The sequence below is a fragment of the Choloepus didactylus genome, chromosome 2 (assembly GCF_015220235.1).
Source record: "Choloepus didactylus isolate mChoDid1 chromosome 2, mChoDid1.pri, whole genome shotgun sequence".
NCBI classification, from domain to species: Eukaryota; Metazoa; Chordata; class Mammalia; order Pilosa; family Megalonychidae; genus Choloepus; species Choloepus didactylus.
The window spans coordinates 141690885-141835063 of NC_051308.1; the positions used below are offsets into that span (position 1 = coordinate 141690885).

The 144179-nt window shown below is 37.4% G+C and overlaps 2 protein-coding genes and 5 pseudogenes across 3 annotated transcripts; 3 read left to right on the plus strand and 4 right to left on the minus strand.

The window, feature by feature from the left end:
- Window positions 1-385: 385 nt before the first annotated feature.
- Window positions 386-79012, minus strand: SLC35A3 (solute carrier family 35 member A3). 2 transcript variants are annotated; one of them, XM_037826552.1, is made up of 8 exons: window positions 43566-43596; window positions 36856-37060; window positions 33379-33533; window positions 33161-33283; window positions 23560-23731; window positions 13177-13295; window positions 11485-11618; window positions 386-3990 (listed from the first exon to the last, which is right to left on the minus strand). In XM_037826552.1, exons 2-8 carry the CDS (start codon window positions 37040-37042, stop codon window positions 3900-3902), a joined length of 981 nt encoding a protein of 326 aa, XP_037682480.1. In that variant the 5' UTR covers window positions 37043-37060; window positions 43566-43596; the 3' UTR covers window positions 386-3899. The 2 variants fall into 2 exon arrangements, with proteins under 2 accessions (XP_037682480.1, XP_037682479.1); XM_037826551.1 differs by lacking the exon at window positions 43566-43596 and adding an exon at window positions 78604-79012 and having other exon boundaries at window positions 387-3990.
- On the plus strand, window positions 40157-41758 carry LOC119528154 (annotated as a pseudogene).
- Window positions 64962-65055, plus strand: LOC119528311 (annotated as a pseudogene).
- Window positions 79013-84190: 5178 nt separating the features above from the next.
- LOC119513481 lies at window positions 84191-85611 on the plus strand (annotated as a pseudogene).
- Window positions 85612-103811: 18200 nt separating this feature from the next.
- Window positions 103812-104834, minus strand: LOC119513487 (annotated as a pseudogene).
- A 6845-nt stretch (window positions 104835-111679) lies between these two features.
- Window positions 111680-113518, minus strand: LOC119518477 (trafficking protein particle complex subunit 2). The gene is made up of 2 exons (XM_037815643.1): window positions 113068-113518; window positions 111680-111837 (listed from the first exon to the last, which is right to left on the minus strand). The coding sequence occupies exons 1-2, from the start codon at window positions 113389-113391 to the stop codon at window positions 111739-111741; spliced, it is 423 nt and encodes a 140-aa protein (XP_037671571.1). The 5' UTR covers window positions 113392-113518; the 3' UTR covers window positions 111680-111738.
- Window positions 113519-124866: 11348 nt separating this feature from the next.
- On the minus strand, window positions 124867-125483 carry LOC119513492 (annotated as a pseudogene).
- Window positions 125484-144179: the final 18696 nt, after the last annotated feature.

Below are 144179 nucleotides of genomic sequence, written 5' to 3' on the forward strand. Positions count from 1 at the left end.
GAAATTCTAACTAGCTTAAATAAAACCCAGTCTTCCATGCTAGAGCCTAGGCTAGCAAAAAGGAAGATAAATGTAACTAGAGAAGTAAAGAAAAGATCTGTGATTCATTTTTGATGTACAAAGAAAGGAGACTAATTCATGAGTTGAAACATTAAACAGATAAAGGTGAACAGGGAAACAAGTAAACATAAGAATGTATTGATAGAGTTAATTATGAAATATTCCATTTCAATAAATCTATTAAATGGATATCTGGATACCGAAAAATGACAGGAGAAATTTATCAATTAAAAAGCCATTTAACAAAAGACCAGTTTATACATTCCTTTCAATTATGTCCATAAAAACTTTAAATATGCAAATTGCATTCCAAAACCCAAAAGGATTTTTTCTAAACAAATGAAATACATAGACAAATTCAGGATTCAAATCATTAAAAAAAAATTTTTTAATCACAGAAAATTATATTTTGTAACAAGAAACAAACAAAAAACAAAAAAATAGCTTTATACAATAAAGTTTTGAAAAGCTCAATGATGGAACAATGGCACCACACTTTATTTAAATGTAGTGTTCATTTATGCTTGTATAATATACCTATTTTAATTTTCATTTAAATAACAGATTTAAAGAACAAATGTTGAAAACCCAAAAATTGAATTATAGGTATTCTTAAAACTTATTTTTGCCAATATGTCCAAAGCTGTGAATTACAGTAATTAATAGCCTCCAGAAAATGCAGGGTTTTGGTAAAGCAAGGCACATAGGACCAGGTTTTGATTATGGTTCTTTTTCTTTGGTCCTATAATTACTTTAAATATGCTACATATCCTGGAGATTCTTAAGATGATTTTTAATACAAAATAAATAACTTTTGTAAATCTTTTTTATGTAAAGCATACATCCATATGTAATTAAACAGTATCACAACACTGAAAGTGTAAATAAAATGAGTGATACTAAACCCTGTTAAAAAGCAAAACTCAGTTGAATGACTATACAATGACACTTTAAAAGTCCAATAATTTGATATGTAGAAAAAGTGTATCATTCTTAAGAATGGTCAGTATTACACTAAGTGTACTGATGAGCACAAAGTCAAAGTTCCTTTCAGATTCTATCTCCTCAGAATCTAGGTTAAATATCAAACTACCTTTCCTTCAGTGAAATTCTGTGACATGCAAAATAAATTGATGTAAACATTTAAGTTTTGCATCTCTAAGCTATGTTTTCTACCATAAAATAGCCTACAACTTCTCTAAAATTACTATTAAAGAATTGGTATTACTATTGAAACATCAATTTGTTGCATTTCAAACTTTTCTTCCAAAATACCATGTTCTTAATTTTTATTAGCCTATATCAGTACATTTTCACAAAGAACAAAATAGTTGTAAAAAGCATAGTAGTTTAAAGAATCAAAGATTCATCGTTATAAAAGATTGATACAGTAAGGCCTTTGGAGGTCAAAAGGTCATTAAGACACGCCATACACATAAGAAAATGGCATCATTGTATATGACATGATCCAGGCCACAGGTCTACCTTCCCAAATATATTTATTTTTTCATGAGTTAACAATTATGAACTACACAGCCCAATCTTTAATAACAAACGTTTTCGAACCTACTAGAAAAGCAAATTTTAAATTATGCCTGATAAAAATTTGCTTTGAAAATATACTTTAAAATATTTTGTCCTTTCTCACATTGATTTTTATAAACTTTGTTAGGAATCCTGTTATTTTGGACACCTAAATATGTATTATTTATCACCGTAACTTGCATGTATAATATCCAATGATTTACTTGCCTCAGTTTTTGAAGTGTTAAAATAGGGGCAGACTAAAACTGAATTAATTAATTGTGAATATGCACTGAATTAATACATAAGCAACCAAGCAGTATTTCGATGTGGCTGAATGAAAATCCTTATATTTAGTTGCAAATTCTATGCACTTGTAGATTTAGATTTTACATGGCATTTAAAGTAGGTAATAAGATATAAAAGTCTGAGTTTGTTGCAGTCTAAAAATACCATGCTTTAAATGTGGTAAAAGTTATTAAACAAATACTCTAGTTGGTTATCATTGAAAATTTTAAGTCTGGCAACCAGAAAGTTTACTTGTTGCCAAATTGGAATCACCATTAAATTGATTTAAAATGTTCTGTGATTTTAAACACTAAAATTCTGGATAAAATAGATTAGCATGCATCCTGTAGAGGCTAGGTTTTCATCAGCAAGGTAACATAGACCGTTCTAATTAGCCAAGAGTACCCAACAGTTTGTAACATAATATTTTTGAGCCAAATTCTATTTTTACAGTTTTAATATCTAGTAGGAGACTTTAAAAATATATACAGTATAAATGAAAACATAAAATATTCTTTATACTTAATAACTAATTCTACCTGTACTCAACAATTAAATTTAAACCTATATTCCAATTTTAGAAAGCATTTTTGCCCACTAATTCATCTTCCCATTTCTGATATATTTTCTTTCCCATTAACTAACTTATTAAATAATTTATAATTTACAACCTCAACTCCAGTGTTAATCGAACTATTTAAAAGAAACCACTATTTTAAAGCAGAGTGGTGGCTTCTTCCCAGCAGCTCTTGTTGAGCTACAGAAAGGAAACTCAGGATTCATCAGCCCCTCCTAGACATGTGATAAGAGCATTTCTGGGGGGAACTGGCTTTATGAGAAGTCTCAAAAGTTCTTCTGAGGAGCCTTGAAATTAAAGGTATTGTATCATTTAAAATAATGTAATACCATGGCAACCTGGAATGTCTCCAAGAAAAGTAATCTTGGTCTCAACTCACAAACATCTATACTATTTTTGTTGTTGTTAGTAGCTGTAGAATTAAAGGAAGTTTTTAGAGATCAATGAGCCAAATTTTCATTTAAAATGTCCTACTTGTATACAATATAGGCTTAATACTCCAAAGTTCTCCAAATGGAGATTTTATAGATAACAAAAATTTTATTTTAAATCATTAAGTGAGCATTTAGTCCTTTAAGTTATATTTTAAAACTTTAATGGAAATTAATACATATACAAATTTAATTTAATGTTAAATTTATCTGATTTACAGAAAAAAAATACAATTAGGAGATTAAGGGCAAAACTCCATTAGTGTAAAAGTCATTGGCTCCTATCTAGCACAGAAGCAACTGAATTGCTTTCAGTGGTTTGAAGCACTAGAAGGTCTTAAAACATATATGGAGAAATAGATGTTTGTATCTCTCTACATTAAATTTAAATATGAATTTTATTCTCTGATAAGTTAAACTAGAATGTTACTTTATCAATTTTTATGTAATTTAACAAGTAACATTTAGCAATCCTTTGTTTAGTGATCTTTTATATAAATATAAAAATCTTAGACATGTGAAAATGTTTTTTCAAATCATATATACTTCTAATTCTTCAAAGCTTTATGTGTAATTACAGTTTTCAGACTTTGAATATTCTGTGTGATTTGATATATCTGTACAAGAAGAGTAAGATAAAAAAACATTTAATAAGATTAAATTTATCTGATTTGCAAAAATTGATATCTGACATTTGTGTGCTTTTGCAAAGAGTGCATAGGACATTTCTGCAGCAATCAAAAAGGTAAAATCTTTTTAAACTCAGATTTCGACTTTTCTCTAATTAAAGTATTCTAACCCCTGGAAATACTTTCAAGTTTTAATTTCTAGATGCAATAGGTATTTTTTTAATACATATATACATGTTTTTTCCTTAAACTTTTATAATTTCAGACCATCTGAACAATATAATCAGATTCAGCATATCTTCACATAATCTGTATGAAGTCCTCTGTGCAGGATTAATGTTGAGATTTCTAGTGCACCATCTTGAAAAACCAGTTTAAGATAGTAAACTGCTATGCTTTAGTGGGATTTCCTGTAGGTTTAGGATCATAACCATATAGGAAAGTAGCTGTTATTACAAGGATGGCTCCAAGGAAAAAGACACTAAATAAGATGAAGGAAAAATGAAAAAGAGAAATCAGATTAAGAGCAAAACAAGTTCTTTCTATTTCTTTACTATAAAAACAATTACAATTTAGGGGGAAAAAATGTTCTGCTAATATGGCTAAAAAATATTGGTCCTTACTACATTCCAAGTATTTGGCTAAGTGCTTTTTTTTTTTTTTTTTTTTTTAATATACATGCATTATCTCATCTAGTTTTCACAACAACCCTATGAGGAAGGTACTATTATTATCCTCATATTTCATGTATGAGGAAACTGAAATTTAGAGAGTTTAAGTACTTGCCTAAAGTCCCACAGCTTTAAGTGGAAGACAGGATTCAAATACAGGTATGCCTGTATTCTCATCCACTGACTAAACTGCCTCTCAATGCAAAATGTTTTAAATGCTGTATCTCACCTTAATATGCCCTTAGCCTGCAATACATTGAAAAACAAAAGATCTCAATTTTTAAAAATATTTGAAAATGAAAAGGGAAAATTACATTCTTTTATGTCACAAAGAAAAGTTCAGTTTCCAAAGGTAATAATAAGCAAAACTCATGACTCCTTTTTTATAGGATGGTTTACAAAAGGAGATTAAATACAGGGAGATATTGGGTTCCTCGTTTTTATTCTATCCATAGATATAGTATACCTTACTATAAACTGTAAATGAACTTGAACTGTAACTTAAACTACACTTAACCTGTAATACCCATCTTGACTTCTAACATGTATATTCCTCAAAATACTTTTATAAAGACATGAATTAGTCCTGGTTTTAAAGTTTCTATTACCAGCTCAGTCACTCTCTTGCTTTTATAAAAGCACTGTTCTGTAAGGAGACATAAAAGTCCGTTCATAATGTGGCCCCATCAACTTCCTCTCCCATGCTATTCCTTCTGACTACATTGTCTTTCCTCCAAAGAAAATTTGGTTTAATAATAACCCAGGTTTAATGACTCCAATACCCACTTCCTAGGCAGTTACTCTATTATAACACTTACCACACTGTATTAAATAATGCATTATATACATGTCTACTCTGCTGCTCTACCATGTGCTCCTCTTTATTCATCTGTATATCCCCAGTACCTAGCATATATAGGAAGCTCAATAATTCTTATGATAAATATTTTAGTGTTGATTTGATGCAAATGGGTGACTTTTCAAAAGCTGTGAACAGTTACACATATAAGACTAAGAAAATGTAAAACTTCCTGTAATATCTTGAAGAAAACTACTATGATAGGAAAAAAAAATTTGTCTAGCTTCAAGAAATATGTGGTGATTATTTGGGCTTTGGATAAACTTCTGGTTGGAAACTGTCAGTCATTATGACCTTTTCTTAGCTTTCTGGAACTATGGAACTACATAGAATCACATGCTCAAAAGGGGAAAACACCCACTGAAAAACTGTCTGGTCCAACTTTCTACCTACTATAGGAATCCCTTCCATAGTATCTCTAAAAGGATCTACCTGAACTCCCAATAATATCAGGAGACACTTTGTTTCTCAGTTCAGCTGTTTTTAGATGGTTCTGAGAAAAAAGTCTGAGAAGAGAAAATTTTATTAGGAAAATTTTTAAAATCTATCAGGAGAAGCTGAGAGAGAAAAGCTGAGAAGCTCACAGAAATCACTGGAGAGGCTGAAAGACAGAGTAGCCAGAAGCTGAAAGCAATGAAACGTGATAGAGAAGGAGAAGACGCTGCTGTGCCAGAAGCTGAAAGCAATGAAACCCAGGGAGAAGGAGGAGCAGAAACTGCCATGTGCCTTCCCATGTAACAGAGAAGTCCCAGATCACAGCAGCCTTTCTTAAGGAAGAAGGGTGACAGTCATCAACATGGCGATGTAAGACATCCACTGAAAAAACCCTCCCCAGAGAATCAGTGAAAACAAGGACAAATCTCACTTGCTTAGAACTCTGGAGGAAGGTAAAGACTGGAGAAGGATCCCACAAATGTGGAATCAAAGATCCAGCTCCCAAGGGTGGCCTATATTGGGCCTAAGGGGGACAAGCACACCATCAGTCAACCACTTGCCCCTGGAATTGAGGCTCCTCAAGACCCCCAGCTCCAGGTAGGAAACTTCCATCCAGATCAGCCAGTCGTCTTTCTTTCCCCTCGCTCAGTCCCACATGGGTTAGGAAGTGCCCACAGGCAGCAGCCAGGATCCCTCTCACTTCCCACTGCAGACACAGACTATAAAAAACTCTCACAGCTGTGAGATAGATTATCCAGACACACAGACCCAAGTCCATAGAAACCCAGGACATGACACAAGCCACAGGGGAATGCTGAATATAAAAAGGTGTCAAAGAGGAGCTTCCAAATGGAGGATTAGGGAGGGAACAGCAAAACCTACTTCTTTTCCAAAGCAGCAAGTAGCCAGGCAGAAACTGTTCAAGTCAACTATTTGGGGACCTGGGAGACGGGGAAGACATTTCAACACCCAGGTCAATGCAGGACAGAGACTGAGAAAACATGAGCAGAGGCTGTAATTCTGGCCACAGATCCTGGCACTCACCCCCCACCCTTGAGGGAAGCAGCAGTGGGTGACCCAAATCTTGCCTGGGGGATAGCTGCAAACCAGGACAGCTGTGGGAGTCCTCTGATCCAAGTACAGAAGGGGACACAGCCCAACACTGAGCAAGCAATTGGCTGGCAAAGTGAGAAAACAGGATACCTGCAATTTCAGCCCCGCCCGGTCACACCCTGGGCTTCATGATTTAAACTGCTTTAGAGAAAGAGTAAGTAACTGAAGAGCACCACCTGCTGGGCAGGCCAGAAAATGCAGGGGGAAAAGAAGGGCTTTTTGGAGCCTTTCTAAGAACCTATCACAAACCAATTGGAGTGGAGCTGGTCTACTCTCCTTGCACAGATACTCGGCACTGATTGGGCTAGGAAATATGATCAGACTGTCAAAGCAGTGCCCTAATACAAACCCAAGCAACAACTAAGTACTAGACAAGAGAGAGATCAACCTTCAGAATAGACCATTAAGATAATCAGATGACCAGATAGCAGCAAAAAAATCACAAGGCATACTAAAAAACAGGAAGATATGGTCTAGTCAAAGGAACAAATTAAAAAGTTGGAGGAGGCACAATTTGGAACAAGTAATCAAAGATGTTCAAACAAATCTAAACAAATTCAAAGAGACAGATAAAGAGATAAAGGATATTAAGAAGACACTAGGTAAGCATAAAGAAGAATTTGATGAGTATAAAGAAGAATTTGAAAGAATACATAAAAAATAACAGACCTTATGGAAATGAAAGATACCATAGATAAACTTAAAAATGTATCAGAGACACACGAGCAGATTTGAAGAGGCAGAAGAAAGTATCAGCAAGCTAGAATACAGAGCAACTGAATTTGAACAGACAAAAGAACAAATGGAGAAAAAATATGTAAAAATTTGAGCAGGGTCTTAGGGAAATGATTGCTAAAATGAAGTGCACAAATATACACATCATAGGTGTCCAAGAAGGAGATGAGAAAGGAAAAGGGCCAGGAACAATATTTGAGAAAATACTGGCTGATGATTTCCCAACTCCTGTAAAAGACATAACTATGCAAATCCAAGAAGCCCAGTGTACTCCAAACAATAAATGCAAATAGACCCATTTCAAGATGCATATTAATGAGACTGTCAAATGCCAAAGAGGAGAAAATTCTGAAAGCAGCAAGAGACATTTTTGAGGAGCTGCAGCCTAAAGAGGAACGTCCTGGGAGAAAGCCATTTTGAAACCAGAACTTGGAGCAGACACCAGCCACATGCTTTCCCAGCTAATACAGGTTTTCCGGACACCATTGGCCATCCTCCAGTGAAGGTACCCGATTGTTGATGCGTTACCTTGAACACTTTATGGCCTTGAGACTGTAACTGTGTAACCAAATAACCCCCCTTTTATAAAAGCCAATCCATTTCAGGTGTTTTGCATTCCAGCAGCATTAGCAAACTAGAACAGATGGGTTCCATGGTGTGTGAATATGTTTCAATAAAATTGCATTAAAAATTAATTGGTAATAACATAGGACCACACAACACAGTAAACCCTACTGTAGACAATGGATTATAGCTAATAGTACAAATAGGAATGGTTCCTTCATGAATTAATAACAAATGTACGATACTAATACAAGGTGTTAATAAAAGGGTAGTATATGGGAAAAATACATCTAATGTAAACTATGGTTGATAGATAATGGCAACAAAGGTAACTACTGTTAAAAATTAATACAATCATTTTTAAAATGCTATCATCAACTGTAACAAATGTTCCACACCAATGCAAGGTGTTGGAGGTGGTGTGGTATATGGGAATCCTCAATTTTATGGATGATTGGTTTGTAAACCTATAACTTCTCTAAAAAGAAATAAAAAATAAAATAAATCTGTCAGACTATAAAGAGTATTTCAAAGACTTGAGCTCCCCTCTGTCTAAATGAATTATGTATATACTTCCATTGCTGCTTTTATCATGCTCTGTTATAATTTATTTATTCTCAAAAATAAATTTTAAAAATTATTTATTTATTTATTTATTTATTTATCTATTTATTCTTTCCAAATAAATCATTGTGCCCTTCTTGAAGACAGGAAACTGTGTCTCATTCATTCACTCCTTTATTTCTAGCATCTAGCATAGTGGCTGGCAGACACATAGTGGGCATGTAATAAACTTTTGTAAAAGAAAGAATAAGCAAACCTAAATGGAAAGATGGTAATATCAATAAGCAAGATAATGAGCATAAGAAACATAAGTTAGAAAAGGGAATATTTATGGTATGACATCAATAGAGATTGAAATAGGAATCTATAGTTTAGGTAAAACTGAGACTTATCTACATAGATAGGTTAGATAAAACATGGCAGTGAATGAGATGGTCAAGAGAATGAGTGAGGTCTGCCAAGCTACCAAAGGAGACTGAAAAGAAACAATCAGGAGGGTAGATCCAGGAGTACTGTTTCAGGTTAATAAAATTAAATATATTATTATATTTGAAAGAGAGTTCAAAGAAGATTAAGAAAAGGTCACTGGGTTACTGTTTAAAAGGTGTTTTTCATCAAAGAAACAATGCACAAAGAGAGTTCAGTTACCTATTTAGGAAAAATAATTCATCTCTATCTGGCTCAGTGTTTTGGGCGTGTTCTCAAAACATTCATTTATTTATTCATTCAATAATAACAGTACCATTTTGTCTTTCTAATCATCCCACCACACCCTTTATACTCCCTCAGAAACAAGGATTTATGTACATATGTATGTCTCACTGACAAACCATTACTCTTTTACCCTTCCACAGATTTACTTGTTCACTTACTTGTTTAATTCCCATTATGATTCAAAGAAGATTTAAGGTTAACTCCCTTGGCCTTATATGAGTTGTTTTTTTTTTTTTTTAAGGTTTTTCTTTTTAAGAATATTCTAAAAATCTGCATGTTTCAAACATTCTCAGATAACCTTAAAGCAAATAATTTCCCCATCTAATGAACAGGGGAAAAGCATCATTAAGATGTAGCTGCTAATAGTTAGGCTAGTCTCACTAGCTAAGTAATTCATTCCCACACCAAGCTGGAAACAGAAATATTTTTAAATCCATGTCTCAGAAAAATTACAGATCTCTACATGTTGCAGACCTCTTGCCCAGGTTGCTAGAGAAGAATCAAGAGCATAAATGTTCAAATACAGTAAAATAAAGAACATGTTCTATTTTTCTACTACCAAATTCCATCCATAATCCCATCTAAGCAACTCTCAATAATACAAATGAATTTTATTAGCTGTATTAAAATTTTAAGGTCCTGTACATTCATTCAACAAATATTTCTGAATACCTGTTATGTACCAAGTACTATCCTACTTACATTCTTACATCAGATGGTGATAAGTTCTCTGCAGAAAGGAGGAAAAAGAATGATGGAATGGAGGGGGGTGCTCTTTTATTTAGGGTGGTCTCTTGATAAGGTGACATTTGAGCCAAGAACTGAGAAAGTGAGGGAGTGTGCCAGAGATAGGAGCATGTTTAAGGAAAAGCAAGGGGGTCACTGTGGCTTAAAAAAAAAAAAAAAAAAGAAAAGAAAAGAAACACAGGAGGACAGTAGCATCAGAGAAGTAGTTAGTTGAGGGCCAAATCAAACAGGCCACTGTAAGGATGACAACTTTTGAATGACTGGGAAATAACTGGAGGATTACCAAGGAGCAGAGCAGTAGTATGATCTGCTATATACAAAGGAGACTATTAATTTTTAATTCAGATGAGAAATGAGGATGGCTGAGACCAGGGTGGTAGGTAGCATGGGAAGTTGTGAGAAATGGTCAGATTCTTGAGATATAAAAAAAGAATAGGTGACAGGATTTGCTTCTGGATTAGAATAACATATGAGAAAGATAAAGAGAAGCTGATGACCTTGCTTCTTATTTCACTCAGAAAATAGAGAACTTCCACACTTTTTAACCTCCTTTTACAGACATCGTGCATATACATAGACCATGCCTTCTCTTAAGATTACTGTGGATAAACTGTTCTCTTTCAGCTAAGGAGGATTTTTATCTAAGCAACTGGAAGAATGGAGGTGCTATCATTTACTAAGATTGGAAACTGACAGGGATAGGGAATGAGTTATCTACTAGAGGTAAAGTGAAAATGTCAAATAGGCAATTAGATACACAAGCCTGGAATTCAGTATAAACCTGAGAGTTGTTAGCATATAGTTGGAATTTAAAGCAATGAGAATAGAGATCACCAAAGGAATAAGAATGGATAAAGGAAATCCAAAGACAGATCCTTGGGAGACTCCTAAGTTTAGAGGTTGGGAAGATGAGAAGAGTTGAGTGAAGTTGGAGGAAAACTAAGGATGATGTCCTGGAATCCATTAAAATATAAGCCTATTATTCTGAGATTATAAATTAATAATTGTAAAAAAAAAAAAAAACATAGAGTCTTCAATACCACCTATTATGAGCATTCATTACATTCAGTTCTTCCCAATTGTCTCTTCCTTTGGCATCTATGACAGTACACTACTGGGTCTCCTGCCGCACCTATCACTCCTTTTGCAATTCCTTTCTAAAATGCTCTTCTTCCTGCCACCATCTACTGAGTTTTTCTCATGAGCCACCTTCTCTATATAAACTATCTTCTCCAAGAATGTCATCTCTCCTGGCTTTAGCTTTGTAAATCCTGCCTTAAAATGTTTTCATAAGTCATAAATAGAAACTGAAGTATTATTCCTAAATTTAAATAAAACCATTCAGGTCTATTGGGCAAACTAAATTCTTATAAGAAAATTTTGAGTGGCAGATTTTCTTTCATGCATTTAGTTTGAAACTTTTTAAAAAAGACAGTTAAATAGATATTTGACTATTATTTTAATGATTCTTTAAAAGTTGTAATAGAGTAAAATTTATCAGATCACCTTATGAAGAATTGTTACTTTTATTTATACTTCTGAAGATTTAAAGAAATAGAAAAGAATATTTTACCTGGTTGGCACAAAATCTTGTAGCCAAAAATAGGATATCAGTGTTGATAATATTATGGATAATGAAGTTGCAAATCCTTTTAAAATATTATCTGCATACTTAATAACAGCAGCTATTACAAGTCCTCCAAGTGCCTAGAAAAGTTTTAAAAGATTATTTTTAGAAACAAATATAACACTGCTTTTCAAAACAATCTCATTACTCAATCACATTTTAGGCTTTTGTCCTATAAATATAATGCCATTAAAACAAAAGACTTCTAAGTTTTGTTCAATAGCACTCTTATTTCAACAGGTATCTTTAAAGTAAATACGAGAGAAATCTGCAGTTTGTTACAATAGAGTTTGATCTACGAATAAATCACCTATCCTAATCCAACTTAGTAAGTATACATCACTGGTCTGGACAACTGCAGGAAGATAGTCACTCTGAATAGTGAAATATTTACTTTCAAGTAAATGCCTTCTAGCTTTGCTTTCTTTCACATTTTCTCCCTGTTCTAATTCACCTCTCATTGCTGTCAGATTATTCATCCTAAAGTAGTTTTAATCATCCCCTTTCTTTAAGCATATAGGAAGAAAGCTTTTTACCAAAGAGAACTTTCTAGCAAATTTCTCTCAAATTCTAAATTGTAGCTACTTAAATAACGGTTTTACGACATAGTTTGTTTTCTGCCAAACCCTAGTTAGCTCCCAAATCTGGATTACTCACTTTAGCAACTTTAGTCTACCTCTTACTATGATGGAATGCTTTTTTAGAGACAGTCATGAATGATGCCAGTTAAACTCACTACATATTAATGTCTGGGTCCCAGACATTATTTCTTGGCAATATTTCTTGGCAATGTTGTCATTCATCTGTTAACACCCTACTGAATTCCTGATACCAGATATACCAAACCTTCATTATTTTCCCCATGTCTTCAGCCCCTAACTCTCAACAGATGGCTTCCCCTCTTACTTTTCTAGGATAAAAGCTTTCATACATAAACTCTCCTGATTCACTCTTATCTCCCCTTCAAATTTTCTCAGTATTTTTACTTGTCTCCTTTTTCCTGATCTTAAAAAAGCTCTTCCTGCTTTCCAACAACTATTCATTGCCATCTTCACCTACCTTCCAAGATCTCAGTCTTTTAATATTTCCTAATCCTTCCTTACAGCTTCAAACACCTACCTCTAGGAGAATAGAAGACTCTGAGGGCAGTGACTTGTATCTTCATTTTTGGATCCTCCAGAGTATTTAATAAGTAATTTTTATAAAGATGACATTAATTACTCCAAACTTCCTGTTAGTCAACCCTTGAACAATTTCAAGTTATATATAAACTGAAGTAATCTGATAGGAAATTCTAATATGTAGTTACAATATGAAACTTCAAATAGTTATAGATTTAAATATCTAGATCTTCTCCTGGTGCGTTATTTGGCTCAATTACTTTTTTCTTAAACATACACTTTCATTCTGTCACATTTTAAAACAACAAAGTACACTTATGATTCCTATTCAAAATAATTCAAAATAAGTTTTCACTAGAGCATTAAAACCAGTTCTAGTTCACCTTCCCTGAATAAACCAGATATAATGAGAGCACTAACAATAGGGACACTTGCCTCACATCAGTACATCTGTAGATACTTTGATTATATTAAAATAAAATTTATTAACATTAAATAAAAGACTTTAAATGTTTACCTGAAGAACAACTACTATCCAGGTCAGTCTATTATATCCCTGAAAAAATCCATTCTTTGATACCAATTCTCCGTCATAAACATATACACCCATTAATCCAAATATACTCCCAAAGAAACCTGTAAAAATGTAAAGTATATATATGTTACTTAGTTTGTCTGAAGAGATATTTTTCCATTGACATTACAAATAATTTTATACTTTTTGATAAAATTTGACTTTCTTGATTTTTATTTGGACATTTATATAAACAACAAAAGTATACTTAGTATTATATGATAACTGAAAGACAAAGACATATAAGAATATAAAAAAAGATTATCTTTGGAAGACTAAAATAATATATGTATGTATAGATCTGCATTCTAACAGCTGTATAATATTCTATTGTATGGTTGATGTTAATAATATCAAATATATATATACACCTTGTGCCAGGAATTGTTATACGTGCTTTTCGTAGGTTAACTCACAATAGCCATAGGAGGAAGGTACTTTTATGCCCATTTGATAGATGAAGAAATGAAAGCACAGTGAGGTTAAATAACTAGTTCCAGCTTACACTGCTATTAAGTGATTGAGGATTTCAACCCAGGTGGTGTAGCTGTGGAGTCTGTAATCTTAAATCACTACAGTATTTAACTATACTGATAATCTATTTAATCAGTCCCCTAAATGCTGGTTCCTATTTTTTATAATTGTAAACAATATGAAAATGAATAACTGGGAATCCATCTTTGTGTTTTTTGGCAGGTATATCTGTAGGATAAATTCTTATCCAAACAATCCTTGAATCAAAGCCTATATGTATTTAAAATTTTGGTAGACAGTCCTAAATTGAGATTCAATAAGGTTACATCAACTGTACTCCTACAAACTGTATATAATAGAGTTCCTGTTTCTCCAATTTCTGGATCTCATCAATTCAATATTTACAAATGCCATCACATAGTTTTAATTTCTGTTCTTTTAATTTTGAGTTGCTTGTAATTTAATTAAGCATCCCTTTCAAAGCTCTGAATCAGCTTACCGTTTTCCTATGAGCAATGTTGTATGAGGTCAAACCAAAGAATAAGAAATCCATGAAGCAACATATAATCATGAATTCCGAGCTGTCTTCCATTTTTACCTTACAAGCCCAGAAAATCTGGGGTAACAAACACAAACTTGAACATTCCTTTCTTTTCTGATATTTGCACATTTACATAAATAGCTGACGTTTTTTGGTTCTTAGGATATGCAAGGCACTTTATTATAAAAAATTCACATATCTCATTTAGTCCTCATGGAAACATATAAGGTAGGTACTATAAGTACATTTTTTAGATGAGGAAGGTAAAGCACAGAAAGATTAAGTAACTTCCCTAAGGTCACACAAGTGTTAAGTGATGAAATCAAGATTTGGGTTGTCTGACTATGATACTATGCCAGTCTGAATGTATTATGTTCCCCCAAACACCATTATCTTTGATGTAATCTTGTGTGGGCAGATATATCAGTGTTGATTAGATTGTAATTCTTTGAGTGTTTCTGTGGAGAAGCGCCCCACCCAACTGTGGGTGATGACTCTGACTGGATAATTTCCATGGAGGTGTTACCCCACCCATGCAGGGTGGGTCTAAATTAAATCACTGGAGCCATATAAATGAGCTGACAAACAGAAGAAACTCAGTGCAGCTGAGAGAAACATTTTGAAGAGGAGCCACAGCCAAGAGGGACACTTTGAAGAACACACTGGAACTGAGAGAGGAGCTTCAGCTTATAAGAGACATTTTGGAGATGGCCTTTGAAAGCAGACTTTTGCTCCGGAGAAGCTAAGAGAGGACAGATACCCCAAGAGCAACTAAGAGTGACATTTTTGAGGAGTTGAAGCCTACAGAGGAACGTCCTGGGAGAAAGCCATTTTGAAACCAGAACTTGGAGCAGATGCCAGCCATGTGCCTTCCCAGCTAACAGAAGTTTTTCGGACGCCATTGGCCATCCTCCAATGAAGGTACCCGATTGTTGACACCTTACCTTGGACACTTTATGGCCTTAAGACTGTAACTGTGTAACCAAATAAACCCCCTTTGTAAAAGCTGATCCATTTCTGGTGTTTTGCATTCTGGCAGCATTAGCAAACTAGAACAGAGACCAATTGTTCTGAGTCACTATGCTATAGATACATGCTTTCTGGAATGTTGGGTTAAATTGCTGAATGCTTTTTGAGACTGTGAATTTGAATTATAGCTACCTATAAAAATTTTTTATGTTAAATGTTTTTAAGAAAAAAAAAAGAACTTGATATATTTCTACAAATTCTATGGAGAAACATAAATCCTATGAGATAAAAATGAAGGATCAGTCTGTTACCATATTACTGGAAAACAGCTGGAAAGATAGACTTTGATAAAATTTGGAAGGCTTGTTTGGGAAGGTTTGATTTAAACAATAGGCCACCAGGAGTTCAGTCAATTCATTTGTGGGACCTAGATAGAACTGTATGGCTGCTTATCAAGAGTGACTTGGTATACTTATTGCCTTGGTGAGGACAGGAAAAAAAAAAAAAAAATAGTGGTTTCAAAGATGAACCTCAAAGTCACAAGAGCAGAAGCTTAAAATAGAATGTGTTCTCCCCTCATGTGGACATGACTTCCAGGAGGAGGTAAATCTCCCTAGCAACATGGGGCATGACTCCCGGGGATGTGCCTGGAGCCGGGATCATGAAATTGAGAAAGTCTTCTTGAACAAAAGGGGGAAGAAGAATGAAACAAAATAAAGTTTCAGTGGCTGAGAGATTTCAAATGAAGTTGAGAGGTCACTCTGGAGGATATTCTTATTTGCTATATAGATATCACTGTGTAGTTTTTAGTGTATTGGAATAGCTAGAAGGAAATACCTGAAACTGTCGAACTGCAACCCAGTAGCCTTGATTCTTGGAGACGACTGTATAACTATGTAGCTTTCACGGTGCAACTATGTGATTGTGAAAACCTTGGGGCTCATATTCCCTTTATCCAGTGTATGGACAGAAGAGTAGAAAAATGGGGACAAAAATTAAATGAAAAGTAGGGTGGGATGGGGGGATAGAATGTTTTAGGTGTTCTTTTTTACTTTTATTTTTTATTCTTATTTATTTATTCATTTTAGAGTAAGGAAAATGTTCAAAAATTGACTGTGCCAATGAATGCAAAATTATATGATGGTACTGTGAACAACTGATTGTACACTATGGATGACTGTATGGTATGTGAATGTATCTCAGTAAAACTGAATTAAAAAAAAGATAGAATGTGTTTATCTGTAGCTTCTCAAAGCTCTATGTAGCATCCTACAGGATCTAATATATGGCAGGAATTATACTAAATCTCTTTATGGGAAGTGAAATGTTACAATAATACGAATAGTTTAAATATTTGTTCAAAGTATATCCTTCAGTATGAGACTTTTTTTCTTTGAAACTATTTACCTTCAAGGTAGAAAAATGTCTCAGAAATTTTTAAGAGCAAAAACACATTTTGAAATAAAAATCCCTATTAAGATATTAAAACAGATATTTAAAAGTTCATTTCAAACTTCCTGCATTTAAGTATCTTAAATCTTTCCCAGGATTACAATATGTAAGCTATTTGAAACATCTTCTGGGAAAGAAGTAGAAACAAATGATAGTTATTCCTTACTAAGTGGTAAGGAAAGAAATAGGCTATACCCTTCATGTTACAGACCTAAAATTCCAAATTTGTCAATAAAATAAATTCATTTCAAATACAATTTTTAAGGCAGAAGTCTTGCCAGATGACTGGACCAACAGTACATTTTTCCAAGGATTACATATTTTAAAATGTATAGAAATCTTTAAATATAAGAATATAATCACTTTAAAAAAATCATACTAGAGCAGCAGGGCAAGATGGCGGAATGGTGAGGTGTGCGTTTTAGTTACTCCACTGGGGTAGTTGGTAAAAAGCCAGGAACAGCGTGGACCAGACACTGCAAGGAATTTGAGTTTGGATATACTTCATACAACACTCACGAACGTGTGGAGCAGCTGAGATCAGTGAAATCTGTAAGTTCTCGAGCCCAGGGGGCCCGCGCCCTTCCCTGCCAGACACAATCCCGAGGGAGGAGGGGCTGTCAATGCTGGGAACCAGGAGGGAGAATTGTAGTTACAGCACTGATTATAACAGACTCAGACTGCTGAACAAAAACCTCCCACCGTAGATAAACTGAGATCAGACACCAGAGAGTCTGGAAGCAGTCAGCCCGGTGGAGAGGAGATAGGGCTAGCAAAAACAGCAAAAAAATATAAAATATATATAAAAAAAAAAAAACCAGAGACTTTTTGGATTTGGGGTGAACATAATACAGAGAAGGGCTGGGCTCAAACAGAATCAGGCACATATGCAAATCCAGGGGGTCAGGGCCCTTCTCTGAAAAGCCGGTTTCTCTGCTTTCTTGATTGTTCCTTAATCGCCCTCAACTCCTTGTCTTTTAGCATTTCAATAGCCCATGAGATCTGCAAGGACTGTAAATAGTCCATACTGGGTCCTTCTTTTACATTTTTCTTTTTCTTTTTTCTTTTTTTTTTTTTTTAACTTTTTCTCTTTTTGTAAAACAATTATTCTAAGAAGCCCATTACAGAAAGCCTCAAAGATTTGCAATTTTGGCCCAGGCAAGAGCAGAGCTAAGACAGCTCTGAGAGACAAAGCAGTAAGTCTAGTGGCAGGGAAAATTTGCTAAACACCATAACTTCCCAAGAAAAGGGGGGCGTGGCCCAGCTTCAGTGGCAGCCCTCCTTTGGGGAACTCAGATCCCAGGGGCTGGAATTTAGAAACCAGCTTCAGTGAGCCATGCCCCAGACAGGGTCAGGGTCACCGGGAGAACAAAAGGCACTGCACCTCCTCACAATGGTGGGGGAGCTGCGGGCTGGCAAGCGCCACCTGCTGGACAGCATAGGAAAAGCACCGAGTCTAGAGGCTTCACAGGAGGGTCTCATTCTCAGGGAAACCCCATATCCTTCTGAGACCTGGGCCTCTCTGGAATGGGAAAACCTGACTGGGGTAGACTATATCTGAGGAGAATCTCACACACAAAGGCTACACAGAGGCAGGGCAAGAAACAGAAAAATGAGGTGAAAAACTCCAACCAACTAAATAGAACCTAAGTTAGAGGCCTAGAATAAGCTGAACTGAACACCAAAGTTAGAGAACAAAGCCAACCAACAAGAAAACCTTATGTAAAAGAGTGAAAATGAGCTCCAGAGTAAACTAATCAAGAAAGTCAGATGCCTAGACAGCTCAAGATAACAAGTCATACTAGGAAACATGAAAATACGGACCAGCCAAAGGAACAAACTAACAGTTCAACTGAGATTCAGGAGTTGAGACAACTAATGCTAAATCAATTCAATGAACTGAAGGAAGAACTAATTAAAGATGTTCAAACAAATCTCCTAAATCAATTGAAAAATCAAGTCAATGAACTGAGGGAAGATATAGCAGAAGAAATGAAAAATATAAGGAAGACACTGAATGATCATGAAGAATTCATAAACTTGAAAAAGAAATGGCAGAACTTATGGGAATGAAGGGCACAATGGAGGAGATGAAAAAGACAATGGAGGGATACAACAGTAGATTTGAATAAGCAGAAGAAAGGATCAGTGAATTGGAAAACCAGACATCTGAATCATATACACAAAAAAACAGATGAACAAAAGAATGGAAAAATATGAGCAGGGTCTTAGGGAGATGAGTGACAACATGAAGAGCACAAATATATGTGTTATGGGTGTCCCAGAGGTAGAAGGGAGGGGAAAAGGGGCAGAAAGAATAATAGAAGAAATAGTCACTGAAAATTTCCCAACTCTTATGAAAGACAGAAAATTGCAGATTCAAGAAGTACCCCAAACAGAATAGACCCCAATAGACCTACTCTAAGACACTTACTGATCAGACTGTCCAATGTCAAAGACAAAGAGAGAATTCTGAAAGCAGCAAGAGAAAAGCAATCCATCACATACAACTGAAGCTCAATAAGACTATGTACAGATTTCTCCACAGAAACCATGGAGGCAAGAAGACAGTGGTATGATATATTTAAGGTACTGAAAAAGAAGAACTGCCAACCAAGAATCCTATATCCGGCAAAACTGTCCTTCAAAAATGAGGGAGAGATTAAAATATTTTCAGACAGACAGATACTGAGAGAGATTGTGAATAAGAGACCAGCTCTGTAGAGCTTGTAAGAAAAACTAAAGGGAGTGCTACAGGCTGATAGGAAAAGACAGGAGAGAGAGGTTTGGAGCAGAGTGTAGAAATGAAGATTATCAGGAAGGATAAAAAGATATCTTATGAAAAAGGAACGAAATGGGAGGTCTCACACTACCTGACTTTGAAGCATATTACAAAGCTACAGTGCTCAAAACAGCATGGTATTGGCATAAAGACAGAGATACTGACCAATGGAACTGAATTGAGTGTTCAGAAATACTCTCACATCTACCAATAATTGATCTTTGACAAGGCAGTCAAGCCAAAAAAACCTGGGACAGAGCAGCCTCTTCAATAAATGGTGTTTGGAGAACTGGATATCCATTTCCAAAGAATGAAAGAGGGCCCCTATCTCACACCTTATATAAAAATTAACTTGAAATGGATCAAAGACATAAACATAAACGATAAGACCATAAGACTCTTAGAAGAAAATGTAGGGCAAATATCTTAAAGATCTTGTGATAGGAGGTGGTTTCCTAGACCTTACACCCAAAGCGCAAGCAACCAAAGAAGAAACAGACAAATGGGATCTCCTCAAAATCGAACACTTTTGCACATCAAAGGACTTTGTTAGAAATGTAAAAAGGCAGCCTACACAATGGGAAACAATATTTGGAAACCACATATCAGATAAGGGTTTAATATCCCCAATATATAAAGTGATCCTACAACTCAATAACAGAAAGACAAACAACTCAATTAAAAAATGGGCAAAAGACATGGACATACACTTTTCTGAAGAGGAAATACAAATGGCTCAAAAACATAAGAAAAAATGCTCAAGTTCACTGGCTATTAGGGAAATGCAAAGCAAAACTACAATGAGATATCATCTCACACCTACCAGAATGGCCATTATCCAAAAAACAGAAAATTACAAGTGCTGGAAAGGATGTGGAGAAAGAGGCACACTGATTCATTGGTGGGAATGTAGAATGGTGCAACCACTCTGGAAGACAGTGTGGAGGTTCCTCAGGATGCTAAGTATAGATTTGCCATATGACCCAGCTATTCCAGTGCCAGGTGTATACCCAAAGGAACTGAAAGTTAAGACACAAACGGACATTTGTAAACCGATGCTTATTGCGGCATTATTCATGATTGCCAAAAGATGGAAGCAGCCCAAATGTCTATTAATAGACGAGTGCATAAACAAACTATGGTATATGCGCATGATGGAATATTATGCAGCTGTAAGACAGAACAAAGACATGGAACAAATAATAATGTGGATGAACCCTGAGGACGTTATGTTGAGTAAATTAGCCAGAAACAAAAGGACAAATACTGTATGGTCTCACTAATATGAACTAACATCACTGAGCAAACTTTGAGACTTAAAAGCTGAAAACACAGGCTACCAGGAGAAAGAAAGAAGGTAGAGATCTGGCATTTGATGCTGAAGGACTACAGAATGTTCAGCAGGATTGATTGTATAGATCCAGAAATAGATAGCATAGTACTGTGTGATGGTATCACAATATTGTAACTACACTGAACAAAGATGTCTGTGAGTAAAGCTGAAAGAGGTGGCATAGGGGAATGTATGATACCAAAGGTAAAGATAGATGATGATAAAGACTAGGACTGTATCACTTGGTAAAAACTGGAGGGGCCAATGACTATTACTAAATGTACAAATATAAAAATGTTTTCACATATATATATATTTCACAAATATATAAATGTGGGAGAACAAATGAATGTCAATCATGCAGAGTGTTGAAAAATGGATATTTGGGAAAAAACATAATCAAAGCAAACTGGAGTCTATGGTCAACAGTAACATTGTAATATGCTTCCATTACATGTAACAAAGGCAATATACTAAAGTTAAATGTGTATGAGAGGGGGATATAAGGGAGGGATATGGGATTCTTGGTAGTGGTGTTGTTTTCTGTCCTTACTATTGTATTGTATGAAATTTTATTTTTCTTTGTATTATCTTTTTTTCATTATTCGCCCCCAAAAAACAACACTTTTTCATAGTAATCAATATGTTCAAGTGCTGACTGTGGTGATAAATGTACAACTATATGATGATACTGTGAACAACTGACTGTACACTATGGATAATTGTATGGTATATGTCTCTATAAAATTGTAGGAAAAAGTATAAATGGGGGAAAAGTGCTGGAGAAAATATGGAGAGAGGGATGTACGTATTTACTGTTGATGAGGAGGCAGAATGGTGTAGTCTTTCTGGAGGTCAGTGTGGTGGTTCCACAATAAGCTAAGTATGTGGGGGCCATAAAGTCCTGCAACCTCATTATGGGGTATGTACTTGGAAGATCTGAGAGCAGAGACATGAATGGGCATTTGCAAACTGGTGTTTATGGAGGCAGTATTCATGATTTTCAGTGGGTGGAAGTGGCCTAAGGGTACACCAGATGAGGAACAGAATGGTGAACCGTGGTGTATGCATACAGTGGAATATTGAGCAACTATGAGGAGGGAAGCTGTGAGACACACAAGGAGGTGAATGGATCTTGTAGACAGCATTTTGAGTGAAGTACACCAGAAACAAAGGCAAACACTGTAATGCCTTACCAATGTGGACTAGCTACAATGTGTAAACTCAGAGTTAAATCTTAGAACATAGCTTAACAGGGAAACGATTGTAATGGTCCCTAGATGGTAAGCTCTTACAGCAGTCAAATCTATTCCTGAATTGTAATGGCTATCTCCAGACTCTGAGATACTGATCCCTTTGTGTATAACCTGATTGGTCTCTGGAATATCAGGTATCCATGTGACACCTGAAACTCAGAGCTAGGGCTTGGCAGATACTAATATCAGTATTAAGGATACAGCAACTGTAAAACAAACAAACAAAACAAAACAAAACAAAAAAAAACAGCTTAAAAAGAGCCCAGACTTCAATTTGAGATATGAATGAAGCAGATCTGGTTAAGACTAGGGCAAATTGGGCCAAAGGGTAAAGGTTGAAACTGTGTGTTAAAACTTCAACTTCCATGTGAGACCAAGGGAAGAGATGTTTATTTGCTATAGGACCTGTATTTTCTAAACAATATAACTTCTGCAGTCAGTTTGTTGAAACACCACAATTACATGGAACTTTGAATAGGAAGTGAGATATGGTAGGTTTGTATAGGACAGAGTGAAATAGCAACACATTCCAAAGTAATTTGGGCAGAGAATAAATATCTATATGCAGGGGCCCCCTGAGGAGCTGGGGGATAATGCGGAAGTGTTGGACTTCCTCACCTGGATTGTTGCTGATGTTCTCACATACATTGAGGAGTGACAGCTTGGTATGCTGAGCCCTCTGTCTTGGGGCTCCCTTATGAAGCTGGTTACTGCAAAGGAGGGGCTAAACCTGCTTATAATTGTGCCTAAGAGTCTCCCCCTGAGTGCCCCTTTGTTGCTCAGATGTGACCCTCTCTCTCTAAGCCACCCTGGCAGGTGAAGTCACTGCCCTCCCCTCTACGTGGGACCTGACTCCCAGGGGTGTAAATCTCCCTGGCAACACAGGATATGACTCCCGGGGATGAATCTGGACCCCGCATCATGGGATTGAGACATCTTCTTGACCAAAAGGGGATGCGAAATGAAACGAAATAAAGCTTCAGTGGGTAAGAGATTTCAAATGGAGTAGAGAGGTCACTCTGGTGGACATTCTTACGCACTATATAGATAACACTTTCTAGGTTTTAATGTATTGGAATAGCTAAAAGTAAATACCTGAAACTATCAGACACCAACCCAGTAGCCTTGACTCTTGAAGATGATTGTATAACAATGTAGCTTACAAGGCGTGACCATGTGATTGTGAAAAACCCGGTGGATCGCACTCCCTTTATCCAGTGCATGGATGGATAAATAGAAAAATGGGGACAAAACCTAAATGAAAAATAGGGTGGGATGGGGGGAATGATTTGGGTGTTCTTTTTTACTTTTATTTTTCATTCTTATTCTGATTCTTTCTGGTGTAAGGAAGATGTTCAAAAATAGTTGGGGTGATGAATGCATAACTATATAACAGTACTGTAAATAGTTGATTGTACACTATAGATGATTGTATGGTATGTGAATATATCTCAATAAAATTGAATTTAATTTAAAAAAAAAAACAAGAAAAAAATATTAGAAAACATTTAAAACTTACCAAGCTGAATGTTTCTTATCCACACAGATTGCTTGGTTTCTTTTAAAATTTTCTCAAAGTAAACTCCAGCAAAGCCACTTGAAAAACACGCTGTAAGAACTGCCATGAGTCCTACAAATTGAGAGCCAGCTGAGAGTTCCTTAGAATCAAGTTCTTGTGAATCTGAAGGCCACTGAACAAAAAGGGAAAACAAAATGAAAAGGAAAACAAAATTGAAGTTTAATTCCTGTAATATTTTTACAAAGTGCATATTTAGACTCCAGTCTTAGACCTTAAGATAAAAAACTTGATCAACATCATTCTTGGAAATTGCAGTGAACAGCTTTTAAAAAAAAATCTTGGAATCATGTGATTTTGTTCTTGCAGTCATAATATATTACTGTTACAACTTATAATTTAAAGAAAACATGCAAAAGGATAAGTCATATTTTCTATTTCATCTCTTACATAGCCCAATAAATTAAGGCAATTCTTTAAAACTTTATTAAAGAGCACCAATTCAAATATAACTAGATAAAGGATGAGAATCTTACATTCCGTCTGCTGCCTTAGCAAAAGGAGAGATCAACTAGAAAGTGATGTGCAAAATCAAACCTAAAAGATAGGTTTTAAGCAAAGATAGTTCGACATAAGAAATAAGTTAAGGTAATACACCACATTAACAGAAGAAAGGGAAAAAAACCCAGATGATCATCTCAATTGATGCAGAAAAGGCATTTGAGAAAATCCCCTTTCTTGATAAAAACACTTAGAAAACTAGGAATATAAGGAAACTTCCTCAGCATGATAAAAGGCATATGTGAAAAATCCATACTCAATGCTGAACAACCGAAAGCTCTCTCTCTTAGATCAGGAAAAAGATATGGAGGTCCATGTCACCACTGTTATTTAATATTGTACTGTGAGTAATAGCAAGAGCAATCAGGAGAAAGAAAGAAAAGGCACCCAAATAAAAAAGGAAGAAGTTTGTAGATAGCGTGATCCTATCTACAGAAAATCCTGAAAAATCCACAACAAAGCTGCTAGAACTAATAAATGAATTCAGCAAAGTGGTGGGATACAAAATCAATACCCAAAGATCAGTAGTGTTTCTATACACTAGTAATGAACAATCTGAAGAAAAAATCAAGAAAAAAATTCCATTTACAGTAGCAACTAAAAGAATCAAATATCCAAGAATAAACCTAACCAGGGATGTAAAGGAATTCTACATAGAAAGCTACAAAACATTACTAAAAGAATCAAAGAAGACCTAAATCAATGGAAGGACATTTCATTTTCACAGACTGGAAGTCTCAATGAATAAGATGTCAGTCCTACCCAAAACGATTTACAAATTCAATGCAATCCCAAACAAAATTTCAACAGCATTCCTTGCAGAAATGGAAAAGCCAATCATCAAATTTATATGAAAGCATAAGGGAACCCAAACAGCCAAAGCCATTCCGACAAGGAAGAACAGAGTTGGAAGACTTACACTTCCTAGAGTTAAAACTTATTACAAAGCCACAGTAATCAAAGCAGCATGGTGCTGGCACAGGATAGATATATAGACCAATGGAATCGAATTGGAGTTCAGAAATCAATCCATACATTTATGGTCAACTGATTTTCGACAAGAGGGCAAAGACCACTCATTTGGGAAAGAATACTCTCTTCAGCAAATGGTGCTGGGAAAACTGAATGTTCATATGAAAAAGAATGAAGGTGTGGACCCTACCTAACACCACATACAAAAACTTAACAACCCAATTAAAAAATGGGCAGGGCTTCTGGAAAATGGCAGTTAGGAGAGAAAGGGCAAAAAAACATCTCCAAGAAAAATACTAGATAAAATACAGAAAGTGACCCAGAACACTAGTTCCCGTGATGCACCAGCTGGACAAGGTCTGCTAAATCCACAGGGACCATGCACCTGGTGAAACCGGGAGTCTGTGTTCTGAAACAAGTGAGTGAGCCTGCTGAATAACCAGCAGCAAGCTGCAGTCTGAGGAAACTGTGGGTTGGCGTTTAGTGTCGGACTAGTTTAAAAAACCCAAAAGCTGCTGCAGATACGGCAGTAAAGCGCAGCGGGAACTGCGTCCCCACAACCTGTGGGCATGCCTCAACATCTGGCGTGGACGACAGCCTTTCGTGCACCGACTAACTGTCTCGGAGCTGGGAAGGTAGAGGTTAGCCAAAAGGGGAAGATAACCATGCCCCATAGAGCCATCTGCCCAGCGGACTGGGAATGCTCCTGCCCCACACAGGCGCCTCAGCCCAGAACTGCGCCAAACAATCCAATGTGATGGGAAGTGTTTCCAGCAACACGCGCACACGCCCTGATATCTGACGGGGATGATAGCCTTTCGCGCACCCACAGCTAATTGTCCTGGAGCTAGGAAGGCAGAGCGGTGCAAAAAAACAGGGAAATTAACACGCCCCGTATATTTATCTTTTCAGCAAGCTGGGAACGCCCCTACACGGCCCTGCAGACCAAAACTTCCATTGGGGATGGTGCTCACTTGTGACGTAGCCATCTTCCCTCAGCAGAGGCCCTAAGAGGGCACAGCTTTGAAGAGGGACCCACTCGGAAGTCCCAGGGACCATACACCAATACAAAGGACTTGTGGGTCAGCAGCAGAGACAAGATGTGGCAAGACTGAAGATTTAGATTCTTGCAACAGCTTTAAATCTCCAGGAACACCTGGGAGGTCTGATTATTACAGCCACCATCCCTCCCTAACCCCTCAGACACACCCCACATTCAGGGCGGGCAGCACCAACTAAACATGCAAACTTGGTGCACCAATTAGACCTCCACAAGATTCAGACCCCCACTTACCACAAAGACAAAGTTGGGGAGAACTGGCTTGAGGGGACTAGGTGACTCGTGGATGCTACATGCTGATTAGTTCGAGAAAGTGTACGCCACCAAGCTATAGAGCTGACAAATTAGAGATAAGTGCTTGAATAAGGCTACATATCCTAATAGAACCCGATCAACTTAAGCAAATGCCAAGAAGTCAAAAACAACAGAAAATTTTAAAGCATATGAAGAAACCAGACGATATGGATAACCCAAACCCAAACACCCAAATAAAAAGGTCAGAGGAGACAGTACTTGGAGCAATTAATCAAAGAACTAAAGATAAACAACGAGAACATGGCACAGGATATAAAGGACATGAAGAAGACCCTAGAAGAACATAAAGAAGAAATTGCAAGAGTAAATAAAAAAATAGATGATCTTATGGAAATAAAAGAAACTGTTGACCAAATTAAAAAGATTCTGGATAATCAAAGTACAAGAATAGAGGAAGATGAACAGCAAATCAGCGACCTTGAAGACGACAGAACAGAAATTGAAAGAACAAAAGAAAGAATGGGGAAAAAAATTTTTTTAAATCGAAATGGACCTCAGGGATATGAGAGATAATATAAAAAGTCCAAATATGAGAGTCATTGGTGTTCCAGAAAGAGAAGAGAAGGGTAAAGGTCTAGGAAGAGTATTCAAAGAAATTGTTGGGGAAAACTTCCCAAACTTTCTAAACAACATAAATACACAAAGCATAAATGCCCAGCAAACTCCAAATAGAATAAATCCAAATAAACCCACTCCATGACATATTCTGATCAGATTGTCAAATACTGAAGAGAAGGAGCAAGTTCTGAAAGCAGCAAGAGAAAAGCAATTCAACATATACAAAGGAAACAGCATAAGACTAAGTAGTGACTACTCAGTGGCCACCATGGAGGCGAGAAGGCAGTGGCATGACATATTTAAAACTCTGAGAGAGAAAAATTGCCAACCAAGAATTATCTATCCAGCAAAGCTCTCCTTCAAATTTGAGGGATAGCTTAAATATTTCACAGATAAACAAATGCTGAGAGAATTTGCTAACAAGAGACCTGCCCTACTTGAGATACTAAAGGGAGCCCTACTGAGAGAGACAAAGAAAGGAGAGAAAGAGATGGAGAAAGTTTCAGTACTAAAGAGATTCAGTGTGAGTACATTAAAGGACATTGAGAGAGAGGGAAAAAATGTATCTGACAAACATAAACTAAAGGAAAGGACAGCTGACTGAAGAAATGCCTTCACAGTAAGAATGCTGAATGTAAATGGATTAGACTCCCCAATTAAAAGATACAGATTGGCAGAATGGATCAAAAAATATGAACCATCAATATGTTGCATACAAGAGACTCATCTTAGACACAGGGACACAAAGAAATTGAAAGTGAAAGGATGGGAAAAAAAAATTTCATGCAAGCTACAGCCAAAAGAAAGCAGGAGTAGCAACATTAATCTCAGATAAAATAGACTTTAAATGAAAGGATGTTATGAGAGATGAAGGAGGCCACTACAAATGAATAAAAGGGGCAATTCAACTAGAAGAAATAACAATCATAAATGTTTATGCACCCAATCAAGGTGCCACAAAACACATGAGACAAACACTGGCAAAACTAAAGGAAGCAATGGATGTTTCCACAATAATTGTGGGAGACTTCAACACATCACTCTCTCCTATAGACAGATCAACTAGACAGAAGACCAATAAGGAAATTGAAAACCTAAACAATCTGATCAATGAATTTGATTTCACAGACATATATAGAACATTACATCCCAAATCACCAGAATACACATTCTTCTCTAGTGCTCATGGAACTTTCTCCAGAACAGATCATATGCTGGGACATAAAACAAACCTCAAGAAATTTAAAAACACTGAAATTATTCAAAGCACATTCTCTGACCACAAGGGAATACAATTAGAAGTCAATAACTATCAGAGACTTAGAAAATTCACAAATACCTGGAGGTTAAACAACATACTCCTAAACAAGCTGGGTTAAAGAAGAAATAGCAAGAGAAATACTGAGACAAATGAAAATGAGAACACAACATATCAAAACCTATGGGATGCAGCAAAAGCGGTACTGAGGGGGGAAGTTCATAACAGTAAACGCATACATAAAGAAGGAAGAAAGAGCTAAAATCAAAGAACTAATGGAACAACTGAAGAAGCTAGAAAATGAACAGCAAACTAATCCTAAACGAAGTAGAAGAAAAGAAATAACAAGGACTAAAACAGAAATAAATGACATAGAGAACAAGAAAACAGAGAATAAATAACAACAAAAGTTGGTTCTTTGAGAAGATCAACAAGATTGACAAGCCCCTAGCTAGACTGACAAAATCAAAAAGAGAGAAGATCAATATAAACAAAATAATGAATGAGAAAGGTGACATCACTGCGGATCCTGAAGAAATTTAAAAAATTATAAGAAGATACTATGAACAACTGTATGCCCACAAACTGGATAATGTGGAAGAAACGGACAATTTCTTGGAAACATATGAACAACCTAGACTGACCAGAGAAGAAATAGAAGACCCCAACCAACCAATCACAAGCAAAGAGATCCAATCAGTCATCAAAAAACTTCCCACAAATAAATACCAAGGGCCAGATGGCTTCACAGGGGAATTCTACCAAACTTTCCAAAAAGAACTGACATGAATCTTACCTAAACTCTTTCCAAACATTGAAGAAAATGGAACACTACCTAACACATTTTATGAAGCTAACATCAATCTAATACCAACACCAGGCAAAGATGCCACAAAAAAGGAAAACTACAGGCCAATCTCCCTAATGAATACAGATGCAAAAATTCTCAACAAAATACCTGCAAATCAAATCCAAGGACAAGTTAAAAAAATCATACACCATGACCAAGTGGGGTTTATTCCAGGCATGCAAGGATGGTTCAACATAAGAAAATCAATCAATGTATTATAACACATTAACAAATCAAAAGAGAAAAATCAAATGATCATCTCAATAGATGCTAAAAAAGCATTTGACAAAATCCAACATCCCTTTTTAATAAAAACACTTCAAAAGGTAGGAATTGAAGGAAACTTCCTCAACATGATAAAGAGCATATATGAAAAACCCACAGCCAGCACAGTACTCAATGGTGACAGACTGAAAGCCTTCCCTCTAAGATCAGGAATGAGACAAGGATGCCTGCTATCACCAGTGTTATTCAACATTGTGCTAGAAGTGCTAGCCAGGGCAGTCCAGCAAGACAAAGAAATAAAAGGCATCCAAATTGGAAAAGAAGAAGTAAAACTATCATTATTTGCAGATGATATGATCTTATATCTGGAAAACCCTGAGAAATCAATGATACAGCTATTAGAGCTAATAAACAAATTTAGCAAAGTAACAGGATACAAGATTAATGCACACAAGTCAGTGTGCATTAATGCTACAAATGCTGGAGAGGATGTGGAGAAATTGGAACTCTTATCCATTGTCAGTGGGACTGGATAATGGTTCAGGCACTCTGGAAGTCAGTCTGGCAGTTCCTTAGAAAACTAGATATAGAGTTACCCTTCGATCCAGCAATTGCACTTCTCAGTATACACCCAGAAGATCTGAAAGCAGTGACACGAACAGATATGTGCATGCCAGTGTTCATAGCAGCACTATTCACAATTGCCAAGAGATGGAAACAACCCAAATGTCCTTCAACAGATGAGTGGATAAATAAAATGTGGTATATACACATGATGGAATACTACATGGCAGTAAGAAGGAACGATGTCGTGAAACGTGACAACATGGATGAACCCTGAAGACATAATACTGAGTGAAATAAGACAGGCACAAAAAGAGAAATATTATATGCTATCACTAATGTGAACATTGCAAAATATAAAATAAATGGTTTATAATGTAGAATGTAGGGGACCTAGTGATAGAGAGCAATTAGTGAAGAGGAAACAATAACCTAATAAGATTAGATAATCTATCATGGGTAAACTTAAGTTTCTGGGAATGTCCAGGAATTACTATGGTTTGTTAATTTCTGGTGGGTATGGTAGGAACAAGTTCAAAGAAATGTTTCCATATTAGGTTATTTTCTTGGGGTAGAGTAGGAACATGTTGGAAGTAAAGTAATTATTTTAGGTTAGCTGTCTTTTTCTTATACCCTTGTTTTGGCTTGTTTGAAATGTTTTTTATTGAAATTTTTTTTTTTTTTTAATTTTTACTTTGATATGGTTAATAGTTAATTTAAGAAAAAAAAAATAACAGTGAAAAAAATGTGCAGAGCCCCACTAAGGAGCTGGGGGAGAATGCAGCGGTGTTGGGCTTCCCCACATTGATGGTTGCTGGTGTGCTCGCAGACTTTGAGGACTGGCAGTTTGATGGGCTGAGCCCTCTATCAGGGGACTTGCCCTTTGGAAGACTGTTACTGCAAAGGAGAGGCTAGGCCTGCTTATAATTGTGCCTAAGTGTTTCCTTCTGGATGCCTCTTTGTTGCTCAGATGTGGCCCTCTCTCTCTAGCTAAGCCAACTTGGCAGATGAAATCACTGCCCTCCCCTCTACGTAAGATCTGACACCCAAGAGAGTAAATCTCCCTGGCAACATGGAATATGACTCCTGGGGAGGAATCTAGACCCAGCATCATGGGAGGGAGAACATATTCTTCACCAAAAGGGGGATGTGAAATGAAATGAAATAAGAGACTCCAACAGGAGCCGAGAGGTGACTCTGGTGAGCACTCTTACACACAATATAGATAACCCATTTTAGGTTCTAATGAATTGGAATAGCTAGCAGTGAATACCTGAAACTATCAGACTAAAACCCAGAACCCCTGAATCTTGAAGACAATTGTATAAACAATGTAGCTTATGAGGGGTGACAGTGTGATTGGGAAAGCCATGTGGATCACACTCCCCTCTGTCCAGTGTATGGATGGATGAGTAGTAAAACGGGGGCAAAAAAAAAACAAAACTAAACAAAGAATGAGGGGGCACAATTTGGGTGTTCTGTTTTTACTCATTTTTTTTATTGTTGCTTTTACTTTTTCTGGTACAAGGAAAATGTTAAAAAAATTGATTGGGGTGATGAATGAACAACTATACGATGGCAATGTGATCAATGGATTGTATACTTTGGCTGATTGTATGGTATGTGAATGAATCTTAAAAAAAAAAAATGGGCAAAAGAGTTGAATATACATCTCTCCAAAGAAGATATGCAAACGGCCAAACAGCACATTAAAATATCATTAGCCATTAGGGAAATGCAAATCAAACGTCATTAGCCATTAGGGAAATGCAAATCAAAACCACAGTGAAATACTATTTCACATGCAATAGAATGGCAACTATTAAAAGAATGGCAAATTACAAGTGTTGGAGGGGATATGGAGAAACAGGAACATTCATTCATTATAGGTGGAATGTAAAATGGTGCTGCCACTGAGATCTAGTGTTTGACAGTTCCTCAGAAAGTTAAATATAGAATTACCATATGCTGGCAATCCCATTTCTAAGTATATACCGAAAATAACTGAAAGCAGGGACCCAGATATTTGCATACCAATGTTCATGGTGGCATTATATACAATTACCAAAAGATGGAAGCAACCCAAGTGCCCATCAGCCAATGAATGGATAAACAAAATGTGATATAGACAAAAAGGAATGTTATTCATACTTATGAAGGAATGAAGTTCTGACACATGCATCAACATGGATGAACCTTAGAGACTTCATGTTGAGTGAAGTAAGGCAGACACAAAAAGACACAAATATTGTTGTATGATCTCACTGGTACAAATTAGAATAAGCAAAATCATAGTCATAAACTACAGTAAAGGTTACCAGGGTCTGAGGTAGGCATAGGGAATGGAGAGTTAATGCTTAAATTGTACAGTTGCTATTTGGGTTGATGGAAAAATTTGGTAATGGATGATGGTAATAGCACAAAATTGTGAGTGTAATTAATAGCACTGAATTATGTATTTGTGACTAAAAGAGGAAATTTTAGGTAGTATATATGTTATTAGAATAAAAACCCATAGGACTTACAAAACAAACATTGAACGCTATTATAAATAATGCACTATAGTTAATAGTACAATTATAAAAATAAAAATGTTCTTTCATGAATTGTACAATGTGTAAAAATGCACCACATTAATGCAAGATGTTAATAATAGTGGCATATAGGAACTCTGCATTTTATGTAGGAGTTTTCTGCAATCCTACAACTTCTCTGATTTAAGGGGGAAAAGAAAACCCTCCAGAATGAATGAAATCTTCAAAAATAACAGGCCTACACACAACTCCAATACTGAAAAATTGGGCAACCCTGATACCAAAGGGGAGTGATCAAGGAAGAGGATACCATAAAGTAAACTGATTAGTAACCAGCAGAAAGATATGAGAAGAATCAGGATATAGGGACATCAAAGAAGCTAACAGACTGTAAGAAGGCAGAGGTTAATAATCAATTGGTCTAGATACCCAGTAAAATCAACTTTTTTTTTCATGCAGTATCTTATTACCCTAACTAGAATGTGTATTTCCTTACGTCAAATAGTTTGGTTTTTATTAATTTCTTTGTATCACTTATAGTGACCCATATGATATCTTGCACAAATGAAGCCCTCAAAAAATATCTGTCAATTTTGAGGAATAAGCATCTATTTGCTTCAACAAATAATAGAACCATTTCTCTATGCATAGTAAATAAGGTTTGAAACTGTGAAAAAATGAAAGGTATACTTATCTTGGATAGTTACCTGAACAAAAGCAACTCCTGTCATCAGAATTACTAGGGACAACCACTGGTACACACCTAATTTTTTACCAAGCATAGACACAGAAAATAATGCCGTTGTAAGAATTTTCAACTGATACGTGACCTGAAAAAGAAAACAGCTAATGTTGTTAGTGTTTGCTTTAAAAAAAAAAAAAAAAAAAAAAAAAAAAAAAACTACTAAAAATGTATTTTAAGTACCTGATAAGTAGCTGCATCTAGATTTGACAGTGCCACATAGAGTAAATTATTCTGAAGAGTATATATTCCTGATGGAATAGCAAGTTTAAGCGTTTCCATGGGTTTATTAAGAATTTCATCATGTAGTACTCGATTCAGCGCTCTTAGACTACATTCTAGAGAAAACATATAAAATAAACAAAATCAGTTAAGTAATTTTGATTAAGTTATCCTGTCAAAGCCTAAGTTTTCTTATCTGTAAAGAGAAAATTAAGCTACATGTTAATATACTTCTAAGTCTGAAATACATCTTTATGATGCTAATTTTTAAAATATTAAGTATTGTAAGGTAACATATTATGAAGAACATTATCCTTATCTTCTTTCATTCAGATTGATTATATATATGTCTTCACGTGTACACATGCATACCTACGTATTATTTATAACCAAACGCCCAAAGTATAAACTTATCAACCAAGTTTCTTGTATCAACATTATAAAAATTTGTATTTTGTGCATTCCATTTACCAACAGGCATTCATGCCATCTAATAATTGTGAAGAGTTAATCATGAAAAGAAAGTAAATCAGTTAGGGAGTGGATTTGACTGCACACAGAAAACCCAACTGTGGTTGCTTTGAGTTATGTACCCCAGAAAAACATGTTCTTAATCCATTCCTTTGGGTTTGAGCCCATTGTTTAACAGGACCTTTTGATGAGGTTACTTCAATTCAAGTGTGGCCCATATGAATCAGGATGGGTATTAATCCTATTACTGGAGGCCATATAGAGAAAGCCAAAGAAAAAGAAGCCATGAGGAGCAGCCAGAAGCTGGAAGTCAGTGGAACCTGGGAGAAAGAAGATGCTGCTATGTGCAATGCCACATGACAGAAAAGCCAAGACCAATGATTGCTGGCAGCCAGCCCCAGAATGCTAGTCTTTGGGGACATCACATTGCTGATACCTCGATTTTGGACTTCTAGCCTTAAAATCGTGAGCCAATAAATTCCTAATTGTTAAGCCAACCCAGTGTATGGTTATTTGTTTTAGGAACCAGGAAACTAAATCACTAAGTAACAGTGGCTCAAACACAGAAGGATTTGTCTCATATGGCATGAGTCTAGGCCCAAAGCTGCTATGCCATGAGGGACCCAGACTCTTTCTCTCTCTCTTTCCACTCTGCCATCCTTAGTATAAATTGGCTTTTACCTTCAAGATTTTCATTTATTGTCTGAATGATTATTACAACAAGATCACCTTATGACTGCACCTTTGGTTCTTGTTTCAGGCAGCAAAAAAGGAAGAAGGGGAAACAGCAACCCAGCATTCATCAATTTTGCTCTCATTGACCAGGACTGAGTTGCATAGCTATTGCTAGTTGCAAGGGAGCTGGGAAATCGAGTATTTTCCTTTATATCCTCCACATTAGAGACAGGAAAAGTAAAAAGTAGTTGGAAATGATACATGAATTAGCCAGCCTTTAGTATCAGTCACAAAAAAATGTCCAAAGAACTTTAATAGATACTTAAACCTCTAAAGAAAGGAGAAATTCTAAGGAACCCTACCCATTTCACCAACAATGATACTCTGTAGATAATTTTCTCTCCTAATATGAAACAGGAAAACGATTATGAAAATTCTTTTGAAATGAAAAAAATAAAGATTACTACCTAATACCCATCCTTTTCTCACCTCCAAATAAGTAAAAAATTATGTAACTAGGATAAAAACAACAAAAAGATTTTTTCTTAGTTTTAGTAGAAAAAAATAGTATTAGCTAATTTTTAAAATTAATTTTTTAAATAATTAATGCTACCATATTTTTCTCACCAGCAGTCTGAGGAGGTCTTGTTCCACACTCCTGCCAGTTCCCAGTGTTATTAGACTTTTTATTTTTGCCAATCTGAGTGAAGCTGTTGTTTTGTGGTTTTAATTTTATTTCCCTGATTGCTAGTGAGGTTAAGCATCCTTTTACATATTTATTGGCCATACATGTTTCCTCTTTTGTGAACTGCCTATTTATATCCTTTGCCCTCTTTTCTACTGGGTTGCTTGTCTTTTATTAAAGTGTAGGAGTTCTTTAGACATACTGGGTATAATAACTGGTGGTTATATGTGATGCAAATATCTATGATGCAAGTCTGTGGCTTGTCTTTTCCCTTGGTTTGTTATACAGAAGGTGTTCATTTTGGTTGGTCTTATCCCACCTCTCCACAGTGTTACTACTCATGTCAGAGATACCTGTAGCCCCATACTGCTAAATGTAGTTGATATTACTGTTCATACTTTTGCTACTGTTGACCTCAAAAGCAAATATACTACTTTCTCAGCTTCTGTATCTACATTTTCCTAGTTTTCCTTCTGTTTGCTGATGACTACTTCAGTCTTCTATTGCTGATTCCTCCACTCAATCTGACTTCAAAATATTGGGAATACTACAGAGCTTGGGTCTTCTTCTCTTAGTATATTCTAGGTAACCTCATCCAGTCCTTGACTTAAAAGCAATCTATAAGTTGACAAATCCTTGAGCTCCCTATTCATATGTTTCATGGCCCAAAGAGAAGCCTTAATTTCCCCCTCAAATTATTTTCCACATATCATTCATTGGGCACATATTCATCCAGTGATTTAAGTCTAAAAATCTAAGGATTATCCCTCAAGCTGTGTCCTCCTCCTTTTCCCCCACCTTCTCCCATCCAATCCCTCAGCAAGCCATGTGTGCTGTAGCTTAGACAGACATCTCATAAACATCCTCTCTTCTCTAACCCCAAATGCATTCCCACCACCTTAAGTACAGCCAACATCATCTCCTTGAGAGGACTAGTGTAACAGCTTCCCAACATGACTCCCTGCTCCTGGTCTTACACCTCCACCACTGTCAATACAGCTATCAGTTTGTCAGATTGTCACGTTTTAGGGTACAAAACAGACCATATTTTAAACTCTTCAATTATTTACCTTTGCTTTTACAATGAAAGTCATGGTTTTCAAAGCCATGTGCACTGCCTGTTTTCTGAATACCAATTCAATCTCGCTTTGTTACATTTTCCTCCCAAGTCAATATACTCCGGCCACACTGGCCACTATGATAGTTCCCAAAGTATACCAAATTAGCCACTGCTGGACTAAACAATGCAGCAAATAAAATAAAAAGCCTTGACTTCAGTTAAAAAATTATTAAGAGTCTTCTAGGGTTCTAACAGGCACAGAATTATAGAATTTACTCTTATTCTCAAATTATCAAAAAGGCAAGAAACTATTCTTTGCATTTACGGCGTATTACCCAGAAGATATGAATCATGATATAGATTAGAACAAAATGCCAGCAACTATCTTAATAAAATAAAAATATTGAAATGTGCTTAATTCTAGGGCATTAGATAATGACAATAGTGTTCAAACATGCAGTTACCAATATACATTATTTACACGTCATATGTAAATAACAAAACAAATACATTGTATTGACTTAAAAAAAAATCTCTAGATACCTACTGCTGTCTTTGTAGACTAGTAAAATGCAGGCCATTATCTTCAAAAGTTCAGCAATAACCACTGCAGTAGAAGATAGATAACGAGGTCCCTCCTCTTTTAAAGTCCTAGAATAACGCATTGTTAGAACCAAACTGGTAGTCTGAAAGACCAAAATTCCCAAGGAAAGGTATTTTAGGTTGGCGGACATTGTCTTATCTTCATTTGCCTGAAAAATAAAATTAATGAAATTATAAAAAACAGAAACTAATATCATAAAAACCAGTAAGAGATTTCTGGTTCTGAATAAGATAGAGTAAGTGCATTCTACTCTATTCTTACTGCCAATTACATCTAAAAGCCTTGCACCAAAGACATAAAGCAACTGGTGAAGAAAATAAGGCAGACTGGATAGTGATCTCAGGACTTGAGGAATGACTAGCAATGAGTTCCCTGGGGAATTTTTTTTTTTTTTTTTTTTTTGCCTCCTATGTTTCCTTCCTTGGGGGCTACAGCGGCCCCCAATCTGAAACCACTAACAGGTATAGAACCAACACACAAAAAAAGCCTCAAGAAAAACTCATTCTTTAAACCAAAGGACTGGGAAGACAGAGACCATGCAGGACAGAACCCTTCCACTTGGGTGCTATGGAGTCTGTGGAGTAGAGCCTTCTTGACCATGCCCACCTGCACTAATGAGAGCAGCTCTCCTTCTCCCCACCGGACACTATAGCCAAAAAGACTATGTGGCAGAATCTTGCCATCCATTCCTGCACTCTACTGGTGAATGTCAGCAGAGCTGTCTGTTAATATAGAACATTTAAGTATGAACCAGCATCTCATAGTATAACACTCAAAATGTCCAGGATATAATCCAAAATTGCTCATCATATCAAAAAAATCTCAACTCAGATGAGAAAAGACAATCAACAGACACTAACACAGAGATAATACTGACGTCAGAATTATCAGACAAGGATTTCAAAGAAGCTATCATAAAAATATATCAAGCAATTATGAACACTTTAGAAATAATTTTGACACTCACCTAGAGGTTGCAAACATAGTATGGGGAGTTCTTTTTTTTTTTTCTTTTTTTTTTTTATGCTGTCATTAATTTTATTTTGTGTTTTTTTTTTAATCTTCATTTTATTGAGATATATTCACATACCACTCAGTCATACAAAACAAATCGTACTTTCGATTGTTTACAGTACCATTACATAGTGGTACATTCATCACCCAAATCAATCCCTGACACGGGGAGTTCTTCTATACCTTTTATCCAGCCTCCCCCAGCAATAAGAGTCGCAAGCTCCCTATATTAACCTGAAGTAATTTAATATTAATTCTTAAGAGACTCACTTTAAATACTAACACATAAATAGGTTAAAAAGAAAAAGGATGGAAAAGGATATGCCATTAAAAAAATGACAGTATGAGAGTGGCTAATAAGAATTATTTCTAGGATAGATAGATAACAATAAGAGGGTCCATACATCAGGAAGCTATAACAATTATAAATGTATATGTGCTTAATAACATAGCTTCAAAATATATAAAGCAAAAACTGGCAGAACTAAAGCAAAAATCAGATAAAGCCACAGTCATAATTAAGAGATTTTAAAACCACCTCTCTCAGTAATTACTAGAATAGACAAAAAAAAAAAAAAAAGTAAGGATACAGAAGACATGAATGGGCCTATCAACTATCATAACTGTGGTAGACATGAAGGTGTCTATCAGATCCTCCTTTGAGGAGGGCATTAAATGCAAAGTTCTGCATCTAATGACTGGATGGAGTGAGGGTATAAATTCTGGGCCATTTCAGCCAGACATAGGACAACTTTAGTGGGCAATATTTGCTTCAAAAGTGCTATACCAGCTTGGCCAAGGCTTTGTCAGGTCTGCCATTCAATTCAGATTACCCTTTGCCCAATGCTGCTTCTAGCAGCATCTATTCATAGGTGTTAATCTCTAATAAATACTTTGTACCACAAGTGAAAACTCTGTCTCTGCATCTATTTCTGTAGAACCCAACCTGTGAAAGTAAGTTAGCTGATATTTATAGAATGTTACATCCAATAATGGCAGACTACACATGCTTTTCAAATGTGCACAGAAGGCTCACCAAGATAGACTATATGCTTAGCCACAAAACAAGTCTTGATAGATTTCAAAATATTGAAATTTTATTGAATATGTTCTCTGACCATCCTTAAAAATCAGATATCATGAAAAGCCCCAAATGTTTAGAAATTAAACAAAACTTCTAATAACCCATGTGTTCTCTAATGACAATGGGATTAAATTAGGAGTCCTTAACAGTTTGATGTCTCAAATATTTAGAAATGAAATGGCATATTTCTGAATAATCCATGTGTCAAATCACAAAGGAAGTTACAGAATATTTTAAATTGTAAGATAAAAAATATATAACATTTGTGGGATATATATAAGGCACTGCGTAGAACAAAATTTATAGCTTTAACTACTATGTTACAAAATACAGAAGGTCTGAAATCAATGACCTTAAGCTTAAGCTTCTGCTTAAGGTGCTACAAAAAGAGCAAATTAAAACCAAAATATGTAGAAGAGTTAATAAAGGTAAAAGAAAAAAAAATTAATACAAATCAATAGAAAAGGACAAATAATAGAGAAAAAGTAAATAAAACCAAAACAGTTATTTAAAAATATTAATGAAAGCACTAAATGTCTAGCTAGCCTGATCAAGGAAACAAAAAAACAAATGATCAATGCAGGAATGAAAAAACGAAACATCACTACCAAATCCCGATGCATTCAAAGATAGTAAAGGATACTATGAAAAATGCAATGCCCATAAATTTGATAACTTAGATGAAATAGACAAATTTCTTGGAAGGAAACAAACTTCTAAAACTCATTTTTAAAAAAAATCCAAAACAGATAACTCAATAGTATGAAATGTATTAAGGAAATTCAATTTGTAGTTCAATACCTTCCAACAAAGAAAACTCCAGGCACAGATGGTTTTATTAGTGAATTCTATGAAACATTTAAGAAAGAAATGATACAATTCTACACAAACTCTTACATAATATCAAAAAGTAACACTCTTCAACTCATTCTGTGAAGCCAGCAATACCCTAATACCAATACATAAAATCAAAACATAAAACACATAAGAATATAGTTAACCAAAAATTTTAAATTTCATCAAAAATCATGAAATATATTGTAGTAAATTTAACAAGATATGTATAAGACACTGAAAACCAAGACACTGAAACTACAAAAAACTGCTTAGAAAAATTAAAGACCTAAGCAAATAGAGAAATACATCATGCTTATAGATTGGATGAATGTTGTGGTAATGCAGTAAGAAGGAAATAAAATGGTATACAGATTTGGAAGGAAGAAATAAAACTGGTTTTCTTGAAAATCACACAGAATCAATTAAAAAACTCTTGAAACTAATAAGCAAGTATAGCAGGGTTGAAGATTGCAAGTTAATATATAAAATTCAATTGCTTTCCTATATACCAACAATAAACAATTGGAATTTGAAATTAAAATTAAAAAAGCAATACTATTTACAATAGCACCAAAAAAGGAGAACAATAATTAGGCACAAGACTAATTAAATATGTTCAGGATCTATATATGGAAAAATTACAAATTCTGATGAAAGGAAAGAAAGTTTTGAATAAATGGAGTGATATTCTGTGTTCCAAGATTGGAAGACTCAATATTTTTAAGACGATAGTTCTCCCTATATTGATCTAACGAGTCAATGCAATTCTAAACAAAATTGCAGCGGGCTTTTTTTCTGTAGAAATTGACAAACTGATTTTAAATTGAAACAGAAATAAGTTAGAAAACCAGAAAGATTTTGAAAAAGAAGAACAAACGTCGACTTAAAGACATTTTATAAATCTATAGTAATCAAGACTGGTACCAGCATAAAGATAGAAATATACATCAATTTAGCAGAACTTATTACCTGAACTAGATCCATACATATGTGGTCAACTGATTTTCAACAAAGATACCAGAGAAAAAGAATAGTCTTTTCAACAAATAGTTCTGGAACAAAAAAAAAATTTTTTTTTTTAACTGAATCTCTACTCTTACCTGCCCCACATCAAATGTTAACTAGAAATGGAGCACCAAACTATCATAAAAGCTTAAACTATAAATTTCAAGAAGAAAACATAAGAGAAAATCTTTGCCACTAGGGGAAGGCAAAGAGTTCTTAGATAGGACACAAAAAGCAGAACCATAAAAGAAAAAAAAAATTGAAAATTAGACATCAAAATTTAAAACTGTTCTTCCAAAGATAATGCAAAGGTTAACCACATAATGGGAGAAAATATTCTCAATACACATATCTGACAATGGCCTTGTGGCCAGACTATATACAGAACTCTTACAACTCAATAAGAAGACAACCCAATTTAAAAATGGGCAAAAGATGTGAATAGTCACTTCACAAAAAAGAGATAAATGAATGGCTAATAGGCACATGAAAAGATGTTCAGCAGCATTAGTCATTAGGGAAATACAAATTAAAACCCTAATGAGGTATTGCAGCTGGGGCCACTGGTTGGCTCTTGGCAAGACATAGGGTTGTCCACAGTGCCTGAGGCCAGGTTCCAACCAAGTGCTCCAGGATAGAATGAGGTGTCCGTGGCCTTCAGACCAGATTAGCTGCAAGGCAAGGTGGAAGTCAAGAGACTATCTAGCAGCTCCTGGAGGATAATGAACAGCTGATCCATTATATTATAGGAATCAGAACAAGGGCCAGGCGAACAAGTGTGTATAGTACCAGCATGTATTACACAGAAATCTCATTTATTTGGCTACCATCGCAGATGCCAGTCCAACTAATGCTTCCAAAATGATGCAATACTATAATCTTCCAGTTGGCTGTTTTGCGGTGTAATTGAATATAATCCTTCTCCCATGAAATGGAGACAGGATCTTTACCAATTCAACTGCTTAAAACATGAATGAAACCTCTGTGCTCTTTCAAAATGGGAAAATGTGGAGAAAGCTACTAAACTAACTGTAGTCTCAATATTTATTTTAATAATTTAGCAGATCCTCAATAATGTCCTCTTTCCTGAAATGGGAACATGTTTGAGTAACAAAGACATCATGGGACCCTTCAAGCCTATCTTTTTAGTTTCAATCTGAAAAGGAAACAGGTGTTGGGCAATCAGTAGGAATTGGTGGGATTCCCAGACCAGACCTTGACAAATAATCATCTAACTGTGTACTCTCTTCTACCAGTTTGTAGGTGCAGTCCCTCTGCTCTTTTCAGGTTGCTTTGAAATAAAAGCTTGCCTTTCCATAAAAGATTGATATGGCAGTACAGAAGTTTCCATGTAATAAAGATGCCAATCAGTTTTCCAGAAAAACTGCACGGACTATATCATTATCATACCCAATAAAATTACTAATTCATAATTACTATCTAATATCATCTAATACTAATTGATGTGCAATTTTCCTCAGTCATCTCAAAATATCTTTTTCTTGATTTGTCTGAATTAGGAGCCAAACAAGATTCACACCTTGCATTTAGTGGATATATCTCAAATTTCTTTAAAAATATTAAACAGTTAAACACACACACACACTCAGATATCCACTGCACACCTCTTAGAATGGCCAAAATTAAAAAAAAAACAAAAAACTGATGGTACCAAGTATTGGAAAGGAATTAGAGCAAATGGAACTCCTCATACATAGCTAGTGGGGACAACCGCTTTGAAAAACAAGTTGGCAGTTTCTTATTTAAATAAACCAATCTTTTCATATGACCTAGCAATTCCACTCTTAGGTCTATTACAAAAGCCTTGAAGAAGTATGTCCATACCAACTCGTGTACATGAATATTCATACCATTTTTTATTTGTAATAGTCAGAAACTGGAAATAACCCAAATTCCCATCAATATGTGAATCACTAAATATACTGTGGTACATCCATGCAATGTAATACAACTCAGTGTTAAAAGTCGGAAGAAGATGGCAACACAGAGAGGAGTGGAAGCTAGTTAGTCCCCCTGGAATAACTAATAAACAACCAGGAACAACTAGTAAATAACCTGGAATAACTGCTGGGGGATAAACGTGACTGTCCACTCATCATACACCAACCTGAATTGGGAGGAATGCCCAAGATCACAGCATAATATCTGTAAGTAAAAATTGCGGACCCGAGCCTAGCGCACCCCCACCATCACCACTATGGCAGCCCAAACTGCAAAGCCTTGCTGTGCTAGAGAGCAGCACTCTCTCAACAAATGAATATACCTCAGCCCAGCTCCAACTGAGGTTTTAATTAACAAATGTGGACTGCTCAATACAAGCTATGAATCCCCAACAAGCAGACAGAGGCTTTCAGTGACAAATGACCTTGGAGAGCCAGAGGACCCCTCTGGGAGGGAGGAGGAGCCCTGAGGACCAGGTGCTCTCTCTCGCCAATGGGTAAAACTGACAGTGGATGCAGATCACCCCTGAAGGGCTTTCTGTCCTTTTCTTGGCTCAGTGGAGAAAGCCTCATCCATTTTTGGTTCCCAGCCCTCTGACCCAGACAGGGGTGGAGATAGCAGAGTCAGAGACTATTCAAATGCTAATGAACTCTCCCTAGGGGATGTATCTTCCCTGTATTAGTTAGAGTTCTCCTTGGAAACAGAATCAATGAGAGATGTCTCTGATTACCAAATTGTAAAAGTGACTCACGCAACTGCGGGAGCGCACGAGTCCAAATTCTGCAGAGCCGTCAACAAGCTGTCAACTCCAAGGAAGATGTCCGACGAACTCCTCGGGAAACGAACCGACAACTTTGACGAACTCCTCAGGAAACGAACTGGCAACTTTGACGAATTCCTCAGAAATGAACCGACAACTTTGATGAACTCCTCAGGAAACGAACTGGCAACTTCGACAAGCTCCCCAGGAAATGCTTCACTGAGCAGCTGAAGAAAGAAGTGAAGGTTCTCTAACCGTCCGGCTTATAAGCCTCCAACTGATCACCCAGACCAAATCCAGCCAATTGCATTCTCTCACTGTGGAAGTACGCCCCTTGATGAGTCATCAGTCAGCTGCAGTCAATTGATTGATGATCCGACAAACCAGCCGACTGGATTATTAACCAGCCTCAAATATCCTCACAGCAATCATCAGGCCAGTGCCACTTAGCCAAGTTGACACATGAACCCAACCACCACAGTCCACCCCTTGTCAACTTGGCAGTTTTACACATCACCTAAAACCATACCTTCAAAATGAACGTTACAGCTTATGCCTTATGATAAGGGGATAAGACAGAGAAGAAAGCAAAAATATTTTCTTTACAGACAAATACAAACATAATCATAACAAAACGAGGAGGAAATATTCATGTCATCATAGTCCTCGTTTCTGTAACTGGTCACGTGGCCGTAGTTCATATTTATCACGACCTTCTTCCATTACCCATTCCATGTTCCCTTTACCCTCAGCAAGCACTTCAGCTGGTTGTGGTTCTATGCCTGGTGGGGTGACCCAAACCTTCATTCCTGAAGTTTCTTGGCCATTGGTAGTCCTGCCTGGATTGGGTTGTTGCAGTTTTCCATTGACTTGAATCACGGGGCATGGTAGTACTAAGAGACACCCTAGGGGATCTCCTGTATTCCAGGAAAACTCTTCTTTACTTCCATTGTGTAGTTGCAGTGCTATTTCCCCTTGATAGTCAGGATCAATCACCCCAGCCAGTACAGTAATCCCCTTACTTGCCTGTTGATTCAGAGGCATAAGAAGCCCAAAGTGACCAGGTGGCAGCCTTAACTTCCAGTTCAATGGGATTATTGTTGTGTTTCCTGGTGGAAGCACTCCTCCTTTTGGAACCAAGACTTGTAGACCAGCAGAGCTTAAACTTGCAGGGACAGAAAGCAAAAATTTCCCTAGTGGATCACTAGGAGTGATAGTGAGTGGTGCTACTCCTGTTTCCACCCCTTGATTCCTGGACCCATGAATCCTGGCTATGGGAGAAACAGCACCATAGAGTGGACGCTGATTCAGAGCATACACAGCCTCCTGGAGAACACTGCCCCAACCCTGCAAGGTATTGCCACCTAGTTGGTGCCGTAATTGAGTCTTCAATAGGCCATTCCACCGTTCTATCAACCCAGCTGCTTCTGGATGATGGGGAACATGATAAGACCACAGAATTCCATGAGCATGTGCCCATCCCCTCACTTCATTTGCTGTGAAGTGGGTTCCTTGGTCCGAAGCAATGCTGTGTGGAATACCATGATGGTGGATGAGGCATTCTGTAAGTCCATGTATCGTAGTTTTGGCAGAAGCATGTCGTGCAGGGAAGGCAAACCCATATCCGGAGTACGTGTCTATTCCAGTAAGAACAAATCGCTGCCCCTTCCATGATGGAAGTGGTCCGATGTAATCAACCTGCCACCAGGCAGCAGGCTGATCACCCCGAGGAATGGTGCCATATCGGGGACTGAGTGTGGGTCTCTGCTGCTGGCAAATTGGGCACTCAGCAGTGGCTGTGGCCAGGTCAGCCTTGGTGAGTGGAAGTACATGTTGCTGAGCCCATGCATAACCTCCATCCCTACCACCATGACCACTTTGTTCATGAGCCCATTGGGCAATGACAGGAGTTGCTGGGGAAAGAGGCTGATTGGTATCCACCAAACAGGTCATTTTAAACACTTGGTTATTAAAATCTTCTTCTGCTGAAGTCACCCTCTGGTGAGCATTCACATGGGACACAAATATCTTCATGTTGTTTGCCCACTCAGAAAGGTCTATCCACATACCCCTTCCCCAGACTTCTTTGTCACCAATCTTCCAATCATGTTCCTTCCAAGTCCCTGACCATCCAGCCAAACCATTAGCAACAGCCCAGGAATCAGTATACAGACGCACCTCTGGCCAGTTCTCCTTCCAAGCAAAGTGAACAACCAGGTGCACTGCTCGAATTTCTGCCCACTGGGAGGATTTCCCCTCACCACTGTCCTTTAGGGATATCCCAGAAAGGGGCTGCAGTGCTGCAGCTGTCCACTTTCGGGTGGTGCCTGAATATAGTGCAGAACCATCTGTAAACCAGGCCCGAGTCTTCTCTTCCTCAGTCAACTGACTGTAAGGAACTCCCCAAGATGCCATAGCTGTGGGCTGGGAAAGAGAAGGTAAGGTGGAAGGAGTGGGGGCCATGGGCATTTGGGCCACGTCCTCATGTAACTTACTTGTACCTTCAGGACCTGCTCGAGCTCTATCTCGTATATACCATTTCCATTTTATGATGGAGTGCTGCTGTGCACGCCCAACTTTATGGCTTGGTGGGTCAGATAACACCCAGCTCATGATGGGTAACTCAGGTCTCATGGTAACTTGGTGGCCCATGGTTAAGCGTTCTGTCTCTACTAAGGCCCAGTAGCAGGCCAACAGTTGTTTCTCAAATGGAGAGTAGTTATCTGCAGAGGATGGTAAAGCTTTACTCCAAAATCCTAAGGGCCTGTGTTGTGATTCTCCTATAGGAGCCTGCCAAAGGCTCCAAACAGCATCTCTATTTGCCACTGACACTTCCAGCACCATTGGATCAGCTGGATCATATGGTCCAAGCGGCAGAGCAGCTTGCACAGCAGCCTGGACCTGTTGCAGAGCCTCATCTTGCTCTGGTCCCCACTCAAAACTAGAAGCTTTTCTAGTCACTCGGTAAATGGGCCGGAGTAGCACACCTAAATGAGGAATATGTTGTCTCCAAAACCCAAAGAGGCCAACTAAGCGTTGTGCCTCTTTTTTGGTTGTAGGAGGGGCCAGATGCAGCAGCTTATCCTTCACCTTAGAAGGAATATCTCGACAGGCCCCACACACTGGACACCTAGAAATTTTACTGAGGTGGAAGGCCCCTGTATTTTTGTTGGATTTATCTGCCATCCTCTGTCACGCAAATACCTTACCAACAAATCTAGAGTAGTTGCTACTTCTTGCTCACTAGGTCCAATCAACATATCATCAATATAATGGACCAGTGTGATGTCTTGTGGGAGGGAGAAATGATCAAGATCCCTGCGGACAATATTATAACATAGGGCTGGAGAGTCGATATAACCCTGAGGTAGCACAGCGAATGTAAACTGCTGGCCTTGCCAGCTGAATGCAAACTGTTTCTGGTGGTCCTTGCTGACAGCAATAGACAAAAAAGCATTTCCCAGATCAATAGCTGCATACCAGGTACCAGGGGATGTGTTGATTTGCTCAAGCAATACCACATCTGGGACAGCAGCTGCAATTGGAGTCACCACCTGGTTAAGCTTACGATAATCCACAGTTATCATCCAAGACCCAGCTGTTTTCTGTACAGGCCAAATAGGAGAGTTGAATGGGGATGTGGTGGGAATCACCACCCCTGCATCCTTCAAGTCCTTAAGAGTGGCATTAATCTCTGCAATCCCTCCAGGAATCCGGTATTGCTTCTGGTTCACTATTTTGCTAGGCAGGGGCAGCTCTAGTGGCTTCCACTTGGCCTTTCCCACCATAATAGCCCTCACTCCAGGAGTCAGGGAACCAATGTGAGGATTCTGCCAGTTGCTGAGTATGTCTATTCCAATTATGCATTCTGGCACTGGGGAAATAACCACAGGATGGGTCCGGGGACCCACTGGACCCACTGTGAGACAGACCTGGGCTAAAACTCCATCAATCATCTGACCTCCATAAGCCCCAATTCTGACTGGTGGACCAGAGTGACGTTTTGGGTCTCCGGGAATTAATGTCACTTCTGACCCAGTGTCTAATAATCCACGAAATATCTGATCATTTCCTTTTCCCCAATTCACAGTCACCCTGGTAAAAGGCCGTAGGTCCCCCTGGGGAAGGCTGGGAGGAAGATTAACACTATAAATTTTTGGCAGTGTGACAGGGTCCTTCTCCAAGGGTACCCGGCCTTCCCTTCATTCAAGGGGCTCTGGATCTGTAAACTGTCTCAAGTCTGGGAATTGATTAAGGGGCCGTGACTCTCTGTTTTTGTAATTCAAGGGAGATTTTTGTTCACGTGGCCTAGAATTCTTCTGCTTATATAGTTCAAACAAGAATTTAGTCGATTGCCCATCTATTTTACTACTTGGTACTCCATGATCCACTAGCCAATGCCATAAGTCTCTGCGAGTCATATTATTTTGATTGCTGCTTTGAGCCTGTTTTCCATTATGGTAGCCATGTCCACCTTGTCTGTGGCGATTAACTGCAGCCATTTGGCTTCTGCTGACTCGGGACCTGATTATCCCCATTGTGTTTAAGGATTCCAGTTGAGTGACAGCAGTTCCTACAGTAATATCTCATCTACAGAGAAGGGCGACTACAGAGCTCTTCAGGGATGATGGAGCTAGTTTCACAAATTTATTCCTTACAGTCCTGGTAAAAGGTGTGTCCTCTGGACATTCCAGGGCTGTATGAGCAGGTCTTCCATGATAAATCCACTCTAACATTCCAATCTCTCCACATTATACCAGGGCAGTTCTGGCATTTCAACCTCTGGTAATGCCGGCCACCTTTTGATCCATGTTTCAGCCAGCCACCCAAACAAACTGTTAACACCCTTTCTAACCCCTCGAGCTACAACATTGAATGCAGAATCTCTGCTTAGTGGGCCCATATCAGTAAATTCGGCCTGATCCAAACTTATATTCCTTCCACCATTATCCCACACTCTCAATATCCATTCCCACACATATTCCCCCGGTTTCTGTCTGTATAAATTGGAAAACTCATACAGTTCTTTTGGAGTATAGCGTACTTCGTCATGGGTCACACTTTGTACCTCACCCTTTGGGGCTTATTGGGATTTGAGCCTAGTTATAGGTCTTGAAGCAAAAACTGGTGGTGGGGTGGGTCATGAAAAGAGAATTATCTCTCAAGCCGTTCACCTCAGGACACTCTGTTGCATTTTCATCTCTTAAAACAGGATTAATCTTTCCAGACAAAAGAGTGAGGGCTGCTTCCTCAGGGGAGGTGATTACAAGATTAGCAGGCATTGAAGGGTTAATCTCCTTAGGTGCGGGTTGGGTGGCAGGCTCCTTAGGGCAGACTGGAGGCAGAGAAGCTGTTTCCCCAGGACAGCCCTCTACAGGTAAATCTAACAATGACCCAGCAGAATCCAGGGTTCCAATGTCCTCACTGTCATTATTATCAATCCATATGTCCCCATCCCAAGTTTCTGGATCTCATTCTTTTCCAATCAATGCCTTTACTTTAACAGCAGACACCCTGAGAGGTTGAGATTTTAGTTTACGCTGTAAATGTGCTACTCGCACAATAAGAGACTGCGTCTGATTTTCAGAAACCTCCAGTCTGCGGGCACAGGAAATAAGATTTTCTTTCAGGGCACAGATGGAACCCTTTACATCTGTCATACGGCGTTCAAGTTTTGAATTTGAAGCCTTTAGCTCATCCCTTTCTCTTACAACTGTATCCAAAGTATCTAAGAGCAGCCAGCCAACATCATTATACTTCTTAATACTGCAAAACTCCGTGAACGTGGCAAAAACACTGTCTCCCAGAGCCTCGCTTCGTACTAGAGCACAATTAGGAGAATCAAATGGTGCTATTTTGCGTATTTCCTTTGCCAGCTCCTGCCATGGACTGTTAGTACCCTCTTGATTATTGGAAATAGAGTCATTAGTGCCTCTGAATCTAATCAGAGTAGAAAACAAATTGTAAAAGCCCATTTTAAGATTCCATTTCTCAAGAACCACTCTCGGTACCAAGTTGTATTAGTTAGGGTTCTCCTTGGAAACAGAATCAATGAGAGATGTCTCTGATTATCAAATTGTAAAAGTGACTCATGCAACTGCGGGAGCGCACGAGTCCAAATTCTGCAGAGCCATCAACAAGCTGTCAACTCCAAGGAAGATGTCCAATGAACTCCTCGGGAAACAAACCAACAACTTTGACGAGCTCCTCAGGAAACGAACCGGCAACTTTGACGAACTGCTCAGGAAACGAACCGACAACTTTGACGAACTCCTCAGGAAATGAACTGGCAACTTCAACAAGCTCCCCAGGAAATGCTTCACTGAGCAGCTGAAGAAAGAAGTGAAGGTTCTCTAACCGTCCGGCTTATAAGCCTCCAACTGATCACCCAGACCAAATCCAGCCAATTGCATTCTCTCACTGTGGAAGTACGCCCCTTGATGAGTCATCAGTCAGCTGCAGTCAATTGACTGATGATCTGACAAACCAGCCGACTGGATTATTAACCAGCCTCAAATATCCTCACAGCAATCATCAGGCCAGTGCCACCTAGCCAAGTTGACACATGAACCTAACCATCACATTCCCTAAGAGGAAGAAGGTGGTGCCAAACTCTGCCACCCGCCTTCCATTCAGAACCAGACCCCAGAGCTGGGGAGAAAACAGCCACAGGCCACACCTCCTTACAGCAGTCTGGAGTGACAGGCTGACAGGTACCACCTGCTGGGCAGAAAAGTACAGTGGCTTGAGTCCTCAGAAGGTGTATCAATCTTCTAAGACACATCCTCAGGGAAGCCTGATACTACTGCCTCCTTCTGAAACCTGAGCCTGTTCTGGTCTGGGAAAACTTGATTGGGGTAACTGTTCTAGTTTGCTAATGCTGCCAGAAAACAAAACACCAGAAATGGATTGGCTTTTATAAAAGGGGGTTTATTTGGTTACATAGTTACAGTCTTAAGGCCATAAAGTGTCCATCAACAAAGGGTACCTTCACTGGAGAAAGGTCATTGGCATTCGGAAAACCTCTGTTAGTTGGGAAGGCAAGTGGCTGGCATCTGCTTGGTTTTAGTTTGTGTTTCAAAATGGCGCTCTCCAAAATGTCTGCATCGGTTTCCGATGGTCATCTTCAAAATGTCTCTCAGCTCCAGCTCGCTATGAGCTCCTTCTGTCTGAGCTTATATAGTGCTCCAGTAAACTAAACAAGGCTCACGCTGAATGGGCGGGGCCATGCCTCTATGGAAATTATCCAATCAAAGTTATCACCCACAGTTGGGTGGGTCACATCTCCATGGAAACACTCAATCAAAGAATTACAATCTAATCAACACTAAAACGTCTGCCCACACAAGACTGCATCAAAGATAATGGTGTTTTGGGGGACATAATACATTCAAACTGGCACAGGTAACCAAGGAAACCAGATGCTTACACAACAGAAAACTACAACCTACACTAAGAAAAACGAAGTTATGGCCCAGTCAAAGGAACACTTACACTTCAACTGAGATACAGGAATTGAAACAAGTAATGCTAGATCAATTCAAAAAGTTTAGGGAAGATATGGCAAAAGAGATGAAGCTTATAATTAAAACATTGGGCATACATAAGGTAGAAATCGAGAGATCAAAAACAACTGGCAGAATCTATGGAAATGAAAGGCACAATACAAGAGATGAAAGACACAATGGAGACATACAACAGCAGATCTGAAGAGGCAGAAGAAAACACTCAGGAACTGGAGAACAAGACACCTGAAAGCCTACACACAAAAGAACAGATAGATAAAAGAATGGAAAAATCTGAGCAATGCCTCTGGGAATTGAATGGCAACACAAAATGCAGGAATGTATGGGTCACTGGTGTCCCAGAAGGAGAAGAGAAGGAAAAAGGGGCAAAAGCAATAATAAAGGAAATAGAGGCTATTTAGTGGTCAAAAAGAATGATGTGGGGCTGGATATCTACAAAAAATTACAGATCCAAGAAGCGCAGCATACCCCAAACAGAATAGATCTGAACAGGCCTATGCCAAGACACTTAATAATCAGATTATCAGATATCAAAGACAAAGAGAGAATCCTGAAAGCAGCAAGAGAAAAGTGATCCATCACGTATAAAGGAAGCTTGATAAGACTACATGCAGATTTCTCAATAGAAACCATGGAGGGAAGAAGAAAGTGGGGTGATAAATTTAAGATACTGAAAGAGAAAAACCACTAACCAAGAATCCTATATCCTGCAAAACTGTCCTTCAAATATGAGGAAGAGCTTAAAATATTCTTTGACAAACAAGACAATGACAGAGTTTGTGAACAAGATACCTGCACTACAGGAAACACAAAGGGAGCACTACAGACAGAAAGGAAAAGACAGGAGTGTGAGGTTTGGAACACAATTTTGGGAGGTAGTATCACAGCAATGTAAGTACACTGAACAAAGATGACTGTGAGCATGGTTGAAAGAGGAAGGTTAGGAGCATGTGGGTCACCAGAAAGAAAGACGAAAGATAAAGACTGGGACTGTATAGCTCAGTGAAATGTAGGGTCCTCAATGATTGTGATAAAATGTACAAATATGTTTTTACATGAGGGAGAAAAAATGAATGTCAACATTGCAAGGTGTTAAAAATAGGGTAAAATTGGGGAAAAAATAAAATGAATGCAAACTAGAGAGTATAATTAACAGAAACACTGTATTATGCTTCATTTAATGTAACAAAGGCAACCAAAGCTTAATGCATATGGTGGGGGGCACAGGGTAGGAGTATGGGACCCTTGGCATTGGTGATGTTGTCTGACTTTTTATTCCACTTTGGTTTAATGCTATCTTTCCTTTTGTCACTTCCTAGCTGTCATGTTTTGTTTTTTCTTTTTCTTTTTTTTTTCTTTTGTCTCTCTACCTTCTTTGGTGATGGTGGTGAATACATAAATATGTGACAATACAGGGAACTATCAATTGTTTACTTAGGACAGAAGGTATGGTGGGTGAACAAAACTGTCTTAAAAAAGAAAATGGGTTGATGAAACTTTGAGGGCACTATGTTGAGTGAAATAAGACAGACACATAAGGACAAATATGAACTAATTATAATATGTAAACTCATAGACATGAAATATAAATTACCAGGATATAGAATGGGGCTAAAGAATACGGAGCGGTTGCTTATTATGAGCAGAATGTTCAACTAGGATGAACTTAAAACATTTGCAAGTGGATAGAGGTTATGGTAGCACATTGTGAGAATGACTAACAGTGCTGAATGGTCTGTGAATGTGGTGGAAAGAGGAAGCTCAGAGTCACATATGTCACCAGAAGAAAAGTAGGAGGTCAAAAGATGGGGATGTATAAAAACAGTGAATCTTGTGGTGGACAATGTCCATGATTAACTGTACAAATATTAGAAATCTCTCTCGTGAACTAGAGCAAATATATAACACTATAACCAGAAGTTAATCATAGAGGGGCATATAGGAAAAAAATATATCTATTGCAAACTATATACTACAATTACTAGTATTTTAACATTCTTTCATCAACAGTAACAACTGTACTATACCAATACTATGAATCAATAATGGAAGTGGAGTGGTTAGGGGTATGGGAAGATTTGAGTCTCCTTTTTTTGTCTTTATTTCTTTTCTGGAGTAATGAAAATGTTATAAAAATTGAAAACAAAATTGTGGTGATGGATGCACAGCTGTATATGTACCATGGGCAACTGATTGTACACTTTGGATCTTTGGATAATTGTATGGTTTGTGAACAATCTCAATTTAAAAAAACAAAACAAAACATGCTGTTCCAGTTCACTAAAGCTGCTGCTGTTATGCAAAATACCAAAAATGGATTGGCTTTTATAAAGGGGATTTATTAGGTTGCAAATTTACAGTTCTAAGGCCATAAAAGTGCCCAAACTAAGGCATCAACAAGAGGATGCCTTCACTGAAGAAAGGCCGATGGCATCCAGAACACCTCTGTCAGCTGGGAAGGCCCATGGCTGGCATCTGTTGGTCCTTTGCTCCTGGGTGCTTGTTTAAAAATGGCTTTCTCCAAAATGTCTGTGGGCTTCTGTCTCTCTTAGCTTCTCTCAGCTTCTCTCTCTCAGCTCCTGTGCATCTTGTTCTCCCAGGGTGTTTCTCTCCAAGTATCTTCTCTTAGTTTCTCCAGGGCAAACTCTCGGCTTCATCTCTTAGCTTAGCATCTACAAATGTCTTTCTCTCTGCCATCTCCAAGCATCTTCAAGCATCTGAGTCTATGTGGGCTCTCAGCTCTCTTAATGGACTCCAGTGAACTAATCACTGGATGGGTGGGGTCCATGGAAGATCCATGGAAATGATCTAATCAAAAGGTCTCACCTACAGTTGGGTGAGTCACAGCTCCATGGAATCAACCTATTCAAATGGTTCCACCCAATCTGGCTCTTCTCGGGTCCATAACCATTTCAAACCAGCACACATGCTGAGCAAAAACAGATTTAGACACAAGAATATACACTAGATGATTAAATTGAAATAAAATTCTAGAAAAGGCAAAACTAATCAGTAATACAAGCAAACCTTTGATTGTCTGTGGCTGGGGAATGTGGATGGAGGTTGACTGTAAAAGAATACCAAAGAACTTTCTGAAGGGATGAAATTTTCTACATCGTGTTTATGTGGTTATATGATTGTATGCATTTATTAGAACTCATTGAACTCTACACTTAAAATGGGTACATTTTATTGTATGCAAAATTGTAACTCAATAAAGTTAACTTTCTAAAGACTAAAGATTGAGAACATAGTAAGTAACAGCATGTCTCACAAGGTTTTCCTCAGAGCTTTGGTTCTGGCTCTGAATTCTTTGGACTAATGTTAAGGATGTTCTGTTAGCCTGTTCTTTTAAAAAAAAATGAGTTTATTTCATATTAAAATTTTCAAAAAACACACTATTTCTCTTTGTAAACATTTTTCTCTTAATTATTCAAACACACTGATTTAAAAGTTGTTAGAAGAGAAAATATTAAGTCATCGTCCATGTTTAAAAAAAGTTAATATACATTAATTCTACAGTATAGTAGAAAACTAAATCATAAAAACATTTAGAGAAAAAAGCTGTACTTGACTTTCAAAATGCTTTAAACTTAAGTGATATTTACTAAGAAATAAATGCTGCATACCACAATAATAAGGATATTCTCAAAATTTAGCTAATTGCTTTGCAAATGAATCAACCAACACAAGAGAAAACAGAAGAATTTGCTTTCAAATACATATTAACTCCTTAATTTTCCTGATAAAAGATGATCAGAATGAAAATTTAGTACATTACAACTAAAAATATAAATTTCTGATATTTAATATAAGATAGCATTATTTTCACCCCACAACTAATCTGTGATCATTCAGACACAAAATTTTAAGAAAAATTGTGACTTCATGCCACATTGACCGGAATTTCAATGTGTAATAAAAAGCCACAACTTTACATAAAAATATACCATCAGATAATTATATCTAAGGTTAGGTGTTGAATCATTGTTATGTGATGACAATAAATAAACCACGTCAGTGATGTTTTAAAATTCTCTGCTTAGCAGGACATGTGTCAAATGCTGTCCCATGCAAAGGTGGTACAAGGTTGCCCGTAGCTGTAGTGAAGGATCAAAACCTAGAATCTCCCTTAGGGTTTCTGTCTTTCATAACATACTTTTTGCCAGAGCTTATTTGAGAGTCTCAAATTGGACCACTGTTTGGGGTTGAGTTTTCTTATTAAGAGTGTGGGACATAAGAACCTTTGAAACTTAATCTGTGAACTGAAAATTTAACAATAAAAACAGCTGCTTGTGCTTCCTTTTGGAAGAGGTATTGCTTCAAATGTTTGCAAGTGGTTATTTGGAATGAGACACACATTCCCCCTCCCCATAGAAACCATTATTAAAAAATTTCAAAAAAATTAATTGAACCTTTGAACTTCTGTAGTGACTCATTAAAAACTGATAATCAAGCCAGAAAATTGTATATAATAATGTCTCTAGTAAATATTTTGAAGCTTCAAAAAAAAAAAAAGATAGCATTATTTACTTTTAACACAAAAGTTCAAGCATTTTCCAAAATCACAATGCTTTGTTATTCCAGGGGAAAAAAAAAATAGAAAACACATTTAATCTAAATGTTTTACAGAAACCTGGAATATTTACATACTTCATAACACTGTAAAAGTCTTTGGTGGTGACATATGGATTAAGTTCCTTGAAAACACTTTAACAATTTTGTTCTATCATTCAGTGTAGTAAAGTATTTACAATTAAAATGCTGGTTGTATCTTTTTCTAGCCAAAATCTACAAATATAATAGTGAAGTATGTGGAAGGGATCTTATGCAGAACTTAAATGTTGTTTCCATAACTACTTACTTAGCAAAAAGGTTAGCCTGTTCTTTACACATCCTATCCTTCCTATGATTCCATCTCCCACCTTGAATTCTTTGAATATGACCCCTGCTTCTAATCTCTTTAGAGCTCTCACAACCAAGCCCCATTTATAGTTCTAGACACATGACCCTTTCTTTCCTTACCTCATAATTATTGTAATAGCTGTAATACATTGAAACAGATTCAACAAACATTATTTATTAACTACGCTTGGCTAAATACCATGTTTACAGAGAATTCCTATCCCAGAAGGAACAAAATCTAACTTACTAAATTTAGCAATTCCTACCTCCAATTGAATATTCACCAACACAAATAATATAGTACCATGAATATAAGGATAAATATTTTAATAGTGAAAAATATTATAATTGGAAAAATTATTTTATGTATTTCATTTGAATTTCAGAGAGAAAAGGGAAAATATATCTTTTCTTGTCACATATTGATCAGAGGATCAAACTTTGAGAAAAAAATCATAGACTTCTATGTATCTCACCCTTGTAAATCTACACTAGCAAAAGAATCCTAACATGAAATCACAAAACAGCATTTTAGAGCTGAAAGATGCTTTAGAAATCAATTGGTACAACCTCTTCACTTTCAAAATGAAGAAAATAGTGACCAGAGAAGTTAGATACTTGCCCAAGGTCACATAACTACTAACTGGAAATAACAGGTTATATAGTTAAATATCAAATTCCCTAGTTCCCAATACTTATTCTACTATTGAATTTCAGAGGACATCCTGGTGGCTTTTATCTCTGTATTGAAGGAGAGTGAGATGTCAGCATCAGGTATCTGATTCTCCTGGAAAATATCAAACACTGATTTCAAATCTGTCATAAAAACAGTGCTCTAAATGCAAATTTAAAGGTCAGATAAAGGTCAGATACTAACCCAGGTATACTATATTTACAATTTTGCTTTTTCATTTCTAAGCTTATACAACATCAATACATTCACCTTGATAATACAGTTCTTATTAATGCTGTTAGTATCTTACACTTTATGTTAAAAAAAAAACTCGGAAAGTAAAATATATGCAAATAAATGATCATTCATAACAGATCACTTGTAAAGAAATACAATTTAATTTACCACTTGCTGTACCTAAGGGCAGAAGAAAACCAAAATGAAAAAAGTAAAAACACTAGTATTTGCAAGAATATACAAATACATGGTTTGGTTTTGGAATACAATATAGGTGAAATGAAGTATTTTCACTTAATGCAAACCATAAATACACAGCAAATCCATAAATATGAAATCTATCACAAAAGAAATATTTCTCTTCTACAATTTATAAGATATTAACATTATTTCTTCATTTGAAAATCTACACTATATTCCCACTGTAACTGAAAACAAACCTTAAACAACTTTGTGTTTAACATTTACTTTCAGCCCATTCTACATTTTTTTCTTTTGCCACCTAATTCTCCTTTTATCTTTTCATGTGTTGTCAGTCCTCTCATTTCCATACTGTTCTTTGGTTTCATAAAAATTTCCTAAGAAACTTAGATGCCAGTAATCAACAATAACCTGTAGTAGCTTCTTTCACATGTAGCCTTGTTCACTTTACAGTTAAAAAACCTCATGAGTCAGTCAACAAATTACTGCCCAAGTTCTTTTAAGGACTTGTTTACTAAACTCCATGACCCAATTTGGGATTCAGTGAGGTGCTGAGATTTATAACAGAGCCAGAAAAGTCAGGAGTGCTTAAAAGCCCCACTTCAATCTTAACAACTAAGACCTTAAAAATGCACTCTTCCTGATTAAGGTAAATGACATTATTTCATTCTGATGGCTTTTCTTTTTTTTGTTTGTTCTGTTTGTTTTTTAAAAGAATGTTTACTTTATTTACTTATAAAAGTAGTATATTCTTGGTGATACAAAAATAGAAAACTTAAAATTACAATAAGTAAAAATTTCAACCATAATTCCACCACCCAAAGACATACAATGACACTGTGCTATACATTCTGTCAGTAATATTTCTTTACTTATTTCAATTTATATAAATCCATAAAGCCACAGGATTTCAATAGCAAAGGGAGAATAAAGTACCTAGATCTTTGTTATATTCCCAAGAAACGGGTTTTAACAACCTTTTTTGACCTCCTACTTTATATAGAAAATAAAGTCTGGTAGTCAGAGTTTCACCCTCTCCTAAAAAAAAAAAAAAAATCTTCCTTAAGGAAAAAAAAATGGAATTTCAAAAGAACAGTAAACACAGTAAAATACCCTAGAATATAACATCCGTAATTCCACCATCCAAAATAAACTGTCAATCTTACCTTTCCTTTAAGGAATAAAACATTACAGCTAGTCAAAGTGTCCTTAAATTCATCAAAGTCATATTCCTCTCCTCTTCCTCTACAGGAAACCATTATCTTGAGATTGGAATATATACTTGTAATCCACCTTTAAGATTTTTATAAACCTATACAGATATCCTCATAAATTATACTTTTATATACTGACATAGCACCAAACTGTATATATTATTTGGCATCTTGCTTACTTTCTTAAGCATGATTTTAAGATCTATGTTGATAAACATCCCTGGTTCATTGTTTTTAACAGCTCTGTAATAGCACTTCAAATGAGTGGACCTTTTATTCATTCATTCTCCTACTGTTGAAACATTTAGGATCCTTTTCTTTTTTTTTTTTTTAATTTTATTTTGAAATAAATTCAAACTTACAGGAATAGTTGCAAAAACAATACCAAACCCATACACAGAACTCCAGTATACCCCAACCCCCCTCCCCCGATACCCCGATCCACCAACTTGAACATCCTGTCACACCACCATTGCTTTCTTTCCCTCCCTCCTTCCCACTCTATCATGCATCATCTATTGCTCTGTCTTCTGAACATATGAGAGCAAGCTGCACACATCCTTGAACAAGCAATATAATTCATATACAATTCCCATGAACAAGAACATTCTTTTATGCAATCTCATTAAGCGCAGCTAAAATGTTCAAGAAATTCAACATTGATACAAAGCTTATATTCTATATTTCCTTTTTTTTCCCTTAAGTCCCAACTGTGTCCCTTTGAGTCTCCGCTCCTCCATCCTCAGATCCAATCCAGGATCCTCCTTGGCATTTAATTGTCATTATCTATTTAGACTTTTTCTTTTTTTTTTTTTTTTCCCAATTGTGGAAACATATATACAGCCTAACTCTTCCCATTCCAACCCCTCCCTAGCATTCCATTAGTGGGATTAATCAAATTTAGAATGTTGCAATGCTATCACCTTCCCACAATCCATTACTAGAAATTTCCCTTCACCCCAAACAGCAACCTACACTCATTTCTTAACTCTCTATTGCCCCTTCCCCCACTTCTCGTAACCCATACTCTACTTTTCATCTCTATGGTCATATTCTCTGATACTTTCTTTGTGTTTACCGTGGGGCTTAAATTTAACCTCTTAAATCTATAATAATCTTGTTTTTCTTTGATACCAACTTAACTTCAACAAGACACATAAACCATGTTCCTATACTCCTCCATTCCCCCACCTTGTCAAAAATTACATATTTTACATTGAGTCCAAAACCACTGATTTGTCATTACAGTTTACGTATTTTAGGTCCTGTAGGAAGTAAATAGTGGAGTTACAAATCAAAAATACAGTCATATTGATATTTATATTTACCATGTGATCTTTAATGGAAATCTTTATTTCTTTATGTGATTTCAGTCAATCGTTCAGTGTCCCTTCCTTTCAGCCTGCTCAATTCCCTTTAGCCTTTCTCATAGGACTAATCTACTGGTGATGAAGTCCCTCAGCTTTTAACTATCTGGGAATGTTTTCATCTCCCCCTCATTTTCACCCTTCAGTTGTTTGTGAATTTTTTAAGTCTCTGATGGTTATTGACTTCTATTTGTATTCCACTGTGGTCAGAGAATATGCTTTGAATAAATTCAATTTTTTTTTAAATTTATTGAGGCTTGTTTTATGTCCCAGCCTATGGTCTATTCTGGAGAAAGATCCATGATCACTAGAGAAGAATGTGTGTCCTGGTGATTTAGGAGGTAATGTTCTATATATGCCTGTTAAATTTCTCTATATATCTCTCTCCTTTGTTTGTTTCTCTATCGGTAGGGCTCCCTTTAGTATCTGAAGTAGGGAAAGTCTTTTATTAGCAAAATCTCTCAGCATTTGTTTGTGAAAAATTTAAGCTCTCCCTCAAATCTGAAGGAGAGGTTTGCTGGATAAAGTATTCTTGGTTGGAAATTTTTCTCTCTCAGAATTTTAAAGATGTCATGCCACTGCCTTCTCACCTCCATGGTGGTCGCTGAGTAGTCACTACTTAGTTTTACATTGTTTCCTTTGTGTGTGTTGAATTGCTTTTCTCTTGCTGCTTTCAGAATTTGCTTCTTCTCTTCAGTATTTGGCAGTCTGATCAGAATATGTCTTGGAGTGGGTTTATTTGGATTTATTCTATTTGGAGTTCGCTGGGCATTTATGCTTTGTGGATTTATATTGTGTAGAAGGTTTGGGAAGCTTTCCCCAACAATTTCTTTGAATACTCTCTCTAGACCTTTACCCTTCTCTTCCCCTTTTGGGACACCAATGAGTCTTAAATTTCGATGTTTTATTTTATCTATCATATCCCTGAGATCCATTTCAATTTTTTCAATTTTTTCCCCATTCTTTCTTTTGTTCTTTCATTTTCTGTTCTGTGGTCCTCGAGGACATTGAGTCTTTGTTCACCTTCCTCCAATCCTGTATTATGTGTATCCAGAGTCTTTTTAATTTGGCCAACAGTTTCTTTTATTTCCATAAGATCTTCTATTTTTTTATTTATTCTTGCAATTTCTTCTTTATGCTCTTCTAGTATCTTCTTTATGTCCTTTATATCCTGTGCCATGCTCTTCTTCATGTCCTTTATATCCTGTGCCATGCTCTCATTGTTTGTCTGTAGTTCTTTGATTAATTGTGCCAAGTACTGTGTGTCTTCTGATGTTTTGATTTGGGTGTTTGGGTTTAGGTTCTCCATATCGTCTGGTTTTATCATATGCTTTAAGATTTTCTGTTGTTTTTGGCCTCTTGGCATTTGCTTTACTTGATAGGGTTCTTTCAGGATATAAAGAATACCTGTCTCTAATTTGTCAGATCTACAGCTTGGTGGTGTATACTTTCTCTGACTAACCAGCAGATGGCGTCCACGAGTCACCTATTCCCCTCAAGTCAGTTCTTCCCAACTTTGTCTTTGTGATGTGTGGGGATCTGATTCTTGTGAGGTTCAATTGGTGCACTAAGTTTGGGTGTGTTGTTGATGCTGTCCGCCCTGATTGTGGGGTGTGTGTCTGGGTGGTTAGGGCGGCAGGGCAGCTTTAATAGTCAAACCTCCCAGGTGTTCCCAGAGATTTAAGGCTGTTGCAAGAGTCTAAGCTTTCATTTCAGTCTTGCCACAGATTGTCTCTGCCACTGACCCACAAGTCCTTGGTATTGGTGTAGGGTCCCTGGGATTTCCAAGTGGGGCCCCCCTTCTCAGCAGTGCTCTTCCAGGACCTCTGCTGAGGAAAGGTAGTGCCACATCATAAGAGTGCGCCAGCCCTCCAGGGAAGCCCTGGGCCGCCAGGCTGTGCAGGGGCGTTCCCGGCCTGCTTTAAAGATGGTTGAATGGGGCGTGTTAATTTCCCCCTTTTTGCACAGCTCCACCTTCCCAGCTCCGGGACAATTAGCTGTGGGTGCACTAAAGGCCACTGTCCACTGCCGATATTGTGGCATGTGTGCGGTGCTGTGGGAATCACTCCATGTCACACTGGGACCCTTGGCCCAGCTCTGGGCTATAGCTCCGGCCTGGGCAGGAGCATCTCCAGCCCACCAGGGAGATGGCTGCAAGGTGCGCAGTTTCTTTCTCCTTTTGGCTCCCCTCTGCCCCCAGCCCCAGGTCAATCAGCAATGGGCTATCCTCCACGCCAGACACCGAGACGTTGGCCCAGCCCGCTCCTGTCATGCTTCACTGAGCGGTTCTCACCGTCGTAACCACAGCTGCTCCTGGTTTTTTTTTTTTTTTTTAAAAGAACTAGTCCGTCTCCAAACACCAACCCACGGTTTCCCCACACCACAGCGTGGCCGTGGGACTTTCAGCTGGCTCACTCACTCATTTCAGAATGCAGACTCCTAATTTCACCAAAAGCACGGTCCTTGTTGATTTGGCAGACCTTGTCTGGCTGGTACATAGCTGGAACTGGTGTTCTGGGTCACTTTCTGGCTTTTATCTAGTATTTTTCATGGAGGTGTTTTTTTGCCCTGTCTCACCTAGCCGCCACCTTAGGTTCTCAGATCCTTTTCTTTAATAAAAAAAATAACATCTTAAAAATTTTAGACAATTAGCTTCTAAATGTTATAAAAGCCACAAGTATTTTTAAGTTATTTTTCTAAATGTAAAATTTTATGATTCCTCGGGTCCCTTCTAGTTCTAACACAGACACAATGATTCTATTAATGTAATCTCAATTTTTATCTAAGTTTCACCTGAATTTTTAAATTATAAATTTCTGAATATCTATATATGTAACTATTATAAATTATATATCTGTATAATAATAAAATGACAACATATAATTGTAATATTTGTGTGTTTAAGTGTATGTATGTGTGTACTATTCTTTTGATACAGCAAACATACTGCTGGTATTGCTAAAAGTCCTTTACAGCTTTGTACACTGGAATTGCAGGATTTTTGTTAATTACCCTAATAGATTTTGCACTTGCTTTTCAGTCACTACTTTTCTTCTGAATTGTTGCATCAATTGGATGTTTATAAAGTTGAGTTTTATTATTTTTAAATCCCTTCTCACCTATTGAGAGAAAAAATATATAACAAAAGTTCATTCATCTAAGTTCTGTTCATCTGGATTTGATGAGTTTGGATGATGGCTTGGTTAGAATTTACTTTTGCATTTTCTACAAAAAATATTAGTAAGATTATTTAGAATTCAAAGAAGTTTTCAGTAATCATTTAATAGTCTTAAGAAAAACTGTTTTTTTTAAACACACTAGAAGCTATAATTTAAATTCATTTGATATGCTAATTATGCTTCTTTTTATTTAAGTAGCTCCCAAAGATTGTTGCTTTACAATGCTATTAGCCAATTCTGAGTTACTGTACAGGCTTTAAATGTAAATGTATAAAAAAAATACATTAGATAACGTATGTGTATCATTAATGTACACTTTTCTACTGCCAACACCACCCCCAAATTTATCAGGATTAGTAAGTAATTAGTTGTTTATACCATCGTTAATAGCTTTAAAGGTATGCATTAACTATGTTCTGAAATATTTAAAACACCATATACTAATAATTTCTATACATCCTTTCAAAGATATAATAGGTCCTTGTACGTAAATTTGAAAATCAGTCTGCCTTACAGACTTATTTCTAATGGCTTACCAATGTAGAATAAATATCATCTTTAGTTCTAGGAAGGTGTATGGAGCCCTATTATTCTCCTGGGACAATAAAATCTGTACTTTGCTGATATATTTCCAGCCACTAAGTCCTAAGAAACTAAATGTTTAGTCAATGTTTTCAAACTGTAATGAAATTTATATTAGTTTTTAAAGACTACTAATTATCCAAGAAATTCTGCTAATCTTTTTTCCTTATTGTAAAAGCAAAAGGCTAAATTTCTAAGTTATGATTTTTAAAGTGAGCTACATTCACATTCTCCAAACACTATTTCTGAAATATACTCCCAAAGTACAATATAATAATGCACTAGTGGTTAGTGACATAATAGAGTATATATGAAATACAAGTGATAAAGTTTTACAGAAATATAAGTCCATATTATACACTAGTCAGAAACAGCTACTAGTATTTAAAAAAATTTTTTTTAGGTTTTTCTAAGTAAATGAACAGAAAAAGGAAATACATACAGAAATGCTGAGCTTAGGTGGAATTATTTGGTAATTATCTTCCATGATACCAAAATGTTAAAATTGTAACTGTAACTGTATGCTAAAAAAAATGACAAATACAATTCATCACAACTGGCTTTACTTCTGACACTGATGTTTATATATCTTTTCTAACTACCTAAGAAGTAGATATAGTGATTCAAAAAAAGTAGCAACAATATGTGGTATTTGAAATCTATATAATCCTGTGGAAAATCTAAAAATCTTATTTTTTGCATAAGTGAAAGAAATAAAAGTAGCAGGTAATTTACACTATCAGCATAATCAATTTGTTTCCATGATAAAAAAAATAAACATTAACTGCCACTAAATTGGTTAACTTTTAACTCCTCAAGAAAAGCAATATCCTGCTTGGTAAGATTTAACATTCACCTACAAGTTCCTAATACATTCTAAATTGAACAACTCTTCTTTGTTTCTCCTTTCCTTCCTTCCTGGAGGTGTCAGGTGTTTGTTTGCAGAAGATAATATCTCCTATACTAAGTTATAGTACTGTCAATTTTTAACTTGTTCTTTTACAGACTTCAGAAGTTCCAATCCTATAATCAGATAAAATCAACAGCATTCAAATATTTCTTCAACTATACAAATATAAAATTTATTTGTATATGGCATTTGTATTTGGCATTCTAATTTTTAGTTAAAAATTGTTCAGTACTGCTGTACTCTTTACGTTAAGTCAATGATTTGGAAAACGTAATGACTTTAGTAGTATATTTCTAAGATCTCCTTCCAATGTGGAGTGCCATATAAAACTGGCACTCTCCTAGCTCCACCCCTGAAGCTATTCTGCTCTATCACTTTCTGTTGTGGTCCTTTACAGCACCTGCATTTCTAAAGGCAAGAGTTAAAGATAATCTACAAAGAACAGAGGCTAGTGTAAAAGCCATGTAGAGTCTCCAAACACTAACCATTAGTAAAGTTTCAAAATTAAGGAAATTAGGGGCTGGAAGGAAAAAAAAGTATCACACAACTCTCTAGATGGCAATCAACCATCAAATGTTTAAAACACCATGTTTGCATCAGTGGTGCATATACCAAAATTGGAATGAGAGATTAGTATGGCTCCTGAGCAAGGATGACATGCAAATTCATAAAGCGTTCCATATTTTTCAGAGGTTGTTAGGGCTTCAGAGGAAGGGAAGGACGAATGGGTGAAACACAGGGAATTTTTAGGGCAGAGAAACTGTTCAGTATGATACTATAATTGTGAACACATGACATTATGCATTCATCAAAATTCACAGAACTGTATAACACAAAAAATGAATCCTAATGTAAACTAATGGGTCAATATTAGTTCATCAGTTGTAACAAATGCACTATGCTAATGCAAAATGTTAATGGGGAAACTGTGAGGGAAGAGGAGTCATATGGGAACTCTTTGTACTTTCTGATCAATTTTTCTGTAAACCTAAAACTGCTCTAAAAAAAGAGTGCATTAATTTAAGATATCTATATTTAAGACATAGTTACTATGATCAGGCACTATCATACACACTGGGTACATGTGTGATTTGGAGTTATGTCTCCAGGAAAACATGTTCGTAATCTTAATTTATTTCAGTGGGAATGAACCCGCTGCAAATAGGAGGATGTTTCGATGAGGTTACTTCAGTTAAGGTGCAGCCCAACTCAATCAGAATGGTCTTAAACCTATTACCAGCAGTGTTATAGAGAAGCCCACAGACAGAAAAGCCACAGCAAGCAGCCAGAAGCCGGAACTCAACAGAACCCTAAAGAGAAAGAAGACGCCACCATGTGCATTGCCATGTGACAGAAAAGCCAAAGACCAAGTACTGTTGACAGCCAGCCCCAAATGCCACAGTCTTTAGGGAAAAAGTATCACCTTATTAAATGCCTTGACTTTAGACTTCTCCAAGCCTCAAACATAAGACAAAAACTTCCCATTTCGTAAGCTAGCCCATTGTATGATATTTGTTTTAGCAGCACAGAAACTAAAACAGTACACAGTGATGAACAAGACAAACATAATCTGTTTTTTCATGTAGCTTACTCTCTAGCATGGAAGAAACAGAGTATTCAAATAATTCAAGAAATATTGTAAGTGGACAAACTGTTATGACAGGAAAGTATAGGGTGCAACAGGAAAACGTTATTTGGAAATTATGGTAGCTTGTGCTACACCATGTCAACTTGGTTAAGTTCAAACAATATTTCCCCAAATCCCTTTCTCTGTATAGTACCAGATTAGAATAGGCCAAAAACAAAATCTGTACAAGATTTGGAAGGCAGAAGTAAAGCAGAAGCCATTACTCTCTGAAGACTGTCAGGCTAAATGTGGTAAGACTGACACAAAGGACAGAGGTGCCAAGAAGTTCCAGTCTATCCTCCCTCTCCCCTGCTGCAGGTCAGCTCTTCTTCCTAACTGCTGACCCTACTAACCAATAGTAGTCCCAAGCCCTCAACCAGATTCTTGACTGTGGACACAGAATCAACAGTTATGCACAGATGATAGCTTTCTATCAACTTTTCTACCACCCCCGTTTCATTGTCCCACTCTGGCAGCAGGGTATGGGGTTCCTTTAAAAGCTTTGATTTGTCTACCAATACCAGTGTTTCAGGAGGACTTGTTAGTGACTTTTCTATGCTCCTCCAATATCCCTTCTTTGACCATTACTTCCCATGCTTTTTCCATAATTGTGAAAGATCTTATTCCTATTACAAATCCCATATTCCATAATATTCTGATTGAACCTTAACTAACGGTTATTGGTAATAAAATGGTTCCAGGGTAACAGAACCATAAGGATAGGAATCTGGAATCGGTTCTCTGATCTGACTAGATTTAAAGCCATTAATGACCCTATTACCAGTGGGAAAGGAGACACTTCATCATGCAGAGGCAAAAGTTACTTAAACTACAGACATCTATAACCAAGTGTCTATAGAAGATAAGGCTTTAAGACTTTGTGATGATCAAGTAGCTGCTACCACAGAATTTGGAAATAGTATAATGGTGTTCGCTAGTTGCTTTTAAGCACACTGAAAAACCTGGAGAAAAAAATAATGAACTTAAGGCCCAAATTCATAGCCCAATGTCTGGGTAAGAAAGCAGAAAGCTTCCATGGCTGGCCTAAGAAAACATCTCCTTTAGCTACAAAGTCAACATTTCTGAAAATCAAATCCAAAGTCTGATCCTGGGGTAGGCTTAAATATAAAGGAAATTGAACCTACAATTTTGCAGGATCTCAAGAGAGTTTCTCTATATTTTTAAAATCTCTGTATCCTAGCAAATGACCAGACATCAGAATATGCCTGAAGATTACCCTAGGCTGAATAATGGCTCCACAAAATATCAGGTTTGATACAGTAATGAATTTGGCCTCCAAAAAGAGGTCTGTCCTAGCTCCAGTCCCCTGGAGGTAACCTCTAAATCCCTGGAATTTCCTGACAGGAGTCTTCTGTTATTCATGGTGGGCCCAGCACCACACCTGGTTCATAAGCTAAGGAGATGAGAAGTTCAGCCAGCCACAAATGTAGTCTTAGAGTGGTCCTAAATCTTAAGGGCTGGTCACATCAGAAAGACCAATCATGTCATTAGGGGGCTGGGGCTTTGAGCAGTCAGGTTAGCCAGACCTCCCAGACCTCTGGGAGGGGAGAAGGCTGGGGACTGAGTTCAACCACACGGGCACTGATGTCATCAATCATGCCTACGTAATGAGACTCCAGATAAATTTTGGAAGCTCCCTTGAGCTTTGACTATCCTGAGTCAAAGCTACTAAGTTTGTGGTAACTTGTTACAGCAGCCACAGGAAACTAATACAACAATCTTTTCTTTTTTCTTCTTATTCTTTAAGTGTTCTCTATGTTTACTCAGGCAGGAAGCATTTAAATATTTCAATTGCAATACTTAAAAAATTATTCATAACAAGTTTATTGGGAAAACTTGGTTATACTGAAGAGTGTGTATAGCAATATAGTATATGCTCAGCAAATACTTGTAAAACAGATACCAGAATCATTAACAAAACAACAAAAGAAGGATACCAGATGCTCTAGTGGTCTTCTCTCATAGAAAACTCAAAGCCCATCTCTACGTTCACAAAACTAAATGGTTAGAAGTATGTATTCTAAAAGGCAAAAAGCACTGGTGTCACACTGAACATAGATTCAAATACCAATTGTATAAATTATTACCTATGCAATTTAACTACTTTATATATAATTTACGTACCTGTTTAAATAGTAACATTTTTATAGGAAAGGGAAAGACTTGACCAAAGTAATTCTTCTACTATTGCTTATTTTATTTAGAAAGCATAAATTTCTTTGTTATTTTAAAGGACATAAAAGGCAAAAGAAAGTAGAGACTGTCACATTTTTGTTAGTATCTTTGATTTCATGGCCTAAAATATTAATAACAGACAGACATAAAAGTTTATAAGCTAAGAAATATTCCCAATTTTAAGTTATTTGTCCATACCAACTAGTCTCAAGTAGACTTTTAAACATGATTTATTGCCCAGCTTCAGATATACTACATGTCAAAACACACCATCTGAAATTTATCTATATGCAAAAGTCATATGTAATATAATAATTTTATAAGATAGTTTTGATACCCAGGCACTAACATCAATAAAAAGGTTCCAGCACCTTTTCCTGATTTTTCAGATAAGTATTAGAGTATATAAGGGTAAGCAAGAATATGTTTAGCTATTTAATTCAGCCTGAGGGTAAACCTGAAAGGTGCAGGTCCTTAAAATTATTTTGCATCATAGCATTCACAAATGATAAAAATTTTAGAAAAATGAGTTTATTAATGAAAATAATTAACTGAAACTTAACTAAACATATAGATGAGCTAGTTTTTATAGATTTTAAAATCCTAGCTATTCAATTTGCTTAGGTAATTAAGGAAAGATTATCACTCTCCCCTAAGGACAGGATTCCAATTTTAGAATTCAAATGCCATGTAGTTTTGTTTTAGGCACCACTTTTTCTAAACATGAATTGTAGACTTTCTCAGGTAAGCCTACAGTCTTAGAAGTTTATATATACAATGGCTTATAAATGATATAGAATGTAAGTCTACCTTACTTGTGGTTTTTCAATGTTTATTGCTCAATCTTCATGTCCCTTTTATCAAACTGATACAAACAGGCTTCAGATTCTTCCAACTCTAATTTATCCTCCATATAACAAATATCTTAATAAAATAAAATCACATTCTTTCCGTTTGTAAAGGGAAAATCACATTCCGTCCCTACTGCAAAGAAGATATAATCCAAACTCCTTCACAGAGGATAACCCCTCATAATCTGGCCCCAACCTAAATTTCCTGTCATAAAATATTACCTGTCTCAAACACTTATAATTTCATGCAGTTTCTGAACAAATATCCCTCTTCTTAATTCTTTCCCCCTCTCTGTCTATAGAACTCTGTGTATCCAAAAGGACTCAATACAGGTTTTCCCTCAGTAAAGTTTTCCTATTTCTTCCAAACAGACTGACTCCTTCCCTCCACTATGTTCCTATACCATTTTTTACATATCTTTATAATAGCACTCATAAATTTTATCAAAATAATGTGTTTACATATAACATTTCCTACTTATATTCATTATTGTATTCTCAGCAACTCCTAACTAGTGCCTATCACATACTAGGCACTTACTATGTTGGATTTATAAAAGAATAAATAAATTCTATGATATATAAATCTTCAGAAGGGAGGAATGCTCTCTTCTTGAATTGTCTCCCTGTATTGTACATAAAAGACAGATGCATGCCCAAACAGGTTCTCATTAAATGTTTTCTGATAATGGTAACTTCACAAGAAGAAGTTAAAACAGTAAAAGAACATTTACTTAGCACACAAAGAATGTCGGGCATTGTGCTAGGTGCTTTACAGGCATTATCTTATTAAATCTCATTTAATCTGTAAAGTCAGGTTCTAAGATGCCAAGTGTGTAATTTACTGTTGGACATTGAATCATGTCGCCCACAAAAGCCATGATCAAGTCCCAACCCCTGGTCCTGTGGGTGTGAACCCATTTGTAAACAGGACCTTTGAAACTGTTGTTAATGTGTGCTCAAACTGAATGAGGGCAGTTCCAATATGGCCACAGTTCTTATAAGCAAAGAAATTGGACGCAGAAGCAGCAGTCAGGGGGGAGCAGCCAGAAACAGAAGTAAGCAGAACCTAGAAGATGAAGGAGAAGAGGCTACCATGTTCACTGCCATGTGGCAGCAAAGCCAAGGAACCCCAAAGACTACCAACCAGCCAGAAGATACCAACCCTGGGTGGAAACAAGCCTTCTAGCCTTAAACAAATCCATTGCATGGTGTATTTTTTTAGTAGGCTGGAAACCAAAACACTTGCTTAGCATATGTCAGAGCTCAGATGTGAACCAAGATTTCTCTCACTCAAAGTCCATGGTCTTTGCTGTAAAGACTAAAGTGTTTAAGTGTGTCTAAGTATTAGAGGAGCGGTAACCATAATGGATGAGGGTATAGCTCTGGAATCAAGATCTGGCTCCATCAAGTCATAACTGGGGCAAATTACTTAACCTCTCTGTCCCTACTTTTCCTTATCTATGAAATGGTGATAATTAATAGTATTTACCATAAATGTGGTTATGAGGATTAAAGGATATAAATAGGTAAAGTGGCTATTATACTTTACTGCCTCATTCGAGTATTCATTGAATACCATTATAAGACCTAGTCACAATAAAAAATGCTACTTTGAGAAGTTTAAAATTGGCTGTATAATATAAATGATTTTTTTCAAAAATCTTTTTATCCAATTTTTACAGAACAAACTAGGCAGACAGGTGTAAAGTCACATATGCATGTGGACGCTTTCTTATTGGAATGAACTTGTTTCTTAGCATTTTTTAAATTAAATTTTATTGAGATTGTTCATATACCATACAATTATTCAAAGATCTAACGTGTACAATCAATTGCCTAGAGTACCATCATACAGCTGTGCATCCATCACAATTAATTTTTTTTCAATTTTTAGAACATTTTCATTACTCCAGAAAAGAGATAAAGACAAAAAAAGAAAACTCAACTCCTCCCATACCCCTAACCACCCCCTTAATTACTGACTCATAGTATTGGTATAGTACATTTGTTGCTGTTGATGAAAGAATGTTAAAATACTACTAACTGTAGTACAGTTTGCAATAGGTATATTTTTTCCCCTATATACCCCTCTATTATTAGCTTCTGGTTATAGTGTCATACATTTGTTCTAGTTCATGAAAGAGATTTCTAATATTTGTACAGTTAATCACGGACATTGTCCACCACAAGAGTCACTGTTTTATACATTCCCGTCTTTTAACCTCCTACTTTCCTTCTGGTGACATATGTGCCTCTAAGCTTCCCCCTTCCTCCACGTTCACACACCATTCAGCACTGTTAGTTATTCTCACAGTAAATGTGCTACCGTCACCTCTGTCCACTTCCAAACACTTTTAAGTTCAACCTAGTTGAACATTCTCCTCATAATAAGCAACTGCTCCCCATTCTTTAGCCTTGTTCTATATCTGGTAACATATTTCATGTCTATGAGTTTACATATTATATTTAGTTCATATCAGTGAGACCATGCAATATTTGTCCTTATGTGTCTGACTTATTTCACTCAATATAAGTGCCCTCAAGGATTCTTCATCAACCCGTTTTTTTCTTAAAGATGGTTTTGTTCACCCACCATACATTCTGTCCTAAGTAAACAACTGATGGTTCCCTGTATAGTCACATATTTATGTATTCACTACCATCACCACTATCTATATAAGGACATCTCCATTTCTTCCACAAAGAAGGAGGGAGAGTCAAAGAAGGTAGAGAGACAAAAGAAAAAGAAAAAGAAAAAGAAAGAAAAAAAATGACAGCTAAAAAGCAACAAAAGGGAAGATAGAATTAAACTAAAGTAGAATAAAAGAGTCAGACAACATCACCAATGCCAAGAATCCCATATCCCTCCCTTATGTCCCCCTCTTATAGGCGTTTAGCTTTGGTATATTACCTTTGTTACATTAAAGGAAGCATAATACAATGTTTCTATTAACTACAGTCTCTAGTTTGCATTGACTGTATTTTTTCCCCAGTACCACCCTCTTTTTTAACACCTTGCAAGGTTGACATTCATTTGTTCTCCCTCATGTAAAAACACATTTATACATTTTATCACAATTGGTGAACACTTTAGATTTCAGTGAGTTATAGAGTCCTAGTCTAAATTTATCTCTCCTCTTCTCTTCTGGTGTCCCACATGCTCCTAACCTTCCTCTTTCAAACACACCCACAGTCATCTTTGTTCAGTGTACTTACATTACTGTGCTACCATCACCTAAAACTGTGTTCCAAACCTCTAACTCCTGTCTTTTCCTATCTGTCTGTAGTGTACCCTTCAGTATTTCCTGTAGAGCAGGTATCTTGTTCATAAACTCTCTCATTGTCTGTTTGTCAGAGAATAGTTTAAACTCTCCCTCATATTTGAAGGACAGTTTTGCCAGATATAGGATTCTTGGTTGGCAGTCTTTCTCTTTCAGTATCTTAAATATATCACACCACTTCCTTCTTACCTCCATGATTTCTAATAAGAAATCCGCACATAGTCTTATCAAGTTTCCTTTGTATGTCACGGATCACTTTTCTCTTGCTGCTTTCAGGGATTGTCTCTTTGTCTTTAATGTCTGATAATCTGAGTATTAAGTGACTGGCATAGGTCTATTCAGATCTATTCTGTTTGGAGTATGCTGCGCTTCTTGGATTTGTAATTTTATGTCTTTCATAAGAGAAGGGAAATTTTCATTGACTATTTCCTCTCTTATTGCTTCTGCCCCTTTTTCCTTCTCTTCTCCTTTTGGGACACCCATGACCCATACATTCATGCGCTTCATGTTGTCATTTAATTCCCTGAGACGTTGCTCATATTCTTCCCTTCTTTTCCCTATCTGTTCTTTTGTGTATAGGATTTCAGATGTCTTGTTCTCCAGTTCCTCAATGTTTTCTTCTGCCTTTTGAAATCTGCTGTTGTATGTCTCCACTGTGTTTTTCATCTGTGTTGTTCCTTTCATTTCCATAGATTCTGCCAGTTGTTTTTTCAAAGTTTAGATTTCTACCTTATGTTCGTCCAGTGTTTTTTTTATATCCTTCATCTCTTTGCCATGTCTTTCCCAAACTTGTTGATTTGGTTTTTTATTTGATTTAGAGATTTCTCTGAAAGTCTTTAATAGATTGTTTCATTAAAGTGAAATAGTATCTCAGCTGTATCTTTTTTTTAATCTTCATTTTATTGAGATATATTCACATACCACGCAGTCATACAAAACAAATTGTACTTTCGATTGTTTATAGTACCATTACATAGTTGTACATTCATCACCTAAATCAATCCCTGACACCTTCATTAGCACACACACAAAAATAACAAGAATAATAATTAGAGTGAAAAAGAGCAATTGAAGTAAAAAAGAACACTGGGTACCTTTGTCTGTTTGTTTCCTTCCCCTATTTTTCTACTCATCCATCCATAAACTAGACAAAGTGGAGTGTGGTCCTTATGGCTTTCCCAATCCCACTGTCACCCCTCATAAGCTACATTTTTATACAACTGTCTTCGAGATTCATGGGTTCTGGGTTGTAGTTTGATAGTTTCAGGAATCCACCACCAGCTACCCCAATTCTTTGGAACCTAAAAAGGGTTGTCTAAAGTGTGCGTAAGAGTGCCCACCAGAGTGACCTCTCGGCTCCTTTTGGAATCTCTCTGCCACTGAAGCTTATTTCATTTCCTTTCACATCCCCCTTTTGGTCAAGAAGATGTTCTCCGTCCCACGATGCCGGGTATACACTCCTCCCCGGGAGTCATATTCCACGTTGCCAGGGAGATTCACTCCCCTGGGTGTCTGATCCCACGTAGGGGGGAGGGCAGTGATTTCACCTTTCAAGTTGGCTTAGCCAGAGAGAGAGGGCCACATCTGAGCAACAAAGAGGCATTCGGGAGGAGGCTCTTAGGCACAACAATAGGGAGGCCTAGCCTCTCCTTTGCAGCAACCGTCTTCCCAAGGGTAAAACTTATGGTAGAGGGCTCAACCCATCAACCCATCAAACCACCAGTTCCCTATGTCTGTGGTCATGTTAGTAACCATGGAGGTGGGGTAGGCAAATACCCCTGCATTCTCCACAGGCTCCTCAAGGGGGCACTACATCTTTTTTTTTCCTTGTTTTTCTTTTTTTTTTTAACTTACCCTTCTTTTTTAAATCAACTGTATGAAAAAAAAGTTAAAAAGAAAACAAACATACAATAAAAGAACATTTCAAAGAGACCATAACAAGGGAGTAAGAAAAAGACAACTAACCTAAGATAACTGCTTAACTTCCAACATGTTCCTACTTTACCCCAAGAAAGTTACCTAATATAGCAACATTTCTGTGAACTTGTTCCTACTATATCCATCAGAAATTAACAGACCATAGTCATTCCTGGGCATCCCCAGAACGTTAAATAGCTTATCTGTTCTTCTTGGATTATTGTTCCCCCTTCCTTAATTGCTCTCTATTGCTAGTTCCCCTACATTCTACATTATAAACCATTTGTTTTACATTTTTCAAAGTTCACATTAGTGGTAGCATATAATATTTCTCTTTTTGTGCCTGGCTTATTTCGCTCAGCATTATGTCTTCAAGGTTCATCCATGTTGTCATATGTTTCACGAGATCGTTCCTTCTTACTGCTGCGTAGTATTCCATCGTGTGTATATACCACATTTTATTTATCCAGTCATCTGTTGAAGGACATTTGGGTTGTTTCCATCTCTTGGCAATTGTGAATAATTCTCAGCTGTATCTTGACTGAGGTGTAAGTTTGTTCCTTTGACTGGGCCATATCTTCATTTTTCCTAGTGCAGATTGTAGTTTTCCATTGTCTAGGCATCTGGTTTCCTTGGTTATCCCAATCAGATTTTCCCAGGCCAGAAGGGGTTCAGATCTCAGAATGGGTTTATATTCAGTTTCAAGTCTCCCTGCAGGTGTGTCTTAGAGATTGATAGTCTTTCTTGTGAGGTCTCTAGCCACTGTGCTTTTCCTAACCTGCTCAGCAGGTAGAGCCTGTCAGCCTGTCACTCCCTACTGGTATAAGGAGGTGTGGCCCCTTTAGTTTCTGTTTTGGCTGTTTTCCCCCAGGCTCTGGGGTCTGGTTCTGAAGAGAAGGTGGATAGTAGAACTGGGCCCCATCTCCTTCTTCTTAGGGAAGAAACATCCCCTAGGGTGTTATCATCTGCATTTGAATAGCTTCTTTTGTCTCTCTAACTCTGCTACCTCTACCCCTGTCTGGGTCAGAGCACTGAGAACTGAAAATGGCTGAGGCTTACTGAGCCACTCAGGTTGAGAGAGAGAAAAAGGGACAGAAAGCCCTCTTTCAGAGGCAGTTTACAGCCCCCCAATTTCACCTGTTGGCTGAAGCTAACACCTGGTCTTCTGGGCTCCCCCTCCCAAGACAGGAATTCTCTGGCTCTTTAAGGTCAGTCATCACCAAAAGCATCTGTCTGCTTGTTGGGGGTTTGTAGCTTGAATTCAGCAGCCCACATGTGTTAATTAAAACCCCAGTTGGAGCTGGGCTGAGCTATATTCACTTGCTCAGAGAGTGCCGCGTTCTACCACAGCAAGGTTTTGCATCTCAGCCTGCCATGGGGAGTAGGGAACTCCCAGCACAGTTCCTCAGTTTTTACTTACAGATTCTATGCTGCGATCTTAGGCATTCCTCCTAATCCTGGTTGGTGTATAATGTGTGAACAGTCATGTCTGTCCCCCAGCAGTTATTCCAGATTATTTACTAGTTGTTCCTGGTTGTTCACTAGTTGCTCCAGGGGACTAATAGAGTCCATTCCTTTCTATGCCACCATCTTGCCCCTGAGAGTGTTTCTTGGCATTTTACCTGCTAATGTGACCTAATGGTCATAGTTTCATCTTACGTCTAATTTCTACTATGCTACCTGACCTAGCATACCTTTTCAATCAAAATGGTTATCCATAAATACACAGCAACTCATCTTAAACTGGTTCTTTGGCTTCATTTGCCACGGTTTCTCCAAAGGGGGTGATAAACTAATAGAAGTTCAGGGCAGGCAATCTGAGTAACATTCTAGCTTCTAAAGCCAAACACTCATATTTATATACCAAACACTCTCAAATTTACATAACAAAACACATTCAAAAAAAAAAAAACAATGATTAAAAATATATAACCATAACACTAAACTCCTTCATTTATGGGGACAATTAGGTTGAATGTAGTTAGCATATTTTTTAATTAGCACACACTTGCTTTTGGAGGGTCAAAATCTAATATTAAACTACCAATTCATACTGATCTGAACTTTAATAATAAGAAATTCATACCCACAAATAGATTAACTGCTGGTTTGATGATGTTCAAGCTATTTCAGTTGCCCAGACAAGTCTACAATTTACTCTTAAATTTTTCACAATTTCATAAAAAAAAATCCACAGCAGATTAACATCAGATAGAAACTTCCCTCCCTAAAATTTTCAGGAAAAAAACTTACAAGTTATACTTCATAGCTACTGAATGATAATAAAGTTAGGCTTTCAACTGAGCAATTATTTCAATTGAGTCTATTATTTATCTAGTCATTCACTGAACAAATTGAGTTCCTAGTGTATATCAATTTCAAATATAATTCCTGGTGGAGGCAGCCTAGGAGTGTGTGTATGTAGGACCTAGGGCAAATTATTTGACCTGTTTCACCTTCAATATTCTCATCTGTAAAATTGGAGTGATAATAATTGTCCTAACTCAAAGCTTTTCTGTTTCATGTTCATACTAAGCACTTTCAAATATAAGGAGGCTATTAACAAAAATCTAAATAAGGTTATACAACAACACAAGTTATCCTTGTCTCCAGGAGCACTGTAAAGGAGTTTGACTGTTTCATTATATGATTTAAAGCAAAAAATATTTATTAAGGATATAATACATCAAGATATCGTGCTTAAGTTCTAAGATGCTAAACAAATTTAAAGATACAATTACTTCCCTTAAAAAGTTTATATTCTGGTATGGAAAAGAAAATTTGCAAATAACCGTAGTACAGTGCAAATTTAACAAGTGTTAAGATTCTTAAAGCCTAGCACACAAGAGAAAAATAATGTTTGGGGCCTTTTTTACCCCTTTATTAGAGAAGCTGTGGGTTTACAGAAAAAGAACACTTTGGACTAATGGTAGACATCAAGAAGCTTTAAAAGGTGGCATTTAAGATATCATTAAAAAATAGGTAAAATTTCTACAAGAAAGTTGGTAATGAAGGCAGACCTTGAAGGAAGAGATGTAAGCAAATACCAAGACAGGTAGGCATACAGCATGTTCAAAAATTATACTTCAAACTACTCATTTGGCTAAAAAATAGGGTGTATGGGATAAAGTAACAAAACCAAATGAATTTTAAAAGAATCCAAAGAAAAGGGGTGGGGGGCATAGTGATTTGGTTGGAGTCAAAAAGGAGTGACTGTAAGGGGGAGAGGCTGAGGGCAGGCAGTAAGTCCCTTTTGGAAGATAACGCTATAGTGCAAATAAGAAGAGGAAAGAAGAGCCAGATTTAGTAGAGAGGTAATGGGAATGAAGAGATCTGAGATGCTGATAGAAGTAGAATCAATACTTGTGAGGGAAATTAGGACCACAAATGTAAATTTAGAAGTCATCCCCTTAAAAGAAACAATTTGAATTTGCAAGTAAAAGAAACTACCAAATTTCATCTTTAACTACCAAAACTAAATGTTCACTATAAAAACAAAAACTCTGGTTCCATTTTCAAATACCACAGTTAATAGAACATGATAAAAGAGCCAATCTTTTACTATAAAGTTGTGAAATATAAGTGGTTTATAAGCAAGGCCCATTACTACATTTAACATTTTTTAATTCATTTGAACCAATGTTCCTGAACTGAGGGAAGGTGTTTAGTTGGTCTAAATAAACGTTAATTAAAATCCTCCTACCCTCAAAACTCAGAGACCGCCCCCCCCGACACACACACACACACACACACACACACACACACACACACACACACACACACACACACACACACACACACACACACACACGTTCCAATGGAAATACCACATGGCTCAGACAGCCCTTGCCTTCTTAATAGCCTTACCGAAGGCAGCTTTTCCATTTCAAGTCCCTAAGGATTCCTCAGCGCAGTCTTCGTCTGGTGGACCCGTGCCTAACACCCGGCTACTACATACCGAGCGGGAGCTCACCGGACCTTCACTGAAGGAAGGATCACTAGCTTGCTACTGGTCCCTCTGCTACCCACGCCCCAGGCTGGGAGGCACACACTGCCGTTTTCATTCGTTTGACACACCCCTTTCCTCAGGCCCTTTTTTCCTCTTCCACCCAGCACATTCAGCACGTCTTCCCTCGGAGTTACAAAGTGTCAGTTCATCTGCTCCCACTCCTACTTAACTGATACGTTAGGTCCCTGATTTCGTCCACGTCACCCAGACGGACTTCACTTCAGCCCTCCGCACCCTTCCTCCACCTACCATTGCTGCTCCGGGTACCCCAGGACCCTCCCGCACCCTTAGTGAGCGCAGCAGCCGCCGACCACCGAACGCCAACCGCGCTCAGGAACGCGCCGGGCTCACCTCTCGAACAGCTGGGCTGGCTGCGCGCACTGGGGACCGCGGCTCAGCTCCGCGGGGCGCCCCAGGCTGCCGAGCCCGCCGGGTCCCCCGCGACCGCTGACCAGCAGCGCCACCCGCTCCCGCCGCCGCCAGCCCGGCGCGGTCCAGGCGTTTCCGGGTTTTCGCGGTCCCGTCCCCCAAAAGCTCCGGCTTCCGCCTGAGCCTAAGTAAACGACGTTCCCGGATCTGCTTTGTTGGCCCCAGCTCCGCACTTGCCAGCTGCATCCCGAAGGCGTGGCACTTGGGCTGCTCCACAGGTCCCGACTTCACCGTCACGTTACCTCTCGGGGCACTGCTTTTTGCCTAGGGGACGAGGAAAACTGGATCGGTGGCTCCTGCCACCGGCTTCTGCGGGACTGTGGAGCTGCGAAGGGTGCCAGCGTACCCAGCTGTGAAAGGAAGAGCAAAGTCCTTTGGGTCAATGGACCCTGAAAGGGAGTGGGGAGGCGGATCCAGGAAGCAAATGAACCCGCTTCTGAAAATGACTGTTACACACTGACAACAAACAATATTAACCGGGCTTAGGCTGCCAGGGGAGACCGTGACCTTTCTCCTTGTAGTCCGGAACAAGGCATGTTAAGTTGGAAATGACCACTTGGCCCACCCTGCCTGGGACCTCCTGACTCAGCAGAGCCTGAAGCAGCGCCACCATTAATTAACCAGGAGAGGATAATGAGAGGGAGCTGAGGCCAGAGTGTCTCAGAGTTATAAGGGATTAACCCCAGCCTAGCTGCATGGATTCCTTACAAGATATTACCTTTAAAAAGCCTTCCAATATCTTTGTTGGAAACCCTCCAAACTCTGCAGCTCATTCTGGTGATGGATAGACTGAAATTAATAGTCTAGGTCCAGTATGATCATCAAAAATACAGCTGGATTCTCCTCTAACACTATGCCGCTATTAATTAAGCCTGTATCTCTTTTATATTGTAAAGCATTAAAACGATGTCCGAGAGACAGAGCAAAAAATAATGAAACACACATGTACACATACATAACGAACCAGAAAAATTAAATAACCGTGTTAGAGCAGATGGCTTCAAAATTTTATGTAATATGATCTTGAGAAAATTCCTGGATGCTGGGATATATATTAGATCTTAATATTTGTCCAAACTTTTTAAAACTAAATTGTGCTTGGCACATAATAATAATAGCTAGGCACTATTCTAAGAACTTTATATATACTGACTCATTAAAAAAATAGTAGGCACTCAGTAAATATGTGTGGTTGTAAGGAGGAAGAAAAATATTTAAAAATATACCAGCATGAAAAATAAACTATGACATAAATTACATTTTTAGAAAAAAGAAAAGCATTTGTGCAGAAGCTTTAAATAATTAAAATGAAAAGTGGATGCACTTATAATTATGAAACAGTAGCATGAACTTCAACAAGCATAAACTGAAAATGATTGGAAATCTATACAACGTGGTATATACACACAATGCAATACTCATCTGTAAAAAGGAATGAAGTTCTGATGCACGTTACAACATGGATGAACCTTGAATACATCATATTGAGTGAAATAAGCCAGACACAACAAGACAGATATTGTATGATATCACTATATGAAATAACTAGAAGAAGCAAACTTCATAGAGACAGATAGTAGTTTATTATTTGGGGAATGGGAGGTCAGGAGAGGGAGTTATAGCTTAATGGGGGAAAAGTTCTGTTTGAAGTGATGGAAAAAGTAGGGGTAATGGATATCAGTGATGGTAGCACAATGTTACAAATATATTAATACTGCTGTGTTGTACACTTGAGTGTGGATAAGTTTGGAAATTTTGAGTTGCATATTTTATTACAATAAAAAGTTTTTTAAAAAGAGTAAATGGCCTAACAGACATTAAACGACTTAAAATTTTCAAGCACCACATCAATATATAAACATTAAATCTATTAAATGATTATAACCTAAAATCTAATCACAGTGGATTTTTACTAGCAATAATTTAACTGTTAGAAAAAACTCTCAATCTGGTGCTGCTATATAAAATATAAAACCCCTTGTAGGTTATTTTATAGCTCATGTGTCTAGGCACAGGTAGGTAACACTGTTGAGTTGTCAGTTCTTAAACATAATATTCATAACCATCATAATAGCTGTCATTTACAAGTGCCAGGTATTACACTAATAACTTTATGTATGATTTAAGCAAATCCAATTATTTTCCCTTCAAATATAAGCCACTTATGGAAACTTACCACTGTACACTTCTAGAAAAAAATCTACAAACAAAAGCAACAAATGAAAATAGCTAAATATATGAGATCCACAATTGATGTGGAGTAAAGATGTGATACCCAAAATTGAAGACCAAAAGAAAGTAATAGTTTCATTAGCCTTTGCTAGCTTTATAATTTATATATATTCTAATAATGCTGAACTGCCTAGATTTTCCCTGCATACACCATACAGTTCTATGCTCCTATTCCTTTCGCATGCTGTTCAGTGTCTGGAATACCTTCCCACTCCTTTCTCATCTTTTTTATAACTTTCCCCCATTCAACTTTTACTTCTTACTCAGTATCATCCCAAACCTCACAGAAATTTAATGCTCCTAACAGCCCTATAAACTAGACATTAACGTCTATAATTTGTAGAAGGAGAAACTGGGGCTTGAGACATTAAGTAACTTACTGAAGTTCTCATATTTACCAAAAGGTAAGTTGGGATTCAAATCTTTATTTATCTTCTTTTACAGTCCATACTTTAAAACACTACACTGAGCTGAAATAAGGAGAGAAAAATGGGACACAAGAGAATGAGCAAAGTAGACAGAAAAGGTGACAGACAACAAAAGTAGCAGTGGAGAAAAGAACTATTCGTAAAGAACAGAGATGATCATGAAGGAAGAGAGTAAAACAGCAATTTGGGAACACTGGGGCAGAAGATGAAATTTGGTCTTTCTAACACAACATATTCATGGGTGAAATATTACCACTCTCAAGACACGCAAATGAGAACAACATATCAGTCTAAAGAGCAGTCAGGGCCTGTACCAGTTTGTATATATTATGTCCCCCAGAAAAAGCCATGTTCTTTAATGCAGTCTTGTGGGGACAGATTTATTAGTGTTGATTAGAGTGGAACCTTCTGATTAGGTTGTTTCCATGGAGATGTGACCCACCCAACTGTAGGTGATGCCTCTGATTAGATAATTTCCATGGAGGTGTGGCCCCATCCCTTCAGCCTGGGCCTTGATTAGTTCACTGGAGCCTTATAAAAGCTCAGACAGAAGGAGCTCACTGCTAGCTGCAGCTGAGAGACACATTTTGAAGACGGCCTTTGGAAGCTGATGCTGACATTTTGGAGAACACCATTTTGAAACACAACCTGGGAGCAAGTGGATGCCAGCCATGTGCCTTCTGAGCTAACAGAGGTTTTCCAGATGCCAATAGCCTCTCTCCAGTGAAGGTACCCAATTGTTGATGTCTTACATGGTACACTTTATGGCCTTAAGACTGTAACTGTGTAACCAAATAAACCCATTTATAAAAGTCAATCCATTTCTGTTGTTTTGCAAATGGCAGCATTGGCAAACCTGAACAGGGCCAAACAGGGTATCTCAATGGTACCTGAATAGGGTTGCCAGATTTGAATTTGAATTTCAGACAAACAATGAATAATTTAGTATATGCAATATTTGGGATATATTTATACTAAATATTATTCTTTACTTGTCTGAAATTCAAAGTTTTAACTGGGTGTCCCACATTTCTACTTGCTAAATCTGAGAACCCTAATGAAGACATGAATGCATCATAATGTTGTATGCCCAATGGCATCCCCGAGAAATTACGACCAGATCAAATTATATTTGGTGCCATTTGCATTGCAATCACTATGCACACAAAGTGACATTCCCTAGATCAGTAGCTTCAGGCACAGCCAAAGGGATTTTAAAGGCTTGAGGTGAGAGGTTAATAGAAGACCCAGTAGGAAAAAAGATAAAAGACAAGCAAAAAAGGAAGAGGATAGGGAGCTATGTGATGCACATTTTTCAACATTTCTGTCCAAAATGGTTAAAATGCAAAAAGTTTCAGTACTTAGAAAATTAAACTCAGATTTCCTGGTGTTACTTAACCTAATACTTTGCTCCTATATTATTATAATGCTTAAGCCTTTGAACTGAAAATACAGCTCAGAAACAGGAAAAACCAGTTCCTTTTTTCAAACAGCCAAATTAGCTGAATCTGATATGTTCTGGTTCTTCAGGGAAAGACCCTATATGTAAATAAAGCTGGAAAGGATTGCCAAAAATTGTTCATCCTTTACTTCTAAGAGGCGTTGAAGGAGGTAATTTCCATATTAACATTCAGGCGATCCTTTTGTTTTGGGATGGATCTTTAGAGTTTAACCCTCTTTAGGGCATCTACCTAAGGGTAATTAAAAATTCCATTTTTTATTGTTTGTTCCTTGTTACACAAGAGCAGTTAAAAAAAAAAAGTAAAGAAAGTTCTCTCTCTTCATTGGGTAACTCATATATTATGAACTTAAACGTAATCCAAATCATCTCTGGGTCTAATTAAAAACCTTTATTTTCTTTTCTATGAAATTAAGACTTGACTATTTGGTAATTGTCTCTCCTTTTAATGCCTCTAGTTTTTATGAAATCTTCTAGGTTTCTGAAGAGAGGTTTTGTCAAATTAGGAAATTAGGTACTATTCCTTTCAAATAATATGCTATTTTTAAATGTGCTTGGAACGTCTTCAAAATTATGTTTTTAATGAAAACAGTCTTTATTCCCTAGCCTATACAATGCTTCATCGAGATGCTAAGACTGCCTTGGATCAATGGCAACACACTTTTTTACATCTGCAACTACTTTTCCTAGGTAATAACTTGAGGAGTGAAGGTTGATAAGTGATTAAATCCATTAAATAGCAGAAATGGATTGGCTTTTATAAAAGGGGTTTATTTGGTTATACAGTTACAGTCTTAAGGCCATAAAGTGTCCAAAATAAGGCATCAACAATCAACCAAGTACCTTCACTGAATGGCACCGGAAAACCTCTGTTGGCTGGGAAGGCACGTGGCTGGTGTCTGTTCTGGAGTTCTGGTTTCACAATGGCTTTCTCCCACGACATTCCTCTCTAGGCGTCTGCTTGCTCCTGGGTTGTGTTCTCCGAAATGTTGCTCTTGGGGCATCATGTCCTCTCTCAGCTGCAGCTCCTCCAAAATGTCACTCTCAGTCGCTCTGAGGTCCTTGTCTGTGAACTCCTTTATACGACTCCAGTGATCCAATTAACACTCTGAATCGGTGGGGTAACACCTCTATGGAAATTATCCACTCAAACGTTTCACCCAGTTGATTGAGTCACATCTCAATAGAAACACTCAATGAATTCCAATCTAATCGACATCAATAATGTCTGCCCACACAAGATTGCATCAAAGAACATGGCGTTTTGGGGGACATAATACACCCAAACTGGAACAGCATGCTTCAGATAAATCAGAGGTAATCATTGCTAACATTTTGGGGTGTGTATTCTAGATTTTTTTTTTTCTATGCAGCTTCTCTCCAAGATAAGATGGTAAACCTCAAAGAGAAATCTCCAATGTCTCTGGTAAGTGAGTTAGTCCATTTCAGTAGGGTCCATATAAACTTCTGAATGAAGGAAAGCCTGCTCATTGAAAGATATTCTCAGTACAACTGAGACTTGGTGACCAGATACGGGAACAGCATAAAGAAGGCCCAACAGCCTGTTGCTAATAAAGCTTTTTCTGAATCTGCACTTCCCAAACCAGTTCAGAAACCACTCAAAAGTAATGCTAATAATAACCCAGATAGTATAACTCCAACTGTGGAATTGAATAGGCTTGCTGTGAAAAGGGGAGAGCCTGCCATCTACAGGCCATTAGAGCTAAAGCCATTCCCCAATTACAGAGTTAATACAACTTTATATGTAACTTTCTGGGCATATACAATCAAAGGTATCATTGCCCAATGCCTAAGATCTTTTACGTTCAGCTGACTGTAGGAAATCATGAATTTTTCTAGAGAAGGAAAGACCTGACAAGCTGCTAGACACAATGCTGCAAGGAAAGCCCTTCAAGCACTGTAGAATGAACCTATTCCAGAATGGAGAACTGGGAAAAGAAATGGATGATGACAAAAATGTAAATAAGTCTGACATCAGCTTAGTGTTCAAAATTGCTCTGAAGAGAAATGCCTGTCAGTTTTGAGGTTATTAAAAAAAGTGGAAAACTACGTATGAAACTCTTTGTTACTTGGGTATCAGTGGGAGAGTTCTGTGCCGAAGGAGAGGTAAATACCAAAAAGCTCTCCAAGAAGCATGCTGCAACCACCATTTAACAGGTTCTTTAAAAACTTCCACATCTTCCTGTGGTTGAAAAGCCAAAAGTTTTTTTGTTTTGTTTTGTTTTTGTTTTTTAATGCCCAAAACCAGTAGTAAAGGCTGGTCCAGATAATGAACCCCATTAGCACCCTAGCTCAAATTCAACAGGCCAAAAAGGAAAGGAAGTCAGATTATATCTTGCTTTAAAAAGAAGAATGCCTTGACATCAAGAGTTTGTGATGCAGGTCAAAGTAGGTAATGAAGTTGCTACTGGAATAGCAAAAAGATAGCGCCCCCGCCCTCCCCCACTCCCAACAAAAGTGCTGCAGAGGCAAGGCTGTTACAATTTGGTTATAAAGCATCCGCTAACCCTCAAGAGCAACTTGACAAGATGGGAGGAAGCAAAGTAATCTCTGGCACTACTCTAGGCTATTTGTCACCCAAAGATATGAATCAACTTTCAAGCTCTTTCTTCAGTATATCTCCCATATGGAATAGTTCAGCTACAATTGCCAGGGAACTCCTTAGGAATAATATCTCCTACAGCCAAAGCTGTAAAAGGAAGTTCTCCTACTCCCCCTTATTCTCCAGTACAGCTTTCAAAACAACTGGAATATTGAGCAAGGATTCAAGGCTTTCAGGTTATGAATTAAAAGCAAAAAACAAAGCATCTCAGCCCCAACTCCTTCTCTACTCATCAGAAGGCTCCTTCTTGCCTTCTAGTGTGGTCTATGTGCTACTTAAATTGTAAATTTTATGAACAGAGAGGAAAGAAAGAAGAGAGCCATGCACGAGCCTCGTTTTCCCTTTGCTGTATGGGTCTCCTCCATTTTCCTTCTCCTTCTCCTTATTCTTCTTGTTTTTTTCTTTTATATTTGCATTCTCTGTTCTGTTCTGTCTTCTGGTTGATCTTGATTGGGTGCATCACTCTGTATTTAGTACTTAGTTTCCCCTCCTCTTTACATTAGGTTTGATTTTTTCTAATGATTACTTTCATAGCAATTTTGCAAATGGTATTTCATTGCCAGCAAAACTTCAGACAGAGCATTAAGGTACAGCATCCTTTTACCTAAGAAGTTAATTAAGCATGCTATTAGACTAACAATGAAAAGCTTTCTAATTGTTTGAGGCATGAAAATATGGATTGCTGTCCTGGATTATGTTTTGGACCATCTAGAGTAGCACCTGCCTCGGAGTTACCAACAATTCTATTTCACTGTATAGTCTAAAACTAGCTTATAGCTCACTTAACTTGTTGTGTATATGAATTTGGGAGTAGACATTTTTTTCTATTTATTTGTTCCCTTCTCTGAAAAAAATAACAACAACCTGTTAGAAGAACATGAAGACTGTTTCTGTTTCTTAAATGTTTTATTTGGACTCTACTTTAGAAATTATAGGTCCAGTCTGTTATGGATGACATGCTATTCTGTTGTTTTTATTTCTGGAACTAAAAAACAATAAATTCATTTAGGTATTTCTAGATTAGAATTTTTTTTGTTACTGTACACCGCACAGATATTACTGCTGATTGAATGTTTTGTAGCCCTTTGAACTTCCTTGCCCATTGAAATTTGATTTAAGCCTATCAGAGCCACTGTATGTGACAGATATATTGTATTACAAAGTAAAAATATGAGTATATTGAAAAAACAAAAACAAAAAACACAAAACAACAACAATAAAAAGATCCATACTACTAGCAAAAGTGCTGGGGTGACTGAATTCATTCAACAAATGTTTATTAAGGTCCTATTATATGATATGAACAGTGCTTGTTGCTTAGAATTTAATATATAAGGGTAAATAAAATTTTTTCTCCAGCACTTTAAATGCTGACAACAGAACAATATTTAGAAGATGATGACAGAATTCAGGGTCTGAATACAATGTATTTTCTCAAATGTCCAATATGCAATCAATTAGTGGATATGCAGAAAGGCAGAAAAATTTATGTGATCTATAGTCAAGAGATAAAATACAGTCAATAGCAACAGAGTCAGAGGAAATCTAGATTTTGGAATTAACAGGCAAGGGCTTTAAAATAACTATGATAAATATGTTAAGAATCTACTGGAAAAGGTGAATAAAATGGGTAAAGAGGTAGGAAATTTCCAGAGAATTCACAACCCAATGAATTCAGAACCAAGTGAAAATTCTAGAGCAGAATTTAATTAAAACAACCACCAATTTTTCAAGCAGCTCAGCAAATCCCAAACAATATAAACACACACACATGCACATGCACACACACACACACATACTTATCAAGTCAAAATGTTTTAAAAAAAACAACTTAAAGGCAACAGAGAAAACAAAAGTACATTTAAATATGGGAACAATACTAGGAAAAATGACCTGCTTTTCATTAGAAACAATGGAGGATGAAGACAAGGAAATTACTTCTTTAAAGTGCTGGGGGATTAAAAACTGTACTTCAAAAATGAAGGAACATATGTCATTTTCAGATAAATACAAGCTGACAAAATTTATCAGCAGGTCTCAAGTACAAGATTTACTAAAGAAAATATTCTAGATTGAATTGAAATACCAGATGGAAATATAGATCTATAGGAAACAAAAAAGTAGACTTTTCCTCATTAAAAAAAAAAAAATTCATTAAAAGATAACCAATTGTTTAAAGTAAAAGTAATAAAAATGTATTATGGGATTATAACATATGAGGAAGTAAAATGCATGAAAACAAAAGCAAAAAGGAAAGGAGAGGGTATAAATACAATTATACACTTGACAGCTTTTTACATTACTTATGAAGGGCATGATATTAATTCAAGGTAGACTATGATAAATTTAGAATGCATACTGTAATTCCTAGAGAAGCCATTAAAAAACAACATAGTTGCAGTTAATCAGTGAAAAAAGAAGATAAAATGGAATGAAAAATATTCAATCTGAAAGAAGCAGAAAAAGACTAAAAACAAAACCAAAGACCGCACGGTTAGTGACTCAAAACAACATGAATTTATTACCTTGCAGTTCCACAGGTTAGAAGTCTGAAATGAATCTTAGGAGTTAAAATCAATATGCATGCCAGCCAAGCTGAGGCAGTCTCTAGAGGGTAACCTATTTCCATGCCTTTTCTACTTTTTCAGCTTCTAGAAGCACCTGCATCCCTTGCCTTGTGCCCACTTCCTCCACCTTCAAAACCAGCTGCATGGCATCTTCACATCTCTCTCTTTGATTACTTCCATTGTCACATTTCCCAGGTCTTTGCTATGGGGTCACATCTCCTCCTCTCTCTGACCCTTTTCCTTCCCTCTTAAGAGGACCCTTGTGATTACATTGGGCCCACCCAGATAGTCAAGGATAATCTTTCCATGTCAGACCCTTGATTTAATCACATCCCAAAAGTGCCTTTTGCCATGTACAGCAACATATTCACAGGTTCTGGGAATTAGGACATGGATATCTTTGGGGGGATGGGATGGGGGGAGAAGTATTGTTTGGCCTACCACCCCCAAAACTTGCCCTAGTCTTCCCCATCTCAAAAAAGAAATAGAAATTCCACATGGACTAAATGGTTTCATTGCAAATGCAGAGATATTTAGGCTGGATTAAAAAGCAAATCAAGTCATAAATGCAAGTCATAAAGTTGAGACAAAAAGGACAGAAAAAAACATTTCATGTGAACACTAAGCATTAGAAAACTGGTGAGGATAGTCTATTATCAGACAAAGTAAACTTCAAAACAGGAAGTATTCCCAGAGATAGAGTGTCAGTTGTGCAGATTTTTTTTAAAAGGTGTCAATTCATCAAGATATATGTGTACAAAGTGAGATCTGGTAGGCTTGTACAGGTTAGTGTGAAAAAGCAACACATCCCAGAGTAGTTTGGACAGAGAATAAAAATGTAGTGTGCAGGGCCCCCCTGAGGAGTTGGGGGGAAATGCAGAAGTGTTGGACTTCCTCACCTGGATTGTAGCTGATGTTCTCACAAACATTGAGGACTGACAGTTCGGTGTGCGGAGCCCTTTTTCTCAGGTCTTGCCCTCATGAGGCTCGTTGCTGCACAGAGGCTAAACTTGTTTATAACTGTGCCTAAAGATCTCCCCCTGAGTGCCTCTTTGTTGCTCAGATATGGACACCTCTCTCTAGCTAGGTCAACTCCACAGGTGAACTCACTGCCCTTCCCACTACATGGGACCTAATTCCCAAGGGTGTAAATCTCCCTGGCAACACAGGATATGACTCCCAGGGATGAATCTGCACCCGGCATTATGGGATTGAGAACATCTTCTTGACCAAAAGGGGGAAGTGGAATGAAACAAAATAAAGGTTCAATGGCTGAGAGATTTCAAATGGAGTCGAGAGGTCACTACGGGGGGCATTCTTATGCACTGTATTGGTATCCCTTTCTAGGCTTTAGTGAATTGGAATAGCTAGAAGACCTGAAACTATCAAACTCCAATCCAGTGGCCTTGACCCCTGAAGACGATTGTACAACTATGTAGCTTTCAAGGGGCGACAGTGTGATGGTGAAAACCTTGTGGATCACACTCCCTTTACCCAGTGTATGGATGAATGAGCAGAAAAATGGGGACAGGGACTAAATGAAGATTGGGGTGGTATGGGGGGAATGATTGAGGTGTTCTTTTTCACTTTTGTTTTTTGTTCTTATTTTTATTCTTTATGGTGCAAAGAAAATGTTCAAAATTGGATTTGGGTGATGAAGGCAAGCTATATGATGGTACTGTGAAGGGTTGATTTTACACCATGGATGATTGTATGTGAATATATCTTAATAAAACTGAATTTAAAACAAAAACAAAAACAAAAAAATAAATGAAAAAAATGATAGAATTAAAGAGCAAATAGACAAACTCACAATTAATTGTTTTGAATACCCCCCTCAGTAAAACCCCCTCAGTAATTAACAGAAAAAGTAGACAAATAATAAGGATATAGAGTAGTCAAAAACACTAGCAACCAACATTATCTAATTGACAGTTTACAGAACACCACATTCAACAGCTATAGAATATGCAATCTTTTTATGTTCACGTAAGATATTGAACAAAATAGAGCAGAAGCTGGGACATAAGTGTTAAAAGATTGAAATCTTACATAGCATATTCTCTGATAACAATGGAATCAGAAATCAAGAGCATTAAGATAAATAGAAAATTCCAAATACTTGTTAATAACACAATACAATTCTAAATAATCCATGAGTCAAAGAAGAAATCATACACCATCAAGAAAGTGAAAATAAGGAGTTAAGGCTTAAAATGTACAGAGTTCCTATTTAGTATGATGGAAGTGTTTGGGTAATGGATGGTGGTGATGATAATACAATATTGTGAACAAAATTAACAGCACCAAAATATATATCTGAATGTGGTTAAAAGGGGAAATGTTAGGTTGTATATATGATAATAGAATAAATATTTTTTTTAAATCCATGAAGCTGTACTACACAAACAGTGGACCCTAAAAACCATGGACTATAATAGTACAATTATAAAATTGTGTTTTCATCAACTGTAACAAATGTACCACACTAATGCAAGGTGTTAATAATAGGGTGGTATATAGGAATCCAGTATTTTATGCATGATTGTCCCATAAACCCACAACTTCTTTAATTAAAAAAAAAAAAAAGACAATTCACAGAATGGGAGAAAAGTTTTGCAAATCATATAACTGATAAGGGATTTGTATCTAGAATATACGAAGATCTATTACAACTCAATAATAAAACACAAATAACCTAATTTTAAAATAAGCAAAAGCTCTATATAGACATTTCTTCAAAGAGGGTATACAGATGGCCAATAAGTATGATGAAAAGAAGCTCAACATCATTAGCCCTCAGGGAAATGAAAATCAAAACCAGGAGACACCACTTTATACCCACTAAGATGGTAATAATAATAATAATAATATAGTGTTGGCAAAGATGCAGAGTAATTGGAATGAACCCTCATACATCTCTGATAAGAATGCATAATGGTGCAGTCATAGTCTGGCACTTCCTCAAATGGTTAAACATACAGTTACTATATGATCCAGCAATTCCACTCCTAGGTACCAAGGAAAAATGAAAATATATGCCTGCACAAAAATTTGCACACAAATTTTCATAGCAGTGCTATTCACAATAGCCAAAAGATGGATACAACCCAAATGTCCATCAGCTGAAAAATGGATAAATGAAATATAATATATTCATACTCTAGAATATTACTTGGCAATAAAAAGAAAGGAAGTACTGATGACATGCTAAACCACAAATGAACTTCCTTGAAAACATAATTCTAAGTGGAACAAGCTAGACATTAAGTATCACATATTGTATGATTCCATTTATATGAAATATCCCAAATAGGCAGTAGTAGATAAGTGGTTGCCTAGGACTTGGGGGATGGGGAGATTATGAGGTGACTGCTAAGGGGTATGGGATTTCATTTTGGGGTAATGAGAATGTTCTAAAATCGATTGTGATGATGAATGCAAAACTTTGTAAATATAGTAAAAGCTATTTAATTGTACACTTTAAATGGATGAATTGTATGATATAGGAATTATATCTTAACCAAACTATTTAAAAAAAACAATCACAGAGAAATTAGAAAGTATTTTAAAATGAAAAATAATAGAATTACAACATCAAAATTTTTGAGATGCAACTAAAGCAGTGCTTAGAGTGAAAGTTGTAGCTTTAAGTGCTTATATTAGAAAAGAATAACAGTTTAAAATCAATAATATAAGCTTCTACCTTAAAAGGATAGAAAAAGAGCAAATTAAACTCAAAGTAAGTAGGAGGAAGGAAATAAATAGCAGAAAACAATGAAATATGAAATAGAAAATAGACAAAAAATAGTGAAAACAAGAATTGGTCCTTTGACAAGATCATTTTAATTGATAAACATCTAGATAGATAGACTGATCAAAAAAAGGGAAAAAAAAACAACAAAAGATTGAAAGCACAAGTTACCAGTATCAGGAGTAAGCATGAGAACATCACTGAAGACAATGGAGACATTCAAAAGATAATAAGGGGGTATTATGAACAACATTATGTAAATAAATTCAACAATTTACATGGCATAAACAAATTCCTTGCAAATTTCCAACATTTCAAAATCAAAACAAGAAAATTTAGAAAAGTTGAATGGCTTTCTATTAAAGATACTAAATTTGTAGTCAAAAACCTTCCTTCAAGGAAAACTCCAGCTCAATGGTGAGTTCTATCAAACATTTAAGGGAAAAATATTACCAATCTTACACAAACTCTTTCCCATTAGGGAACTGACTAGAAGAGATCTGAATATTGACATTTGGTATAAGTTAAATGATAGGCTTAGCCTAAGCGCTGTATTAAGGCAGAATACTGAGATACAGCTAGAACAAAAAGAACTTAAAAATACATATCATCTATGAACTAGGAAAGCCTGAGGGGAAAGCTGACAAAGAAGACACTGTGAATTATCTAGAAGTTGACCTCTTAGCCTAAAGTTACACAAATCCTTGAAACTCAAAATCTACCTAATCTCTGACTAATTAATTACCCCAGCTCAAATTTATAAACATTCATAAATTCACTTTGTATATTCAACATTAACAAATATTTATTGAACATCTATTGTGTCCAGAATTATATTCCAGTGAGTTTCATTACATACAATAAGCATGAACATATCAGACTACACACATTTATGTATACATATATACACACACACACATTCACTCGCACACACACATATATAAAAGAGGCATATGAACATGTTTATGTATATATGAAACTACTTACCTTGTTTTTAACATTCAGCTTCTGTTGGCTGCCAGCACTTTTTGCTCATGGCCACATCACTCCAATCTCTGCCTTCATTTGCACATTGTCACCTTCTTCTGTGTGTGTGTTAAATGTCCCTTGGGCTCTCTTCTATAAAGACACTTGTGATTGGATTTAGGGCCCATGGAATATCCAGGATAATGTCCCCATATCAAGATTCTTAGCTGACTTGCATCTGCAAAGACACTTTTTCCTTATAAGATAATGTTTACAGGTTCCAAGGTTTAGGACCTGATATCTTTGGGTGGCCATAATTCAGCCTGCTATGAGTTCTAACTCACAAATGGCTTCTCTCTAAAGCCTCTCATTATCTTTCCTTAAAAAAAGTCTCTCCTTTCTCGATGATGCAATAAACACTCCTTTATAATAGTATTTAATTATTTTTTCCCTTGATTGGCAGAGAGTCAGGATTGACTTTATCCCTTTTTGTATCTCCAGGACCAGACTAGTACTTGGAACACATTAGGCTTTGAATAAATATGTATTAAATTAATTTAATTTTTTTTTGTACTTGACATCCAAAGTAAGGAAATACTTGTTCAAAAAGCCATTGGGAAACAATCCAAATTAGACATAAAAGGTAACGAAGTAAATATCCAGAGAAGTATTGTGAAAATAGAATTGATAAGACCCCATAAATTCTATATGTAATAAAAGCTTTTATTCAGGGAAAGCTACCCAAATACCTCTACCTAGTTGCTACCAATGATCCATTTTATTCTTGCTATTTCAGTGTAGCTTTATGTGTCCAGAGGAAAAAGGATTGGGCCAATCAGGTTTAGAGAAACTTTGCTTTGGACTGATTTTTAAGATATCAGTCCACTGGAACAGAGGTTTAGTGAACTGCTTGGTATCAATAGCTGAAAATCATTAGTGCTGAAAATCAGAGATTGACCTAATAATCAATTAAACCAAACTGGCCTGAGGGCCAATTGGGAAGTGCTCAAATAACTGTGGAGTAAACTAATGACTCAAACAGAAACTAAGGAAAAAGATAGGGTAGAAATAAAATCAATGTAGGGAGCGATATCACCAAGTTGGTGGAGTAGGATGCTCCATGGTTCCATCTCCCCACAGAATTTGTGAAAATCAAGCAAAAACTGTCAGAACCATATTGCTCAGTGCTCTGGAAAACAAAGGGTTGCAGTAACTGGGCAAGCACTGAATAATAATAATAAAACAAGACAACTTAAAATGGTAGGAAATGCTTATAGCATTTTTTCTAATCTTCCATACTACCCCCCTCCCCTTCCTGGCCCCCAGTGAGGAGCTATTCTGCATTCCCAGTGCTGGTCTCTGGTTCCAGTTCTAGAGGGAGCAGGGACCCTTATGTGCATACTGGAGTGCATATATGCAGATATATCTGTATCAGTATGTCTGGCGGCAGCCTGAAAGACTGAACCAGGATGCTATGCTCATCTCTGTCTTCCATGTCCCAGAACTTGCTCAAATGCAGAAGCAGCTCCCAGGACAACCTAAACACTGTAAATACATAATCAAACCACAGCAACCTGGGACAAAGTATTACCCACTTTGAGACATACAATAAAGTGCCAGGACTAGGAGGAACGACTGTGAGTTTTATGGAGAAAGGGGGGCTTTTGTAGTTTCCATGTAAATGGTGGAATTCATAAAGCCATGTGTGCATGCCCAAGACAAAATATGTGCTTAGAAAAGATTGGAGAGGACACTATGCTCTTACCTCAGGCTGTTCTTTAAGGTAAAGCTGGCTAAGCTCTGAAAGAGTGCACTTGCATAGAGCCAATCCACAGAGATGGGGAAAGGTGTTTTCTTTTGTTTTATTTCCTTGTCCTCCTTCTTCTTGATGACAGACTTCATCAAAATTTAAAATTTTGTGCATCAAATGACATTATTAAGAAAGTAAAAAGACAAGCCATGGTATGGGAGAAAATATTTGGAAACCTTATATATGAAAAGGATTTAATATCCAGAATATATAGAAGTCCTAAATCTCAACAATAAAATGACAAAAAATCTAATTAAAAAATGGGCAAAAGACTTAAATAAACTTTTCTCCAAAGAAGACATATGAATGGCTAATAAGCACATAAAAAGATTCTCAACATCATTAGTCATTAGAGAGATGCAAATCAAAACCATGAGACATCACTTCACAGACAGTAGAATGGCTATTACAAAAACAGAAAATAACAAGTGTTGGTGAAGATGTGGAGAAATAGGAACTCTTGTACATTGTTGATTGAAATGTAAAAGGGTGCAGCATCTATGGAAACACAGTTTGGTGGTTACTCAAAAAGTAAAACATATAGTTATCCTATGACCTGGCAATCCCAGTTCAGGTATATATTCAAAAGAATTGAAAGCAAAGACTCAAACAGATATTTGCACACCAATGTTCATAGTAGCATTATTCACAACACCAAAAGGTGGAAACAACACAAATGTCCGTCAATGGATGAATGGATCAAGAAAACATGGTGTATCTCTAGAATGGAATACTATTCAGCCATAAAAACAAATGAAGTTCTCTTACATGCTATAACATATATGAATCTTGAAGATATCAAGTTGAATGAAATAACCCAGACACAAAAAGACTAATATTGCATGATTTCACTTAAATGAAATAACTAGGATATGCAATTTATAGACAAAGAAATATTATAGGTACCATGGCCAGGCAGGGGAGAGGGTTGGGGAAGGGGGTTAATGCATAATTGCTGCAGAGATTCTGTTTGGGGTGATAGGAAAGTTTTGGTAATGGATGGGGATGCTGGCAGCACAATGTTGTGAAAGTAATTATTGTTACTGAATTGTATACCCCAAAGTGGTTAAAATGGGAAATTTTATGTTGCATATATATTACCACAACAAGAAAAAAAGTCAAAGCAATTTGGTTTTATTTAAAATTTTTGAACGATTTCAAGTAAGGCCGGGAAACCCACTATCCAGTATATCTGATTTTAACCCACTAGAAGTATTTTTTATTCAATTTTATTGAAGTTGTTCACATACCATACAATCATCCAAAGTGCCCAATCAATTGCCAATGGTACCATCATACAGTTGTGCATCCATCACCACAATTAATTTTTTCAATTTTTAGAATATTTTAATTACACCAGAAAAGAAATAAAAACAAAAAAGAAAACGCAAATCCTCCCATACCCCTAACCAAACCCCCTTCATTATTGACTCATAGTGTTGGTATAGTACATTTGTTACTGTTGATGAAAGAATGTTAAAATACTACTAACTATAGTACATAATTTGCAGTAGGTATATTTTTTCCCTATATGCCCTCTATTATTAACTTCTAGTTATAGTGTCATACATTTGTTCTAGTTCATGATAGAGATTTCTAATATTTGTACAGTTAATCACGGTCCTTGTCCACCACAAGATTCACTGTTTTATACATTCTGACATTTTAACCTCCAACTTTCCTTCTGGTGACATATATGATTCTAAGCTTCCCCTTTCCTCCACATTCACACATGATTCAGCACTATTAGTTATTCTCACAATAATGTGCTATCATCACCTCTGTCCATTTCCAAACACTTAAGTTCAACCTAGTTAAACATTCTGCTCATAATAAGCAACTACTCCCCATTCTTTAGCCTTGTTCTATATCCTGGTTACTTATATTTCATGTCTACAAGTTTATGTATTATCATTAGTTCATATCAGTGAGATCATACAATATTTCTCCTTATGTGTGTGACTTAATTCACTTAATATAGTGCCCTTAAGATTTCTTCATCAACCCGTTTTTTTTAAGACAGTGTTGTTCACTCACCATACATTCCATCCTAAGTAAACAATCGATGGTTCTCTGTATAATCACATATGTGTGCATTCACCACCATCATCACTATCTATAGAAGGTCATCTCCATTTCTTCCACAAAGAAGGAGGAAGAGTCAAAGAAGGTTGTGCCAGTTTGAATGTATTGTGTCCACCAAATGCCATTATCTTTGATGTAGTTTTGTGGGGCAGACGTTTTGGTGCTGATTAGATTTGCTTGGAATGTGCCCCACCCAGCTGCGGGTGATGACTCTGATGAGATGTTCCCATGGAGGCATGGCCCCACCCATTCAGGGTGGGTCTTGATCAGTGGAGCCATATAAATGAGCTGACTCAAAGAGAGGGAACTCAGTGCAGCTGTGAGTGACGTTTTGAAGAGGAGCAAGCTTGCTAGAGAGGAACGTCCTGGGAGAAAGCCATTTTGACTGTAACTGTGTAGCCAAATAAACCCCCTTTTTATAAAAGCCAATCCATCTCTGGTGTTTTGCATTCCGCAGCATTAGCAAACTAGAACAAAGGTAGAGAGACAAAAGAAAAAGAAAAAGAAAGAAAAAAATAACACGTAAAAAGCAACAAAAGGAAAGATAGAATTAAACTAAAGTACAATAAAAGAGTCAGACAACCAATGCCAAGAGTCCCTCCCATGCACCTCCCCTGTGTCCCCCTCTTATAGGCATTTAGCTTTGGTATATTGCCTTTGTTACATTAAAGGAAGCATAATACAATGTTTCTCTTAACTATAGTCTCTAGTTTGCATTGATTGTGTTTTTTTCCCCAATACCACCCCATTTTTAACACTTTGCAAGGTTGACATTCATTTATTCTCCCTCATGTAAAAACACATTTGTACATTTTATCACAATTGTTGAGCACTCTAGGATTCACTGAGTTATATAGTCCCAGTCTTTATCTTTCCTCTTTCCTTCTGGTGTCCCACATGCTCCTAACCTTCCTCTTTCAACCATACCCACAGTCATCTTTGTTCAGTGTACTTACACTGTTGTGCTACCATCACCCAAAACTGTGTTCCAAACCTCTAACTCCTGTCTTTTCTTATCTGTCTGTAGTGTCCCCTTCAGTATTTCCTGTAGAGCAGGTATCTTGTTCACAAACTCTGTCATTGTCTGTTTGTCAGAGAATAGTTTAAACTCTCCTTCATATTTGAAGGACAGTTTTGCTGGATATAGAAATCTTGTCTGGCAGTCTTTCTCTCTCACTATCTTAAATATATCACACCACTTCCTTCTTGCCTCCATGGTTTATACTGAAAAATCCACAAATAGTCTTATCAAGCTTCCTTTGTATGTGATGGATTGCTTTTCTTTTGCTGCTTTCAGGGCTCTCTCTTTGTTTTTGATGTTTGATAATCTGATTATTAAGTGTCTTGACATAGGTCTATTCAGATCTATTTTGTTGGTGGTATGCTGTGCTTCTTGGATCTGTAATTTTATGTCTTTCATAAGAAATGGAAATTTTCATTGATTATTTCCTCTATTATTGCTTCTGCCCCTTTCCCCTTCTCTTCTCCTTCTAGGACAACCATGACACATACATTCATGTGCTTTACATTGTCATTCAGTTCCCTGCAGCATTGCTCATATTTTTCCATTCTTTTCCCTATCTGTTCTTTTGTGTATAGGATTTCAGATGTCTTGTTCTCCAGTTCCTGAATGTTTTCTTCTGCCTTTTGAAATCTGCTGTTGTATGTCTCCATTGTGTTTTTCATCTCTTGTGTTGTTCCTTTCATTTCCATACATTCTGCCAGTTGTTTTTTCAAACTTTTGATTTCTACCTTTTTGTTCACCCAGTGTTTTCTTTATATTCTTCATCTCTTTTGTCATATCTTCCCTGAACTTGTTGATTTGGCTTTTGAATTGATTTAGCATATTTCTTTGAAAATCTTTAATTGATTATTTCATTAAAATGGAACAATATCTCAACTGTGTCTTAATTGAGGTGTGAGTTTTTTCCTTTGGCTGGGCCATATCTTCATTTTCCCTAGTGTAATTTGTAGTTTTCTGTTGTCTAGGCATCTGGATTCCTTGGTTACCCCAATCAGATTTTCCCATACCAGAACAGATTCAAGTCTCAGAATGGGGTTATATTCAGTTTCAGTGGGGTGTGTCTTAGAGATTGACAGACTTTCCTGTGAGGTCTCTAGCCACTGTGCTTTTCCTAACCTGCCCAGCAGATGGTGCCTGTCAGCCTGTTGCTTCTGACTTGTGTAAGGAGGTGTGGCCCCTTTAGTTCTCACCTTAGATTGTTTCTGTTTTGGCTGTTTTCCCCCAGGCTTTGATGTCTGAGCTCTGAAGGAAAGGCTGGCACTAGATCTGGGCCCCAACTCCTTCCTCTTAGGGAAGACACACCCCCCTAGGGAGTTATTTTCTGCATTTGAATTTCTCCTTTGTCTCTCTGACTCTGTTAACTCCACCCCTGTCTGGTCAGAGTGCTTCAAAGTGAAAATGGCTGAGGCTCTCTCCACTGAGCCACTCAGGTTGAGAGAGAGATAAAGGATAAGAAAGCCCCCTTTCAGAGCCAGTCCCTGGCCCTCCAGTTTCACTTGTTGGTCAGAGAGATCACCTGGTCTTCTGGGCTCCCTTTCCTGGGGCACAGGCATTTTCTGACTCTTTAAGTTCAGTCATCTCTAAAAGCCTCTGTATTTTTCATTCTTCTTTTTTAATTAATTTTTTTCCATCAGCCCCACCTTCTCTCCACTGGGTACAACCTCAGGGTAATTTGCTGCTTGTTAGGGGTTTGTCTATGTTTGTAGCTTGTATTCAGCAGTCCACATTTGTTAATTAAAACCCCAGTTGGAGCTAGGCTGAGCTATATTTTCTTGCTCTGGGATTGCTGCTTTCTCCCACAGCAAGGTCTTGCAGCTCAGCCTGCCATGGGGGAAGGGGGTGTCCCTGCACAGTTCCACAGTCTTTACTTACAGATTTTATGCTGCAATCTCAGCCATTCCACCCAATCCAGGTTGATGTATGATGTATGGACAGTCACAGTTGTCCCCCAGCAATTGTTCCAGATTTTTTTACTAGTTGTTTCTGGTTGTTTATTAGTTACTCCAGGGGACTAACTAAATTCCACACCTCTCTATGCTGCCATCTTGCCCCTCCTGTCCCACTGGAATTATTTTAATAAACTTATTCTACAACAAAAAGTACATAGGAGATAGAAGATCCAATAGTAATTAAGAAAAGGATGAAAGAGTGTGTATATCAACAATCAAAATAAAGTAGAAATGTTCTATACTACTCAAATATGACTATGTGCCCTTTAGAGCAGCTTAAGAGAATACTCTCCCACATGACAAAGTTGTGAGAAAATGTAGTTAAAAATATTTACTTAAACATTTTTTATATATACAGGGTGTGGAGGTTTGATGCTGTGTGTACTCTAGTCAAATATGTTCTTAAATTTAATCCATCCTGTGGGTGTGAACTCACTGTAAGTAGGATATTTTCATGAGGCTACTTCAGTTAAGGTGTGACCCACCTCAATCAGGATGTGTCTTAATCCTATTACTGGAGTCATTTATAAATGGAGTGAATTCAGACATAAGAGAGAAAGCTACAGTCTGGGGACAAAGCATTGCCTTGATGATGCCTTGATTTGGAGTTTCTTTTAGTCTCAAAACCATAAGCTAATAAATTCTCATTGTTTAAACTGAACCATTTCATGTCATTTGCTTCAGCAGCCTAGGAAACTAAAACAGATTTTGGTACCAGAGAAGTGGAGTGCTGCTATTGCAAATATTAAAAATGTGGAAATGGCTTTGGAATTGGGTAATAGGTAGAGACTAGAAGAACTGTACAGTGCTTGATAGAAAAGGCCTAGATTATTTTGAAGAGTCTGTTGGCAGAAATATGGATGCTGAAGGTACTTCTGAGGAGGCCTTAGATAGAAATGATGAATCTGTTATTGGAAACTGCAGGAAAGGTAATCTTTGTTTTAAAGTGGCAAAGAACTTGGCTAAATTGAGTTCTGATGTCAGATGGAAGGCAGAATTTGAGAGCAATGAGTTTGGATATTTAACTGAGGAAAGTGTGGAAAGTACAGCCTGGCTTCTCCTTGTAGCTTATAGTAAAATGTGAGAGGAAAGAGATAAGCTGAGAACTGAACACCTGGGCACAAAGAAACCAGAAATGGATAGTTTGGTAAATTGTGTGTGTGTGTGTGTGTGTGTGTGTGTGTGTGTGTGTGTGTGTAGTTTAAACAACAAACATTTGTTTTTCACTCATGAGTCTGCACATGTTGACCGTGGCTTTGCTGGGCCTGGCTGGGTTCCTGAGGTCAGCTAGGCTTGAGTTTCAATATGCACCATACATGTCTTATTTTGGAACCCAGGCTGAAGAAGGAACTACTACCTAAGCATGCCCTTCTTAAGGAGGATGGTAAGAACAAGAGGGTGATGGGTTTCTGCTAGAAAAATGGCAACCTTTCACTTCCACCTATATTGCTTTGGGTCATGACAAATCATATGGGTAAGCCAAGTCAGTGGGGAAGGGTGATAAACTCTAGCCCAAAAAGGTCAGGGAGGAGAGAGTGAATATTTGTTGAACAATATTCCAATCTACCACAGTCCCATAACACAAGTCAAATCAGGAAAATAATAACATACCTGGTGTCATGTGAAATTTTGGTGAAAGTCAGAGCATATGGTGAGTTTTGCATCAAGGTCTGAACAAATCTGAAACAGGAAACCCAAGTGCAACAACAACAACAACAAAAAATACAGCAAAACAAAACAAAACAAAACAAAACATCCTCCTCAACCCAAAGTGAAAGGAAAGTGAGCTAACATTTTGATAAGCAGCCTCTCTTTATCATGTACAATTCTCTGAATAATTACACTGTCATTTACTTTCAAAACAAGTTTTTCAAATGAGGAAACTAGTTCAGAAAGCTTGATATTCTTGACTAAGTTCTTACAGTTTGTGTTCTAAGACTAAAATACAAGAATGCACCATTGAAGAAGAAGCAGAGGTACTCTGAGGAAAAGCAGTGGCATAGAAAGTTAATCTTTAACTATAGCAGACCAGGAAAACACAAAAGATGGCAACATCTATCAAAATGTGGAAGGACTTGTTTTACATGGAAATGAGGTTAAAACAAGCTGGATCAGAAAGCCCAGGTAAGGGTATGGTTCCTGGGTTCCTGGAAGGCAGCAATGTAGCACCAGCATCCAGGAGAGTGGCTGGTGCCAGTGGAGGCTTCAGTTTCAGTGAGATAAACAAAGGCAACAAATTCAGGAGAGTTCTGTGATGAAGCTGGGGCAGGGTCACCACTAGCCCACAGAGTAACTTTGAAAATTAGGATACTGAGCCCTTTCCTCCTTTGACACAGATCTATGTTAGGGTACATGGTTTGGCAATCCCACTTGTTCCCTCTAAGAGGGTCCCCAAAATCTGCACACCTTATGCCATGAACTTAGGTTAGCTGGGACAGGAGACAAGTGAAAGTTGAGTACTTCATTCATGAAGAAGTTTCCTCATGGGAGAGAAAAGTGGTCTATTTATATGGTTGCTTAAAGGAGTTTTAAATGTACACCTAAAGTTGGAAATGTATTAGTGTTGTCCGTTAAACTTCTTAAAGGAAGAGTAAATGTGCTCTACTTTAGATACTGAAAAGTAATTCACCATTTGAAAATATTCCAAGAATTGGAATACTCAGGAGAATTCACAAAAGCATACATAAATAAAGGTATTACAGCAAGGGAAAAGCAGAGTTAGCAAACTCAGGTCAAATATCTTTGTACTATACCTGTCCATATCGCCCTTGAGTACGCATTTTCCTCAAATGGATAGTCAACATAAATTGAATTATAAGACATGCAAAGCTCTTTCTCTATCCCACATAGTGTTTTATTAGGTGTCCTATATCAAAATTCCCCTCAACTTTCAGACTCTGATTCAAATCCCCATTCCTCCTCCAAGGTTAACCTCGAAAGTGGTCACTTTCACAAATTATCTCTCCTTCCTCTGATTCTTGGGTGTTTTGTTTGTGCATCTGTTATGAATTAACTTTCACTATGGTTGCATAAGTTCTGATGGGAAGACCCAGAGAAATCCTACCTATCCTTCAAATCCATCTAAAGAATTCCTGTTTTGATTAAAAAATTGCCCCTGACCCTCCCTAACCTATTCTGGGTAGCTTACCACTCCCTCCCTCCGTGCTAATGGTAAAGGGTACAGTACACCTGGCCTGACCCTCATGTACTTACATGGTTAAGAAAGATTGGGGGCAATATATACTCGTGAGCTCACTAAGGGCAGAGGATATATCTTATTCATTTTTGTTCCAGCACCTAATAGAATCTAGATAAGGGTTTCTTGGCCTCAGCACTATTGACATTTTGGGCCAATGTCTTTGTTATGTGGGGACCTACTTTATACCAGACATTTTACAAGTGGTGGAAATTTAACTATGAACAGAACAAAGTCCAAGTTCTCATAGAGATTAAGGCAAGGAGGAGAAGAATAATAAAGTGCTTCTCTGGGTAGCCAGAGAAGGCTGCACTGAGGTCACATATCAAGTGAGGAAGCTGTCCCAGGAGATTTCTAAAGGAAGGCTTCCAGGGAATATTCCTGAAGCCAGAGCATGCTTGAAGTATTTAAGATATAGCAAGGAGCAGCGTGTTTTTAAAAAGCAAAACGTAAAACTAAATTCTCTGAGGGAACAAAAAAGCTTAGGCAAACTTTAAAAGACTAGAAAAATATACCAAAATTTAATTGTTTTGTTTGGGTGATGAGACTATATGTGATGTATTTTCTTTTTTTTTCTTTTCTATAATACGCACGTTTTCTGAGTAGGTATTGCTATATAGTATTTTTAAAAATCAAAAGCCTTTATCAATGAAAATACTTGTAAGGAAAAGAGAATTTGCATTTATATACAGTTTTTTTATAATAATCTACTCTACTTTGTGGTGGAAATGTTAGTATTTTTACTTCATTTAAATTGTCTATTGGATGCCTAACATTCAGGACAAAGTTTACTCTTCCTAATATCTCATTGAAGTTTTTCTCTGCCCATGTACTGAATATAAATTGTATCTTTTCACTGATGGTTCCTGTAATAGAAGTCCATCTTTTGAAATTTCTTCACATCTTCTAAGGTCGCCTTTCAATAAACTTTTCTTCTAATAGGGAGTCAGTGAAAATTCTGCAATAGTTCACTGAACTGCTTTTCAAAATAGACATTTCTAATTCATAAAAGCAGTAAAAGATTTGTAGAAATGAGGTTACACATCTTTCTTCAGTTCTTCTGGACCAAATGTAGTGCCCAAAGTTGGATTTTCAGAGTAAAAAATCTGTTTATCTTTCTTCTCTTTTCCATGATTAGCAATTAATTGATGATATATAGTAAAACCATTAAAAGAAGCATATTCCTCAGCTGTGAATCCATAAATATCTTGGCAAGATAAGTCCACATGTTGTTGAAGAAGAAGACTGACTAAACTTGGTTAATCACTGAGAGCAATCACAAAAGCTGTTCTTTGAGACTTATTTGAAGCATTCACATGTGCTCCTCTCTTCAGAAGAAACCCTACCATTTCTGCATTATTTTCAGTTATGGCAACTAAAAGCGATGTATTCCCTTCCTTATTTGGAGCTTCAAGATTAGCTTTGTGTTCAAGTAATTTTTCTGCTATTGAAACACTTTGACCACAGATGGCATAATGAAGAGCAGTATTGCAATCAAAGTCCACTACATTTGGACCTGCATCATGATCTATAAGAACAATAGCACAACTCTCCTTTTGGTACTGTACCACCTTAATCAGTGGGGATCTGTTTTCACTATCCAGAACTTTATTTTGCTTTGTTTCTCAATTAAGAGAGACATAATATTTGGATGTCCATTAGCACAGGCCAGGTGCAAAGGTGTTCTGAATTCCTTGTTGTGCACATTTACGTCATGTTTCTTGAAGTGGAGGTACTCCTTAGCCTCCCTCCAAATCCCCCACTGAGGCAGCTTTGTGAAGTTTTTTTAAATCCTTATCTTGAAGGTTGTAGCCCAGCTGAGAGGGAAAATGGGTAATGGTCTGGCCTATCCACAGATCTGAGGATCAGCTGCACAAGCAACTCATTCTTCCTCTTCCAGAAGCTGAAAATCTTCTTTATGGTGACACTGAGGTCCTGGGGCCTTCTAACTGCCCCACATGCCTCTCTGTCCCAGCCTCCATGCAGGTCCTCACCTCAGATGCAGAGTCGAAGCCAGTTTTGGTAAATATTGAGTTTTCAGAAATTAAATCCCCAAGCATTGTGCTCCATGTGAGGGTTTAACTGAACATGGACCCAGCTGGCCATTTCTGTGCAACTCATTATTGGAGGTGCAGTTATGCTGGAAGCATCTAATGAAAGTTCATTTGTCTGATGGTTTGCACCCCTGGGTACCACATGCAAAACCAACAAATTTTTTTGCAAGATCCCTATGAGCAGAATCATGGCCAGCCTGGACTAAAAGGGACAGGGAAGGGACAAATTGAACAGAAAAATCACTTCAAGGACAATCATGGAAGCTGAGGTGTGGACCAAAGTATCTTCTTGTGCCAAGAGAGTGGGTCCAGCAATGTATGTGGAAAAGGTAAGTCTGCCCGGGCACTTGGAGATGGCAGGCCTTTAACCCCATTGTTCAGGAAGAGTGCTGCCACCCCAGTGTTCTGAAAGGGTAGAGCCTGTCTCCTAGGGATTATGGAGAGTCTGGCTACCACCCTAAACTTCTCTTTAACTCTAATCATTAGCAAGAGCTGCTACAAATTTTAAAAAGCTGGTAATTTAGTTCAACTCCTGTAAAATACCTTCCACACTTTGCAGTGGAGATGTTAATATTATTAAAGAGCCATCAACTAAAGAGAAAAAAGATTAGGGGAATGTTTATGATGAAGATAATTCAGAAACTAGAAAAGTTGGCTAAATTTATTCCTAAAAATCTGATTCTTTTAGTTGTAAATGAAATTTTTTTTCTTGGTTTCCTTTTCAGGTTGTTCATTGCTGTTTTTTTTTTTTTGTTGTTGTTTGTTTGTTTTTTTTCTCCCCAGTTATTTTGGTCTTGAACTCCAGTATTTCTGTTTGGTCTCTTTTTTATTTTTATTTTTATTTTAATTTATTTTATTTTTATTTATTTATTTATTTATTTTTGAATCTTCATTTTATTGAGATATATTCACATACCACGCAGTCATACAAAACAAATCGTACATTTGATTGTTTACAGTACCATTACATAGTGGTACATTCATCACCTAAATCAATCCCTGACACCTTCATTAGCACACACACAAAAATAATAAGAATAATGATTAAAGTGAAAAAGAGCAATTAAAGTAAAAAAGAACATTGGGTACCTTTGTCTGTTTGTTTGTTTGTTTCCTTCCCCTATTTTTCTACTCATCCATCCATAAACTAGATAAAGGGGAGTGTGGTCCTTATGGCTTTCCAAATCCCATTGTCACCCCTCATAAGCTACATTTTTATACAATTGTCTTCAAGATTCATGGGTTCTGGGTTGTAGTTTGATAGTTTCAGGTATCTACCACCAGCTACCCCAATTCATTAGAACCTAAAAAGGGTTGTCTATATTGTGCATAAGAGTGCCCACCAGAGTGACCTCTTGGCTCCTTTTGGAATCTCTCTGCCACTGAAGCTTATTTCATTTCCTTTCACATCCCCATTTTGGTCAAGATGTTCTCCATCCCACGATGCCGGGTCTACATTCCTCCCCGGGAGTCATATTCCACGTTGCCAGGGAGATTCACTCCCTTGGGTGTCTGATCCCACGTAGGGGGGAGGGCTGTGATTTCACCTTTCAAGTTGGCTTAGGTAGAGAGAGGGCCACATCTGAGCAACAAAGAGGCACTTGGGAGGAGGCTCTTAGGCACAATTATAGGGAGGCCTAGCCTGTCCTTTGCAGCAACCATCTTCCCAAGGGTAAATCCTGTGGTAGAGGGCTCAACCCATCAAACCACCAGTCCCCTATGTCTGTGGTCATGTTAGCAACCATGGAGGTGGGGTAGGCGAATACCCCTGCATTCTCCACAGGCTCCTCAAGGGGGCTCTAGATATTTTTTTCCTTGTTTTTTTTTTTAACTTTTTTTTTTTAAATCAACTGTATGAAAAATTAAAAATAAATAAATAAATAAAAGAACATTTCAAAGAGACCATAACAAGGGAGTAAGAAAAAGACAACTAACCTAAGATAACTACTTTACTTCCAACATGTTCCTACTCTACCCCAAGAAAGTTACCTAACATAGCAACATTTCTGTGAATTTGTTCCTACTATACCCATCAGAAATTAACAGACCATAGTCATTCCTGGGCATTCCCAGAACGTTAAATTTACCCATGATAGCTTATCTGTTCTTCTTGGATTATTGTTCCCCCTTCCTTATTTGCTCTCTATCGCTAGTTCCCCTACATTCTACATTATAAACCATTTGTTTTACATTTTTCAAAGTTCACATTAGTGGTAGCATATAGTATTTCTCTTTTTGTGCCTGGCTTATTTCGCTCAGCATTATGTCTTCAAGGTTCATCCATGTTGTCATATGTTTCAAGAGATCGTTCCTTCTTACTGCCGTGTAGTATTCCATTGTGTGTATATACCACATTTTATTTATCCACTCATCTGTTGAAGGAAATTTGGGTTGTTTCCATCTCTTGGCAATTGTGAATAATGCTGCTTTGAACATTGGCGTGCAGATATCTGTTCGTGTCACTGCTTTCCGATCTTCCGGGTATGTACCGAGAAGTGCAATCGCTGGGTCAAATGGTAACTCTATATCTAGTTTTCTAAGGAACTGCCAGACTGACTTCCAGAGTGGCTGAACCATTATACAGTCCCACCAACAATGAATAAGAGTTCCAATTTCTCCACATCCCCTCCAGCATTTATAGTTTCCTGTTTGTTTAGTGGCAGCCATTCTAATCGGTGTGAGATGGTATCTCATTGTGGTCTTAATTTGCATCTCTCTAATAGCTAGTGAAGCTGAACATTTTTTCATGTGTTTCTTGGCCATTTGTATTTCCTCCTCAGAGAACTGTCTTTTCATATCTTTTGCCCGTTTTATAATTGGGCTATCTGTACTATTGTCATTGAGTTGTAGGATTTCTTTATATATGCAAGATATCAGTCTTTTGTCAGATACATGGTTTCCAAAAAATTTTTCCCATTGAGTTGGCTGCCTCTTTACCTTTCTGACAAATTCCTTTGAGGTACAGAAACTTCTAAGCTTGAGGAGTTCCCATTTATCTATTTTTTCTTTTGTTGCTTGTGCTTTGGGTGTAAAGTCTAGGAAGTGTCCGCCTAATACAAGGTCTTGAAGATGTTTTCCTACATTATCTTCTAGGAGTTTTATGGTACTTTCTTTTATATTGAGATGTTTGGTCCATTTTGAGTTAATTTTTGTGTAGGGTGTGAGGTAGGGGTCCTCTTTCATTCTTTTGGATATGAATATCCAACTCTCCCAGCCCCATTTGTTGAAAAGACCATTATGACCCAGTTCAGTGACTTTGGGGGCCTTATCAAAGATCAGTCGGCCATAGATCTGGGGGTCTATCTCCAAATTCTCAATTCGATTCCATTGATCTATATGTCTATCTTTGTGCCAGTACCATGCTGTTTTGACAACTGTGGCTTTATAATAAGCCTCAAAGTCAGGGAGTGTAAGTCCTCTGACTTTGTTTTTCTTTTTCAGAGTGTCTTTAGCAATTTGAGGCATCTTCCCTTTCCAAATAAATTTGATAACTACCTTTTCCAAGTCTGCAAAGTAGGTTGTTGGAATTTTGATTGGGATTGCATTGAATCTGTAGACGAGTTTGGGTAGAATTGACATCTTAATGACATTTAGCCTTCCTATCCATGAACATGGAATATTTTTCCATCTTTTAAGGTCCCCTTCTATTTCTTTTAGCAGAGTTATGTAGTTTTCTTTGTATAGGTCTTTCACATCTTTGATTAAGTTTATTCCTAGGTACTTGGTTTTTTTAGTTGCTATTGAAAATGGTATCTTTTTCTTGAGTGTCTCTTCAGTTTGTTCATTTCTAGCATATAGAAACATTAGTGACTTATGTGCATTAATCTTGTATCCCACAACTGTGCTAAATTTGTTTATTAGCTCTAGTAGCTGTATCGTCGATTTCTCGGGGTTTTCCAGATATAAGATCATATCATCTGCAAACAATGACAGTTTTACTTCTTTTCCAATTTGGATGCCTTTTATTTCTTTGTCTTGCCGGATTGCCCTGGCTAGCACTTCCAGCACAATGTTGAATAACAGTGGTGACAACGGGCATCCTTGTCTTGTTCCTGATCTTAGAGGGAAGGCTTTCAGTCTCTCACCATTGAGTACTATGCTGGCTGTGGGTTTTTCATATATGCTCTTTATCATATTGAGGAAGTTTCTTTCAATTCCTACCTTTTGAGGTGTTTTTATCAAAAACAGATGTTGGATTTTGTCAAATGCTTTTTCAGCATCTATTGAGATGATCAATTGATTTTTCCCTTTTGACTTGTTAATGTGTTGTAATACATTGATTGATTTTCTTATGTTGAACCATCCTTGCATGCCTGGAATGAACCCCACTTGGTCATGGTGTATGATTTTTTTAATGTATCTTTGGATTCGATTTGCAAGTATTTTGTTGAGGAGTTTTGCATTTATATTCATTAGGGAGATTGGCCGGTAGTTTTCCTTTTTTGTAGCATCTTTGCCTGGTTTTGGTATTAGATTGATGTTAGCTTCATAAAATGAGTTAGGTAGTGTTCCATTTTCTTCAATGTTTTGAAAGAGTTTGAGTAAGATTGGTGTCAGTTCTTTCTGGAAAGTTTGGTAGAATTCCCCTGTGAAGCCATCTGGCCCTGGGCATTTATTTGTGGGAAGATTTTTGATGACTCATTAGATCTCTTTGCTTGTGATGGGTTGGTTGAGGTCTTCTATTTCTTCCCTGGTCAGTCTAGGTTGTTCATATGTTTCCAGGAAATTGTCCATTTCCTCTACATTATCCAGTTTGTTGCCATACAGTTGTTCATAGTATCCTCTTATAATTTTTTAAAATTTCTTTGGGATCTGCAGTTATGTCACCTTTTTCATTCATTATTTTGTTTATATGGGTCTTCTCTGTTTTTGATTTTGTCAGTCTAGCTAGGGGCTTGTCAACCTTGTTGATCTTCTCAAAGAACCAACTTTTGGTGATATTTATCCTCTCTATTGTTTTTTTGTTCTCTATGTCATTTATTTCTGCTTTAATTTCTTTTCTTCTACTTGGTTTAGGATTGGTTTGCTGCTCATTTTCTAGCTTCTTCAGTTGATCCATTAGTTGTTTGATTTTGGCTCTTTCTTCCTTTTTGATATATGCATTTAGTGCTATAAATTTCCCCCTCAGTACTGCTTTTGCTGCATCCCATATGTTTTGGTATCTTCTGTTCTCATTTTCATTTGTCTCTATATATTTAGCAATTTCTCTTGCTATTTCTTCTTTAACCCACTGATTGTTTAGGAGTGTGTTGTTTAACCTCCAGGTATTTGTGAATTTTCTGAGTGTCTGATGGTTATTGACTTCTAATTGTATTCCATTGTGGTCGGAGAATGTACTTTGAATAATTTCAATGTTTTTAAATTTCTTGAGCCTTGTTTTACGTCCCAGCATATGATCCATTCTGGAGAAAGTTCCGTGAGCACTAGAGAGGAATGTGTACTCTGGTGATTTGGGATGTAATGTTCTATATATGTCTGTTAAATCTAATTCATTTATCAGATTGTTTAGGTTTTCAATTTCCTTATTGGTCTTCTGTCTGGTTGATCTATCTATAGGAGAGAGTGATGTGTTGAAGTCTCCCACAATTATTGTGGAAACATCAATTGCTTCCTTTCGTTTTGCCAGTGTTTCTCTCATGTATTTTGTGGCACCTTGATTGGGTGCATAAACATTTATGATTGTTATTTCTTCTTGTTGAATTGCCCCTTTTATTAGTATGTAGTGGCCTTCTTTGTCTCTCAGAACATCCTTGCATTTAAAGTCTATTTTATCTGAGATTAATATTGCTACACCTGCTTTCTTTTGGCTGAAGCTGGCAGGAAATATTTTTTTCCATCCTTTCACTTTCAATTTCTTTGTGTCCCTGTGTCTAAGATGAGTCTCTTGTATGCAACATATTGATGGTTCATTTTTTTTAATCCATTCTTCAAATCTATATCTTTTAATTGGGGAGTTTAATCCATTTACATTCAACGTTATAACTGTGAAGGCATTTCTTGAATCAGTCATCTTCTCCTTTGGTTGATGTTTGTCATGTATATTTTTCCCCTGTCTCTATTAATATCCTTTAATGTACCCATACCGAATCTCTTTAGTACTGAACCTTTCTCCAAGTCTCTCTCTCCTTTCTTTGTTTCTCTGTCTGCAGGGCTCCCTTTAGTATCTCCAGAAGGGCAGGTCTCTTGCTAGCAAATTCTCTCAGCATTTGTTTGTCTGTGAAAAATTTAAGCTCTCCCTCAAATTTGAAGGAGAGCTTTACTGGATAAAGTATTCTTGGTTGGAAATTTTTCTCACTCAGAATTTTAAATATATCGTGCCATTGCCTTCTCGCCTCCATGGTGGCTGCTTAGTAGTCACTACTTAGTCTTATGCTGTTTCCTTTGTATGTGGTGAATTGCTTTTCTCTTGCTGCTTTCAGAACTTGCTCCTTCTCTTCCGTGTTTGACAGCATAATCAGAATATGTCTCGGAGTGGGTTTATTTGGATTTATTCTATTTGGAGTTCGCTGGGCATTTTAATGATTTGTGTATTTATGGTGTTTAGAAGATTTGAGAAGTTTTCCCCAACAATTTCTTTGAATACTCCTTCTCGACCCTTACCCTTTTCTTCCCCTTCTGGAACACTGATGAGTCTTATATTCGGACATTTTATATTATCTATCATATACCTGAGGTCCATTTCGATTTTTTAGATTTTTTTTCCCCATTCCTTTTTTTTTGTGCTTTCATTTTCCATTCTGTCATCTTCCAGGTCACTGATTCATTGTTCAACTTAGTCTAGTCTTGTACTATGAGTATCCAGAATCTTTTTTTTTTTAAGTTTCCCAGGCTATTTAATCAAGTTACTTACAATTCCTGAGTATACTCCATTGTACTAAGTGACATTGTTTATTTCAGACTTTTCCAGCCTTTAGCTTAATAGGTGTTTCTTTCCAAGAAATTGAACTTTTCTGTCAAATGCACTTGATCGAATAGGAGAATTGGGTTCATAAAATGGATTCATTGCAAACTAGAAAAGAAGAAGCTATTAGTGTCCTTGTCAAAGAGGCTCACAAATCATATCCATTTAGAAGAATATTATTTTGAAGTTTTAAATGAAAAGAAATCATCAAAGACATTCAAAACAAAGTCTGAAGACCACATTTTAAAAAATGCTTTCTTGTTACATACTAATCACCCCTTAAGGAAATGTTTGTTCTCGTGTTTTGGGTTTGAGAAGCACCCACGGGAAAACTAATGGGAGGATGAGAAGGGCTGCCTGTGGAAGTCATGCCCACTGCCAGGTGCAGTCACTGTGTATTCACAGACCACTCCACAAGGCCCTTTGGCTACATAAAAAGACCAAAAAAAAAAACCTGCCCTGTGCTTAAGGAAAGTGAAGCCACACTGCTATTTTTAAGTTACCCTTTTGTAGTAATTTTTTTTAAATCAGGTTTTTAAGACTCTCCTTTAGCACAAGTCTAAATAAATGATCAGTTTCTCAGAGAAAGTAAGTGTATCATAACATGTGAGAGAAAATTACTATTATGGGATTACTAATGAGAAAAGGAGTTACTGAGTTTTACACCTTAATCACTTGATACCGTCCATCTCTCTGAGGCTAAATAGGCTTATTTGCTATCTCTGACTAGCAATATTGATTGTTAAATTTATATAATTGTTGATATGCAAGAAATCATGTCTAAATACAAAACCCATTTAAATTATTAAGAACATACTGTTGCTAGCACTGCAGTTTAACTACTGATGTCCTAGTGCTACTATTTTTTCTTTAAAAATCAAGAAATGCTGAGATGGCACCATTTTCTTTGAGTGACTATTCATAAGAATCACTTCCTGCCAATCTATATTCATTGCATTGTAACTTATTTATAAGATGAACATTTGAGATTAAAATTTATAAAGCATTTTTCTCTTATATACACTGCTTCCTTGCCTCTCTTTAGAGTTCCATAAGAAAATCAGTTATATCTACTGAAAAGGGGAGAATGACACCGATTTACCTTCAGAATCATTTAAAAATAATAAACAGGAGTTGTTTCCTAAATATGTATTATTAACCTGGCAGTGAAGACTCGCCTGTTGAGGGAGTTACTGGGGATAGTTCTGCCCATGGGGGAAAGCTGGTCTGTGATGAAAAATGTGCAGCATAAGGGAGTTACTTCAACAGACCAGTTTCCTGTCAAAGTAAAAATTCCGTTTTATAATTAGATTTAAAAAATGACAGAACATATCATACCTTTATATACAAATCATAGACATCAGTAAAGAAGTTCTTTATCCCATCTTCTTGCCGTATTTCATGAAGCATGATAAATCTCATATGGCCTGCAGTAACAAATGCTGAAACAAACCACTCATTGAATTTGTCCACTGTTTTCAAGTACATGTTGTTAGACAGCCACATGTTCTCATCTACGAGGTCGAGGGCAGCATGTGCTATGAACTGGTTCAGGTGACGATGATTGTCTTTGGATTCTGCTTTTCCAGCTGGCAAAAACTCCATTTCGAAAACTGGATTATCATGATGGCCGACAATGACAAAATAGAAGCTTCCAGACATTGTCTTCAGTAAATGGCTCCTGTGGCGAGACACACACAAGCGAGGCACCGAGTCAATAGCCGCGGAGGACACCAGCTATCCGCAGCTTCACCCGGGTTTCCCGGAACCGTCCTCGCGAGACTGTACGGTTGGCCTCTCATGAGATGTCAAGAATCTTTTTAATTTGGTCAACAGTTTCTTTAATTTCCATAAGATCATGCATTTTTTTATTTAGTCTTTCAGTGTCTTCTTTATGCTCTTCTAGGGTCTTCTTGATATCCTTTGTATCCCGTACTATGGTCTCATTGTTCATCTTTAGTTCTTTGATTAGTTTCTCTATGTAGTTTGTCTCTTCTGATCTTTTGATTTGGGTACTTGGGCTTGGGTTATCCATATTGTCTGGTTTTTTCATATGCTTTATAATTTTCTGTTGTTTTTTGCCTCTTAGCATTTGCTGAACTTGATAGGGTTCTTTTAGGATTTGTAGACCAATTGAAGTCTTTATCTCTAATTTATCAGATCTACAGCTTTGTGGAGTACACTTTTTCTAACTAACCAGCAGGTGGTGTCCACGAGCCACCTGCTCTCCACAAGCCAGTACTCCCCTGATTTGCCTTTGTGGTGAGTGGGGGAATGAGTCTTGTGGGGTCCAATTGGTGTACCAAGCTTGTGTGTGTAGTTGGTGTTGCCTGCCCTGTATATGGGGCGTGTGTCTGGGTGGTCAGGGAGGCCAGGTGGCTCTAACAATCAAATCTCCCTGGTGATCCTGGAGTTTTAAAGCTGCTGCAATAGTCTAATCCTTCAGTTCAGTCCTGCCACAGTTTGTCTCTGCTGCTGACCCACAAGTCCTTGGTATTGGTGTATGGCTCCTGAGACTTGCGAGTGGGTCCCTCTTCCAGGCTGTGCACCCCCTGGTCCTCTGCTGAGGGATGACTGTGCTATGTCATAGGTGAGTGCCATCCCCCCAGGGTGGTTCTGGGCTGCTGGGCTGTGTAGGGAGACTCCCAGTCTGCTGAAATGATGGCTGAATGGGGCTTTGTTAATTCACACTGCTCCACCTTTCCAACTCTGGGACAACCAGCTGAGGGTGCAGGGAAGGCTAATGTCCACGCCCAGTTTTGTGGTGTGTGCATGTTATTTGAAGCACTTCCGTCACACTGGGTTGTCTGGGGCAGCTCTGGGCTATGGGGCTGGAGATGGGAAGGAATGTTTCCTGTCCACCAGGATGATGGCTGTGAGTGGACACCCCCCTTTTCTTGGGAAGTTGTGGTGTTTAGTGAGTTTTCTCAGCCACTGGATTATTGCCTTTTGTCTCAGAGCTCTCTTAGTTCTGTCTTGTCTTGACCTGCCCAAATTGCAAGTCTTTGAGGCTTTCTGTATTGGGCTTCTTAGAGTAATTGTTTTAGAAACAGGAAAAAAAAAAAAGGTAAAAAAAAAAAAAAAAAAAAGCCCTCCTCACAGATCTAATGGGTTACTGAAATTCTAAGAGGCAAAGCAATTAGGGCCATTAAGGAAAGATCCAGGGGGCAGAGAGATCAGTTTTTCTCTGGGATTTGCATATGTGCCTCAGGGCCTGAGTTCTGCCCTTCCCCTTTCTATAATCACCAGAACTCCAAAAATCCTCCGCTTTTATTTTGGAGTTTTTCTTTGCTGTTTTTTGCTATGTCTGTCTCCTCTCTGCTGGGCTGGCTGCTCTCAGATTCTCTGGTGTCTGGTCTCAGTCTATCTATGGTTGGAGTTTGGATCAGTAGAATTAGTTTCTGATAAGAGCTGCCACTGAAGTTCTCCCTTCTCCTTCCCAGCGCTGTGGCCCCTCCTCCCACGGGACTGAGTCTGGCAGAGAGGGGCGCGGGTCCCCTGGCCCCAAAAACTTACAGATTTCACTGATCTCAGCAGTTCGACGTGTTCATGAATGTTGTATGAAGTATGCCCAAAGTCAAATTGCTCTGTGGTATCCAGTCCACGCAGTTCCTGGCTTTCTACCTACTTTCCTGGAGGAGTAACTAAAACATACAGCTCACCAATCCACCACCTTGCCCTGCCTCTTGGTTTCTTTTTTAAAATTTCTACCTCTTTACTGAGATTCTCATATTTTTCTTCATTGTTTTCATGATATCCTTTGTTTTTTTCTCCATGTTTTTCTTTTTCTCCTTGAGCATGTTTGTATTAGTTAGGAGTCTCTAGGGAGACAGAACCAACAAGAGATATCTGTAAATATAAGATTTTATAAAAATGTCTCACACAACTGTGGGGATGCATGAGTCCAAATTCCATAGGGCAAGATGCACAAGTCCAAATTCTATAGGCAGGCAGCAAACTGGCAACTCTGATGAAGGTATTTAATAAACTCCTCAGGAGAGGCTGGGCTAGCCAAAGAGGAAGTGAAGGTTCTCTCTCTTCTCTTCTCCCTTAAAAGTCTTCAACTGATTGAATTAAATCCAGCTGATTGAATTTTCTCATCGTGGAAAACACACTCTTCATTGACATAATCAACCACGGATGCAGTCAATTGACTGATGATTTAATAAACCAGCCTTTTGGTTTATTAACCAGTCACAAATGTCCTGGCAGTAATGGTTAGGCCAGTGCTTGCTTGACCAGACACCTGGGCCCCATCAACTGGCCAAGTTGACACACAACCACCTAACCAGCTAACCAGCGAAACATCACAGTCCACCCCTTGTCAACCTGGCAGCTATATGCATCACCTTAAACCATACTTAATGTCTAAATAGAATACAATAACAGGCATATGTTTCACCTAACAATACTCAGCTGTCCTATGTACAACTGGAAACACACTAAATCTCTCCAGAATAGAGTGCAAGTCCTTGGGTAACATTAACTCTTTAAACTTGATTTTGTATAACTAAAATACTAAGAAATGAAAAATAAAGTACAAAACAATGAGGAAATATTCATGCCATCATAGTCCTCAATTCTATAACAGGTCATGTGGTCATAGTTCATATTTATCACTACCTTCTTCCACTACCCATTCCATGTTCCTTTAGCCTCAACAAGCACTTCAGCTGGTCTTGGTTATTTGCCTGGTAGAGTGATCTAAACCTTCATTCCTGAAGTTTCTGGGACATTGATATCCCTGCCTTGATTGGGTTGTTGCAGTTTTCCATTGAATTTAATCACAGGTCTTGGCACTACTAAGAGATGCCCTAGGGGGATCTCCTGTATTCCAGGAAAACTCTTCTTTACCTCCATTATGTAGTTGAAGTCCTAGCTCCCCTTGATAGTCAGGATCAATCACCCCAGTCAGTACAGTAATGCCCTTTCTTGCCTGTTGATTCAGAGGCACGAGAAGCCCAAAGTGACCAGGTGGTAGTCTTAACTTCCAGTTCAATGGAATTATTGTTGTCTCTCCTGGTGGGAGCTCTCTTCCTTTTGGAACTAAGACTTGTATACCAGCAAAGCTTAAGCTTGCAGAGACAGGAAGCAAAAATTATCCTAGTGAATCACTAGGAGTGATAGTGAGTGGTGCCACTCCTGTTTCCAGCCCTTGATTCCTGGACCCATGAATCTGGCTATGGGAGAAACAGCACCATAGAGTGGCTGCTGATTCAGAGCATACACAGCCTCCTGGAGAACACTGCCCCAACCCTGCAAGGTATTGCCACCTAGTTAGCACCATAATTGAGTCTTCAAAAGGCCATTCCACTGTTCTATCAAACCAGCTGCCTCTGGATGATGGGGAACATGGTAAGACCAGAGAATTCCATGAGCATGTGCTCATACCCTCACTTCATTTACTGTGAATAGGGTTCCTAGTCAGAAACAATGCTGTGTGGAATACCGTGATGGTGGATAAGGCATTCCATAAGTTCATGGATGGTAGTTTTGGCAGAAGCATTGCCTGCAGGGAAGGCAAACCCATATCTGGAGTATGTGTCTATTCCAGTGAGAACAAATCGCTGCCCCTTCCATGATGGAAGTGGTCCAATGTAGTCAACCTGTCACAAGGTGGCAGGCTGACCACCTCAGGGAATGGTACCATATCAGGGACTGAGTGTGGGTCTCTGCTGCTGGCAGGCTGAGCACTCAGCAGCGGCTGTGGCCAGGTTGGCCTTGGTGAATAGAAGTCCATGTTGCTGAGCCCATGCATAACCTCCATCCCTACCACCATGACTACTTTGTTCATGAGCCCATTGGACAGTGACAGTACTGGCTGGGGAAGCAGGCTGACTGGTATCCACTGAACAGGTCATCTTACCCACTTTTATTAAAATCTTCCTCTGCTGAAGTCACCCTCTGGTGAGTATTCACATGGGACATAAATATCTTCATGTTTTTTGCCCACTCAGAAAGGTCTATCCACATACCTCTTCCCCAGACTTCCTTGCCACCAATTTTCTAATCATATTCCTACCAAGTCCCTGACTATCCAGCCAAACCATTAGCAATAGCCCATGAATAAGTATACAAATGCACCTCTGGCCAATTCTCCTTCCAAGCAAAATGAACAACCAGGTGCACTGCTTGAAGTTCTGACCACTGGGAGGATTTCCCCTCACCGCTGTCCTTCAGGGACATCCCAGAAAGGGACTGTAGTGCTGCAGCTGTCCACTTTTGGGTGGTACTTGCATATTGTGCAATCACCTGTAAACCAGGCCCAAGTTTTCTCTTCCTCAGTCAACTTATTGTAAGGAACTCCCTTAGAAGCCATAGCTGTGGGTTGGAAAGGAGAAAGTAAAGTGGCAGGAGTGGGGGCCATGGACATTTGGGCCACTTCCTCACATAACTTACTTGTGCCTTCAGGACCTGCTCAAGCCCTATCTCATATATACCATTTCCATTTTATGATGGAGTGCTGCTGTGCACACCCAACTTTATGGTTTGGCAGGTTGGACAACATCCAGTTCATGATGGGTAACTGAGGTCTCATGGTAACTTGGTGGCCCATGGTTAAGTATTCTGTCTCTATTAAGGCCCAGTAGCAGGCTAAAAGCTGTTTCTCAAAAGGAGAGCAGTTATCTGCAAAGGATGGCAAAGCTTCACTCCAAAATCCTGTTTCTGCATTGTGATTCTCCTATAGGAGCCTGCCAAAGGTTCCAAACAACATCTCTATTTGCCACTGACACTTCCAACACCATTGGATCAGAGCAGCTTGCCCAGCAGCCTGGACCTGTGGCAGAGCCTCATCTTGCTCCAGAATCCACTCAAAACTAGAAGCTTTTCTCGTCACTTGATAAATGGGCTGGAGTAGCACACCCAAATGAAGAATATATTGTCTCCAAAATCCAAAGAGGCCAACTAAGCATTGTGTCTCTTTTTTGGTCATAGAAGGGGCCAGACGCAACAGCTTATGCTTCACCTTAGAAGGGATATCTGGACCTGCCCCACACCACTGGACACCTAGAAATTTCACTGAGGAGGAAGGCCTCTGCATTTTTGTTGGATAGATCTCCCATCCTTTGACACACAAATGCCTTACCAACAAATCTAGAGTAATTGTTACTTCTTGCTCACTAGGTCCAATCAACATGATATCATCAATATAATGGAACAGTGTGGGAGGAAGAATCAATCAAGATCCCTGTGGACAATATTATGACATAGGGCTGGAGAGTTGATATACCCCTGAGGTAGGACAGCGAAAGTATACTGCTGGCCTTTCCAGCTGAATATAAATTGTTTCTAGTGGTCCTTACTAACAGCTATTGAGAAAAAAGCATTTGCCATCTCAATAGCTGCATACCAGGTACCAAGGGATGTGTTGATTTGCTCAAGCAATGATACCACATCTGGAACAGAAGCTGTAATTGGAGTCACCACCTGGTTAAGTTTACAATAATCCATTGTCATCCTCCAAGATCCATGTGTTTTCTGCACAGGCCAAATAGGAGGATTGAATGGGGATGTGGTGGGAATAACCACCCCTGCATCTTTCTGGTCCTTAAGAGTGGCATTAATCTCTCCAGGAATCTGGTATTCTTCTGGTTCACTATTTTGCTAGGCAGGGGCAGTTCTAGTGGCTTCCACTTGGCCTTTCCTACCACATTCAGCAACTGTGGAGTCTGCCAGTTGCTGAATATGTCTATTCCAATGATGCATTCTGGAACTGGGGAAATAACCACAGAATCAGTCTGGAGACACACTGTACCCACTATGCAATGGGCCTAAGCCAAAACTCCATTGATCATCTGACCTCCATAAGCCTCTACTCTGACTAGAGGAACAGAGTGATGTTTTGTGTATCCTGGAATTAATGCCCCTTCGGAGCCAGTGACTAATAATCCCTCAAGTATCTGATAATTTCCTTTTCCCCAATGCAGTTACCCTGGTAAAAGATGGTAGGTCCCCTTGGGGAAGGCTGGGAGGAAGATAACAGTATAAATTTTTGGCAGTGTAACAGGGTCCTTCTACAAGGGTACCTAGCCTTCTCCTCTGCTCTAGTTTGCTAATGCTGCCAGAATGCAAAACACCACAAATGGACTGGCTTTTATAAAGGGGGGTTATTTGATTATGCAGTAATAGTCTTAAGGCCATAAAGTGTCCAAGATAAGTCATCAACAATTGGGTACCTTCATTGGAGGATGGCCAATGGTGTCTGGAAAACCTCTGTTAGTTGGGAAGGCACATGGCTGGCATCGGCTCCAGAATTCTGGTTTCAAAAAGGCTTTCTCTCAGGATGTTCCTCTCTAGGCTGCAGTTCCTCAAGAATGTCACTGTTAGTTGCTCTTGGGGTGTTTGTCTTCTCTTAGCTTCTCCAAAGCAAAAATCTGCTTTCAACAGCTATCTTCAAACTGTCTCTCATCAGCAGCTCCTGTGCTTTTTTCAAAGTGTCCCTCTTGGCTGTAGCTCCTCTTCAAAATGTCACTCTCAGCTGCACTGAGTTCCTTCTGTTTGTCAGCTCATTCATATGGCTCCAGTGATTTAATTTAGACCCACCCTGAATGGGTGTGGTAACACCTCCATGGAAATTATCCAATCAGAAATTATCCACAGTTGGGTGGGGTGCATCTCCAAGGAAACACTCAAAGAATTACAATCTAATCAACACTGATACCTCTGCCCACACAAGATCACATCAAATAAAATGGCATTTTTGGGGACATAATACATTTAAACCATCACACCCTCATTCAAGGGGCTCCAGGTATGTAAACTGTCTCAAGTTTGGGAATTAATTAAGGGACCATGACTCTCTGGTTTTGTAATTCAAGTTAGACTTCTGTTCACTTGATCTAGAATTCTTCTGCTTATATGATCAAACAAGAATTTAGCAGACTGCCCTCTATTTTACTTCTAGGTACTCCATGTTCTACTAGCCAATGCCATAAGTCTCTGCAAGTCAGATTATTTTGACTGCTGCTGTAAGCCTGCTGTCCATTATGGTAGCCATGACCACCTTGTCTTTGGCAATTAAGTGCTGCCATGTGGCTTCTGCCAACTTGGGATCCAATTATCCTCATTGTCTTTAAAGATTCCAGCTCAGTGACAGCAGTTCCCACAGTAATAACTGATCTACAGAGAAGGGTGACTATAGAGCTCTTCAGGGGAAACAGGGCTAGTTTCACAAATTTATTCCTTACAGTCCTGGTAAAAGGTGTGTCCTCTGGGCATTCCTGTGGTGTGTGAGCAGGTCTTCCATGATAAATCCACTCCAACATTTCAGTCTCTCTAAGCCTTTGGATCCCCTTCTCTACATTATACCAGGGGACTTCCGACATTTCAACCTCAGGTAATGTCAAACAGTTTTTGACTCATGTTTCAGCCAACCACCCAAATAAACTGTTAACACTCTTTCTAACCCCTCAAGCTACCACATTAAATGTAGAATCTCTGCTAAGTGGGCCCATATCAATAAATTCAGCCTGATCCAACTTTATATTCCTTCCACCATTATGCCACACCATTAATATCCATCCCCACACATATTCCCCTGATTTCTGTCTGCATAAATTGGAAATCATGCATTTCTTTTGGAGTATAAATACTTCCTCATGGGTCACACTTTGTACCTCACCCTTTGGGGCCTGTTGGGACTTTAGTCTAGTTATAGGCCTTGAAGAAAAGAGTGGTGGGGGTGGGTCATGAAAAGAATTAGAAGTATCCATCAAGCCAATTACCTCAGGAAGTTCTGTTGTAGTTTCATCTGGTGAAACAGGATTAATTTCTCCAGAGGATTGAGGGCTGCTTCCTGAGGGGAGGTGATTACAGGTTTAGTAGGCACTGAAGGCTTAATCTCCTTAGGTGGCGGTCGGGCAGGAAGCTCTTTCCTCAAGGTAGCCTGGAGGTTGGGTAGCTGTCTCCTCAGGACTGACTGGAGATGGGGGACTGTTTCCTCAGGGCAGACCACCACAAGTACATCTAGCAAAGATTCAGTAGAATCCAGGGTTCCAGTATACCCACTGTCATTATCATCAACCCAGATGTCCCCATTCCAAGTTTCAGAGTCTCATTCTTTTCCAATCAACACTCTTACTTTAACAGCAGACAACCTGAAAGGTTGAGATTTCAGATTACATTGTTAATCTGCTATTCTCATGATGACTCTGAATCTGGTTTTCAGAGATCTCAAGTCTGTGGCCACAGGAAATAAGATTTTCTTTCAGGGCACCGATAGAAACCTTTACATATGTCATATGGCATTTAAGTTTCAAATTTGAAGCCTTTAGCTTGTCCCTTTCTCTTATAACTTTATCTGGTGTATTTAAGAACAACCAGCCAACATCATTATACGTCTTAATTCCACAAAACTCTGTTAAGGTGTCAAAAACACTGTCACCCAGAGCCTTGCCTTGTACAAGAGTATGATTAGGAGAATCAAAAAGTGATATTTTGCATCTCTCCATTGCCAACTCATGCCATGGACTGTCAGTGCCATCTTGATTATTGGAAATGGAGTCATTAGTGCCTTTGAATCTAATCAGAGTAGAAAACCAATTGTAAAAGTCCATTTTAAAATTCTGTTTTGCAAGAACACTCCTGATACCAAGCTGATTATCTAGGGTTCTCTAGGGAAACAGAATCAACAAGAGATATTTGTGAATATACATTTATCTGTAAAATCTGTAAAAAAGATTTTATAAATGTGTCTCATGCAATCATGGGGGTACACAAGTCCAAATTCCATAGGCAGGCAGTGAACTGGCAACTCTGATGAAGCTGTTCGATGAATTCCTCAGGAGACTCTGGCTAGCCAAAGAAGACGTGAAGGTTCTCTCCTCCCTTAAAAGTCTTCAACTGACTGAATTAAATCCAGCTGATTGAATTCTCTCATCGCGGAAGACACACCCTTCATTGATGTAATTAGCCAAAGATGCAGTCAATTGATTGATGATTTAATAAACCAGCCCTCTGGTTTATTAACCAGCCACAAATGTCCGTGCAGTAATGATTAGGCCAGTGCTTGCTTGATCAGACACCTGGGCACCATCACCTGGCTGAGCTGATACATGAACCTAACCATCACAATATTGAAGATCAGTTTTTTAAAAACTTTTGTCTGGTATGTGCAAAGTTGGTCTTCTGATTTTTTTCTTGGTTCTTTGGATGGGCCATCATTTCCTGTTTCTTTGTTTATATTGTAATCTTTTGTTGTACACTATACATTTGAATATTTTAATGTATTAACTCTGGAGTTTAGTCCTGGAGCTATCTGTTCCTTAAGTTTTATAGGCTACTAATATGAGAAAGATTTTCTTGAGTGCCAGGAATTAACAAAAACAAACGAATGCAAATACACCTTTCACAGTCTTTGCAAATTGACTCTCCCTTGGTTGGGACTGTGTCCTTCAGAATTTAGTCCTCTTATCAAGATCAGCCTGCAGTGGAAGTCTTTTCTGAGCTTGAAGCTTGGCCTGGGCTTGTGCTTCCTCTTGGCCTTAGGAATTCCCCTATTTATAGAAATTTGAATGACTCCTCTACTCCCTATGAAATAGTTCCCTCCTCCCAGGTGCTCTATTGTATGTCTTAAAACCAGTAGTCCTTTGCCCCAGGCTGCTTTGACTTCATAGTTTCTTATACTGCTTGACTTGTGCACAAAGTCAGAGACAAGTTTCCATGTTCAGTCTTTCAGGCTGCCATCCAGTAGATTGGTACTGACATATGGGCGGTTAACCTGGTATGTGCACAGAGGTTACTCTGTTCCCTCGAGAACAGGGCCAGGGTCGCATAGTGGGAGTGCAGGCTCCGGCTCCACACCGTGCCATGGATAGGGGGAAGGGCCTGCAAGGGTACCACAAGCTTATCTTACTGTTTCTAAAACTGTGTTTTTTTTTTTTGTTGTTTTTGATTCAGCCCTCACCCAGTTTCTGCAACCCTCTAAATGTTCTCCAGAGTTCCGAGGCAGATGGCCCTGCCAGTTTTTGATAGTTGTTCAAAGATTCTCTGAAGGAATGACACCCTGGAGCATCTTACACCACCATCTTGGCCAACCGGAACTACCACAGTTTTTAAGCCATTTATCTTTTTAATGACTTTTGCTTTTTCCAGTTTTTTACTATCATGAAAAAAGTTGCTATGAAACTTTGTGTACAAGTTTTTTGATGAAAGGATGTTTTCATTTCTCGAGGGGTAAATACCTAAGAGTAGGATTGCTGGATTGCATGTTTAATGCAAGTTTAACTGTTTAACAAATCTCCAGACTGTTCTCTGAGGTGGTTGTGTACATTATGTAGTGCAACGTATTAGAGTTTGGTTGCTGTACATCTTCATCAACATTTGTATTTGGTGCAGCTAAAATTTTCTAATTGTGGTTTAAATTTTCATTTCCTTGATATGTTGAGCACTATTTCATGTGCTTATTTCCTAGTTTTATATTTTCTTCTTTTTAATGTAATTTTATTGAACTATCTTCACATACCATACAATCATCAAAAGTGTACAGTTGTTCACAGTTTCATCATATAGTTGTGTATTCAACATCACAATCAATTTTTGAACATTTTTGTTACACGCTTTCTTTACATCTGCTACTTCTGGACCCCACAGGATCCCTTTTACCTCTTTTACTAGTTAACCACCTTCTATTAGCTAACAATTTTTATATTAAAATTCCCCTCTTCAAATAATTAGTATGTATTTTCTTTTTTGAATTGTCCTAATCTTTTACACATTATTTTATTGACTTGCTTTCTTATTATTAAGTTGTATTTTTGATATAATTTAGAAACACGTCCCATGTCAGATATTTTCTCCCAATTTGTGCCAAGAATTTCATTTCTTAAGAGTTCTTTTAAAGAGCAGAAACTTTAATTTTTATGAAGTCTAGTTTAACAGTGTATTCTTTTTATGGTTCATGCTTTTTATATCCTACATGAGAAATGTTTCCATTGATTTTCTCCCATAGTTTCATCTAGAAAAGAGATCTGCAAACTTTTTCTAAAAGGACCAGATAGTAAATATTTTAGGCTTGTGTCATACAATCTTTTTTTTTTTTTCAAAGCAGGTCTAATGTCTAAATTTAACACCATTTAACATTTATGCATATTAATCATTGGAGCTTTACTTGTAATAATTCACATTTTAAAACATTAGTTATTTATTAAATTTTCCTTCCCTAGCAACAGCCTTTAAATTTGCAGGTCCACTCCAAACCATTCCTAAAAGATCTATTTCAATTTGTAATACCTCCTTGAAACATAACCCTTTGCCTGAAGAAACAGATTTTTTCAAAGCTCTAATTACTTCTGGTGGCCCTTTGATAAATTGCTTTAGCCACTCTTGTGCCTCTTTTAGAAGTACAGTTTCATCTGAAGACTACAAGACTACTTCAACCATTCCAATTTTTAAAGCTTTTCCTGAATCCAATTTCAGGGCCTCAATTAACACTGAAAGCTTGCCTGCTGCCAATTATTTCAATCAATTTGCTTGGGCAAATTGGATCTCACTCTGGAGTCATTAACCTGAAATCACAGGCTTCAGTAAATTCTGCTCCTCCACCCAATTCCTGACCTTGGATCAGTGCAGCACTTATTAAAGGAAGACTCATAAATCTTGTTTCGCATGAACACGCACAGGCCATTCCATCCTCCGGAGTTCCTAGTGTTCTCAGCATTCAGATCAGATCCTGAGGAGAAAGTATTTTTTGCCACAGGGGAAGTGAGGCCTTTCCCCTCTGTCCAATTTTCCAATTCAATCACTTTTTCCAAAAATGTTTATTTTATCCCAAACTTTGGGGCTCAGTCTCTGTATAGAAGTGGTATATATTTTGGATTTCATGAAGGCTAATTGTTTGAAAATATAATAAACAACACAAGCTCAAGGCTCTTTCTAACAAAGTAGAATATATTCTACAAGCTGAATTCTCCTTGCATTTCAGCTGGCTATGTACTGTCTGTTGATGTATTAAATTATTTTTTCTGTTTAAAAATTATTCCAAAATGGTTACTTTGGGATGCATGACATTCTGTTTATTATTTCAAAATTAGAAATCATTATTGGGATACAAACCCATGCACATTTGTTCAAAGCTTTTTGGTTACCAAACGACCAAACCTGCACCTAATGAACTGAAACTTGAGGAGTGATTAAACCCTCACATGATAAAGTAAAAGCAGGTTTGGATCTGGAATCAGGAAAGTGGATTTTCCTTTAAGCTATGCCAGCTGTGTGACCTTGAGCAAATCACTTTAACATACAAAAGCTGAAGGATCCTCATACATATAATTTGGAGGGAGAAGATTAGGTGATATTTACCACCTCTTCCAACTCTTTTATTCCAAGTCAGTGAGTCACTCTGCCTGGTCCCAATAGCTGATTTGGAGTTGGTGGAAAAGAAACATGGACTGGATCCAAATCCTTTTGGCCTTGCGGTCAGCCTACAGAAGTGGCACCGCTGCTTGGGCACCATTTTGTTCTTATATTTGGTTGAATCTCTTGTGCAGGCACAGAACCCTTTTTAGCCTTCCGCAAGACCTGTCAGGCTCAGAATGTGTTGCCTCGTTAGCACAGAGTCTCAGTGTGCATGAAGATTCCTGGTGTTTTTATTGTGCCTTTCAACTTTCCCATAGGCTAAATCCTCGGGTCCTACGTTTCTTTACCAGGCCAGAGCCTTTGTTGCTATTTCCCCCAGGAGCAGTTTATCTCCTGCCTCAGTCAGGGTTCAATGAGGCAAACAGAAGCCATTCCTTGAACACTTGAAGGCAAAACATTTTAGTGAACAAGCAGTTCTGTGCACTCTGGCGTATATGGAGATGCACTCTTTTTGGTATAATGTGTTGTAGGCAGTTTAGGATATATTGTTGTTCCACAGTGGTGGCTGCTGGGAAAGATGGAAGTTAGCGCTCCACCTGGTCATACCATCTTAACAACATAACTCTACCCTTGGACCTCAAGCAGCTATAGACAATAGGTAAAGGATTGAGTATGGCTGTAAAAAACTTTATTTACAAAAATGACAGCTCCTCCTCTGACTGATTCATAGTTTTAAGGTGTATGTTTAAGGTCTATTTGTATATTGCAAATAAGGGTGTAGGTAAATTTTTTTTTCTGATATGGACCTCAAATTATTTCAGCACCATGTCTTGGAAAGACTTCTTTTCCCCCACTGAATTATGTTGGCACCTCTGATTTTCAGAAGACTGAACTGGGAATTTTTTCTTGAGGATAGGGTATGGAGAGGACAGGAATTTGGGCAGTTTCCACTGTGGAGTGACTTGGTCTGGAAAAGGGCCAACATATAGGAGATGAGGGGCTGAGTGGGGATTGAGAATTCAGTGGAAGCAGGAAGTTAAGCCAAAAGGTGACCAGGAGAATAATCCTCCAGGGATATGAAGAGGTTTGGGAAGAGATGCTGGGTTTTCCATTTTATTTAAATCTTAAAAGCTAAGGTAACCTCAGTGGTGAAAGACTTTCAGGATTTTTAGGATATCCAGGCGTCTTGCTACGTAAGAGTACATGCACAGCAAGAAGCTCATAATGAGCTTTGTGAAGGGAGAGGTGCTGTCCAAGGGGACTGAAGGGTTACTGAGAGAGCTCTCATAGACCTTGTCACTGTATCCTCAGCACCTACCACACAGCTCAACACAGAGAACTTTGGAATGAATAAATCCTACTGCTTTAAGTGTGCTCAGATCTTCTGATCTGGATGAATTACATTGCAGGATACCCAATGACCTTGTGAATAATGCAACCAAATCACTTTTAGTGCTCATTAAGAAATCTGGAAGAAGGAGAAGGGATTGAAAAGGGTCAACGTGGTATTCCAAATGAAACCAGGCTGACTTGTTTTATTAACTCAGAGTATGAACAAAGTATTATAACTTTTATATTTTAATTTAATCTCTTGATTCTCAAGATGATCTGTATCTTTCCTTTATGGCCATCTCTGCCTCATGTACCTTCAAGTGTCCAAGAACCCTGAAACTCATTCACCCTAAAGGTGGAGTGGTGGTAAGTGCTGATATTTACGGTTGACTATGCTAAGTGCTTTCCATGCAGTATATCAAGCTATCTTTACATAACTAAGAGGATCCATTAGAGTGACTTTTCCTGAGCAAAGAAAGTCTGCTCCAAGCTCTGGTGTAGATTTTTAAGTGTTTTCTCTGACCTCCTATTACCCAAAAGGGTCAGGTGGGTACTACCGACTAATGACTAATTATTTGGTGAGATGTTCAACTAGAGTCTAGAATAGATTATAAAGGCAGTTGTAAAAGCCTATCATGTGATGTATAATTGAAAGATGTATGGATGTTTAAACTGAGGGTATCTAGTCCTGCATGGGTTCTGGACCTGTATGAATCATGTGTAAGAGGGGAGCACCTGAAGAAAACCTACTCTTCATTGTCTTAGTTCTGAACTGAAGGAATTCTGGATCTTTTTCTTTCAGTTTCTTCTCTACTTCTGACCCCCTGAGCTACTAAATCTACTGTTTGATGTCCTGATTCTATTCCCTGCTCTCCCTTCAAACATTCACCCCATTTTCCCTCAGATATAACCTTGGCTCATCTCAACAAAAACTCTGGTTCTTCTTTCCGCACAGCTGCATTCAGCCATCTCAGGTAAACACCCCTCCCCTGTAAACTCTGGGACCTTTACACCTGGGCCCTACTCCCTGTGGTGGAACACCTAGCAGACTTGCCCAGCTCTTAGCACTGGAGCTGGACACTAGGAATGCATGAGCCGACACGTTCTGCCTTCAAATATTTGGAGAAGGTATTCTGGTTATCCTCTATGGTCCTAAGGGATAGAATGAGGAATAGTGGGTGGAAGCATTAAAGGACATGTTATAGCTTTAAACAAAAAGGTACCTGACAGTAGTCAGGGCAACCACAGCTGTCCTTTCCTTGTCTCTGAAAAGCACTCAAGCATAGGCTGGATAACAACCAAAGGAAATGTTTGCAAAGGGAGACATGCATCCTATGGGTCACTTTACTAAGAGGCCACAGCTTCCTTCAGTGCTGAAATCTCAGATTTTAAACTTTCATGATTTTTAGAGTTAAAAAAGAAAAAAAAAAAATCAGAGATTAACTAGAAGGAAAAATTAGGAATGAGAACAATTGGAGGGTCACTCTTATATGGTTGTTACCAAGAAGGAAATTAGACGAGATGAAAAAGCAGGAGTGTGGGAGGGAGGAACCAAATACTCAGAAGAGACCCATTAATCTTTCTGGGTTTTTCTGTACTCAGTAGAGCAGCATAGACCTAAAGAATGCAGCAATTTTCATCTTTCCACAAGGCTACTCTGTAATAATTAGTTTTGCTATGCTTTTCATAAGCTATTACTTTAATGATTTTAGATTGTCCATGCACTCAGGTTGTTTATAAGCACTTTTCTTTTTCTAGCATATTAATAACCAGTAGAGGAAAACTACCACTTTGGAGGAAATCAGGCAATTTTCGCTAGGTTGGCCATGGCCTAGGGCATGGAAGCAATTTCTTCCACTCTGAACTGGAGATTGTCCAGCATCCCGGGACCTTCTCAAAGAGGAGGGGAGCCCCTTCCCCTGGGCAGGGCCATATTTGTGTCCCCCTTTGGTTAAAGCAATGGAGAGGAAATGACCTGTTTTCAGTATCATCTTCTGACAACCAAAGAGTAAATACTAAAGGTTATGCCAGCTTCTGTTAATTGTCAGCTTTTATTAAAATCTACATACTTGCATTTCTTAGCTATCTGGTTTGACTCCTGGTTCTACCCTTAGTATTTGTGTAGGCTAGTTCTATTTAACTTCTAAAATTCTTGGTTTACCTATCCATCAAATGAAAGTAAAACAAATATGGTAGGGTTGTTTTTTTAATCGTGGTAATAGATATTATGTTACATATCACAGAATTTGCCTTTAAACCATTTTTAACTATAAAATTCAGCAGCATTAGTTACCTTAAAAATGTGTTACCATCATCACCTTTCATTATTAAACTTCCTAATCATCTGAAATGGAAACTTTTTACTCATTAAAACTCCCTATTTATTCTTCTCCCACTCTAGTAACTTCTAATTTACTTTCTGTCTCTATGAATTTGCTTATTCTAAATATTTCATATAACTAGAATAATATTATTTCTCCTTTTGCGTCTGATTTATTTCACTTAGCATGTTTTCAAGGTCCATGCATGTTTTGGCATGTATCAGAACTTCATTCCTTTTTATGGCTGAATAATATTCCATTTTATATTTGTAGCATGTATTGTTTCTCCATTTTTCTGTCAATGAACACTTGTGTTGTTTACATTTTTGGCTATTGTGAATAAAGTTGTTATGAACACTGGTATATAAGTATCTGTTTGAGTCCCTGCTTTCAATTCTTTGGAGTATGTACCCAAGAGTGGAATTGCTGGAGATTCTGTGTTTAATGTTTTGAAGAACTACCAAACTGTACAACAGTAGCACTGTTTTACATCCCTACTAGCAATGCACAAGAATTCCAATTTTGCCACAACCTTACCCAAACTTATTATTATTATTTTTAATAATAGCTATCCTAGTGGGTTAGAAATTGTACTTCACTGTGGTTTTGATTTGTATTTCCTTAATGGTTAGTGATGTTGAGCATCTTTTCCTGTGCTTATTGGCCATTTGCATATCTTCTTTAAAGAGATGTCTATTCAAGTTCTTTGCCCATTTCTAAATAGGATTGTCTGTCTTTTGTTTTTGAGCTTCGGGAGTTCTTTACATATTCCAAATATGAAACCCTTATTATATACATGATTTGCAACCACATTCTATGCATCGTCTTTTGACTTTCATGGTGATGTCCTTTGATGCTCAAAGGTTTTAATTTTGATAAAGTCAAATTTATCTATTCTTTTGTTGCTCATATATTTGGTTCAAGAATCTATTGCCTAATAAAAGGTCCTGATTTCCCCTTATGTTTCTTCTTCTCAGAGTTTTATGGTTTTGGTTTTCATATTTAGGTCTTTGATCCTTATTTTGTCTTCATTTTTGTATATGCTTAGGCAGGGGTCGAATTTCATTCTTTTGCATTGTGGATATTTAGTTTTTCCAGCACCATTTCTTGAAGAGACTGTCCTTTCCTCATTGAGTGGACTTGGCACTCTTGTTGAAAATCACTTGGCATAGATGTGAAGGTTTATTTCTAAACTCTCAATTCTGTTCCACTGCTCTTTATGTTTCTCTATGTGGTAATACCATGATGTTTCGACACTGTAGCTTTGTAGTAAGTTCATAGGATTATTTTGAGGATTAAATTAGTTACATAGGCAGGTTGCTAGAACTGTGCCTGGCATGGAGTGGTCACTCAATCATTGTCTTCTCCTTCTCTGTCTTTTCTTCTTTTCTCCTTCTCTTCCTTCTTTTACTATAAGGACTTTGAGCAACTTTGACATGAAAAAATTGAGATATTTGGTTCCAGACTTCAGGGCTCATTCTTACTTCATTATTGTTCTTGAGCCTATTCTTTACATAAATAGAGAAGAGAAAAAGTCAAATAAGTTTAGCAAACAGTTTCCAAGGAATTATCACTATTAGAATATGCTATTAGGGCTTCTGAAAGACTTCAAGATCCTTTTATATATATGACTGTTATAATATAAAAGATTATGGACAGGTGCTATTTTGAATGTGTCCCTCAGCCCAGTTTTTCTTCACCTCCCTGGGACCAACCAGCCTGTGCGAATTTGTGTTGCAGGTGTGCACAGCTTCTCAGACTCTGTCCACCATGTCATTAATACCAAGGAAGGGGACAAAAGGGCAGGGAAAAGAGATTTTGCTAACCCAAGGCCCTACATAGCCTTTATTTTCATTGTTTAAAATTGTGTTTTGAGCTTTCCTTTGATTAGAGCCCAGAACTCCAGAGATGTCCCACCACTGTCTCTCATTTGCTTAGGTGTAAACATGTAAAGGAAAAGAAACAAGGGGGCACCATGGCAGCACTTTCTTCACAATAATCCTTCAAAGCAGGGAAATGGGGCTCTTGAGAGCATATTCCAAGAACACTATATTTTCTATGCAATGGTGTTGCTGACTCACCACAAGAAAAGCATGATTAAAAAAAAAAAGTTTTCTTTAGGAGGGGAGTGATTTCATTAACATGGTGACATAAGACATCTCTTGGAAAAGGCTCCCCTCAGAAACAGCTAATAAAAGGACCAGTTCCGCTTGCTTAGAGATTGGAGAACAACTCTACAAATGCTGATCAAAGAAAAAGAAAAGTAATCTCCAACATCAGGTAGATGTTCCTCCTAGATACACCAATTTGGAACCCTCCCCTCAGTCCCTGTGAAGCTTGGGAGTAATGCAAGGCAGCAAGGCCCAGATCCCTCCTGCTGTGGTTGCAGACTATAGGGCCATTCACAGCAGTGAGTTAGATCCCCACACATATCAGGCACAGGGACCCAAGTCCACAGAGACCCAAGGCAGAACACAAACAGCTGAGGAGTGCTAAATACAAAAGGGCCCCTTGGGGAGGGAGGCTGGGGAAGAGATACCTTGGTAGAACTTTTGGCAAGAGTTGTGTGCACCCAATCCAGTTTCTGTTGGCTGGACTCCCTAAATGCAAAAAGGACTTTTCTGGACTGACTCATCTTTCTGTATTGACCCTTTCTGGGTTCTTGGGGTGGGATATCTTCATGGGGAAGAAACTGGGGGCAGAAAAACTGTACAGAAAAAAAAGGAGGTGTGTGGTGGGGAACAGAACTTCTATAAGATAGGATGGGTCCCAGGAATGAAAAATACAAGGAAAAGAGGGCAGTGAGTAAGGGGGGGTGTGGTTTAAACAAATCATAGGGTCTGGAGAAAATTTCTGTACAAAAACAAACAGAACAGATCAAGATTCCCAGAGAAGGAACAGAGAAAAGGAAGCTTTCTCCCAGAGGTAAAACAACTATAGAAAGAGTGCAATCTTAAAAATTGTACTGCATACAAAAATTAAAAATTGTGCTTGCATATCTAGGGCAAGAAGCAGATGAAGAAGAGCTGAGAAAATCCAAACAGTTAAATAAGGGCTACTCTAAGGGTCCAGAATAAGTTGGACCAAGCATCAAAGAAGAGCCTTAAAATAAAGCCAATCAACAATAAAACCCTAAAAAAAGAAGGAGAAACTGACCTTCAAAGTAACTTATCAAAATAATCAGATGCCAGGACATCAGCAAAAAATTACAAGACATACTAAGAAACAGGAAGATATAGCTAAGTCAAGGCAACAAATTAAAACCTCAGAGGAATCACAGAATTTGGAACACTGATCAAAGAAGTTCAAACAAATCTTCTAAATCAATTCAAGGAGATGAAGGAAAATATGGGTAAAGAACTAAAGGATATTAAGAACATAATGGGTGAGCATAAAGAAGAATTTGAAAATGTAAAAAGAAACATAACAGAAATTATGGGGATGAAAGGCACAATAATGGCAATTAAAAATACACTGGAAGCATATAACAACAGATTTGAACAGGCAAAGAAACAATCAATGAACTAGAAGACGGGATGATCAAAATCATATAATCAGAAAAACAGAGAAAAATATAGAAAAAATTGAGCAGTGTCTCAGGGATTTGAGTGACAGCATGAAGCACACAGACATATGCATCATGGGTGTCCCGGAAGAAGAGAAGGGAAAAGGGGCAAAAAGAATATTTGAGGAAATAATGGCCAAAATTTTCCCAACTCTTAAGAAAGACATGACTATACATGTTCAATAAGTGCAACTTACTCCAAACAGAATAAATCCTAATAGACACACACTAAACAGAAAGTCAAATGCCAAAGAAATAAAGAGAATTTGGGAAGCCACAAGAGAGAAGCAATTCCTCACACACAAGGGATCCTCAAAAAGACTAAGTCCCGATTTCTCATAAAAAACCATGGAGGTGAGAAGGCAGTGGTATGATATATTTAAGGTACTGAAAGAGAAAAACTGCCAGCCAAAAACTCTTTATACAGCAAAACTGTCCTTCAAAAATGAGGGACAATTTAAAATATTCACAGATAAACAGAAACTGAAAGAGTTCATCAACAAAAGACCTGTCCTATGAGAATTACTAAAGGTAGGTTAATAGGAAAATACTGGGTGGAGTGGCTTGAAGTAGTGTGAAGGAATGAAAATCTTCCATAAGGGTAATGAAAAGGGTAAATGCAAAACCCAATAGTACTGTTTCCTCAATATACAACCCTACTCTTTAATTCCTATAAGAGTCAGAATACAACTGCACAAGAAAAAGACATATTTTCTGATAATGGACATGCAAATATAAAGGATAATGTGGGACAAAAGCAACACAAAGAGGAGAAATGGAGGGATATGGGAGCAGAGAACATGTATGCTACTGAAGCTAAGTTGGTATCTTTCCAAATTAGTAGGTTATGTAACAGGTTGTGTAATAGGTTGTGTAATACAAACCCCAGGGTAACCACAAAGAAAGTATTTTTAAAAAAATACAGAACAGAAATGAGAAAGGGATCAGTCAGATACATCAAAAAATTCAACTATATGGAAAAGGAGGTTGCAATAAAAGAAAAGAGAGGCAAAAAAAAAAAAAAGGCTTGGCATATAAAAACTAAAGGACAAAGTGGCTGAAGTTAAGTACTGCCTTTACACTAATATATTGAATGTTAATGGATTAAACTCCTCAGTCAAAAGATACATATTGGCAGAATGGATAAAAAAGCATGATCCAACTGTATGTTGTTTACAAGACACTCACCTTAGACCCAAAGACAGAAATAGATTGAAATTGAAAGGTTGGAGAAAAATATTCCATGCAAATAGAAACCAAAAAAGATCTGAGGTAGCTATACTAATGAAGGACAAAATATACTTTAAGTCAAAGGCTGACAGGCACCACCTGCTGGGCAGAAAAGCACAGTGGCTTGAGGCCTCATGGGATATACCAAACCTCTAAGACACGCCCTCAGGGAAACTGGATACTATTGCCTCCTGCTGAGAACTGAGCCCATTCTGGTCTGGGAAAACCTGATTGGGGTAACCAAGGAAACCAGATGCCTAGAAAACAGAAAACTACAACCTACACTAAGAAAAACAAAGTTATGGCCCAGTCAAAGGAACAAACTTACACTTCAACTGAGATACAGGAATTGAAAAAACAAATGCTAAATCAATTCAAAAAACTTAGGGAAGATATGGTAAAAGAGATGAAGTGTATAATGAAAACACTGGACATACAGAAGGTAGAAATTGAAAGCTCAAAAACACAACTGGCAGAATCTATGAAAATGAAAGGCACAACACAAGAGATGAAAGACACAATGGAGACATACAACTGCAGATCTCAAGAGGTGAAGAAAATGCTCAGGAAGTGGAGAACAAGACACCTGAAAACCTACAAACAAAAGAAAAGATAGAGAAAAGAGTGGAAAATATGAGCAACAGCTCAGGGAACTGAATGACAACACAAAATGCATGAATGTATGTGTCATAGGTGTCCCAGAAGGAGAAGAGAAGGGAAAAGGGGCAGAAGCAATAGTAGAAGAAATAATCAATGAAAAATTCCCATCTCTTATGAAAGACATAAAATTACAGATCCAAGAAGCACAGCATACCCCAAAGAGAATAGATCTAAATAGGCCTACACCAAGACACTTAATAATCAGATTATTAAACATCAAAGATAAAAGGAGAATCCTGAAAGCAGCAAGAGAAAAGTGATCCATCACACACAAAGGACACTCAATAAGACTATGTGTGGATTTCTCAGTAGAAACCATGGAGGTAAGAAGGAAGTGGGGTGATATACTTAGACACTGAGAGAGAAAAACTGCCAACCAAGAATCCTATATCTGGCAATAATTACCTTCAAATATGAGGAAAAGCTTAAAATATTCTCTGACAAACAGACAATGACAGAGTTTTTGAGCAAGATACCTACACTACAGGAAATACTAAAGGGAACACTACAAACAGATCAGAAAAGACAGGAGTGAGAGGTTTGGAACACAATTTTGGGTGATAATAGCACAGCAATGTAAGTACATGGAACAAAGATGACTGTGAGTATGGCTGAAAGAGGAATACAATCAATGAAAACTAGAGACTATAGTTAACAGAAACATTGTATTATGCTTCCTTTTCTGTAACAAAGGCAATATACCAAAGCTAAATGCATTTAAGAAGGAGACATAAGGGAGGGGTATGGGACTTCTTGGCATTGGTGATGTTGTCTCTTTATTCTACTTTAGTTTAATGCTATCTTTCCTTTTGTTGCTTCCTGGCTGTCGTGTTTTTGTTTTTCTCTCTTTCTTTTTCTTTTGTCTCTCTGCCTTCTTTGACTCTTCTTCCTTCTTTGTGGAGGAGGTGGCAATGTCCTTGTATAGGTAGTGGTGATGGTGGTGAATACATAAATATGTGATTATACAGGGAACCATTGATTGTTTACTTAGGATGGAATGTATGGTGTGTGAATGAAACCATCTTAAAAAAATGGATTGATGAAGAAACCTTGAAGGCACTATATTGAGTGGAGTAAGACAGACACACAAGGACAAATATGGTATGGTCTCACTGATATGAACTAATTATAAAATGAAAACTCATAGACATGAAATATAAGTTATCAGGATATAGAATGAGGCTAAAGAATGGGGAGCGGTTGCTTATTATGAGCAGAATGTTCAACTACAGTGAACTTAAACATTTGGAAATGGACAGAGGTGATGGTAGCACACTGTGAGAATAACTAACATGCTGAATGGTCTGTGAATGCGGTGGAAAAGGTAAGCTCAGAGTTACATGTGTCACCAGAAGGACAGTTGGAGGTAAAAAGATGGGAATGTATAAAACAGTGAATCTTGTGGTGGACAATGTCTGTGATTAACTGTACAAATATTAGAAACCTCTTTCATGAACTAGAACAAATGCATGACACTATAACTAGAAGTTAATAATACAGGGGCATATAGGAAAAAAATATACCTATTGCAAACTATATACTCCAGCTAGTAGTATTTTAATGTTCTTTCATCAACAGTAACAAATGTGCTATACCAATACTATGAATCAATAATGGAGGTGGGGTGGTTAGGGGTATGGGAGGATTTGAGTTTCCTTTTTTATTTGTCTTTATTTCTTTTCTGGAGTAATGAAAATGTTCTAAAAACTGAAAAAAAAATTAACTGTGGTGATGGATGCACAGTTGTATGATGGTACTGTGGGCAATTGATTGTACACTTTGGATCTTTGGAAAACTGTATGGTATGTGAACAATCTCAATTAAAAAATACATATACTTTAAGTCAAAAGTTATTATAAGAGACAAAGAAGTACACTGTATGTTAATAAAAGGACAAATCCACCAAGAAGAAGTAATAACCATAAATATTTATGCATCTAACCATGGTGCCCCAATATATATGAGGCAAACTCTGGAAAAACTGAAGGGGAAATCAGGACCTCTACAAGAATAGTTGGAGACTTCAATACATCACTCTTGTCAATAGAACATCTAGACAGAAGATCAATAAGGAAACAGAGAACTTGAATAGTATGATAAATAAACAGTACCTAACCAACATATACAGAACATTGCACCAAAAACAGCAGGATATACATTCTTCTCACATGCACATGGATCTTCTCCAGGATAGACCACATGATGGGTCACAAAACAAGTCTCTTAATTTTAAAAGATTGAAATTATACAAAGCATCTTCTCTGGCTATAACAGAATCAATAATAGGCAGAAAACTGGAATATCCACAAATACATGGAAGTTAAATAATCTCTTTACATGAGATTTCACATCAATTCTCACAACAACTGTAAGAGGTAGTACTCTATCATAATCCTCATTTTCCAAAGAGAAAACTGAAGCAAAGAGAGGTAACTGCCCAAGGATATTGACTGGTAAGAGGACACAGGTGAGGCCAGGCCAAGTCCCACCTGACTTCTCTACGTATAGTTCTACTGAGACTCTGGGTATGATTTTTGTGACTATCATCAAACTGCTTTAACTTTCACTGTTATAAGTACCCATACCAATGTGATCTAAGTGTTTGTTAAATGGTGGCATTATTTTTAGTCCTGAAAAGAGTGCCTGAAAAATTCCATCACTGAAGTGGATTCTATGTGATAAAATTTAAAGTTTAAGATATAAAGTCTAATTATAACATCAAGGATGGAAATAAAAGGAACCCCTCTAAATTTTAAAAATTTGTTAAGAACCAAAATTTTAAAAGTGACCAGCCTAACAATTGCCATTACACCTTGTTCTGGTTTGCTAATGCTGCCAGAATGCAAAACACCAGAAATGGATTGGCTTTTATAAAAGGGGATTCATGTGGTTACACAGTTACAGTCTTAAGGCCATGAAGTGTCCAAGGTAATGCATCAACAATTGGGTACCTTCACTGGAGGATGGCCAATGGTGTCTGGAAAACCTCTATTAGCTGGGAAGGCACGTGGCTAGCATCTGCTCTGTAGTTCTGGTTTCAGAATGGCTTTTTCCCAGGACATTCCTCTCTAGGCGGCAACTCCTCTTCAAAATGTCACTCTCATTTGTCCTCCCTTAGCTTCTCAGGAGCAAAAGCCTGCTTGCAAAGGCCATGTCCAAAATGTCTCTGTAAACTGCAGCTCCTTTCTCAGCTCCTGTGCATTCTTCAAAGCGTCCCTTTTGGCTGTAGCAAGCTTACTCCTTCTGTCTGAGCTTATATAGTGCTCCAGTAAACTAATCAAGGCCCATGCTGAATGGGCGGGGCCACACCTCCATGGAAATTATCTAATCCGAGTTATCACCTACAGTTGGGTGGGTTGCATCTCCATGGAAACACTCAATCAAAGAATTACAATCTCATCAACACTAATACATCTGCCCACACAAGACTGCATCAAAGATAATGGTGTTTTGGGGGACATAATTCATTCAAACTGGCACACACCTGTTATTAATTTAGGATGGACACAGCAGGGTTTCTCAACCTCTGCACTGCTGACATTTTGAGTCTGATAATTCTTTATTTTGAGGGGCTGTCCTGTGCACTGTAGGATGTTTAGCAGCATCCCTGGCCTCTACCCAGTAGATGCTAGTAGCATCCTTCTAGTCTTGACAATCAAGAATGTCCCCAGATATTGACAAATAGCCTGGGGGGGTGTGGGGTCAGAGAGGCCCAAAATTGCCTCTGGTTGAGAACAATTGAGGTAGAGTATACCATGAAACAGAGAATGTGGAGAAAGTAAAAGCAGCATTATACTGTAGTTGATATAAATTAGTTTCTCCAAATATTCCTGAAGCAGGAGAAGAATGGAAACAATGGAAAAATGCAGTTGGCCTGGCTGTAAGATCAGCCCTCTGGAAAAAATGCCACAAAGCTATGATGTTTATATGTCATCCAGACTGAGAATGCAGCATACCCCACCCCCTGCCTTATAGCTACTCCTAGGGAAAAATGAGTCTTGAATATGTACAATTTTCATAATAGTATCTCTTTCATAAAAAGTGACTGTTAACTGTTTCCATAAAATCTGAAAGACTTACATGATTTTCTGACCTTCAGGGTTTCTGGGCTCAGGCTTTCAGTGTAATGTAATATTTCATTTGTTTTTCTTCATCCTTCTTCTTGAGCTATTCTCACATGGGCAGTTCCACCTCCTATTAGGTATTAGCCCAAAGTTTTATATCTCTTCCTTCCAGATACAGAATCTTCTAAGAGTTTCCAAGGATAGCCTCATTTTTCTACCATTCTGTTTGAATGTCCCAATGTCCTAACGTTAATATTTCAAATACATTTTCTCAGTCCAGAGCATACACATGTGCATGCAAACACATTTACATACAGAAATTTGAAACAATATTTCACAAAAGTTACCTTTACAACATACAATACATATTTATATATTCCTTCTCTACTGTATTCTATTATTTTATTGTAAAAAGCAATGGTTGTGGTGACCCACTAATAGTTCAAGGCCCATAACTTGAAGAACACTGATCTAAACTTTGGGTAATTTTCCTATTTAAACTTCAGAGCCACAAAGATTCTGACTATGCCCCAATTTCCTTGGACAACAGGCATAAAGATGAACTCTTTTAAGCCAGCTACCTCCAGATATACAGGGGCCCTATATCCACACCCAGAGGAAGCCACTCAGTGATTTAAAGTGATGTACTCTTCAGCGGGCCCCACCCCTATTCTCTGTACAAATGATTTCAAGGTGCTAATACCCACTCTTCTAGATGGTGAAGGTCTGTTTTCAATTAATCACACATGATTTTCTGGCACAACTCTTGTTGGAGAGGAGAAAAAATAACAAACACAAACAAATATAATCTCTACCTGGGTAACTCTGTCATTTAGCTTTTGTCTTTTCTTTCCTTTCCTTTCCTTTTCTTTCTTTCTTTCAACAAAATTAGAATCTTACTGTAATTTTTTTCTTTTAAATTTTACTGTGGCTATATAAACATACACATGAATATATACACATGAAATTTGCCTTTTTTTTTAAAGTATACAATTTAATGGCGCTAATTACATTCACCATGCTGTGCAACCATCACCATCATCCATTACCAAAAGTTTTTTGTCACCCGAAACAGAAACTCTCTATCCATTAAGCAATAACAGTCATTCCTTTCTCTTGTAGCCTCTGGTAACTTCTAATCTACTTTCTGTCTCCATGAATTTGCTTATTCTAGCTATTTCATGTAAGTGGAATCATATAACATTTGTTCTTTTGTGCCTAGCTTATTTCACTTAACATAATGTTCTCAAGGTTCATCCATGTTGTAGCATGTATCAGAACTTCATTCCTTTTTATAGCCAAATAATATTTCATTGTATGGCTATATCACATTGTTTATCCATTCATCCATTATGGCACTTGGGTTGTTTCTACCTTTTGGCTGTTGTGATAATGCTGCTATGAACATTACATCCCGTCTTATGACATTTTCTTTCTTAACCTTATGTATTAGGAAGTTTGGCTACTGCTATAAAGAACAATAGAGCAGTTACTTAAGTATGATAGATGTCCCTTTCTTGCACAAGAGTCCACATGTAGACAACCCAGTGCTGATGTGGAGGTTCCGTGACTTCAGGGACCCAGTGTCCTTTGTCTTGTCGCTCTGCTTTATCAAAGGGGAAGGATAAAGAGAAAGAGAAAGAGGACATGATAATTTTGCTTTAAAAGCATGAGCTCAACTAGCACTTATCCCTTTGACCAAAGCCTAGTCATACAGCCACACCTAACTACACTGGAGGGTGGGAAAGAAAGTATTTATTGGGCAGCCACATGGACAGTTAAACTTTTTATTACTATAGAAGAGAGTTAGAATGGATACTGGGGGGAAAAACTATTGGTCTTTGCCTCACAATGTGTTGTGATCATTTGCTCATTTAAATGTTTAACAACAATATTTTTCATGCCCACATAGTATGCTATTTCTAAGTTGTACCACAATTTTTAAACCATTGGTAAGTTTCAGGTTTCTTCCAATTTTTTGCTATTAATAAGAACTTTGTGATAAACATCTTTACATTTAATATTTGCACTCATTTCTCATTTTTTCTCTTAGGTTAGATTCCTAGAAATGGAATTTATAGGTACAAAGGTATGCACATTAATAATGGTTTTAGTATATAATGCCCGCTTAATGAGCCTTTATTTAGTGGCTACTGTGTTTAGGTGGGTTAAAAATGAGACAGAAAACATAATCATTTTCTTGAAAGGGATCACTCACTTTCTGTTCTATGTAAAAATAAATTAAAAACAGTAGGACATTTATGTTCATACAAAAATCTGTATTTGAATGTTCATAATAGCTTCATTTGTAATAGCCCAAAGCTGGAAACAACCCTAGTGCATTTCAGTGGGTGAATGGTTAAATAAACTGTGGTATATCCATACTATAGACTCTAGTAAAAAGGGATGAACTATTGATACACACAACTTAATGAATCTTAATGACTATCAATAAAAAGGAATGAACTATTGAGACACACAACTTAATGAATAACAACTTAATGAATTAACAAACTGTGTGATTCCATTCATATAACATTCTTGAAATGATGAACTTATTGAGATGGAACCATTTGTTTTGTTCACTCTGTCCCATATTTATTAAAGACTTGACACATATGTATGGCTTCATTAAGAAAATGAATTAGATATATGTTTTCCAATAGTGAGCCAGTTTTATACTCTTGGAATAAATTTTTCATCTGGTCCTAGAACACTGTCCATTTCCTTGAGTTTTACAAATTTGTTAGGATAGTAACAAAGTAGTTTGTAAATTTAAAATCTCTTTTCTGCTTGTGATTTTCTTTTATTTCTAATTTGAATTTTTTATTCGTTAATTTTACCTAAAGTTGGCCTGGTACTATTTTTTTTTTTTTTAAAACAAACAAAAATGCCTCTTGGGTTGGACATTTTTTAGATAACTTCTGCTTTTATCTTTACTAATTCTTTTCTATTATGTCCTTTCTATTAACTATTTTACCTTTATTTTATGAAGTGACAGTTTTATTAATTTATTTTATTATTTTATTAAAAAATAAAAGCATTTAATACTTATATTTTATTCTGAATTCCTCTGAATTCATCTCATAGGCTTCAAAACTTAGCATTCTCTTTATCATGGATTTCTAAATAGTTTAATTGTGGTTTGAATTTTTGTAATTCAAGAGTTACTTAAGAAAATGTATATTTCTTTCTTTTCATTTTCTTGGAAATGTAGAGGTTTTGTGGGTTAGGTTATGATAAATATTAATAAATTTGTTGTTTCTGTCATATTTATTTTGCTATTCAAATTCTCTATTCTTATTTATTGTGTCCACTTTATCTCAAAGACAAAGGTATGAATTCCCCCTCATTGTCAGAGATTTGTTGATTTCTTGCAACAATTTTCTTTATATTTTGAAGCTATGCTTTAGTTCAAACCTGCTAAGCCTTTGTTGTGAAAAGTCCAGTTTAGCAAATACAATAGCAATAAACTCTTAGTGGGATTAAATGCATTTTCCTCAAATTTACTTGTATATTAATATTTACACCCAATCTAAATGACTTCTTCAGTGAGAGACTAGATGATTCAGTTTGTAAAATATACATTTGAACTAATAATTGGGTATAAAGATTAGAAAATCAAGACTGTAAGCTTTTTCCTATACTTCAAGTAGGTATTGCTCCCAACACTTAAGTTATCTAAAACATTGTTGCTCCAAATACTTAAATTATCTAAAACAAACACTGTTGCTTTTAAATTATGCTTCTATCAAAACTATTATAATTTATAAATAATAATTGCTAGTATTTGAGTGCTTCTTATGTGCCAAATACTTCACATGTATGATCACAGTTCACTTCTCCTAAAAACTCTGAGAGGTACATGTTTCCTCTGTTTTATAAGAAAGAAACTACTATGAAGAGGTTAAAGACATGCCCAAAGACACAGATATAATAAACAAGACAATTCAAATTAGAATTCAAGTTTACTTTATTCCAGTGTCTTTGAAGTTTCCACCAAATTATACTGCCCCTGGATATTCAGTGGAATTTCTAGAGTTTGGAGTTTTTACATGGAAAGCACTTATTTTGATTTAGCATTTTATCTCTCATTTTAAATTTTTGTAAAGTAAAGAAGAGAGGTTCACTAATAACAAAACTGTCTTCATAAATAAAAGTGTTTATAGTGCTGAAAGGAAAAAATTCTCAGGAAACAAATTTGCTGGTTTTTCCTTTTCTGTTTTCTTTCTCAGGACAATACCTAAAGAGAAAACATACTTACTGAAACCCTCATTTTATTTATAAAAAATATGTCTCAGACACTATCTAGCACTTATACAGCTAGTACATATGAAATACTTAAGATAAGTACAATAAAGAGCAACATAACAATATTAAAGGAGAGTCATACTTCATTCAAAGTATAAAATTGATCAATACTTTAAAGTAGAGGTAAAAAAGAAAGTCATTATAGGACTCTTATTCATTTATCCCAGAGAAATGAAATCTTATTTTCATGTAGAAATTTATACACAATTGTTTATAGCATCTTTATTCATAATAGCTTCAAACTGGAAACTACCCAAATATACCTCAATAAGTGAGTGATTAAACACACTCTGACATATCTATACAATGAAATAAGACTCAGTCATAAAAAGAAACAAACTGTTGCTACATACAACAACTTGGATGAACCTCAAGGGAACTTAAGCTGAGTGAAAAGAGCCAATCTCAAAAGGATACATACTGTACGATTCTATTTATATAACACTTGTGAAATAAAATAATTATAGAGATGAAAAACATATTAGCGGGGAGAGGAGAAGAGGTGGATGTGGCTATTAAGGGCTAGCACGAGGGAGATTTATCATGATGGTACTGTTATGTATCTCCTGGTGGTAGTTACATGAAGCTACATACGTTACAAATTTTCATAGAAATACACATGCACACACATACACACACAAATGAGTATAGGTATAACTGGAGAAATCCAAA

Coding starts and splice junctions, on each gene's coding strand:
- SLC35A3 (XM_037826551.1), bottom strand. CDS start 78,867: ATGCAGCTGGCAAGTGCGGAGCTGGGGCCAACAAAGCAGATCCGGGAA. Junction 37,061..78,603: donor CCAGCCCAGCTGTTCGAGAG/GTGAGCCCGGCG, acceptor TTTATTTTTCAG/GCAAATGAAGATAAGACAAT. Junction 11,619..13,176: donor GGATAGTAGTTGTTCTTCAG/GTAAACATTTAA, acceptor AAACTTTTCTAG/GCACTTGGAGGACTTGTAAT.
- LOC119518477 (XM_037815643.1), bottom strand. CDS start 113,391: ATGTCTGGAAGCTTCTATTTTGTCATTGTCGGCCATCATGATAATCCA. Junction 111,838..113,067: donor TCTATGATTTGTATATAAAG/GTATGATATGTT, acceptor CTTCTTTTCTAG/TTTGCAATGAATCCATTTTA.